Source organism: Pseudophryne corroboree, chromosome 7 (assembly GCF_028390025.1).
Source record: "Pseudophryne corroboree isolate aPseCor3 chromosome 7, aPseCor3.hap2, whole genome shotgun sequence".
Classification (NCBI taxonomy): domain Eukaryota; kingdom Metazoa; phylum Chordata; class Amphibia; order Anura; family Myobatrachidae; genus Pseudophryne; species Pseudophryne corroboree.
The window spans coordinates 64,609,556-64,753,734 of record NC_086450.1 but is presented as its reverse complement, the minus strand read 5'-3'; the positions used below and the strand labels follow the sequence as shown (position 1 = coordinate 64,753,734).

Genomic DNA, 144,179 nt, shown 5'->3' with positions numbered 1-144,179 from the left:
GATTGATGTGTATAGGCTTTGAACGTCTATTGTGATCCAAAGATAGGAGTCCTTCCATTCCACTGAGGATAATATGTTGATAATGCTGCTAGTATCTATATATTAGAGATGAGCAGGTTCGGTTTCTTGGAAACCGAACCCCCCCGAACTTCACCCTTTTTACACGGGTCCGAGGCAGGTTCGAACCTTCCCGCCTTGCTCGGCTAACCCGAGCGCGCCCGAACGTCATCATCCCGCTGTCGGATTCTCGCGAGATTCGGATTCTATATAAGCAGCCGCGCATCGCCGCCATTTTCACTCGTGCATTGGAGATGATAGGGAGAGGACGTGGCTGGCGTCCTCTCCGTTTATTGTTGAACTTGATTGCTTTATTGCTTAATTGTGGGGAGGACTGGGGAGCAGCTGTTAGGAGGAGTACAGTGCAGAGTTTTGCTGATAAGTGACCACCAGTTTTTATCCGTTCTCTGCCTGAAAAAAACGCTCCATACCATATCTGTGCTCAGTGTGCTGCATAATATATCTGTGCTCACACTGCTTAATTGTGGGGACTGGGGAGCAGCTGTATTATATAGCAGGAGTACAGTGCAGAGTTTTGCTGACAGTGACCACCAGTATATGTTGTCTGCCTGAAAAACACTCCATATCTGTGCTCAGTGTGCTGCTTTATTGTGGGGACTGGGGACCACCAGTATAATTAATATTATATAGGAGGAGTACAGTGCAGAGTTTTGCTGACCAGTGACCACCAGTATACTATATATAGCAGTATGGTACGGAAGGCCACTGCTGTACCTACCTCTGTGTCGTCATTCATTAAGTATACTATCCATCTACATTCTATACCTGTGGTGCATTTTAGTTTTGCAGTTTGCTGACACAGTGACCACCAGTATACTATATATAGCAGTACGGAAGTCCACTGCTGTACCTACCTCTGTGTCGTCATTCATTAAGTATACTATCCATCTACATTCTATACCTGTGGTGCATTTTAGTTTTGCAGTTTGCTGACACAGTGACCACCAGTATACTATATATAGCAGTACGGTAGGCCACTGCTGTACCTACCTCTGTGTCGTCATTCATTAAGTATACTATCCATCTACATTCTATACCTGTGGTGCATTTTAGTTTTGCAGTTTGCTGACACAGTGACCACCAGTATACTATATATAGCAGTACGGAAGGCCACTGCTGTACCTACCTCTGTGTCATCATTCATTAAGTATACTATCCATCTACATTCTATACCTGTGGTGCATTTTAGTTTTGCAGTTTGCTGACACAGTGACCACCAGTATACTATATATAGCAGTACGGAAGGCCACTGCTGTACCTACCTCTGTGTCGTCATTCATTAAGTATACTATCCATCTACATTCTATACCTGTGGTGCATTTTAGTTTTGCAGTTTGCTGACACAGTGACCACCAGTATACTATATTTAGCAGTACGGAAGGCCACTGCTGTACCTACCTCTGTGTCGTCATTCATTAAGTATACTATCCATCTACATTCTATACCTGTGGTGCATTTTAGTTTTGCAGTTTGCTGACACAGTGACCACCAGTATACTATATATAGCAGTACGGTAGGCCACTGCTGTACCTACCTCTGTGTCGTCATTCATTAAGTATACTATCCATCTACATTCTATACCTGTGGTGCATTTTAGTTTTGCAGTTTGCTGACACAGTGACCACCAGTATACTATATATAGCAGTACGGAAGGGCACTGCTGTACCTACCTCTGTGTCGTCATTCATTAAGTATACTATCCATCTACATTCTATACCTGTGGTGCATTTTAGTTTTGCAGTTTGCTGACACAGTGACCACCAGTATACTATATATAGCAGTACGGAAGGCCACTGCTGTACATACCTCTGTGTCTTCATTCATTAAGTATACTATCCATCTACATTCTATACCTGTGGTGCATTTTAGTTTTGCAGTTTGCTGACACAGTGACCACCAGTATACTATATATAGCAGTACGGTAGGCTACTGCTGTACCTACCTCTGTGTCATCATTCATTAAGTATACTATCCATCTACATTCTATACCTGTGGTGCATTTTAGTTTTGCAGTTTGCTGACACAGTGACCACCAGTATACTATATATAGCAGTACGGTAGGCCACTGCTGTACCTACCTCTGTGTCATCATTCATTAAGTATACTATCCATCTACATTCTATACCTGTGGTGCATTTTAGTTTTGCAGTTTGCTGACACAGTGACCACCAGTATACTATATATAGCAGTACGGAAGGCCACTGCTGTACCTACCTCTGTGTCGTCATTCATTAAGTATACTATCCATCTACATTCTATACCTGTGGTGCATTTTAGTTTTGCAGTTTGCTGACACAGTGACCACCAGTATACTATATATAGCAGTACGGAAGGCCACTGCTGTACCTACCTCTGTGTCGTCATTCATTAAGTATACTATCCATCTACATTCTATACCTGTGGTGCATTTTAGTTTTGCAGTTTGCTGACACAGTGACCACCAGTATACTATATATAGCAGTACGGTAGGCCACTGCTGTACCTACCTCTGTGTCGTCATTCATTAAGTATACTATCCATCTACATTCTATACCTGTGGTGCATTTTAGTTTTGCAGTTTGCTGACACAGTGACCACCAGTATACTATATATAGCAGTACGGAAGGGCACTGCTGTACCTACCTCTGTGTCGTCATTCATTAAGTATACTATCCATCTACATTCTATACCTGTGGTGCATTTTAGTTTTGCAGTTTGCTGACACAGTGACCACCAGTATACTATATATAGCAGTACGGAAGGCCACTGCTGTACCTACCTCTGTGTCGTCATTCATTAAGTATACTATCCATCTACATTCTATACCTGTGGTGCATTTTAGTTTTGCAGTTTGCTGACACAGTGACCACCAGTATACTATATATAGCAGTACGGTAGGCTACTGCTGTACCTACCTCTGTGTCATCATTCATTAAGTATACTATCCATCTACATTCTATACCTGTGGTGCATTTTAGTTTTGCAGTTTGCTGACACAGTGACCACCAGTATACTATATATAGCAGTACGGTAGGCCACTGCTGTACCTACCTCTGTGTCATCATTCATTAAGTATACTATCCATCTACATTCTATACCTGTGGTGCATTTTAGTTTTGCAGTTTGCTGACACAGTGACCACCAGTATACTATATATAGCAGTACGGAAGGCCACTGCTGTACCTACCTCTGTGTCGTCATTCACTAAGTATACTATCCATCTACATTCTATACCTGTGGTGCATTTTAGTTTTGCAGTTTGCTGACACAGTAACCACCAGTATACTATATATAGCAGTACGGTAGGCCACTGCTGTACCTACCTCTGTGTCGTCATTCATTAAGTATACTATCCATCTACATTCTATACCTGTGGTGCATTTTAGTTTTGCAGTTTGCTGACACAGTGACCACCAGTATACTATATATAGCAGTACGGTAGGCCACTGCTGTACCTACCTCTGTGTCGTCATTCATTAAGTATACTATCCATCTACATTCTATACCTGTGGTGCATTTTAGTTTTGCAGTTTGCTGACACAGTGACCACCAGTATACTATATATAGCAGTACGGTAGGCCACTGCTGTACCTACCTCTGTGTCATCATTCATTAAGTATACTATCCATCTACATTCTATACCTGTGGTGCATTTTAGTTTTGCAGTTTGCTGACACAGTGACCACCAGTATACTATATATAGCAGTACGGAAGGCCACTGCTGTACCTACCTCTGTGTCATCATTCACTAAGTATACTATCCATCTACATTCTATACCTGTGGTGCATTTTAGTTTTGCAGTTTGCTGACACAGTGACCACCAGTATACTATATATAGCAGTACGGTAGGCCACTGCTGTACCTACCTCTGTGTCGTCATTCATTAAGTATACTATCCATCTACATTCTATACCTGTGGTGCATTTTAGTTTTGCAGTTTGCTGACACAGTGACCACCAGTATACTATATATAGCAGTACGGTAGGCCACTGCTGTACCTACCTCTGTGTCATCAGTCATTAAGTATACTATCCATCTACATTCTATACCTGTGGTGCATTTTAGTTTTGCAGTTTGCTGACACAGTGACCACCAGTATACTATATATAGCAGTACGGAAGGCCACTGCTGTACCTACCTCTGTGTCGTCATTCACTAAGTATACTATCCTTCTACATTCTATACCTGTGGTGCATTTTAGTTTTGCAGTTTGCTGACACAGTGACCACCAGTATACTATATATAGCAGTACGGTAGGCCACTGCTGTACCTACCTCTGTGTCGTCATTCATTAAGTATACTATCCATCTACATTCTATACCTGTGGTGCATTTTAGTTTTGCAGTTTGCTGACACAGTGACCACCAGTATACTATATATAGCAGTACGGTAGGCCACTGCTGTACCTACCTCTGTGTCGTCATTCATTAAGTATACTATCCATCTACATTCTATACCTGTGGTGCATTTTAGTTTTGCAGTTTGCTGACACAGTGACCACCAGTATACTATATATAGCAGTACGGTAGGCCACTGCTGTACCTACCTCTGTGTCATCATTCATTAAGTATACTATCCATCTACATTCTATACCTGTGGTGCATTTTAGTTTTGCAGTTTGCTGACACAGTGACCACCAGTATACTATATATAGCAGTACGGAAGGCCACTGCTGTACCTACCTCTGTGTCGTCATTCACTAAGTATACTATCCATCTACATTCTATACCTGTGGTGCATTTTAGTTTTGCAGTTTGCTGACACAGTGACCACCAGTATACTATATATAGCAGTACGGTAGGCCACTGCTGTACCTACCTCTGTGTCGTCATTCATTAAGTATACTATCCATCTACATTCTATACCTGTGGTGCATTTTAGTTTTGCAGTTTGCTGACACAGTGACCACCAGTATACTATATATAGCAGTACGGTACGGAAGGCCACTGCTGTACCTACCTCTGTGTCGTCATTAAGTATACTATCCATCTACATTCTATACCTGTGGTGCGCCTCTTTTTTTCTTTGCATCATGTGCTGTTTGGGGACAATTTTTTTGAAGTGCCATCCTGTCTTGATTGACACTGCAGTGCCACTCCTAGATGGGCCAGGTGTTTGTGTCGGCCACTTGTGTCGCTTAGCTTAGTCACACAGTGACCTTGGTGCGCCTCTTTTTTTCTTTGCATCATGTGCTGTTTGGGGACAATTTTTTTGAAGTGCCATCCTGTCTTGATTGACACTGCAGTGCCACTCCTAGATGGGCCAGGTGTTTGTGTCGGCCACTTGTGTCGCTTAGCTTAGTCACACAGAGACCTTGGTGCGCCTCTTTTTTTCTTTGCATCATGTGCTGTTTGGGGACAATTTTTTTGAAGTGCCATCCTGTCTTGACACTGCAGTGCCACTCCTAGATGGGCCAGGTGTTTGTGTCGGCCACTTGTGTCGCTTAGCTTAGTCACACAGCGACCTTGGTGCGCCTCTTTTTTTCTTTGCATCATGTGCTGTTTGGGGACAATTTTTTTGAAGTGCCATCCTGTCTTGATTGACACTGCAGTGCCACCCCTAGATGGGCCAGGTGTTTGTGTCGGCCACTTGTGTCGCTTAGCTTAGTCACACAGCGACCTTGGTGTGCCTCTTTTTTTCTTTGCATCATGTGCTGTTTGGGGACAATTTTTTTGAAGTGCCATCCTGTCTTGATTGACACTGCAGTGCCACTCCTAGATGGGCCAGGTGTTTGTGTCGGCCACTTGTGTCGCTTAGCTTAGTCACACAGCGACCTTGGTGCGCCTCTTTTTTTCTTTGCATCATGTGCTGTTTGGGGACAATTTTTTTGAAGTGCCATCCTGTCTTGATTGACACTGCAGTGCCACTCCTAGATGGGCCAGGTGTTTGTGTCGGCCACTTGTGTCGCTTAGCTTAGTCACACAGTGACCTTGGTGCGCCTCTTTTTTTCTTTGCATCATGTGCTGTTTGGGGACAATTTTTTTGAAGTGCCATCCTGTCTTGATTGACACTGCAGTGCCACTCCTAGATGGGCCAGGTGTTTGTGTCGGCCACTTGGGTCGCTTAGCTTAGCCATCCAGCGACCTCGGTGCAAATTGTAGGACTAAAAATAATATTGTGAGGTGTGAGGTGTTCAGAATAGACTGGAAATGAGTGGAAATTATGGTAATTGAGGTTAATAATACTATGGGATCAAAATGACCCCCAAATTCTATGATTTAAGCTGTTTTTGAGGGTTTTTTGAAAAAAACACCCGAATCCAAAACACACCCGAATCCGACAAAAAATTTTCGGTGAGGTTTTGCCAAAACGCGTCCGAATCCAAAACACGGCCGCGGAACCGAATCCAAAACCAAAACACAAAACCCGAAAAATGTCCGGTGCACATCACTAGTATATATATATATAAATTCATCTGCCTGCCTCTTTATTAGGGGCCCCATTGTCTGAAGTGCCCCAGGCCCCCCATAGCCTTAATCCGGCTCTGACCGCATGTGTAGCAGAGCTGCACAAACTGATTTTGTGCAGTCTCTGCGCAGCCCAAGACTTACTCAGCCATTGTTATAACATCAGGATGTTCAGGACCGGATTTGACGTCAGACACCCTCCCTTCGAACGCTTGGTCCCGCCTGCGTTTTTCCAGACACTCCCTGAAAACAGTCAGTTGATAGCCACAAACGCCTTCTTTCTGTCAATCTCCTTGCGAACGCCCGTGCGAATGGATCCTTCACACAAACCCATCGCTGACCGGTAATCCCCTTTGCAGCCGTCCGTCGCGCCTGCGCATTGCAGTGCATACGCAGTTTGGATCTGCTCGCCCGTTGTGCGAAAATTCACAGCAGCGTGTGGTTGTGAGACAGCACTTGAGGTGTATTGCCAGGTGTACAGCCAGAGCAGGCCCTAACCAATATGATAACCTAGGCAAGATTTTGTCTGGTGCCCCCTAGCACCACAGCTGGTTCCACCTCTGACCTTGCACCCCATTCCCAGAACCCATCACCCCTCACCCTTAGCAATCCTTATTTTGGTGTTTGTACCCCCTATATTTTAAAAAGGAACAGTTCGCACATTTGGCGCACAACCCAAAAACGGGTGTGTTTTAGCTGGCAAGGGGCATGGCCACACTATAGTAACCCCAATTCCAATTACGCCACACAGTACTGCAACTTTATTCACATTTGATCATGCGATAGTGTCCATAATTCATATTACATCCCACAGTAGTATCTCTTTACCTTATAAATGTTACTCCTCACAGTAGAGCCCCTTATTCACATTACATCACACTGAATAGCTTCTTATTCACATTACACCACACCCTATTGCTCTTTATTCACATTAGACGACACAGTAGTGCCCTTTCTATACGCAATGCCACATAGAGCACCTTATACACATAATGCCACACATTAGTAATGCATTTATACTAGAGATGAGCGGGTTCGGTTCCTCGGAAACCGAACCCGCCCGAACTTCAGGTTTTTTTACACGGGTCCGAGCGACTCGGATCTTCCCGCCTTGCTCGGTTAACCCGAGCGCGCCCGAACGTCATCATCCCGCTGTCGGATTCTCGCGAGGCTCGGATTCTATCGCGAGACTCGGATTCTATATAAGGAGCCGCGCGTCGCCGCCATTTTCACACGTGCATTGAGATTGATAGGGAGAGGACGTGGCTGGCGTCCTCTCCGTTTATAGAGAGTGAGACTAGAGTAGAGAGAGACACAGTATTATTTACTTTAGTAATTTTGGGGAGCATTAGGAGGAGTACTACTACTTGCTGAAGTGATAGTGTGACTGTATATCTCAGACTCTAACTGCTCCCCACTGTGACTTGTGGGGGAGACAGTGGGGAGCAGTTAGAGTCTGAGAGCAGGAGTACATATTTTAACGTACAGTGCACACTTTTGCTGGCACTCTGCTGCCAGAGTGCCACACTGCCATTGTGACCACACTGACCACCAGTATATATTGTGATTGTCTGCTTAGGAGTACTACTTGCAAGTTGCTGATAGTGTGACCAGTGACCTGACCACCAGATTAATTAATCACCACCAGTTTAATATATATATATATATATATATATATAATTGTATATAATATATATATAATTGTATATGTATACCACCTACCTGTGTTTTTTTTTTTCTTTCTTCTTGATACATACTACTATAGTAGCTTACTGTAGCAGTCTGCGGTGCTGCTGAGCTGACAGTGTCCAGCAGGTCCGTCATCAGTCATTACATAATAAATATATATACCTGTCCGGCTGCAGTACTAGTGATATTATATATATATATATTAATTTCATCTCATTATCATCCAGTCTATATTAGCAGCAGACACAGTACGGTAGTCCACGGCTGTAGCTACCTCTGTGTCGGCAGTCGCTGGTCCATCCATAATTGTATACCACCTACCCGTGGTTTTTTTTTTCTCTTTCTTCTTGATACATACTACTATAGTAGCTTACTGTAGCAGTCTGCGGTGCTGCTGAGCTGACAGTGTCCAGCAGGTCCGTCATCAGTCATTACATAATAAATATATATACCTGTCCGGCTGCAGTACTAGTGATATTATATATAAATATATATATTAATTTCATCTCATTATCATCCAGTCTATATTAGCAGCAGACACAGTACGGTAGTCCATGGCTGTAGCTACCTCTGTGTCGGCAGTCGCTGGTCCATCCATAATTGTATACCACCTACCCGTGGTTTTTTTTTTCTCTTTCTTCTTGATACATACTACTATAGTAGCTTACTGTAGCAGTCTGCGGTGCTGCTGAGCTGACAGTGTCCAGCAGGTCCGTCATCAGTCATTACATAATAAATATATATACCTGTCCGGCTGCAGTACTAGTGATATTATATATATATATATATTAATTTCATCTCATTATCATCCAGTCTATATTAGCAGCAGACACAGTACGGTAGTCCACGGCTGTAGCTACCTCTGTGTCGGCAGTCGCTGGTCCATCCATAATTGTATACCACCTACCCGTGTTTTTTTTTTTCTCTTTCTTCTTGATACATACTACTATAGTAGCTTACTGTAGCAGTCTGCGGTGCTGCTGAGCTGACAGTGTCCAGCAGGTCCGTCATCAGTCATTACATAATAAATATATATACCTGTCCGGCTGCAGTACTAGTGATATTATATATATATATATATTAATTTCATCTCATTATCATCCAGTCTATATTAGCAGCAGACACAGTACTGTAGTCCACGGCTGTAGCTACCTCTGTGTCGGCAGTCGCTGGTCCATCCATAATTGTATACCACCTACCCGTGTTTTTTTTTTTTCTTTCTTCTTGATACATACTACTATAGTAGCTTACTGTAGCAGTCTGCGGTGCTGCTGAGCTGACAGTGTCCAGCAGGTCCGTCATCAGTCATTACATAATAAATATATATACCTGTCCGGCTGCAGTACTAGTGATATTATATATATATATATATTAATTTCATCTCATTATCATCCAGTCTATATTAGCAGCAGACACAGTACGGTAGTCCACGGCTGTAGCTACCTCTGTGTCGGCAGTCGCTGGTCCATCCATAATTGTATACCACCTACCCGTGGTTTTTTTTTTCTCTTTCTTCTTGATACATACTACTATAGTAGCTTACTGTAGCAGTCTGCGGTGCTGCTGAGCTGACAGTGTCCAGCAGGTCCGTCATCAGTCATTACATAATAAATATATATACCTGTCCGGCTGCAGTACTAGTGATATTATATATATATCTATATTAATTTCATCTCATTATCATCCAGTCTATATTAGCAGCAGACACAGTACGGTAGTCCACGGCTGTAGCTACCTCTGTGTCGGCAGTCGCTGGTCCATCCATAATTGTATACCACCTACCCGTGGGTTTTTTTTTTCTCTTTCTTATTGATACTTACTACTATAGTAGCTTACTGTAGCAGTCTGCGGTGCTGCTGAGCTGACAGTGTCCAGCAGGTCCGTCATCAGTCATTACATAATAAATATATATACCTGTCCGGCTGCAGTACTAGTGATATTATATATATATATATATATATATATATTAATTTCATCTCATTATCATCCAGTCTATATTAGCAGCAGACACAGTACGGTAGTCCACGGCTGTAGCTACCTCTGTGTCGGCAGTCGCTGGTCCATCCATAATTGTATACCACCTACCCGTGGTTTTTTTTTTTCTCTTTCTTCTTGATACATACTACTATAGTAGCTTACTGTAGCAGTCTGCGGTGCTGCTGAGCTGACAGTGTCCAGCAGGTCCGTCATCAGTCATTACATAATAAATATATATACCTGTCCGGCTGCAGTACTAGTGATATTATATATATATATATATATATATATATATTAATTTCATCTCATTATCATCCAGTCTATATTAGCAGCAGACACAGTACGGTAGTCCACGGCTGTAGCTACCTCTGTGTCGGCAGTCGCTGGTCCATCCATAATTGTATACCACCTACCCGTGTTTTTTTTTTTTCTTTCTTCTTGATACATACTACTATAGTAGCTTACTGTAGCAGTCTGCGGTGCTGCTGAGCTGACAGTGTCCAGCAGGTCCGTCATCAGTCATTACATAATAAATATATATACCTGTCCGGCTGCAGTACTAGTGATATTATATATATATATATATTAATTTCATCTCATTATCATCCAGTCTATATTAGCAGCAGACACAGTACGGTAGTCCACGGCTGTAGCTACCTCTGTGTCGGCAGTCGCTGGTCCATCCATAATTGTATACCACCTACCCGTGTTTTTTTTTTTTCTCTTTCTTCTTGATACATACTACTATAGTAGCTTACTGTAGCAGTCTGCGGTGCTGCTGAGCTGACAGTGTCCAGCAGGTCCGTCATCAGTCATTACATAATAAATATATATACCTGTCCGGCTGCAGTACTAGTGATATTATATATATATATATATTAATTTCATCTCATTATCATCCAGTCTATATAAGCAGCGGACACAGTACGGTAGTCCACGGCTGTAGCTACCTCTGTGTCGGCAGTCGCTGGTCCATCCATAATTGTATACCACCTACCCGTGGTTTTTTTTTCTTTCTTCTTGATACATACTACTATAGTAGCTTACTGTAGCAGTCTGCGGTGCTGCTGAGCTGACAGTGTCCAGCAGGTCCGTCATCAGTCATTACATAATAAATATATATACCTGTCCGGCTGCAGTACTAGTGATATTATATATATATATATATATATATATATTAATTTCATCTCATTATCATCCAGTCTATATTAGCAGCAGACACAGTACGGTAGTCCACGGCTGTAGCTACCTCTGTGTCAGCAGTCGCTCGTCCATCCATAAGTATACTAGTATCCATCCATCTCCATTGTTTACCTGAGGTGCCTTTTAGTTGTGCCTATTAAAATATGGAGAACAAAAATGTTGAGGTTCCAAAATTAGGGAAAGATCAAGATCCACTTCCACCTCGTGCTGAAGCTGCTGCCACTAGTCATGGCCGAGACGATGAAATGCCAGCAACGTCGTCTGCCAAGGCCGATGCCCAATGTCATAGTACAGAGCATGTAAAATCCAAAACACCAAATATCAGTAAAAAAAGGACTCCAAAATCTAAAATAAAATTGTCGGAGGAGAAGCGTAAACTTGCCAATATGCCATTTACCACACGGAGTGGCAAGGAACGGCTGAGGCCCTGGCCTATGTTCATGGCTAGTGGTTCAGCTTCACATGAGGATGGAAGCACTCAGCCTCTCGCTAGAAAACTGAAAAGACTCAAGCTGGCAAAAGCACCGCAAAGAACTGTGCGTTCTTCGAAATCCCAAATCCACAAGGAGAGTCCAATTGTGTCGTTTGCGATGCCTGAACTTCCCAACACTGGACGTGAAGAGCATGCGCCTTCCACCATTTGCACGCCCCCTGCAAGTGCTGGAAGGAGCACCCGCAGTCCAGTTCCTGATAGTCAGATTGAAGATGTCAGTGTTGAAGTACACCAGGATGAGGAGGATATGGGTGTTGCTGGCGCTGGGGAGGAAATTGACAAGGAGGATTCTGATGGTGAGGTGGTTTGTTTAAGTCAGGCACCCGGGGAGACACCTGTTGTCCGTGGGAGGAATAGGGCCGTTGACATGCCTGGTGAAAATACCAAAAAAATCAGCTCTTCGGTGTGGAAGTATTTCAACAGAAATGCGGACAACATTTGTCAAGCCGTGTGTTGCCTTTGTCAAGCTGTAATAAGTAGGGGTAAGGACGTTAACCACCTCGGAACATCCTCCCTTATACGTCACCTGTAGCGCATTCATAATAAGTCAGTGACAAGTTCAAAAACTTTGGGCGACAGCGGAAGCAGTCCACTGACCAGTAAATCCCTTCCTCTTGTAACCAAGCTCACGCAAACCACCCCACCAACTCCCTCAGTGTCAATTTCCTCCTTCCCCAGGAATGCCAATAGTCCTGCAGGCCATGTCACTGGCAATTCTGACGAGTCCTCTCCTGCCTGGGATTCCTCCGATGCATCCTTGCGTGTAACGCCTACTGCTGCTGGCGCTGCTGTTGTTGCTGCTGGGAGTCGATGGTCATCCCAGAGGGGAAGTCGTAAGCCCACTTTTACTACTTCCACCAAGCAATTGACTGTCCAACAGTCCTTTGCGAGGAAGATGAAATATCACAGCAGTCATCCTGTTGCAAAGCGGATAACTGAGGCCTTGACAACTATGTTGGTGTTAGACGTGCGTCCGGTATCCGCCGTTAGTTCACAGGGAACTAGACAATTTCTTGAGGTAGTGTGCCCCCGTTACCAAATACCATCTAGGTTCCACTTCTCTAGGCAGGCGATACCGAGAATGTACACGGACGTCAGAAAAAGACTCACCAGTGTCCTAAAAAATGCAGTTGTACCCAATGTCCACTTAACCACGGACATGTGGACAAGTGGAGCAGGGCAGGGTCAGGACTATATGACTGTGACAGCCCACTGGGTAGATGTATGGACTCCCGCCGCAAGAACAGCAGCGGCGGCACCAGTAGCAGCATCTCGCAAACGCCAACTCTTTCCTAGGCAGGCTACGCTTTGTATCACCGGTTTCCAGAATACGCACACAGCTGAAAACCTCTTACGGCAACTGAGGAAGATCATCGCGGAATGGCTTACCCCAATTGGACTCTCCTGTGGATTTGTGGCATCGGACAACGCCAGCAATATTGTGTGTGCATTAAATATGGGCAAATTCCAGCACGTCCCATGTTTTGCACATACCTTGAATTTGGTGGTGCAGAATTTTTTAAAAAACGACAGGGGCGTGCAAGAGATGCTGTCGGTGGCCAGAAGAATTGCGGGACACTTTCGGCGTACAGGCACCACGTACAGAAGACTGGAGCACCACCAAAAACGCCTGAACCTGCCCTGCCATCATCTGAAGCAAGAAGTGGTAACGAGGTGGAATTCAACCCTCTATATGCTTCAGAGGTTGGAGGAGCAGCAAAAGGCCATTCAAGCCTATACAATTGAGCACGATATAGGAGGTGGAATGTACCTGTCTCAAGCGCAGCGGAGAATGATTTCAACGTTGTGCAAGGTTCTGCAACCTTTTGAACTTGCCACACGTGAAGTCAGTTCAGACACTGCCAGCCTGAGTCAGGTCATTCCCCTCATCAGGCTTTTGCAGAAGAAGCTGGAGGCATTGAAGGAGGAGCTAAAAGGGAGCGATTCCGCTAGGCATGTGGGACTTGTGGATGGAGCCCTTAATTCGCTTAACAAGGATTCACGGGTGGTCAATCTGTTGAAATCAGAGCACTACATTTTGGCCACCGTGCTCGATCCTAGATTTAAAACCTACCTTGGATCTCTCTTTCCGGCAGACACAAGTCTGCTGGGGTTCAAAGACCTGCTGGTGAGAAAATTGTCAAGTCAAGCGGAACGCGACCTGTCAACATCTCCTCCTTCACATTCTCCCGCAACTGGGGGTGCGAGGAAAAGGCTCAGAATTCCGAGCCCACCCGCTGGCGGTGATGCAGGGCAGTCTGGAGCGACTGCTGATGCTGACATCTGGATCGGACTGAAGGACCTGCCAACGATTTCGGACATGTCGTCTACTGTCACTGCATATGATTCTGTCACCATTGAAAGAATGGTGGAGGATTATATGAGTGACCGCATCCAAGTAGGCACGTCAGACAGTCCGTACTTATACTGGCAGGAAAAAGAGGCAATTTGGAGGCCCTTGCACAAACTGGCTTTATTCTACCTAAGTTGCCCTCCCACAAGTGTGTACTCCGAAAGAGTGTTTAGTGCCGCCGCTCACCTTGTCAGCAATCGGCGTACGAGGTTACTTCCAGAAAATGTGGAGAAGATGATGTTCATTAAAATGAATTATAATCAATTCCTCCGTGGAGACATTGACCAGCAGCAATTGCCTCCACAAAGTACACAGGGAGCTGAGATGGTGGATTCCAGTGGGGACGAATTGATAATCTGTGAGGAGCGGGATGTACACGGTGATATATCGGAGGATGATGATGAGGTGGACATCTTGCCTCTGTAGAGCCAGTTTGTGCAAGGAGAGATTAATTGCTTCTTTTTCGGTGGGGGTCCAAACCAACCCGTCATTTCAGTCACAGTCGTGTGGCAGACCCTGTCACTGAAATGATGGGTTGGTTAAAGTGTGCATGTCCTGTTTATACAACATAAGGGTGGGTGGGAGGGCCCAAGGACAATTCCATCTTGCACCTCTTTTTTCTTTCATTTTTATTTGCGTCATGTGCTGTTTGGGGAGTGTTTTTTGGAAGGGCCATCCTGCGTGACACTGCAGTGCCACTCCTAGATGGGCCAGGTGTTTGTGTCGGCCACTAGGGTCGCTTAGCTTACTCACACAGCTACCTCATTGCGCCTCTTTTTTTCTTCTTTGCGTCATGTGCTGTTTGGGGAGTGTTTTTTGGAAGGGCCATCCTGCGTGACACTGCAGTGCCACTCCTAGATGGGCCAGGTGTTTGTGTCGGCCACTAGGGTCGCTTAGCTTACTCACACAGCTACCTCATTGCGCCTCTTTTTTTCTTCTTTGCGTCATGTGCTGTTTGGGGAGTGTTTTTTGGAAGGGCCATCCTGCGTGACACTGCAGTGCCACTCCTAGATGGGCCAGGTGTTTGTGTCGGCCACTAGGGTCGCTTAGCTTACTCACACAGCTACCTCATTGCGCCTCTTTTTTTCTTCTTTGCGTCATGTGCTGTTTGGGGAGTGTTTTTTGGAAGGGCCATCCTGCGTGACACTGCAGTGCCACTCCTAGATGGGCCAGGTGTTTGTGTCGGCCACTAGGGTCGCTTAGCTTACTCACACAGCTACCTCATTGCGCCTCTTTTTTTCTTCTTTGCGTCATGTGCTGTTTGGGGAGTGTTTTTTGGAAGGGCCATCCTGCGTGACACTGCAGTGCCACTCCTAGATGGGCCAGGTGTTTGTGTCGGCCACTAGGGTCGCTTAGCTTACTCACACAGCTACCTCATTGCGCCTCTTTTTTTCTTCTTTGCGTCATGTGCTGTTTGGGGAGTGTTTTTTGGAAGGGCCATCCTGCGTGACACTGCAGTGCCACTCCTAGATGGGCCAGGTGTTTGTGTCGGCCACTAGGGTCGCTTAGCTTACTCACACAGCTACCTCATTGCGCCTCTTTTTTTCTTCTTTGCGTCATGTGCTGTTTGGGGAGTGTTTTTTGGAAGGGCCATCCTGCGTGACACTGCAGTGCCACTCCTAGATGGGCCAGGTGTTTGTGTCGGCCACTAGGGTCGCTTAGCTTACTCACACAGCTACCTCATTGCGCCTCTTTTTTTCTTCTTTGCGTCATGTGCTGTTTGGGGAGTGTTTTTTGGAAGGGCCATCCTGCGTGACACTGCAGTGCCACTCCTAGATGGGCCAGGTGTTTGTGTCGGCCACTAGGGTTGCTTAGCTTAGTCATCCAGCGACCTCGGTGCAAATTTTAGGACTAAAAATAATATTGTGAGGTGTGAGGTGTTCAGAATAGACTGAAAATGAGTGGAAATTATGTTTTTTGAGGTTAATAATACTTTGGGATCAAAATGACCCCCAAATTCTATGATTTAAGCTGTTTTTTAGTGTTTTTTGAAAAAAAACACCCGAATCCAAAACACACCCGAATCCGACAAAAAAAATTCGGTGAGGTTTTGCCAAAACGCGGTCGAACCCAAAACACGGCCGCGGAACCGAACCCAAAACCAAAACACAAAACCCGAAAAATTTCAAGTGCACATCTCTAATTTATACACATAATTCCACACAGTAATGCCCATTACACATATAACACACATTATTAATGTCCTTATAAACATAATGTGCCTTACACATTATGACAATCTTTATTAATGCGCTTTTACACATAATGTCCCTTACACATATGCTGCACATTATTAATGCCCTTATACACATAATGACACACATAGTGCCCCCTACACATTTGCTGCACGTTATTAGTGATCCTATACACATAATGACACACATACAGTAGTACCCTGTTACACATATGCCGCACATTATTAATGCCCTTATACACATAATGACACACATAGTGCCCTTTACACATATGTTGCACATTATTAATGCATTTTTACATGACACACCTAATGCTCCTTACACATAATCCGAACACTACTGCACAACCAACCCACTCACGTGCACACAGCAATCACACTGCCACTAACACTGTGACCTCTGTCTCTGCTTGGATACAGATGTGTCCTCATAAATCTTGCCTCAATGCTAACGTCGGGCACCTTTTTTTAATGAAAATGCATCTTATTTGCATTGCTATGTGGCTGGGATGCACAAGGCGCTTCTGCTGATTACAATGATATGCAGCATGCCTATATATTGTGTGAGACTGTGGCTGTATCTGCATATGAAATGCTACACACAGAATATAGGCATGCCGCATATCATTTTAATCAGCAGAAGCTGCTGTTGCCCCTAGGCATATCAAATGCCCTAGGCAATTGCCTAGTTTGCCTATGCCTATGGCCGGCTCTGTGTACAGCCCTATCTCCTGGGCATAATTCAGCAGTCTGATACTGGGTCCTATCCCCGCCATGTACAGAGTCATCAGTATAACTTCTGACATTTAGAAATATCCCTTTTCTGTGAGACAGCAGCACAACGCCCGCTGAGCGCCTACATTCCTTCTGAATTCCAGCCGCTGACTCATCACAGAGGTGCTGATCTGTAGGGCACTTCCCATAGACCACAATCTCAGGTACAGCACTGTCATCTTCAGGAATTTGTGAACTTCAGAGAAGTTCTTTCTTCGTGACTCTGCAATATGCATGGGAATAGAGCGAGTAAATGGCCTCTCTCCTTTATCCTGGTGCAAAACACAACAGGAACAGAACTATACAAAGGCAATATTCAAATATACCAGTGTGATGTGCTGTTGTATGGGGTCCACACATCTCATAACGGGAGGCAATCACGAGACCGCCTGCCAGGATTCCGGCGGTCACAATGCCGACGTTGGAGTTTCTGACAGGCAGTGAAATGCCGACGCCACAGGCTTTTCTCCCTCTGTGGGTGTCCACGACACCTATAGAGGGTGAATATTACCTGTGGCTAGCGCAGCGAGCCTGCAAGGTGCTTTCTAGCGCTTGCCCCCCTGCCGGCATACTGGTGGCCGGGATGCCGCTGTCGGTATCTTGACAGCCGTCATCCCGGCCACCGGTAAATATTATGTATTCCCACATAACATTTGTGTAGCATTCACGTGTGATAGGGTGGCTTTACTGCTTATAGGGCCTTACTCTGATATTTGCTAACTGCTTATGCAACCACTGACTGAGCATGCTCCGCACCATGCATTCACACACGGACGGAGATTGAAAGAGCGGATGGACTGATCTGTCTATTGATGGAGCAGACTGTGCCTTTGATGCATCCCACCACTCTCCGCATGCATATCAGCATTTACTAACGCCGTATGCATGAAGAAAAACACAAAGGACAGCTCCCACAGTAAGAGCTGTCCTTTACGATGATAGGACTTCCGGGGATGTGACCCGGCGTCCTATCTGCGCATGGGCCGTGGGGGGTGCCGGGAGGGATCCGGTTGGATCCCTCTCAGAAGGGGTTGAGTGATGGAAGCCCATAGGCCTACCTGAAGATGGCCCACCGCATCCAACCCCCAGAATCTAAAAGGCATTTTCTGAGGTTTATCCACATTTTTACCATTGCTGCATCTCGCCCTGTTCTGTGAAATGGACGTTTCTGGGTGGCAACTGGGTAGCAAGCATGCGATTGCACTGATCTGTTTTGTCTCGTGGGAGAGTCACAGGAGTGTTGAGGGCAGAGCGGAGCTGTCACATGGCGGTATCAACCCATAGGGGGAGCAGTGTGACTGCCTCCACCGGGGAAAATGACTGGCGCTGATAGGCGTTAAGCCGATGGGCATGAAGGTGGCTTTGAAACATATAAAGGTAAATGTGTGCTTTTTCCCTGTGGGGCCAATGTGTTTTTTTCCTGTTGGGGAAATGTGTGTGTTTTTTTTTTTTACTGTGGGGGGAGGGGAGTTAGATTGGGGGGTATTTAGACTGGGTGGTGGGGCAAGTGCGCTACAAAAATTCTCACATGGAGTGCTAGTAAACCTGGGGCCGGTCCTGGTTTTGAGAGTGTATATTGTGGTATAGTGTTGTATGCCGGCATGGAGAGTATATTGTAATATACAATACAGTTTGTCCCCATATACATTACAGTCTATTCCAACCACATAAAGTCCCATGTTCAACATATACAGTTCTGCTATGGCCATAGCTTCATGTCCACCATACTACATTCCACTTCCACATTATGCACTCTATGCCAAAATACAACACCTGGGGCTTTGTAGTATTGAGTGAAGTGGGTGAGCAAAGTATTTACTGTTATTCCCATCCCATGGCTACTAAGTACTCACTTATCCACCAAACTATACCCTCGGCTAAACATAAGTATACAGTAGTACCTCATACCACACATGCTGTGATTACATCTCTCAGGATAACCATGTTTATCTTTTTCTTGTCATACCACACATGCTTCGTGTTTTGTTCATACCACGCAAGCTAAGTGTACACTTTTACAGTGCAACAAATAGGTCATTTTCTCCCATTGACGTACCACACATGCCAAGTAATTACGTCATGTACCCACTAAGTATACCCTGTTCAGATCATGTTATCCAGCACTGTGGCACAGTGCTGGCTCTGGCTAGGAGACATCCAGGGCTGCAGACCTCCCTGTGTAATTATACAATGAGTATATACTGCTCATACATAGGAGGCCACAGTTGTCAGGAGAGACTGCAAGTAACGTACTTATGAGTTGTGTGAATAGTAACTATGGGCCTAATTCAGACCTGGTCGCAAGCAGGCATTTTTTTTGCACTGCTGCGACCAGCTATTCGCCGCCTACAGGGGAAGGGGGTAATCGCTGTGCAGGGGTGCGAATGCATGTGCAGAGAGTCTCTGCACAGCTCAGGACTTACTCAGCCACTGCGATGATCCGGCCTGGAGCTGACGTCAGGAACCCTCCCTTAAAACGGCTGTACACACTTGCGTTTCTTCAGACACACCCACAAACGGCCTCTTCCTGTCAATCTTCTTGCGATCGCCGGTGTGATCGCTTTCTTCGGCAAGTCCATCGCTCTCCGGTGATCCCTGTCGTCGGGGGTGAAGTGCCTGCGCATTGCGGAGCATACGCATGCGCAGTTCTGACCTGATCGCAGCGCTGCAAAAATACGTACCGTGCGATCAGGTCTGAATGACCCCCTATGACTGTAGAGAAGGGAGATTTGGAGAGCCCTTATATATTATTACATTATTATTATTACATTTTATTTATAAAGCGCCACAATTGTTTCGCAGCGCCGTACAAAGGACAATACAGGGGGACAAAACTTAGCATTACAGTAAATAAATAACAAATAGAGTGCAGGTAACAAGGAGCACCACAATTCTCAAGACATAATACAGCTAAGATGTAAGTAGCGAGGGAGTAACAATCGTACTACTAGGGGCTGGTGGCCATAGATAGAGATGAGCCTTTACCAGTAGGAGAGAAAGCAGGTAAAGATGGTCTCTGAGTAGGGGAGAGCTGCGAGTGAAATGTGTCGAGAAGAGGGCTTAGATAACAAGAGGAAAGAGGGCCCTGCTCTAAAGAGCTAACAATCTAGTGGGAATGGTCGAAAGACAGATGACATGAGGTGCAAGCAAGCGGGAGGTAGCCTGATGGCAGGATGTAAGCAAAGCTGAGATGTTCAAGGCATGAGGCAGGGGGATGGAGGAGCAGCCTCAGGACTAGGTTATGCATCAGGAGGGTATGCTTTGATGAATAGGTGGGTTTTGAATGCCCATTTGAAGCTTTGCAAGGTAGGGGAGAGTCTAATGGAGCGGGGGAGTGTGTTCCACTGAAGGGGTGTAGCACGGGCATAGTCTTGAACTCTATATAGCTAAAGGAGCAGCACAGGCAAGACGTCCTAAGTCAGTGGCCAGCACTGTACCAGAGGTGGTCAAATGGGGATGCCAAAAATTTAGCTCTGGCCACCATCAATTTTGAGACCACAGGAAAAGATTGTTGCTGCACGTGAGAACCCACTCAGACCAGCCAGGGCTTCTCCTCTATCAAACTCCAGTCCAGTCAGAGTGCAGTGAATTGGAGTTTACGACTTTACGGCAAAACCATCGGTCAGCATCTCTAGCACTGATGGGTCTTCTGTACTTGGAAAGACTACACCTGCGTGTAGTGGCGGTGGTAGCTGGATTAGGGGGGAGTAGGCATAGAAGGCAGCAGTGGTTGGAAAGGATTGTTCTGTTTGTCGGACACCTAAGATACTGGCTTTTTAGAGGTTTTCAATTTGAAATATGAATTTTACTAAATTCTTTAACTTGTTACATTAGTATGCACTGGCACATTAATAGCTTAGTGCAGTGGTTCTCAAACTCAATCCTCAGGACCCCACACAGTGCATGTTTTGCAGGTAACCCAGTAAGTGCACAGGTGTATTAATTACTCACTGACACATTTTAAAAAGTCCACAGGTGGAGCTAATTATTTCACTTGTGATTCTGGGGCAGATGTATTAACCTGGAGAAGGCATTAGGAAGTGATAAACCAGTGATATGGGTAAGGTGATAAAAGGCACCAGCCAATAAGCTCCAATATGTAAATTAACAGTTAGGATCTGATTGGCTGCTGCCTTTATCACCTTGCACATATCACTGGTTTATCACTTCCTTATGCCTTCTCCAGGTTAATACATCTACCCCTCTGTGAGGAGACCTGCAAAACATGCACCGTGTGGGGTCCTGAGGACCGAGTTTGAGAACCTGTGGCTTAGTGCAACGCAGGGAGAAACTAGCATAGATACTCACAGATGAAAATGCAACCAAGTGTATTTCTGGCAAGTATTAAACAAGAGTAATGTATAACTATGTCATCTTCTGCATTGTTATTTTTTGACATTCCAGAGAATTTTGTGGCAAGAACTCCTGAATGAATCCAGAAAACAATATCCAAAATGGGATGAAAACTTTTTATATTTGCTGCAGTTTTTACTTTTTACTGTCTGGATGTTTTTTTTTTTTTTTACTTGGACCAACTTATATTGCATTTACATTACTAGTGTGTGGCACCTGCACCATGGAACGGACAAATGCAACTGAGAGAATGACTGCTGAACAGCAACTATGATCCACTGTTCCTTATGGTAACATTTGGTCTTTAGTGCCACCTAGTGGACAAACAGAGAAGTTGAAAACTGGATGAAGTAATATCGTTAGATACGAAAAGTTGTACTTATTTCCACACATATATCACATGTAGAAATATACAGAAGCGAAGCCTAACTTACTTTGCAGGTATTTCCACATTGGGGGTCATTCCGAGTTGTTCGCTCGTTATTTTTTTCTCGCAACGGAGCGATTAGTCGCTAATGCGCATGCGCAATGTCCGCAGTGCGACTGCGCCAAGTAAATTTGCTATGCAGTTAGGTATTTTACTCACGGCATTACAAGGTTTTTTCTTCGTTCTGGTGATCGTAATGTGATTGACAGGAAGTGGGTGTTTCTGGGCGGAAACTGGCCGTTTTATGGGTGTGTGTGAAAAAACGCTACCGTTTCTGGGAAAAACGCGGGAGTGGCTGGAGAAACGGAGGAGTGTCTGGGCGAACGCTGGGTGTGTTTGTGACGTCAAACCAGGAACGACAAGCACTGAACTGATCGCACTGGCAGAGTAAGTCTCGAGCTACTCAGAAACTGCACAGAGATGTCTTTTCGCATTATTGCGAATCTTTCGTTCGCAATTTTGATAAGCTAAGATTCACTCCCAGTAGGCGGCGGCTTAGCGTGTGCAAAGCTGCTAAAAGCAGCTTGCGAGCGAACAACTCGGAATGACCCCCATTGTACATTTCGGGGCTTATTCTGAGGAGGGTGCACTGCCAATGTCGGAAATAGTTGACTGATTTTGGTGGACCCAAATGGCACAGGTGCTGCATCATTGTACGCAGCATATGTGTGAAAGTATGAAAAAGCCGCAGGAGCCTGTCTTAAGTAAGTACTAGTAGACACCCACTGCCAGCTTCTATGATCCGCTGCTGCTTCCACAGACGTAGCATCAGATCACCTGGGTGAATATCATCAATCTGTGTAACCTTTAAGTTACTCAAGATGTTCAACAACATCGCGCTGCAGGGGCCAGTGAAAACAGGCCTGACGCGTCCCCGTTTCCGTGATACTCCTTTTTGCGTCCCCCAAACACCTCCAGCATGTCAATCATTGGAGTCCGTGGGCACAGATTTGCAGTTCCGGTTGAGACACATGGACTCATAAATGTGATGCGTATTCCTTGGTGGTAATGGGGAGTCAGCTAAGTGGACGTATGGAAATGTTCCGTGTTATGGGCGTGTTATGGGAGTGTCATGGGTGTGTCGCTGTAGTTGTTACAAACTCAGACACACAATTATTCACATTGGAGGCCGTATTCTGTTACAAAATGTGCACCAAGCATGGGACTGGTATTACAGCATGTGGCAGAGGTGCCTCGTACACATGAATGCATAATCACAGGGAAGGACTTGTAGAGGCAGATGTGCAACTGACAGAAGACGCAGATACAGACTTATCTCAGTCCTGTTAGGCAACAATGCTTTCTTGTAAGATAATTATAATGAGGGCATTTCGGGTGATAATACATGGATAGTGCAACACCCAGAGCTTCGGCATGCACCCCAGATCTCAAGAAGATTACCCTCAAAAACTAGGTATTTATGCACTATTAGGGGAATTAAATTAAGGGCCTAATTCAAGGTAGATTGCAAAAGTAAAATTTGTGCACCGCAGGGGGGGCAGATTTAACATGTGCAGAAAGAGTTAGATTTGGGTGGGTTATTTTATTTCTGTGCAGGGTAAATACTGGCTGCTTTATATTTACACTGCAAATTAGATTGCAGATTGAACTCACCCCACCCAAATCTAACTCTCTCTGCACATGTTAAATCTGCCTCCCCTGCAGTGCACATGGTTTTGCCCAATTGCTAACTAAGGGGGTAATTCCAAGTTGATCGCAGCAGGATTTTTGATAGCAATTGGGCAAAACCATGGGGGTCATTCCGAGTTGTTCGCTCGCAAGCCGTTTTTAGCAGCTTTGCACACGCTAAGCCTACGCCTACTGGGAGTGAATCTTAGCATAGTAAAATTGCGAACGAAAGATTCGCAATATTGCGAAAAGACATCTCTGTGCAGTTTCTGAGTAGCTCCAGACTTACTCGGCATCTGCGATCAGTTCAGAGCTTGTCGTTCCTGGTTTGACGTCACAAACACACCCAGCGTTCGCCCAGCCACTCCTCCGTTTCTCCAGCCACTCCCGCTTTTTTCCCAGAAACGGTAGCGTTTTTTTCTCACACGCCCATAAAACGGCCTGTTTCCGCCCAGAAACACCCACTTCCTGTCAATCACATTACGATCGCCTGAACGAAGAAAAAGCCGTGAGTAAAATACCTAACTTCATAGCAAATTTACTTGGCGCAGTCGCAGTGCGAACATTGCGCATGCGCACTAAGCGGAAAATCGCTGCGATGCGATGAAATTTACCGAGCGAACAACTCGGAATGACCCCCCATGTGCACTGCAGGGGAGGCAGATTTAACATGTGCAGAGAGAGTTAGATTTGGGTGGGTTATTTTGTTTCTGTGCAGGGTAAATACTGGCTGCTTTATTTTTACACTGCAATTTATATTGCAGATTGAACACACCCCACCCAAATCTAACTCTCTCTGCACATGTTATATCTGCCTCCCCTGCAGTGCACATGGGGGGTCATTCCGAGTTGTTCGCTTGGTAAATTTCTTCGCATCGCAGCGATTTTCCGCTTAGTGCGCATGCGCAATGTCCGCACTGCGACTGCTCCAAGTAAATTTGCTATGCAGTTAGAAATTTTACTCAAGGTTTTTTCTCCGTTCTGGTGATCGTAATGTGATTGACAGGAAGTGGGTGTTTCTGGGCGAAAACTGGCCGTTTTATGGGTGTGTGTGAAAAAACGCTACCGTTTCTGGGAAAAACGCGGGAGTGGCTGGAGAAACGGAGGAGTGTCTGGGCGAACGCTGGGTGTGTTTGTGACGTCAAACCAGGAACGACAAGCACTGAACTGATCGCACTGGCAGAGTAAGTCTCGAGTTACTCAGAAACTGCACAGAGATGTCTTATCGCAATATTGCGAATCTTTCGTTCGCAATTTTAAGAAGCTAAGATTCACTCCCAGTAGGCGGCGGCTTAGCGTGTGCAAAGCTGCTAAAAGCAGCTTGCGAGCGAACAACTCGGAATGACCCCCATGGTTTTGCCCAACTGCTAAAAAATATCCTTCTGCGATCAACTTGGAATTACCCCCTAAATTCCTGCTGCGATCAACTTGGCATTACCCCCAATGTGCAATGTGGACCACATTGGTGAAAGAAGGGTATGTGAGGGAATTCTGATGGACAGGGGGCAAGTGAATTAAAAGTTGCTGGGCAGGGCAGGGCAGGGTCGTCCTTGAGAGCAATGTAGGACCCTGGGCAAAGCAATGCACCGGAGCCCGTGCCCATCCTCCAGTGATGGGGTGGGGGATGCTATCAGCGGCAACTTTGATGTCCTGTGGGCGGTAGGGGGTGTTCTATCTTCTGCTCAGCATGTAGGTCCCAGAGCGGTAATTTCTGCTAATTACTCCTTTACTGCACAGATGGTGTATATGACTTCCAGGGTGGTAGGGGGTGTTTAATACACAGGGTAGGGGTTGATAGTGGAGTCAAGGGCGTAGCTACCAATGGTGCAGGCAGTGCAGCTGCTATGGGGCCCAGAGCTGAGAGGGGCCCACCTTCCTTGTCAAAGTTACATGTGTTATATACATTTTCGTGATTGAGTGGTACATAGGGGTCCTTTCAATCTTCTGCCTTGGGGCCTGCAATATATCTAGGTATGCCCCTGGACATGCTCATTGTAGTGTGGTATAATATGAACTGGAGGGCATTTTTGTAATTTTATAATATATGAACCAGGGCACTGTACGGGGAGCACTATATATCATAATGTGAGTTGGGGGTACTGTGTGGCATAATGTGTACTGGCAGCTCTGAAATCTGACATAGGGCGAACTTTAGCACTACTACGATTCATAAAAGAAACTAGGGCACTTCTATGGGGCATAACTTTAAATAAGGCTCTACCATGGTTCAGAAAATTAACTAGGTCACTATTATAGGGCATAAAATTAACAACTGCTGCAGAGAAGTGTCTCTCTAGAAGCATTGGGACGGGGGCCCCTTCAAAATGTTGCTATGGGGCCCTCAAAATTCTGGCTATGTCCCTGAGTGGAGTGGACCTAATATTCATCATTTTCCAGTGGGAGGGCAGCTTACTTGACTGCAGATATCTCCAGTTCCTGGAAATAGATTTCTTAGCTTTCAAATCTAGAGAGTCCCACCTTTCAGGAGGTACTGGGGACTTGGGGATCAGAATTCAGGAGCCAGCGCAATCCACATATGAATATATAAAACTGCATACCAGGCATGTAGAGCTGGAGCAGGGACCATCTGCTGGAAGGCTGATATCTCTGGCTCTTGGCCTAGTAGAAACAAGCTGCCAGAGTCCACCGAAAGGGGAGAGTCCCCACTTTTGGCGTAAACCCTCAGTAAAACTCTAAGTCAGACAGAACCTGAGATATCTGGCTTTGAAAGCTTGGATGGGGACAACTGCTTTGAAGTTGGATATCTCCGGTTCCCCAGGGCCAATTTTCAAAAATCTGGCACCCCTAGAAAAAGGAGACCCTCAGCTATCAGCCTAGGGCCCTTATACTCTTGGGGCCCTTGGGCAAGAGCCCATTGAGCCCAGACGAAAAGACAGCCCTGGGGCAGGGGGGATTTAATTTCTCTGACTTAAATTTAGTGATGTGCACCGGACATTTTTCGGGTTTTGTGTTTTGGTTTTGGATTCGCTTCCGCGGCCGTGTTTTGGATTCAGACGTGTTTTGGCAAAACCTCCTTGAAAATTTTTTGTCGCATCCGGGTATTTTTTTCAAAAAACCCTCAAAAACAGCTTAAATCATAGCATTTGGGGGTCATTTTGATCCCATAGTATTATTAACCTCAATAACCATAATTTCCACTCATTTCCAGTCTATTCTGAACACCTCACAATATTATTTTTAGTCCTAAAATTTGCACCGAGGTCGCTGGATGACTAAGCTAAGCGACCCAAGTGGCCGGCACAAACACCTGGCCCATCTAGGAGTGGCACTGCAGTGTTAGACAGGATGGCACTTAAAAAAATTGGCCCCAAACAGCACATGATGCAAAGAAAAAAAGAGGTGCACCAAGGTCGCTGGATGGCTAAGCTAAGCGACCCAAGTGGCCGACACAAACACCTGGCCCATCTAGGAGTGGCACTGCAGTGTCAGATAGGATGGCACTTCAAAAAATAGTCCCCAAACAGCACATGATGCAAAGAAAAAAAGAGGTGCACCGAGGTCGCTGGATGACTAAGCTAAGCGACCCAAGTGGCCGGCACAAACACCTGGCCCATCTAGGAGTGGCACTGCAGTGTCAGACAGGATGGCACTTAAAAAAAATTGGCCCCAAACATCACATGTTGCAAAGATAAATTAAAGAAAAAAGAGGTGCAAGATGGAATTGTCCTTGGGCCCTCCCACCCACCCTTATGTTGTATAAACAGGACATGCACACTTTAACAAACCCATAATTTCAGCGACAGGGTCTGCCACACGACTGTGACTGAAATGACTGGTTGGTTTGGGCCCCCACCAAAAAAGAAGCAATCAATCTCTCCTTGCACAAACTGGCTCTACATAGGCAAGATGTCCACCTCCTCCTCATCGTCCGATTGGTCACCCCTTTCACTGTGTGCATCCCCCTCCTCACAGATTATTCATTCATCCCCACTGGAATCCACCATCTCAGGTCCCTGTGTACTTTCTGGAGGCAATTGCTGGTGAATGTCTCCACGGAGGAATTGATTATAATTCATTTTGATGAACATCATCTTCTCCACATTTTCTGGAAGTAACCTCGTACGCCGATTGCTGACAAGGTGAGCGGCTGCACTAAACACTTTTTCGGAGTACACACTGGAGGGGGGGCAACTTAGGTAAAATAAAGCCAGTTTCTGCAAAGGCCTCCAAATTGCCTCTTTTTCCTGCCAGTATACGTACGGACTGTCTGACGTGCCTACTTGGATGCGGTCACTCATATAATCCTCCACCATTCTTTCAATGGTGACAGAATCATATGCAGTGACAGTAGACGACATGTCAGTAATCGTTGGCAGGTCCTTCAGTCCGAACCAGATGTCAGCACTCGCTCCAGACTGCCCTGCATCACCGCCAGCGGGTGGGCTCGGAATTCTTAGCCTTTTCCTCGCAGCCCCAGTTGCGGGAGAATGTGAAGGAGGAGCTGTCGACGGGTCACGTTCCGCTTGACTTGACAAGTGTCTCACCATCAGATCTTTGCACCTCTGCACACTTGTGTCTGCTTTAAACCTAGGATCGAGCACGGTGGCCAAAATGTAGTGCTCTGATTTCAACAGATTGACCACCCGTGAATCCTGGTTAAGCGAATGAAGGGCTCCATCCACAAGTCCCACATGCCTAGCGGAATCGCTCCGTTTTAGCTCCTCCTTCAATCTCTCCAGCTTCTTCTGCAAAAGCCTGATGAGGGGAATGACCTGACTCAGGCTGGCAGTGTCTGAACTGACTTCACGTGTGGCAAGTTCAAAGGGTTGCAGAACCTTGCACAACGTTGAAATCATTCTCCACTGCGCTTGAGTCAGGTGCATTCCCCCTCCTTTGCCTATATCGTAGGCAGATGTATAGGCTTGAATGGCCTTTTGCTGCTCCTCCATCCTCTGAAGCATATAGAGGGTTGAATTCCACCTCGTTACCACCTCTTGCTTCAGATGATGGCAGGGCAGGTTCAGGAGTGTTTGCTGGTGCTCCAGTCTTCGGCACGTGGTGGCTGAATGCCGAAAGTGGCCCGCAATTCTTTGGGCCACCGACAGCATCTCTTGCACGCCCCTGTCGTTTTTAAAAAAATTCTGCACCACCAAATTCAATGTATGTGCAAAACATGGGACGTGCTGGAATTTGCCCACATGTAATGCACGCACAATATTGGTGGCTTTGCCGATGTCACAAATCCCCAGGAGAGTCCAATTGGGGTAAGCCATTCTGCGATGATGTTCCCCAGTTTCCGTAAGAGGTTGTCAGCTGTGTGCCTCTTATGGAAAGCGGTGATACAAAGCGTAGCCTGCCTAGGAATGAGTTGGCATTTGCGAGATGCTGCTACTGGTGCCGCCGCTGCTGTTCTTTCTGCGGGAGGCAATACATCTACCCAGTGGGCTGTCACAGTCATATAGTCCTGAGTTTGCCCTGCTCCACTTGTCCACATGTCCGTGGTTAAGTGGACATTGGGTACAACTGCATTTTTTAGGACACTGGTGACTCTTTTTCTGAGGTCTGTGTACAGTCTCGGTATCGCCTACCTAGAGAAATGGAACCTAGATGGTATTTGGTACCGGGGACACAGTACCTCAATCAATTCTCTAATTCCCTGTGAATTAACGGTGGGTACCGGACACACGTTTAACACCACCGCAGCTGCCAAGTCCTGAGTTATCTGCTTTGCAGCAGGATGACTGCTGTGATATTTCATCTTCCTCGCAAAGGACTGTTGGACAGTCAATTGCTTACTGGAAGTAGTACAAGTGGTCTTCCGACTTCTCCTCTGGGATGACGATCGACTCCCAGCAGCAACAACAGCAGCGCCAGCAGCAGTAGGCATTACACTCAAGGATGCATCGGAGGAATCCCAGGCAGGAGAGGACTCGTCAGACTTGCCAGTGACATGGCCTGCAGGACTATTGGCGTTCCTGTCTAAGGAGGAAATTGACACTGAGGGAGTTGGTGGTGTGGTTTGCAGGAGCTTGGTTACAAGAGGAAGGGATTTAGTTGTCAGTGGACTGCTTCCGCTGTCACCCAAAGTTTTTGAACTTGTCAATGACTTCTGATGAATGCGCTCCAGGTGACGTATAAGGGAGGATGTTCCTAGGTGGTTAACGTCCTTACCCCTACTTATTACAGCTTGACAAAGGCAACACACAGCTTGACACCTGTTGTCCGCATTTCTGTTAAAATAATTCCACACCGAAGAGGTTATTTTTATTGTAATTTGACCAGGCATGTCAATGGCCATATTCGTCCCACGGACAACAGGTGTCTCCCCGGGTGCCTGACTTAAACAAACCACCTCACCATCAGAATCCTCCTTGTCAATGTCATCCTCTGCGCTAGCAACAGCCATATCCTCATCCTGGTGTACTTCAACAGTGACATCTTCAATTTGACTATCAGGAACTGGACTGCGGGTGCTCCTTCCAGCACTTGCAGGGGGCGTCAAGTGTTGGGAAGTTAAGGCATCGCAAGCGACACAATTGGACTCTCCTTGGGGATTTGTGATTTAGAAGAACGCACAGTTCTTTGCTGTGCTTTTGCCAGCTTAAGTCTTTTCATTTTTCTAGCGAGAGGATGAGTGCTTCCATCCTCATGTGAAGCTGAACCACTAGCCATGAACATAGGCCAGGGCCTCAGCCGTTCCTTGCCACTCCGTGTCGTAAATGGCATATTGGCAAGTTTACGCTTCTCATCAGACGCTTTCAATTTTGATTTTTGGGTCATTTTACTGAACTTTTGTTTTTTGGATTTTACATGCTCTCTACTATGACATTGGGCATCGGCCTTGGCAGACGACGTTGATGGCATTTCATCGTCTCGGCCATGACTAGTGGTAGCAGCTTCAGCACGAGGTGGAAGTGGATCTTGATCTTTTCCTATTTTAACCTCCACATTTTTGTTCTCCATTTTTTTAATGTGTGGAATTATATGCCAGTAATATATCAATAGCAATGGCCTACTGTACCGTACTGCTATACATATATATATATATATATATATTTATATATACTGGTGGTCAGCAAAATTCTGCACTGTCCTCCTACTATATACTGCGCACAACTACAATGCAGCACAGATATGGATGGATAGTATACTTGACGACACAGAGGTAGAGCAATGGACTACTGTACCGTACTGCTATATATATACTGGTGGTAAGCAAAATTCTGCACTGTCCTCCTACTATGTACTGCGCACAACTACAAAGCAGCACAGATATGGATGGATAGTATACTTGACGAAACAGAGGTAGAGCAATGGACTACTGTACCGTATTGCTATATATATATATATATATATATATATATATATATATATACTGGTGGTCAGCAAAATTCTGCACTGTCTTCCTACTATATACTGCGCACAACTACAATGCAGCACAGATATGGATGGATAGTATACCTGACGACACAGAGGTAGAGCAATGGACTACTGTACCGTACTGCTATATATATACTGGTGGTCAGCAAAATTCTGCACTGTCCTCCTACTATATACTGCGCACAACTACAAAGGAGCACAGATATGGATGGATAGTATACTTGACGAAACAGAGGTAGAGCAATGGACTACTGTACCATATTGCTATATATATATATATATATATATATATATACTGGTGGTCAGCAAAATTCTGCACTGTCCTCCTACTATATACTGCGCACAACTACAATGCAGCACAGATATGGATGGATAGTATATTTGATGACACAGAGGTAGAGCAATGGACTACTGTACCGTACTGCTATATATATACTGGTGGTCAGCAAAATTTGCCACTGTCCTCCTACTATATACTGCGCACAACTACAATGCAGCACAGATATGGATGGATAGTATACTTGACGACACAGAGGTAGAGCAATGGACTACTGTACCGTACTGCTATATATATACTGGTGGTCAGCAAAATTCTGCACTGTCCTCCTACTATATACTGCGCACAACTAGAATGCAGCACAGATATGGATGATAGTATACTTGACGACATAGAGGTAGAGCAATGGACTGCTGTACCATACTGCTATATATATATACTGGTGGTCAGCAAAATTCTGCACTGTCCTCCTACTATATACTGCGCACAACTACAATGCAGCACAGATATGGATGGATAGTATACTTGACGACACAGAGGTAGAGCAATGGACTACTGTACCGTACTGCTATTATATATACTGGTGGTCAGCAAAATTCTGCACTGTCCTCCTACTATATACTGCGCACAACTACAAAGCAGCACAGATATGGTTGGATAGTACATTTGACGACACAGAGGTAGAGCAATGGACTACTGTACCGTATTGCTATATATATATATATATATATATATATATATACTGGTGGTCAGCAAAATTCTGCACTGTCCTCCTACTATATACTGCGCACAACTACAATGCAGCACAGATATGGATGGATAGTACATTTGACGACACAGAGGTAGAGCAATGGACTACTGTGCCGTACTGCTATATATATACTGGTGGTCAGCAAAATTCTGCACTGTCCTCCTACTATATACTGCGCACAACTAAAATGCAGCACAGATATGGATGGATAGTATACTTGACGACACAGAGGTAGAGCAATGGACTACTGTACCGTACTGCTATATATATACTGGTGGTCAGCAAAATTCTGCACTGTCCTCCTACTATATACTGCGCACAACTACAATGCAGCACAGATATGGATGATAGTATACTTGACGACATAGAAGTAGAGCAATGGACTACTCTACCGTACTGCTATATATATATACTGGTGGTCAGCAAAATTCTGCACTGTCCTCCTACTATATACTGCGCACAACTACAATGCAGCACAGATATGGATGGATAGTATACTTGACGACACAGAGGTAGAGCAATGGACTACTGTACCGTACTGCTATATATATATATATACTGGTGGTCAGCAAAATTCTGCACTGTCCTCCTACTATATACTGCGCACAACTACAATGCAGCACAGATATGGATGGATAGTATACTTGACGACACAGAGGTAGAGCAATGGACTACTGTACCGTACTGCTATATATATACTGGTGGTCAGCAAAATTCTGCACTGTCCTCCTACTATATACTGCGCACAACTACAATGCAGCACAGATATGGATGGATAGTATACTTGACGACACAGAGGTAGAGCAATGGACTACTGTACCGTACTGCTATATATATACTGGTGGTCAGCAAAATTCTGCACTGTCCTCCTACTATATACTGCGCACAACTACAATGGAGCACAGATAAGGATGGATAGTATATTTGACGACACAGAGGTAGAGAAATGGACTACTGTACCGTACTGCTATATATATATATATATACTGGTGGTCAGCAAAATTCTGCACTGTCCTCCTACTATATACTGCGCACAACTAGAATGCAGCACAGATATGGATGGATAGTATACTTGACGACACAGAGGTAGAGCAATGGACTACTGTACCGTACTGCTATATATATACTGGTGGTCAGCAAAATTCTGCACTGTCCTCCTACTATATACTGCGCACAACTACAATGCAGCACAGATATGGATGGATAGTATACTTGACGACACAGAGGTAGAGCAATGGACTACTGTACCGTACTGCTATATATATACTGATGGTCAGCAAAATTCTGCACTGTCCTCCTACTATATACTGCGCACAACTACAATGGAGCACAGATATGGATGGATAGTATATTTGACAACACAGAGGTAGAGCAATGGACTACTGTACCGTACTGCTATATATATATATATACTGGTGGTCAGCAAAATTCTGCACTGTCCTCCTACTATATACTGCGCACAACTACAATGCAGCACAGATATGGATGGATAGTATACTTGACGACACAGAGGTAGAGCAATGGACTACTGTACCGTACTGCTATATATATACTGGTGGTCAGCAAAATTCGCCACTGTTCTCCTACTATATACTGCGCACAACTACAATGCAGCACAGATATGGATGGATAGTATACTTGACGACACAGAGGTAGAGCAATGGACTACTGTACCGTACTGCTATATATATATATATATACTGGTGGTCAGCAAAATTCTGCACTGTCCTCCTACTATATACTACAATGCAGCACAGATATGGAGCGTTTTCAGGCAGAGAACGTAGATATTTGCAGCACACTGAGCACAGATATTTGCAGCACACTGAGCACAGATATTTGCAGCACACTGAGCACAGATATTTGCAGCACACTGAACACAGAAACTGAGAGAACGCAGCCACGTCCCCTCGCTATCATCTCCAAAGCACGAGTGAAAATGGCGGCGACGCGCGGCTCTTTATATGCAATACGAATCTCGCGAGAATACGACAGTGGGATGATGACGTTAAGGCGCGCTCGGGCTAACCGAGCAAGGCGGGAAGATCCAAGGCTGCCTCGGAACCGTGTAAAATGGGTGAAGTTCGGGGGGGGTTCGGATCTCGAGGAACCGAACCCGCTCATCTCTACTTAAAATATACAAATTTTATGTATTGTGTGCATGCATTTTACAGTGCATAATCCATACAAAAGCAGTCAAATAATTCATCACAAACAAGGTTCTGCTGCAGGCTTTATTGCAAAATGTTTTGGGGTTTTTTTGCTCCAAAAGCTATCATTTATAAACAGGGACGGACTGGGGACTCCGTCCGGCCCTGGCATAACATGCACACGCATGAGAAAGGGGTCGCACAGACACTGCAAATGGGGGCGTGTCGCAAGTCAGGGGGCGTGGACTCATGGCACGACCCCATATTGCTTAGCAATGTTGCATGTCTGGCAGCGGCAGCGGAGAACAAACCATAGAGCCGGGAGCTGCGCTGAGCGCAGTTTTCCCGGCTCTCTGTGGACCGGACTGGCACACCAGCCCATCGGCCCTTCTGGCATTTGCCAGAAGTGCCAGATGGCCAGTCCAGCTCTGTTTATAAGAGTATGGGTCATTAGGTCGACAGTCATTAGGTCGACCACTATTGGTCAACATGCATTAGGTTGACATGGTCAAAAGGTCGATGTGGTCATTAGGTCGACATGAAAAAAAGGTCGACATGGTTTTTTTAACTTTTTTTGGGTGTCGTTTTCTTCGTAAAGTGACGGGGAACCCCAATTAGTGCACCATGTCCCCTCACATGGCTCGCCATGCTTCGGGCAAAGTGCCTCGCTCCATTACCGCTGCACTCGTTACAGTTTACCGTTCCCAATTGTAGTCCAGGTGGGTCGTAAAATATGAAAAACTTTAAAAAAAAAAAAAAGTCGACCTTTTTCCATGGCGACCTTGTTCATGTCGACATAATGACCATGTCGACCTTTTGACCATGTCGACCAATAGTGGTCAACCTAATGACTGTCGACCTAAGTCTTGTCAACCTAATGACCGTAAGCCTTTTATAAATATACTCTAGAAATCGTGTGTTTCCCCTGGGTAGCAGTGGCGCCCGGACAGTGTATTGCATGAGTACCCAGTGCATCTAGATTGTAATCTTATGGGCCCTACACACTGATAGATCCGCCGCCGAAACTGCCCGACGGCGGATACGGCCGACCTGACGGCAGGGGGGGGGGGGGGAGTGAAGTTTCTTCACTCCCCCCGTTACCCGGCTCCATAGCAGTGCAGGCAAATATGGACGATCTCGTCCATATTAGCCTGCATGCACAAGCGACGTGGCACCAATGATGAACGAGCGCGGGGCCGCGTGTCATTCATCGCTGGTGCCTCCACACTGAAAGATATGAACGTTATCTCGTTCATTAATGAACGAGATCGTTCATATCTTTCAGTGTTATCTGCCAGTGTGTAGGGCCCATTACCTATAAACCAGGAGAAGGTAAAATGTATTATTGTTAATTTGAAAAAGTTAGTTACGTGAACAGTTGGGATATGGCTATCGGGGGAACAAAGTGTGGTATGCGGAAGCTTTGCCTAGAGCCCATAGAAACCATTAATTTTATTAGAATTAAAAATGTTAGTAAAGCACATGCAATAGCTACCAGTGAGTATGAGTACTTAGCTAAGCTATACAAGCCATTGTCACTTTTCAAAGATTTAATCCTAGATTATGAGAGAATTAATGTTTGTTTGTTTGTTTGTTTGTTTGTTTTTTATATTGCACAGATGCATTTTTTTTTTTTAATCACTGACCACTGTTTCTGATTATTATGGTGGAGTTCCAGAAGCAAAAATAGAAACTGAAACTAAGCAATTTGGTTCCAGTTTTTAAACAGACAAGTTTTAAAAGGACAGCACTACTATTTAATGCACAATATACTGTACATCTTATAATCAAGCTTTTCATGGGTTTTAGATGTCAATTACTGTTGTAATGTTTTTGTACAGCACAGTTTTGCACTTGCAGGGTTTTATAAATAGATACATAGCACATTATGTACACCAGATACAGAACTCTTATTATATGTATGACGCACAGTCTTGTGTCTATAGGGCAGTGGTGAGGAACCTTTTTTCTACCAAGGGCCATTTGGATATTTATAAAATCCTTCGGGGGCAATACAACAATTATGAATTTAAAAATTACTCTGCCCCCCAGTAGTTATGCCCCTTAGAGGTAGTGAGTGCATGCGCAGAAGGCGCACGTGTGCCAAAAAATGGGTGTGGCCAATTAAAATGGGACGTGATACACATATGCCGCCAATAGTGCAGTGCCAGATACACAAATGCCCCCACCATGCCAGATACACAAATGCCCCCAGTGCCAGCTACACAAATGCCCCCACAGTGTCAGATACACAAATGCCCCCCACAGTGCCAGATACACAAATGCCCCCAGTGCCAGATACACAAATGCCCCCACCGTGTCAGATACACAAATGCCCCCAGTGCCAGATACACAAATGCCCCCACAGTGCAGATACACAAATGCCCCCTCAGTGCCAGATACACAAATGCCCCCAGTGCCAGATACACAAATGCCCCCCACAGTGCCAGATACGCAAATGCCCCCAGTGCCAGATACACAAAAGTCCCCACAGTGTCAGATACACAAATGCCCCCAGTGCCAGATACACAAATGCCCCCACAGTGCCAGATACACAAATGCCCCCTGTGCCAGATACACAAATGCCCTCACAGTGCCAGATACACAAATGCCCCCCACACTGCCAGATACACAAATGCCCCCCGTGCCAGATACACAAATGCCCCCCACAGTGCCAGATACGCAAATGCCCCCAGTGCCAGATACACAAATGCCCCCACAGTGTCAGATACACAAATGCCCCCAGTGCCAGATACACAAATGCCCCCCCCCCCAGTGCCAGATACACAAATGCCCCCTGTGCCAGATACACAAATGCCCCCCACAGTGTCAGCTACACAAATGCCCTCACAGTGCCAGATACACAAATGCCCCCCACAGTGCCAGATACACAAATGCCCCCAGTGCCAGATACACAAATGCCCCCAGTGCCAGATACACAAATGCCCCCACAGTGCCAGATACACAAATGCCCCCACAGTGCCAAATACACAAATGCCCCACCACCGCACTGTGCTGCTCACCGCTGCTGCTGCTCAGTCCGGCGGCGGCGTGTCTCAGCTGTCAGGGCAGGGAGGAGAGCGTGGCTATGTCGGGCGGCGGCGGTGAGTAGGGTCTCAAACCAGCCACCGGTTCGTGAGCCAATCAGAGCTTGCGGCAGCGGCTCCTGATTGGCTGCCGGTCCGCGAGCTCTGATTGGCTCACGAACCGGCTGGTTTGAGAGCCTACCCTCCACTGCCGCCGGACATATAGCTGCGCTCTCCTCCCTGCCCTGATAGCTGAGACACGCCGCCGCCGGACTGAGCGGTGGCATGTCTCGCTGACACAAAAAAAGCTGGGCCTGAACTAATGGCTTTGCGGGCCTTGTACGGCCCGCGGGACAGAAGTTCCCCACCTCTGCTATAGGGGGTAATTCAGAGCTGATCGCAGCAGCAAATTTGTTAGCAGTTGGTCAAAACTAAGGGGGTCATTCCGAGCTGATCACTCGCTGCTGTTTTTCGCAGCGCAGCGAACAGGATACTACTGCGCATGCACCACAATGCGTCGTATGGGTACAAAGCGGATCGTGCTGGGCGATGGATTTAACAAAGAATCTAGTTGCACAGCCGATCGCAGGGAGATTGACAGGAAGAGGGCGTTTATGGGTGTCAACTGACCGTTTTCAGGGAGTGTTTTGAAAAATGCAGGTGTGTACAAGCGTTTGCAGGGCGGGTGTCTGACGTCAATTCCGGGACCAAAAAAGACTGAAGTGATCGCAAGGGCTAAGTAAGTCCAGAGCTACTCAGAAACTGCAAAAAACTTTTTCGTTCCACTCGGCTGCACACGCGTTCGCACACTTGCAAAGCGAAAATACACTCCCCCGTGGGCGGCGACTATGTGTTTGCACAGCTGCTAAAAGTAGCTAGCGAGCGACCAACTTGGAATGAGGGCCCATGTGCACTGCAGGTGTGGCAGATATAACACGTGCAGAGAGATTAGACTTGGGTTGGTTATTTTGTTTCTGTGCAGGGTAAATACTGGCTGCTTTATTTTTACACTGCACTTTAGATTTCAGTTTGAACACACCCCACCCAAATCTAACTCTCTGCACGTTACATCTGCCCCACCTGCACTGCACATGGGGGGTAATTCCAAGTTGATCGCAGCAGGATTTTTGATAGCAATTGGGCAAAACCATGTGCACCGCAGGGGAGGCAGATATAAGATGTGCAGAGAGAGTTAGATTTGGGTGTGGTGTGTTATATCTGCCTCCCCTGCAGTGCACATGGTTTTATCCAATTGCTATCAAAAATCCTGCTGCGATCAACTTGGAATTACCCCCATGGGGCCTAATTCAGAGTTGATCACAGCAGCAAATTTGTTAGCAGTTGGGCAAAACCATGGGGGTAATTCCAAGTTGATCGCAGCAGGACATTTTTTAGCAGTTGGGCAAAACCATGTGCACTGCAGGGGAGGCAGATATAACATTTGCAGAGAGAGTTAGATTTGGGTGGGGTGTGTTCAATCTGCAATCTAAATTGCAATGTAAAAATAAAGCAGCCAGTATTTACCCTGCACAGAACAAAATAACCCACCCAAATGTAACTCTCTCTGCAAATGTTATATCTGCCACACCTGCAGTGCTCACGATTTTTCCCAACTGCTAACAAAATTGCTGCTGCGATCAACTCTGAATTAGGCCCATAGGGGGTCATTCCAAGTTGATCGTAGCTGTGCTAAATTTAGCTACGATCATTCACACTGACATGCGGGGGGACGCCCAGCACAGGGCTAGTCCGCCCCGCATGTCAGTGCTGACCCCCCCCCCCCCCCGCAGAAGTGCAAAGGCATCGCACAGCGGCGATGCCTTTGCACTTCAGGAGTAGCTCCCAGCCAGCGCAGCTTTAGCGTGCTGGCCAGGAGCTTCTCACCGCTTCCCGGCCTGCAGCGGCTGCGTGTGACGTCATGCAGCCGATGTGGCCCGTCCCCTCTTCAGTCCGGCCACGCCTGCGCTGGCCGGACCTCTCCCACGAAATGGCGGCCAGACCCCGCCGTTCCGCCCCCGCCCAGTGACCGCCTCTGCCTGTCAATCTGGTAGAGGCGATTGTAGCGGCCCGACGGCCTTCGTCTGTCTGGCATGCGCGGGCCCACTGCGCACCGGCGCATGCGCAGTTCTGACCCGATCGCACCGCTGCGACAAACTGCAGCGTACGATCGGGTCAGACTGACCCCAATAGTCCCATGAAGAGTGGGAGCTGCAGGTTCCACTGCCCTGATTTTCATGGCCCCGTTCAATAACAAAACTCCCTACTGACACGAGATATTCTATGGCAGATCTATTTTTCTGTACAGCATTTGCAGTGCATTAGGTTCCTCGGTAACAAATTTATTTTTTTTATTTCATGCTACCAATATTTTGTTTTGGAAGTTTCTTTTGGTGGCACATTCATTAGGATAAATATATGCGTTTATGTTATGTGCAATATACAAGGAAAGGGCCTCATTTCCAATTCGGGTTCACTACGGGTGGCCGGCGGTCGGGCTCCCGGCGACCAGCATCCCGGCGCCGGGAGCCCGACCGCCGGCTTACCGACAGCTTGGCGAGCGCAAATGAGCCCCTTGCGGGCTCGCTGCGCTCGCCACGCTACGGGCACGGTGGCGCGCTACGCGCGCCACACTATTTTATTCTCCCTCTATGGGGGTCGTGGACCCCCACGAGGGAAAATAATTGTCGGTATGCCGGCTGTCGGGCTCCCGGCGCCGGTATACTGAGCGCCGGGAGCCCGACCGCCGGCAAACAGAAGACCACCCTCCAATTCAACCCTGAGACATAACATGTTTAATTTTACTTTGCAACATGGAATTTTAGAACCTTGAGTAATGTCCACTTGTAGCCCACTACATCTGGAGAGGCGGATCGGTTCGTGCAGGTTAGTGTGGCGTAGCCTATGGAGATGAGGCCTGTTCCGAAGAGGCGGCATCTTCCCATATAAGTGGTAGGAGATACATCATTTGTGGGTACTTCAGCTCCGTTCTTAAGACGGGATACAGTCCGGATGTCTACATTCACTATATTGACAGTGACTTTTTGTGGACACTATAAAACCGGTGCAAGTATCCCGACATTGTTAAAATGCTACTTATACAGATTAAGTGATTGTGTGGATCCTGTAGGTCCAAATGAGCAGCCATATCATCATTGCTGTGCTGACAGTGTGACAAACAGCAGTGCCTATGAATGGTAGTGACATGGCCACACGATAGGTAGTGGCCATGTCATTTAGGATCCCCACTTGTCAGAAAAATAGGAACAAGGAATTCCTGTTTGGAAGGACTACCTTATGTAATAATGCTTTTACGGCATATTAGGAGTGTGTGGAGAAGTCATATCGCATAATGGATATCTGGAAGAGTCTGATGGCATGTGAGAGGCGTATGGAAGAGTCTGAGGGCATGTAGGGGGCATATGGAAGGGTCTGATGGAACATAAGGGAGATGTGGAGGAGTCTGATGGCACGTAAGGGGCATGTGGATGGTTCTAATGGGCCAGTGATCTGGGCAAAGTTTGCCCAGTCAGCCCCAGCACCGATCTCACTTACCTTATTGAGTAGGCTGCCTTGTTCTGTTGTGTGATGCCTTAAACTTGTGCAGAGAGAGGAAAGATTCATCAGTTCACTGCCGTCGTCAGTAGAACTGAATTATAGTTCATGTGCACAACATGCACACAGCAGGAAGCTCATTATGGTCCGTGCTGACCAGGATACTGCGCTATGGGGGTGATTCCGAGTTGATAGCAGCAGGAACTTTGTTAGCAGTTGGGCAAAACCATGTGCGCTGCAGGGGGGGGGGGCAGATATAACATGTGCAGAGAGAGTTAGATTTGGGTGTGGTGTGTTCAATCTGCAATCTAAATTGCAGTGTAAAAATTAAGCAGCCAGTATTTACCCTGCACAGAAACAATATAACCCACCCAAATCTAACTCTTTCTGCACATGTTATATCTGCCTCCCCTGCAGTGCACATGGTTTTGCCCTGCTGGCAGGGGAAGGCTAGGCCGAGAGCAACATGTTGGAGGTTTCACAGGGGCCCTCAGCTGAAGGGGCTAACCTACCTATCACCTATACATTGAAGCAGGTGGTGCCTGAACGCTGCCTTCGTACAGGGTGCATGGAGAGAAAGTAGCTGTCCTGGTGGGGCCTGTATTTGGCTTGCAGGATATACCTGCTTCGAGAGTTGACTAGCACAACCTTAGGATATACCCAGCAATCACCTGCCTGTTCTTGGCCCCTCTTCCATGACGGCATGAGGATATATGTGACATAGACAGTGGTGGACTTGGTCTGTGGCCTATTAGTGCTTTGCTACAGCACTCTCTTGAAGAGACACAGGGCTAAAACTTCCATGTAAACTGTAATAAAACTGACAAGCCAGATACTTCTAGGTCCAGAGCAGCTACAGTCTGTTGGTGGAGGCTCGCAGAGGAGACCTAATTACTCTCAGATTTTGACTCACTGTGATGAGGAATGAAATAGCTCCTTCTGGTCCCAAGACAGAGGGAAGACTGGAGACATAGGGGGTCATTCCGACCCGCTCGCTCGCTGTGTTTTAACGCAGCAGAGCGAATGGGTCCCTGCTGCGCATGCGCTGGCGCCGTAGTGCGCCGGCGCCGTAGTGCGCCTGCGCATGCGGGGCGGCCGAAGGCCATAGCAGGACAGCGATCGCCTCTGCCTGATTGACAGGCAGAGGCAATCGATGGGCGGGAGGGGGCGAAACAGCGGCGTTTGGCTGCCGTTTTGTAGGCGCGGTCTGTGCTGTGCGATACCTTTGCATTTCTGTGAGGGGGGGCCGGACTGACATGCGGGGCGGACTAGCTCCGTACTGGGCGTACCCCCGCATGTCAGGAAAGATGATCGTAGCAATTTAGCACAGCTACGATCAACTCGGAATGACCCCCATAGGGGAAAGCAATGGTCAACAATGTTCAGCAGCTGTACTAAGGGGATGTAGTTAATATCCCAGCGGCCTCCTATTTATTTATTTTTTATAAGTTCATCGATTTTATTCTTTGTAATACATAGAAAATATTGTACTATCAAACTCGTAAGGTTGTTAAAAGTCACTTACGCAGGATAACTTATGTGACCTTACTGCAGGGCACTGACCAGTATCTCGCCCACTTCCTGTCATTCCATGCCTTCACGCACACAAGCTGTCAGATCTGCACAACATATAATATAAATATAATTTGTGAATGTAAGTACAGGGCAGAAATGAATAAAAGTAGATCAGGGCAGTTGTACTGGGCACTTACAGTCACCCAGTGCTGAGCATTTCCCAAGTTCAGTCCTGGAATTCTCTGTGACTCAGAGGCTGCTGCAGATACTTCAGTTATTATCATTACACTGATGGGCCCAGACCCCGGGCCTGGAAGCTCTCTGCCACTGCTGTATGTGACACCATGGAGCGGTAACAGATAGAAAGCTATTTTTGTGTGTTATGTAACCAGCATGCTCAGTTCGGTATCAGCGCAGAAGAACGTAGCACCTGTGGGAAACAACACATAGACGCTACCAGCCTTTTATGTTGGGAAGTAAAACAGGGTGTGGGCAGTCTCCCATGATTACAAACAATCAGACGTCTGCGCTATCCAATACTATGTGTAGAGCTTCTTGCAACCCTGGAGATAAGGTAAAAGTTGAAATAAGACTAAAATAAAATGTATTATGTGACTACAGATAACATTGACAATGAACAAATAACAAACGTTATCCCTTTACTGGTGTCTAGAGAGTTTAATAAACATGTAATAAAATGTATTGCTCCTTTCCTAAAATACTGCCCAGATTAGCCATAGTCAGGCTGTGTAACATGTCATGTGAAGCTTATTACATTGCTTAGAGTTTAAACAGATAGGTCTGGCCACAGAGGGGTACTAGCAGTGCTATTTTTCAGCAGGAACTGAGTTCCTGAACCTCTCATTAAATATGACATCATCAGGAACTGGGTTCCTGAACCTGCCTGGGCCAAAATGTATTTTCTGGGGACATTGTGTATCTGGCACTGCTGGGAGCGTTGTGTAACTGGCACTGCTGGGGGCATTGTGTAACTGGCACTGCTGGGGGGGCATTGTGTAACTGGCAATGCTGGGGACATTGTGTAACTAGAGATATAAAAGAACTTATAAAGGAGCGCTAAAACAAAGATATACAATCAAATAGAATTATAATCAATTTATTTAAATACACTCCACATAGAGCACAAAGATAAAATTCATAAAATGTGCAAATGATTGATTCAATCCCATGCCTTTATTTCCAAATAACCGTCCATTAAGGTTTCCCTAAGTAACAATTCGTAAGTCTGCTTGTGACCAATTTGTATCGGCTGTATATTATATGGACACACTGGTCCTTTTAATGCAAATTTTCACAGTCTCTGTGGTACCACATTAAATGTATGTCCAGAGCGGGGGAGAACGCTGTGTGAGAAGATGAACACAGCGGTATGCTACGACCCCTTTTACAAGCTCCTTCCCGGCCGTAGTATGAATTGCTGGATACTCACGGCCACCCGCAGCTCCTATTGGTTAACTCCTTTGAGAGGTTGTTATAAATGTGGTAGAAAGAATTGTCTTACTTGCAATTTCATAATAAATAGAAGTATGAGCTTTAAATCTATGAATTTGGGTCTTATATTTGATATAGAGACCGTTATTAACTGCCAACAGACATATGTTATATATTTAATAAGCTGTAGATGTGGGAAACAATATGTGGGTAGGACCACCAGGAGCTTGAATACGAGGTTCCTTGAGCATATAAGGAACGTATTGAAGAAGAACTTAAAGCATAGCCTGTCAAGCAGGGCTGTTTCTAGCCAATTTGGCTCCCAGTGCGAGATTTAAAAATATGCCCCCCCCATGACATAAAAAAATGTGCCCCCCCCCCCCACCACACACACACACCTAGATGAAAAAAAAAAAACTTGTGCGCGCACCCGGCAAGGGGTGGCGTGGCCTCATCTAAATGGGTGTGGTCTCATTTAAATGGGCATTGCCTCCTCTGAAAAGACTACCTCACAATCCAGTTTTTGACCCTGCTCCAACAGATCACGACCACCACAGGGAAAAATATATTCTACCATATTAAGCCCCACACAGTAATGCCCCCTGCACCATATTATACCACACACTGCAATGCCCTTGATACATTAAATCCCCACACTACGGCAGGCAAGAGTCCCCATTTCACACATTACGGCAGGTGTCCCCATTTTACACATTGAGAGAGAGAGAGAGAGAATACTTACAGAGGCGATTACAGCTCTTCGGCCCGCCTCACCAGTCACTCCTCGCGCTGGCCTTTCCCTCTTCCTAACTTGGATCCCCCTCTGTACTCCGCTCCGGGGGGGGGCGAGTTTCGCGGAGTGATGGGGTTGCGACGTGACGTAACGACGCAACTGTGTCATTCCGTGAAACTCTGCCCCCCGAGCGAGTTACTCGGGGAGAAATAGGAGGGTGAAGCAGGGAGCCACAGTTAGTGCCGCGGCGGGCGCCCAGTGCGGTTGCACTGCTCGCCTGCCCCAAGAAACGGCCCTGCTGTCAAGGCATGTAGTTTATCATCATGCTGGTAAAGTTGAAGTGCTTACTATTCAGGGGATTGAAACAGTAGCACCTACCCCAAGAGTTGGGGACAGATTCAATCGCCTGTGTACAAGAGAGGCTTTCTGGATATTTTCATTGGGTACCCTCACTCCTGGTGGGCTCAATGAGAATATTGAATTGAACAACATAGGGGGTTGTTAGATTTTTAGCTTATTGTGACATCTCCAACTCTATTCTCTCCACCAGGAAACTGAACCCTCCCACACAAAAAACTGAATTCTCCCCCCCCCCCCCCCCCCCTCTTTTTCTTCACTTCCTAATTTTCCCCTTCCCTCCCCCTTTTTCTCCCCTTCCTTCCTTTTCTGCCCTGCTTTACAATATATGTTATACCATCGAGAGTGATAAACTCTTTCCTTGTCCTATAGTTATTTCTTCAATAAGTGTAGATAAAATATTTTAAAAATTATAATTTAATTACAATTAGTGGGATGTTATGGATTCATCACGACATAAGATTAATGGATTAATATTTCTGTGTATAGAGAATACATATAAGATGTTCCTAGAAGATATATTTTTATTATTGTTTATTTTTGGGAACAAGAATGTGTGTGTGTGTGTGTGTGTGTGTGTGTGTGTGTGTGTATATAATTTATAACGATATAACTATTGAACTATTGTACTATATAACAAACGATATGTTAAAGGATGGTTCTTGTATAGATTTGAACCCATTACCCCTGGTGCTGTGTGCAGCGGAAAAACCCTCTGAGCTATTGAGGCTGCACTAGACTTGTGGAGGGATTCGTTAATATATAACAGAGAGTATCTGTATTTTGAGTAGTTTTAGTCTCCTGGTCAGCTCTAAGAATTTTACTATCTTTTAGATATATGTTTCTTTTAGAAACTGTTGTAGATATATACCACCAAAAAACTATTAAAAACTATTAAATACTATGATTATTAACTGCTAATTATTGTCAAGAAATGATGCAATGGATTAATGCTTGTTTTTGATAGTGAGAATTGTATGTGTTGGGTGGATACACTAATGAGTTACACATGCCGAGTAAAAACATCTGAGTGTAATTAAGGTAACTAGCAGAATGATTGGCTAATCCTGCTATAAAATGATCCAACACTGCAGCTACGTTATTCCTCTGACGAAACCGCTTGCCCTATTTGCGGAGAAACGCGTAAGGAGGGCACTTTTGACTGATCCTGTTGCCTTTAGCTTCTGCATCTCATCTTGTGACCTGTGTCAGGCCGGCGAGCCGTTTGACCGGGGATACAGCTGAAGCGGGACCTGGCTAAGAAGGCCCGCTCCCCGTGCAATAGGAGCTGCGGTGGCCGTGAGTATCCAGCAATTCATACTACGGCCGGGAAGGAGCTTGTAAAAGGGGTCATAGCATACCGCTGTGTTCATCTTCTCACACAGCGTTCTCCCCCTCTCCCCCGCTCTGGACATACATTTAATGTGGTACCACAGAGACTGTGAAAATTTGCATTAAAAGGACCAGTGTGTCCATATAATATACAGCCGATACAAATTGGTCACAAGCAGACTTACGGATTGTTACTCAGGGAAACCTTAATGGACGGTTATTTGGAAATAAAGGCATGGGATTGAATCAATCATTTGCACATTTTATGAATTTTATCTTTGTGCTCTATGTGGAGTGTATTTAAATAAATTGGTTATAATTCTATTTGATTGTATATCTTTGTTTTAGCGCTCCTTTATAAGTTCTTTTATATCTCTGGTAATTAGTGGGTGGAACAGTACCACCAGTAGGAGCTGAAGAAACTTGATATCAATTAAAACAGTTGATGCTAATAGATTTTTTGGTGGTTATATAAGCGCTGTGTGTTTATGTATTAACATTGTGTAACTGGCAATGCTGGGGGCATTGTGTAACTGGCAATGCTGGGGACATTGTGTATCTAGCACTGCTGGGGGCGTTGTGTAACTGGCACTGCTGGGGGCATTGTGTAACTGGCACTGCTGGGGGCATTGTGAAACTGGCACTGCTGGATGCATTGTGTAACTGGCACTGCTGGGGGCATTGTGAAACTGGCACTGCTGGATGCATTGTGTAACTGGCAAAGCTGGGGGCATTGTGTAACTGGCAATGCTGGGGACATTGTGTATCTGGCACTGCTGGGGGCATTATGTGTATCTGGCACTACTGGTGACATTATGTGTATATATGCCAGTACTCAGGGCATTATGTGTTTTTAAAAAAAAAAGCATATGTTTTTAAAAAAAAAAGCATATGTACCAATTGATGCCCCACCGCTTTGGTAGCTCCACCCACATCACCTCTCACCTCTTCCCCGCCCACAGTTCCTGAACCTATTTTCCTGCAAAAATAGCACTGAGTACTAGTGGGGTGGTTGTACTGGTCCCGAAACTCCTAGGGGCCCCAGACACTAAGGAGACTGCACAGACGGATCGCTGCACTCAGCCCTGTCTGTGTCACTGCAGTGAAAACTACACAGCAAGGCATGAAGAGGGAGCCCGACGGGCAGGCAGTGCATTAATGCAAGTTTTTTGCATCTGTGGTGCAGACGTCATGGCATGTAGCTAAGAGAGGGGTGAGGCTGGAGAGGCTGGAGAGGCAGATAGGGGGATAAGGTTGGAGATAGACAGACAGAAAGGGGGATGAGACTGAAGAGACAAAGTGGGGGATGAGGTTGTAGATGTATACACAAAAAGGGGGATTAGGCTGAAGATGGACAGACAGAATTGGGGATGAGGTTGGAGATTGACAGAGAGGGAAATGAGGTTGTAGATGGACACCAGGGGGATTAGGCTGGAGAGACAGCGAGGGGGATCAGGCTGGAGAGACATGGGAGGGCTGGTGTTGAAGACACTGGGAGGGGGCTGGAAAGACACAGTAGGGATGTACCAATGGTCAATCAGCCTGTACCTACCAAAGGGAGTTGGGGGACACAAAACATATGTACAGGGCCTTAAGATTACTATTGCCAGTCCTGCCTATAGAAATGCATTTCTCCATCGAAGGCTGGCAGCAGGGCCGGCTCTACCATTAGGCAGCTGTCTAGGGCGCTGGAATCTGGCGGGGGGGGGGGGAGGGGGGGGGGGGCACTGGGTCTGCCTATCACAAAATTAAGGATGACTCTGAAAGAAACATCCTTGTTGTACTTAATGCAATTGGTGGCTGTGGAACTTTTAGGTTACACTTTCATCTGAAGGGCTAGGAAGTGAGTATTGGTTGTGGTTGGGGGCTGTAGGCTGAAGGGGTGTAGTATGAGTGACCGGCGCATGACTACTTCTCGGCTGAAATTTTGCAAGGGGGGCTGAGAAACCTTGCACCGGCCCTGGCTGACAGATATCAATGGGGAAAAGTACTGAAATGTGGCTTCTGAAACCTGAAATGTGGCTTCTGGTCCCTTCAGCAATTTTCAATGTGGTTTTCTAAATGTCAGATTTACTAAAGGTCACATGACTCAGAACATACTTTTTCAAATCGCCTCATTTGATATTACTGTCCCATTTGTTTTGTTTTGTTATTTTGCTTGGTCAGAAAACAAAAGAGGTGCAAGTAAGATGTCCTTTTGGCAGACAGGGCCCGCAGGGTACTGCAATACATCTGGGGGGGAAAACATACAGTGTAACATAAGTAAGTTGCGCGAGTACGTATATATATATATATAAAGTTCAACCTAGTCGCCCGCAGTCTGGTGCCCCCCCAGTCAGGGAGAGGTGCCATATGATGGGTGGTTGCTATAGCCCTAAGTGGGGCAAATGGGCAAATAATATGTAGACTGTATAGAGCCAGATAAAGACCCCACAGGACCCTAGGAAATATACCACCTCAGTGTCCCATATTAATGTATATATAAATACATACAGCTCTCAGCTCCTCACACAGACCCCCCCACTCACATTCACATAATATAGCTATCCCCCCTATAGCTCTCCCCACTCAGATCCTCCCATACAGCCCCCCCCCCTGTCGAAGTCGGAAAATATTACAAACCCGCACTACACATACAGACACCATTCAGAGTGGCTTCTGTGCGGTTGCGTATTAGCCGTGCATGCGCAGACACGGACGCTGCATACATTGGCTCGTGAAGCCCTGCGTATTAGTGTGGGGTATGGGTAAATACGGTGACATACGCAAACGCATAGAACGGCCCCCAAAGCCATGTTCCATATTCTATCCTTATAGTACCGAATTTGTACAGACTGTGTAATCTTCAAAGGCAAGTTACTGTTCACACACAAGCTAATCAAACCACACATACACATTCTTCTAAAACAATGTCTTGAATATATCAAGACATGTCTTGTTTACGCAAAGGTTTGTGATCATGAAACAGGCACCCTGATCTGTGAGGAAAGTAAATATCTCTAGTTATCCTTATTGTTTCAGAGGGTATACTGAAGACAACCAAAACCAGACTGTCATTGTTTAATAGAAACCAGGACAATAGGAGACAAATATACTATACAAAGAACACAAGCCTTGCTGATACAAATCACTAACAGCTGACAACTTACATTTATATAGATCAGAGGTATAACATTTATAGTCAAAACTCTTGGAATTATATATATATATATATATATATATACATTATATATATTTATTTGTGTGTATCTTGAGAATGGTTGGTCATTTCATGTGTAGGATCATGTTGCTTGGAGATAACATAACAAAGTAACCTAATGAACATGGAAATATCTGTCACACATTACATATTTCCCAAACTTAGTACACACATTACACATAGTCTCCGCTTTCCCCTCATGCAACTTTTACTTATTTGCAAGGCACAACAAGGGAATTATACACCTTTACAGTATGCGAGGGGACAGTAACTGATCAGAGCATCATGCATGGTATCTGCGTGTTCGGATAATTATGAGTAATAATCTGGTGTTGGTTTGGAGAAGATCGCATGTCGTTGCGAATAGTTATTCGCAAAGGCAGATTAAAGGTATATTTGTGTTTATTATGTACTTGGTATGCGGTGGGAATCCAGAGTTGACCAGCAGTACACACCCCTGGATCAAGGCATCGCCCATCTCTTCAAACCGACCAATGACCTCTCCTGTTCTGTAAACGACCATCCCTCCAACTAATCGGTGGAGAGCATACAACCCTATTGTATTGTATTTTGGGCATGGGTATATAAACCTTGCACCTGGGCCGGTCACTCTCTCTCTTGCTCTAAGGTCATCTTGCCAGATCGACTAGAGGACCGGATCCGGGTTGCGCAGGCGAACAAACGTACGTATCATTGGGTGTGACTCTCTCTCTGTGATTGAATTGTATTGTGTTGTACCATTATATTTTAACTTATTGTAATCCCCTTTTACAAATATATTATTACTTGTTGCTGCTTTGGACCACAACATACAATCAAATACTGGTGTCGCATTCAGTTTCTGTTGAGCGTTTGTATAGTGTAATTGCCACACCTAGAGCTGCCTCGTGCTCTCAGCGTGTCGGTCTGTGTGTATGCACTGAGTGTAAGCTGCACGGCTATTCCGGCGTGTGTACGCAAAGTGCGTGCACAGTACGGGACTGTGTACGCTAACTGGGGACAGAGTACGTAGGTAAAGGATTTATTACAGTGGCCGCAGCGGCTTCAGTAACAGTGTGCAATAGGGGTTAGTGGCTGCTTTCCAAGAAGTCTATCAAACTTCTCACCCCTTACTCCACTCATTCAGTTCCCTCTTCTCACCCACTGATCCCCACCCCCTCACACAGATTCACGCACATGATGGGATCACACAGATGGGATCCGGTCTGAAGATCGACACTGTCTAGGTCGACAATGTTTAGGTCGACCACTATAGGTTGACAGTCAGTAGGTCGACAGGGTTGGAAGGTTGACAGTGTTGCTAGGTCGACATGTGCTAGGTCGACAGGTCAAAAGTTCGACATGAGTTTTTAACTTTTTTAAATTTTTTTGAACTTTTTCATACTTAACGATCCACGTGGACTACGATTGGAACGGTAATCTGTGCCGAGCGAAGCGAGGCACCTTGCCCGAAGCATGGCGAGTGAAGCTTGCCATGCAAGGGGACACGGTGCCCTAATTCAGCTTCCCGGTCACTGTACGCAGAAAACGACACCAAAAAAACAACAACAACCTCATGTCAACCTTTTGACCTGTCGACCTAGCACATGTCGACCTAGAAACTGATAAAGCTAAATATTTATCTTATATAAAACCCTTTATGAGGTCTAAGAACACTGTACGCTATTTATGTATGGAGTACCGTAAGGGTACGCTTGTTGCGTAACAATCGCTTAGCCGTGGTCGAGACGCTCAAGCGTCACGTTCGCTCACGGCAAAGAGATCACAGGCAGGCACGCTATTGGCTGCCGACTAACGTAATGGTTCACTATAGCGTAACGGACGCTGTATCGGGAGCGGGCTGCTCGAGCGATACAGACGCTCACGAGAATACGCTGTTGGTATCGGGCACCCTTATAGGTGAGCGACTACCGTAATGCTACGCTATCAGCGCAGCGGACGCTCGAGACCACGAGGAGATCACGAGCGGCGCAGACGCTCACAATGTTAAACCTTTATATCTAAACCATAAACAATGTAATATGCTGTAAAACCTTAGTGTAGAGATAGGGTGTAGATGCAACACAGTGTAACCTTATTAACTTAAAAGCTGTTTGAGCGTCACCGACGCTCTGAGAATACTTAACACTATAAGAAATACACAGATACCGTACTTAGGGTCCAACGCCTAATATATATATTATGAATGTTATACTTGCAAAAGAATTATTACAATACAAGTCATACACTACAATATAACATAGACTACCTAACCTGATAACTACACAGGAAATACAATACAATACTATTACGTTTTAAGAGAATACGAGAGAAAGAGGAGAAGAGAGAGAGAGAGAGAGAGAGATATGGCCCCCAACAACAAGAAAGACAATATGATTGCGGAGAAAACTTACGCACAAAGGAAACAATCGCATGCGCCTCTGGACATCCAGCTCCCGATTTTCAGCAATGATAACCGTTGAAGAGTTAGTTGGATGTGATCGGCTTGTCTATTTATGCCCCACACACAATACAATTCAATGGTCCCTACAATCTCATTGTTCATTGGACACAGGAATTCCTCCTCGCATTATAACAAAAGGTCATAGGTTGATTCATACAGGTGGGCTGTGACGATTTCCAACTGCTCAGGTGGGTGGGAAACTAGGTTTCCCGCCGCATGGATAAGTAAGTGCAAATAATAGTAAATGGACATAAACTTCTTATGTCCATAACTATTCGCACGAGCGATTAATCCGCTTCAAACCAACACCGGAATATTGCTAATTAAATACTCTTCCGATGGATACTAAACACCACTGTATTACTCCTGTCTGACCCTTCGTATCAAACAAAGGGGAATTTCTCTGTTCATGAACATTCTACATTAACCAAACTTTCAGATTCTATCAAAGGGACCATGATCTACAAAATACATTATATAGTGGAAATATGTAACGATTGAGTCGCACGCTACGAACACATGAACTCTACCGTAAATGCACATACCGCGCGCCCGCGGGTGCCCGCAACAGCGAGTATGCGCACGCACGGGAGAGCGCACGCATGCGCAGCGCAGACCTGTGTGAGGTGCAAATATGGCAGTGTGCACCGTGATATTTTTCTGACTTTGACAGTCCACCCTTTGGCAGTCAACAATAACTGCCACTTCCTAAAACATTTCAAAAAGAGAAAAATATATGTCAGGGGTTAATACATTTACATGGTTGGGTAGGGGAGGAGAGGAGAAGGTAGGAAAAGGGTATGACCTAGTGAGATAGCAGAAGCATGTGTGTATGAATCCGTGCTTGGGGGTCATGTATCATCGTGCCGTACGTGTTTTAAATCAAGCTTCGAGGCATTGCGAAGTATACATTTGAATTCCTTCTTATCCCGCGGTACGGGTCTGTGGATGGGCTGTCAAACTTTACCGAGCTCTTTTCGGATTTTGGTTGCAACAAAATGGGGAGCACATTTTAGTTGATGATACATGAATGGGGGAATATGTGATTGCTGATATCTGTGCCTGTATTCCCTATACTATGTGTGTAATTACCTGAAGGTTGTAGAGATGAAGAAAAGACATAATTACGGTAAATGCAGTGGTATTCTATGTCAGGTAAATTAACATTGGTCGGTTGAAGTCTTGTTCGGTGTCTGTTGAATGCAGTCTTCTTTGTGCTTTTGCCAAAAGGCGTGTGGGCAAAAAGCTTTGTCAATGTCCATAGATTTACAAAAGTGTTGGGCTAGCGTAATTTTAAAATTTCTAGGGAAACTGGGGATCTATGGCAAAGTTCATCAAAAATCTGTGTATCAGGTTGTCAAAACTTCTTCTTTAATCCATCTGTTGTCTGTATATCGGCTCATCAAATTCCTCGTCCAAGTGGGTCTTTTTACCTTGGAGAAAACGGAAAAACAGGTGAAAGAAACGGACCGTATAATCGCATTTTCATTACATCATTGTTTCTACCGTCGGGTCGTAAATCAAATCCATGGGAATTACAGTTTCCTCACTCCTTAAACTCATCACCCTGGTACTTCGTTTGCACTTCGTTAAAGCCTGACCGCATCTAAATATCAAGCCAATCGTTATGATAACACCTAAGATACATAGGAGAAACTTCCCTACATCCATTATGACTCCTTGAGCCCATTCTCCTAAACCGGAGAACCAATTTGCGGGTTCAACCATGACACCCAACCAGTCAGCTCATTACTCACAGCAGCAAGGGTGAGATTGTGTCTCCTGCGAAATTCCCACTTCAGTTGGAGAATATCGTCCATCTTTTGGTCTATGACCTCGACCGGGTCCTTGGTACTATTTGTAATATATGTGCAACATTTCACGCCGTTGCCAGTGTGACACAATATCCACCTGTTACTGCTGTGAGATAATTGAGAATCATTCTATGCTGAACTACTGTAGTTCTGTTTTATAAGCTTGAAGTTCTCTTCCAGTATACCTAAACGTGTCATCATACATTTCTGTGATATTGTCTAACAAATTTCCGAGCGCAGATATGTATTTATAATTCAACACTCCTCTGGCGGTGCGAGTGATGTCTAACGCGATTAGAAACTGAATCCCGGTGGATTCATGGATCATGTCAGAGGCCGGATGCTCTGTTCTTTCTATCAGGTGCCGTTTAACTACGTGCTCGTAATGGGTGTGAGTATAAGGAGCTTGGGCAACACGGTGTATATCTTTCATTTTGGCATGTGATACAGTCATTACTTCAGGCAGTACTTTTCCAATATAACACAATCCTTCAGAGTTTGGGGCAAGCCACTTATACGCCTTCCTCCCGCATATGAAATATGCATCATCGGGGAGAACATATGGGACGGAGTAGGACATAACCATATTACACATCTTCCATGTGAGATCTCCTAACCCTAATTCTCCCATCTGTCTAGTACATGTATCAGCTTGTACGATATGTGCACAGTATCCTGGTGATACCTCTCCAACTCTCGTAATCCTATTTCCTAGGGTATACCTATATCGGAAAGATTTTCCTTTACTGGCTATGTGGCGTATAAGCTCTGTATCTGTCGGTATTCTATCTGCTCTATATGAAAAGGTCATGGTTTGGTTACTCCATGACACTTCCCAATTTCCCGGCTTTCGGGGATTGGAAATGTTAAAACATATGAGGGATCTATCCACATGATATTGGTGGAGCTTCAAACTAGGAGGACTGGAGATATTAAACCTCCTGTCCACCGGCCTCCCACCACTTAGCTCAAGTACCTCCCCTATCGTTAAAGGAAATGGTACTAGTCCTGATTTGCTATGACCTTGAGGTACTTGAGAGCATACCCAACAATCTGTTTGATTTAACACACTACCCACTAAGGAGTGATAGTCACTCAATGGATGCCGGTCCATGTGGATACCAAAAACTGGACTGGCATTTCCCGATGCACCCATCCTCAATTACGTTGTCACAGAGCCTACAGATACAGTTTTCTTTTCAGCTAACAATGTTTACAAATAACATGGCTGTTAGATCGTTTCCGGTACTCGCCTTTTGCTTGGTGGTTGTGTTGCTATTGGAAATTTACACCTCTGTCTCAGTCATCGGAACCTTTCTGGATCCTTTCTCGACCTCACTGGTACTCTCGCCGGAACAGACTGCTCTGGTCAACATCATGGTCAACAGGAAAATCCATATCACAGTCTCTTGGGGCAAGTCCATCTTACAGGAGGAGAAAAGAAGAAATTTGTAATGGGGGTACAGGAAAACAGTTTGAGGGGGAGAGAAACTTGTTACGATAATTAAGTTCTCTAGTCTTGTTGTTCTTCTTGTTCTGCTGTCATCTCAAAGGTGCTGTCTCTCAGTCTTCCAAACGAACATTCCGGTGATGCAATATTCCTTCCAAACCAGCGATCTCTCTGTAAGGAGCAAAAATCTTGCATTACCATTTGTCTAACTGATGTGTGACATACCATCTTTATAACACGAAAACATGAGAAAGAAGAGAGAAAAAAAAAAAAAAAAAGAGAGAGAGAACAATTCATATATGTATATATCACATAAATCAACAGAGAACAACAACAGGGAAAAAAAACATTTTTTTTCAAACATAAACATTTTTAAAACATTGTCAGATCATCAGGCTGTCATATCTACATGTCCAATGGTTTCCTTGCGCAGTCCCTCCCCCCAGCACTTCCATATTCCACTGTCTGTATCTGGCCAGAATACATTGATGCGGATAGGTCATGCTGGGGTTTGGTAGACTTCTGCAAAGACCAAGTATATATGCAATGTTTGAATCCTACCAATAATCGTCAGAGATGGGGAGAGAGAAAAAGAAACATTTCACAGATACATTTACAACGTTTCACCCGGTCATTCCTGTGTCTTCAGGGAATGACCTCCCAATTTATTAACTATAACCTCAGGCTTACCATCAGTCCTAATGATCACCTTTCCTGATTGCACATTATGGGTGTGGCTCAAAATTCTTCCTATATGATCCCTGTTTATGATTTGGTGTGTCATAACCCTGCTCATATCTTTGTCTAGGGGGTTTATGTGAATTTTGTCTACTTCCTGATCTGCAATCTCTTGCAAAATGACCTTCCTTTTGGCAGTTATAACACCTTTTCACCTTTGGCTTAACCACAGGGATCTGAGGCTTCTTTGTTTCCCTGTGCTTGATGATGCTTTGCTCATGCCCAACAGCAGAGTCCCTTAATGCAGTTACTGATTTATCTCTCCAGTATGGATTGGTGATCTGTATCTTTGCTCTCAACACTTCCCTTAAACCATTCATTAGCACAGATACTGCTACTTCTCTGTGCGGTGCACTTGTTTTGATGTCTGTGATCCCAGTGTTCCTAGCCATTACTTGCAGTGCTCGATTGAAATAATTGGAAATACTTTCCCCTTCGTTTTGTCTTATGGAGAAGATTTTGTTCCACTCGACAATGGCTGGGAAATATATTTCCAACTGTCGGTTGATCTGCTTAATACATTCCTGATTGTGTTCCTCTGTACAAGGTACCTCCGTGTCTAATTTACAATCAGCAATAAATTTCGCAGGGTCAACACTGCAGGGCAAACATGCCCTCAGCACTGTCCGCCACTCTTTGTTGGTGGGTTCTGTGGAGTTTCCTAGTTCTTTAACAAACCTTTGAAATGCTACTAGATTTTTCCTGGGATCAGGAAATTCAGACATAATTGATCTCAATTCCATCCGGGACCAGGGACAGCGCATTGCACTGTCCTTGACGGGAAGGATTCCCTGATCGTCAGTCTTCCCATTGGGGACTGTGATCACCCTGACAGGACTAAACTCAATTACATCACCTTGTTTTGGTCTTACAATATGGGGTACATTTGTTTGTGCGTGATATAAAACACTGTACGTACCTGTGGACACGACCTCACCTGACCCTCCGTTAGGGGGTTTGATTATTGCCTTTACCGATTTGGTCGCGTCCACCTGGATGTCTTGTGTGATGGCTGCTGGAAGAGGTGCCGACATCGTGTTGGGTTCACTTTCTTGCTCGTATTCCTGAGGGAAGTTTGACATGGGGTGCAACTTGCACGGGTTAACAGTTGTACATTTAACAGCATTACAATTATCATTGTTATGTTTATTACACTTATTCTTATCATCTATACTACAGTTGCTAAGTGCGTTTTTATTGTTCAACATTGTGCCTTTCTCCGCAACCATAATTCTCTCCATTGCCATGTCTCTCCTCCCAAGATAAGAGTCAGATATGTCAGTTAACTCTCTTTGCATTTCACTTTCTTGTTGCCATAATTTTAAACAATCATAATGTTTGATCCGTCTCTTTGCTGGTTTAATAAGACCTATCCTTCTCCTTAAATTCATTAACACTTCTGGGCTGAAGCTACCTATTCTTGGGAATTTCTCCCCGTCATGCATTGTCATTCTTTCCCATTCATCACATAAAATTTCTGTGTGCCTTCCGTATTTTTCACACATTACGTACCTTGCCGACCCGACTGGTCGGTTTACAGAATCAACCCGAACCGAGGTTGATCGCCCCCTTCCTGAACAACTGGCCCCCATAAAACCAAAATATTCTAAGATAGGTTGACGGTGAAGTTTACCGAGCACCTCACTCACTCGCCCACGCCGACCAATATGCCCACACACTGATATAGTGCTGGCGTACTCAACCCAGGGCACCTATTAACCTGAGTTTACTGGAACATGTGGGTGTGATCCGAAGAGCATTAACCCTTTCCAGTAAAGGTGGGGTTGTCGGATAATTCCTGAGTGACCAGAGAATTTCCCTTTTTGGTTAAAATAAAAAATTACACAAATCACGTTAGAATGTACAAATAGCGTTTATGACCGGGTTTGTACACAAATGGTACTGGTCAGGTTACTAACTAATGCACACAATTACGTGCGGTACAATCGTTCAGTACATAAGCAACTAATCGTATGTACGGAGCGACCAGTGGAATCGACATTCAGCAGCTGCGAATTCCTTCAGCCTGAGCTTTATTTTCCTATATGGGTGTCGCACCAACCCTTTTTTGGTGTTGTGCCTTGTCTCTATAGCGGACTTCCTTGTCTGCTGTACCTGGACCTCCTGGTCTGTTATGCGACCTCCTGGTCTGTTACAGTATGACCTCCTGGTCTGCTACACTCTAATGCTCAAATTTTATATATGTTTAACCAGGGATGCCTCCCTAGCCACCATGTATGTCACTTACACGTATGTACCTTCACGAGAACTCGATGATTTCTGTGGTTCAATCCCCAAAATTGTAAAACTTAAAAACACTCACTCATCACATGTACACTTTTGTTTCTAGTTCTATTTCTGCGCAGAAATTTTTCTTTAGACCAGATGTGTTGTAAATTTGGAGAAGGATCTGTTAATTTAAATTTCGGATTTAAAATAGATTTGCGCTACTTATCGCCTGATGCGCTACTTATCGCCTTTTGCGCTATTTATCGCCTTTTGCGTTACTTATCGCCTGATGCGCTATTTAAAAATCAACACTATCGTGTGACTTGAGTTACGTGGGCGTACCCAGACGCTCCGTTGCGTAATTTACGCTGCGTGCGTCGGGCTTTGCGTACGCGAGTCTCAGTCCTTTGTTAGAGACACGTGTACACAAAACCAATGTCCACCGTAACACAACTAACACGTTTATCAATGTAGATGATCCTCGATCGTCTACCGCGCAACACACCAATCTCTCCTTTTACCTTTAGGTAGAGCTGTGTGTGCTTTACACTTTATCCCTTAACGCATTACTTTTACACTTTAACTATGAAATAGCGACAAATCTCTCTTAGCACGTTTTATCAATTATAAAATGGCAAACAGGAGAGTGATATATGAAAATACACGAATGAAAAAGAAATGCAGATATGTGCGTGTGTACGCAAGACAGAAATAAACAGTCTTAAAAGACACTAGTGTGTTGTTCTTACCTCCGGTTCCGGATTCCTTCAGCACCCTTTACTAAGCGAAGCAGACGCTTATCCTGTCAGCACTGCGAAGAATATGATCTCCCGCCCTTTGCTGATGGATAATGTCTGCTGAAATTACCTAGCAGAGATATGTGAAGGACAGGACGAGCCGCCAATTGATAAAGCTAAATATTTATCTTATATAAAACCCTTTATGAGGTCTAAGAACACTGTACGCTATTTACGTATGGAGTACCGTAAGGGTACGCTCGTTGCGTAACAATCGCTTAGCCGTGGTCGAGACGCTCAAGCGTCACGTTCGCTCACGGCAAAGAGATCACAGGCAGGCACGCTATTGGCTGCCGACTAACGTAATGGTTCACTATAGCGTAACGGACGCTGTATCGGGAGCGGGCTGCTCGAGCGATACAGACGCTCACGAGAATACGCTGTTGGTATCGGGCACCCTTATAGGTGAGCGACTACCGTAATGCTACGCTATCAGCGTAGCGGACGCTCGAGACCACGAGGAGATCACGAGCGGCGCAGACGCTCACAATGTTAAACCTTTATATCTAAACCATAAACAATGTAATATGCTGTAAAACCTTAGTGTAGAGATAGGGTGTAGATGCAACACAGTGTAACCTTATTAACTTAAAAGCTGTTTGAGCGTCACCGACGCTCTGAGAATACTAAACACTATAAGAAATACACAGATACCGTACTTAGGGTCCAACGCCTAATATATATATTATGAATGTTATACTTGCAAAAGAATTATTACAATACAAGTCATACACTACAATATAACATAGACTACCTAACCTGATAACTACACAGGAAATACAATACAATACTATTACGTTTTAAGAGAATACGAGAGAAAGAGGAGAAGAGAGAGAGAGAGAGAGAGATATGGCCCCCAACAACAAGAAAGACAATATGATTGCGGAGAAAACTTACGCACAAAGGAAACGATCGCATGTGCCTCTGGACATCCAGCTCCCGATTTTCAGCAATGATAACCGTTGAAGAGTGAGTTGGATGTGATCGGCTTGTCTATTTATGCCCCACACACAATACAATTCAATGGTCCCTACAATCTCATTGTTCATTGGACACAGGAATTCCTCCTCGCATTATAACAAAAGGTCATAGGTTGATTCATACAGGTGGGCTGTGACGATTTCCAACTGCTCAGGTGGGTGGGAAACTAGGTTTCCCGCCGCATGGATAAGTAAGTGCAAATAATAGTAAATGGACATAAACTTCTTATGTCCATAACTATTCGCACGAGCGATTAATCCGCTTCAAACCAACACCGGAATATTGCTAATTAAATACTCTTCCGATGGATACTAAACACCACTGTATTACTCCTGTCTGACCCTTCGTATCAAACAAAGGGGGATTTCTCTGTTCATGAACATTCTACATTAACCAAACTTTCAGATTCTATCAAAGGGACCATGATCTACAAAATACATTATATAGTGGAAATATGTAACGATTGAGTCGCACGCTACGAACACATGAACTCTACCGTAAATGCACATACCGCGCGCCCACGGGTGCCCGCAACAGCGAGTATGCGCACGCACGGGAGAGCGCACGCATGCGCAGCGCAGACCTGTGTGAGGTGCAAATATGGCAGTGTGCACCGTGATATTTTTCTGACTTTGACAAAACCCTGTCGACCTTCCAACCCTATCGACCTAGTGACTGTCGACCTATAGTGGTCGACCTAAACACTGTCGACCTAGACACTGTCGATTTGATGATCCACATCCCCACAGACATAGATCTCCCTAATCAATTCTCTTTCCTTGCACACAGCTGCCCTCCCCTCAAACGCATACACTGCATCTTCACACAAATACCCCCGTTCTACCCTCACTCCTTACTTTGATCTGTCCCCAGATCACAGCTGGTCATGGGAACAGATCACCTGCAGAGAATGATGCACAACGCGACTGGTGATTCTGTGCTGTCAGCATAGTGTGGACACAGCGGAAGCTGAGCGTGCTGATCCGCCCGCACCACGCCCCCTCTCTGCAAGCACCGATTGCTGTATGTGCTTCATTCAGCAAGTGCTCCGCCCCCCCCCCCTCCCTCCCACCTGTCAGCAGTACGGGCCTCCCATGTACTCACTGGTCGCTCTTACATTGATGCTGGAGCAATGGAGGAGGTGCCCCCTGAGGGCTGGGAGCCCGGCAGCAACCTACTCCATTGCCTCCCGTACTTCCACCTCTGATATATATATATATATATATATATATATATATATATCACCTCACTATCAGTTCAAGTATGTTTATATAAAGCAATAGTATATAATGTACTGCATGCTTCATTTACACTGGTGACAGTCAGGGCCGTAGAAAGCCATGCCGGGCCCCAGTACTGGCATGGGGATGTGTCCTATAAGTGTGTGTGTGTACACCCCCTAAAACTAAACAACAAAGCGTGGGGGAGGGCAACCACTTCCTACCTGGCTTGCTCTGGGAAGCGGGTCCACCCTACTCAACCGGCGCCATCTTCCCAGTGATATTTGTAAAGACAGCACATGTGCACTAGAGAACAAAGGGGGGGGGGGGCATTTACTAAGCAGTGATAAGAGCAGAGAAGTGAGCCAGTGGAGAAGTTGCCATGGCAACCAATCAGCACTGAAGTAACATCTATAATTTGCAGAATATACAATTATACAGAGCTGCTGATTGGTTGATGGGACAACTTCTCCACTGGCCCCGCTGGGCTACTCCAGCAAGCCCGAGTAATTACCCCCCCCAATGGTGACAATGGGCATTGTCAGCACCTCGAGGTCCCTGGTAGCAGTGGAGGCTCCTGGGAGAGGAGATAAAAGGGACTGCACTGAAATTAGTCACAGTTGGTCCCCTGGTCTCCGGTGACCTGCAGTGCTGGGCCGGCGGCTGAATGTGATGAAACCTAAGCAGTTCTTTCTCATAGAATGACAGATAGGGAGGTGAACACTCCTCCTGGCAGGCGGGCCTAATATTATCAGCAGTATCTAAGGAACGGAGGTGCGCTAGAGTTTGTTACCTCCCTACAAGCAAGGCGGCGGAGCATAGATCTGAGAGGGGTGGGTGGGGGAGATTTATGCCTGAAATACATCCCATTAAAGTAAACCTAGAGAGACTATGGGGGTCATTCCGAGTTGTTAGCTCGTTGCCGATTTTTGCAACGGAGCGATTAAGGCAAAAATGCGCATGCGCATGGTACGCAGTGCGCATGCGCTAAGTATTTTAGCACAAAACTTAGTAGATTTACTCACGTCCGAACAAAGAATTTTCATTGTTGAAGTGATCGGAGTGTGATTGACAGGAAGTGGGTGTTTCTAGGCGGAAACTGGCCGTTTTCTGGGAGTGTGCGGAAAAACGCAGGCGTGTCAGGGAAAAATGCGGGAGTGTCTGGAGAAACGGGGGAGTGGCTGGCCGAACGCAGGGCGTGTTTGTGACGTCAAACCAGGAGCGAAACGGCCTGAGCTGATCGCAATCTGTGAGTAGGTCTGGAGCTACTCAGAAACTGCTAAGAATTTTCTATTCGCAATTCTGCTAATCTTTCGTTCGCTATTCTGCTAAGCTAAGATACACTCCCAGAGGGCGGCGGCCTAGCGTGTGCAATGCTGCTAAAATCTCCTAGCGAGCGAACAACTCGGAATGACCCCCTAAGTTCGGTTCACACCCATTCTCTATTAATAACCCTGCTTCCCAGCCTCAAATGTTTAAAAGGTTATAAAGCAGGGGCCTCACAGACTAATCATAAGCTCACACAGGGGAATTATTGAGCTCTCAAGAGCAGGCGCAGCTGAAGTTAGACATTACTGCAGACTGTAATTCAGTGTGATGAAACGCAGCTGTAAATTGCTGATGCATAGCTCTGTACCTCCAAGCATCATCCAGTGTATAAGTATGAAAAAAGGAGTATGTGCTGCGCTCTGCCTGCTGTGTGTTTTGTAAAAGTTGAAGAGCTGAAGTGGAAATAATGATACAAAATGTTTTACTTTGTTTCAAGGGCATAAATACATACAATTAGGGTATAATGTGTATCCATAAGAGCAAGGGTGGTCATTCCGAGTTGTTCGCTCGCTAGCAGTTTTTAGCAGCCGTGCAAGCGCTATGCCGCCTCCCACTGGGAGTGTATTTTAGCTTTGCAGAAGTGCGAACGAAAGGATCACAGAGCGGCGGCAACAATTTTTTCGTGCAGTTTTAGAGTAGCTCAATACCTACTCAGCACTTGCTATCACTTCAGACTGTTCAGTTCCTGTTTTGACGTCACAAACACGCCCTGCGTTCGCCCAGACACGGCTGCGTTTTTTCGAACACTCCCTGAAAACGGTCAGTTGATACCCAGGAACGCCCCCTTCATGTCAATCACTGTGCGGCCAGCAGTGCGACTGAAAAGCTTCGCTAGACCTTGTGTGAAACTACATCATTCATTGTAATAGTACGTCGCGCGTGCCTCATCGCTGCACAGCGAACAACTTGGAATGACCACCAAGGGGTATATTTACTAAGCTCCCGATTTTGACCGATATGGTGTTTTTTCTTCAAAGTGTCGGGAATTTACTAAACTGAAATCTCGGCAGTGATGAGGGCATTCGTATTTTTTTGGAAGTCAAAGAAAAAAAATACGAATGAATACACCATCGGTCAAATGCGCCTGTTATTTTATACAACTCGGTAATTTACTAAAAATTCTAATTCACAAACACTGCCGGCAATAGCCAAACACTGCCGTGAAAAAATACAGATCGTAAAAAAAAGCAGTTTTAAAATAGACCTGCTTTTTTTTACCATGTTCTGATAGGCATCCGTGAGATCCGTGCATGTTTATCAGTGGGAAGGGGTGTGAAAGGGTTAAAAAATCATAAAAAAAAACTGTGTGGGGTCCCCCCTCCTAAGCATAACCAGCCTCGGGCTCTTTGAGCCGGTCCTGGTTGTAAAAATATGGGGGGGAAATTGACAGGGGTTCCCCCATATTTTAACAACCAGCACCGGGCTCTGCGCCTGGTCCTGGTGCAAAAAATACGGGGGACAAAAAGCGTAGGGGTCCCCCGTATTTTTGAACCAGCACCGGGCTCCACTAGTCAGAAAGATAATGCCACAGCCGGGGGACACTTTTATCTTGGTCCCTGCGGCCCTGGCATTAAATCACTAACTAGTCACCCCTGGCTGGGGTACCCTGGAGGAGTGGGAACCCCTTAAATCAAGGGGTCCCCCCCTCCAGCCACCCAAGGGCCAGGGGTGAAGCCCGAGGCTGTCCCCCCCATCCAAGGGCGGCGGATGGGGGGCTGATAGCGCATAGGCACTCCACTGTATCCAATGGTGGGAACTTTGTGGTCAGCGGTTGAGGTTACTCGCGGTCAACCGCTGACCGCAAAGTTCCCACCATTGGATACAATGGAGCGCCTCTGCGCTACATTGTATCTTCAGTGCGCAGCCTGACTGACAGCTCAGGAGCGCACAGCCAATTAGGAGATTCCCATGACGTGGCGCTCCCTGATTGGCTGAAGGGACCCTCTTTGACAGGAGTCACGGGGGGTCCCGGCAGTCGGGGAGAGGGGTCCCATGTGTAAACATGGGACCCCTTTCAGTGCGTGGATCGGGTTTGTCGGTTTGTTTTTTTGCCAAGTATGTGGATTACAAAGAGGACGGAGCTACACTGGATTGTGTGAGTATAATTTTATTAACAGGTACCCCGTGGATTCTACGTGGAGCAGTGGACAGAGCCTCATGTGAACATAGGTAAGTATGTGTGTATGTAGGTGTGCATGTATGTAATAAAGTTTTACTGTCACGGTGTGTGTGTTCTGTTTTTTTTGGGGTATTTTTTTGTAGTAGAACTACAGGTACCAGCGGGCCCATTTTTCCACCGCATGCTGGTACTTGTGGTTCTCCAAGTACCAGCTTGCGGGGGAGGCTTGCTGGGACTTGTAGTACTGTTACAAAAAACTATTCTTTTTTTTTTACACTATGGCTATCAGCCCCCCATCCGCCTCCCTTGGATGGGGGGACAGCCTCTGGCTTCACCCCTGGCCCTTGGTTGGCTGGAGGGGGGGACCCCTTGATTTAAGGGGTTCCCACTCCTCCAGGGTACCCCGGCCAGGGGTGACTAGTTAGTGATTTAATGCCAGGGCCGCAGGGACCAAGATAAAAGTGTCCCCCGGCTGTGGCATTATCTCTCTGACTAGTGGAGCCCGGTGCTGGTTCAAAAAATACGGGGGACCCCTACGCTTTTTGTCCCCTGTATTTTTTGCACCAGGACTAGGTGCAGAGCCCAGTGCTGGTTGTTAAAATATGGGGGAACCCCTGTCAATTTCCCCCCCATATTTTTACAACCAGGACTGGCTCAAAGAGCCCGAGGCTGGTTATGCTTAGGAGGGGGGACCCCACGCAATTTTTTTCTTGATTTTTAATACTTTCATTTTTTTTTTTAAAGGTGCACAATGAAGCCCTGCACGGATCTCACAGATCCGGCCGAGATTCATTGTGTTAATTTCGGCAGTGTTTTACTATTCACTCCCGTAAAACACTGGCCGAAAATACGAATGAAATCGACATCGGAAAAAACGAAAATGCAGAATACGACAGCATAGTAAATGAGGCGTACAAAATTCAAAAAGTTGCAAATTCACACATTCGATGTCATTCGTGTTTGAACTTTAACCTAATTCAGAAAAATACGAATTTTAGTAAATATACCCCCAAGAAGCAGTGTATTCTGGTATAGACAGAAGAAAAAAAGAAGGGGGGAAGGAAAAGAGGAAAGAGAAAACAGAGGGGAAAAAAAGGGGTGATCCAATTGTCGCTGCTTCTTAAAACTGACATATTAGGGGGTAATTCCAAGTTGTTCACAGCAGGATTTTTGTTAGCAGTTGGGCAAAACCATGGCCCTCATTCCGAGTCGTTCGCTCGGTATTTTTCATCGCATCGCAATGAAAATCCGCTTAGTACGCATGCGCAATATTCGCACTGCGACTGCGCCAAGTAATTTAACAATGAAGATAGTATTTTTACTCACGGCTTTTTCATCGCTCCGGCGATCGTAATGTGATTGACAGGAAATGGGTGTTAATGGGCGGAAACACGGCGTTTTATGGGCGTGTGGATGAAAACGCTACCGTTTCCGGAAAAAACGCAGGAGTGGCTGGAGAAACGGGGGAGTGTCTGAGCGAACGCTGGGTGTGTTTGTGACGTCAAACCAGGAACGACAAGCACTGAACTGATCGCACAGGCAGAGTAAGGTTGAAGTTACTCAGAAACTGCAAAGTAGTGTGTAATCGCAATATTGCGAATACATCGGTCGCAATTTTAAGAAGCTAAGATACACTCCCAGTAGGCGTAGGCTTAGCGTGTGTAACTCTGCTAAATTCGCCTTGCGACCGATCAACTCGGAATGAGGGCCCATGTGCACTGCAGGGGAGACAAATATAACATGTGCAGAGAGAGATAGATTTGGGTGTGGTGTGTTCAATCTGCAATCTAAATTGCAGTGTAAAAATAAAGCAGCCAGTATTTACCCTGCACATAAACAAAATTACCCACCCAAATCTAACTCTTTCTGCACATGTTATATCTGCCCCTCCTGCAGTGCACATGGTTTTGCCCAACAGCTAAAAAATTTCAAGCTGCGATCAACTCGGAATTACCCCCTTAGTCTTTCGATGATCCTTCGATAATAAAGGAGCAATGGATGCACAAATGAGCGATAATTACTGTATATAATTGATGGTATATATGAATTGAAATTTATGACTTGATTTCTGTTAATATACAGTATGTTTAGAAGTCTGGTGCGGTATGGTATGGCGTCCAAGAAAAAACATGCAGACCAATGAAGGTATGTGGGCAAATCCGTCCTAAAAACAGAACAATGTTCCCAGTGTGTAAAAAGCAGAATTGATATCCTGAAAAATGACACAAAACAAAAGTAGTATCTAGCATAAAAATGTGAGTGACGGCGTCCCGCTCACTCACTATTGATTGAGTCTCTCTTCAGTACCTGGATTGGTGCATGTGTTCAAACATCGGTAATGCCAGTGAGGCCGTCTTCTCCCCCGGGTGCCTCAGAGCTCCGGACTTGCTGATCTAACCGTCCGTTACGCCGTCCAGGGAATGCTCACAATGTGAGTGTCCACTTGGACACGGAAACCGGACAGAAGACAGCAGCAGCCTTGGGAGGGGATGTGGTATGGTTCGGCTTTTTACTGCCGTCCCATGCAGCACCCTGTCTGCTATGGAGACTTACCTTCCGGCGCCCTGTGTGGAATCGATATGCTCTCCTCGGATGGTGGTGCCGCTAGCTTAGCCTTTGTTTCGTCTGTGCACGGATCTTGTAGTACCTTTCTCTGTGTAGCGATTAATGGGGGTCATTCAGAGTTGATTGCTAGCTACCGTTGTTCGCTGCGTAGTGATCAGTGAAAAAATAGCTAATCTGTGCATGCGTATGCTCCGCAATGCGCGCGCGCATTGCAGTAAATCCTTTTCTCTTAGTCCGTAGAGGATGCTGGGGTCACCATTAGAACCATGGGGAGGGGGCGTGGCTTGCAGGCATACTGAGCGGAGGTGTCCCAGGTGAGCTCCTGAAAAAACCCACACCATAACCCCCCTAATATTGAGCCACCCGTGCTATTTTTGCATCCTGTGTACTGCCATGGCCTCTCTGAGGCAGGGCATTCAGTGAGGGAGGGCTGCGGAGCCGGAGAACAGGTTTATCCTGTTTTTGCAGGTTGCGGCCTTCCTCTTCTGTGGAAGCCGGGACCTAAATTTTGTGCTTCCCCCCCGGCCGGACGACTCGGATCTGCGGGAGCCCGACGGCTTTGGGTGACCCACGCTGACCGCCTGAGGCCACGTGGGGGGCTATGGCACGGCGACGGCCAGCGCATCCGTACATTACCAGGGATATGTGTTAGCGGAACACTACTCCACCTTTCCTTACAGACCGATCTCATGGTGAGAGGCACGAGGAAGAAAAAGGCCAAAACCAAGCCAGACGAGACTCCAAAATCTGCGACATGCCATTCGTCAGACCTGCGTCAGTTCTTAACCCCGCCGACCACAGGTCCTACCTCCATCTCAGTGGCTCCGGACTCCCCGATTCTTCATACTCCAGAGGGCGACATGTCGGTTTCCAAGAACGCACATTCCCCATTGGCCTCCTCTTCGTCTGCAGAAATTAGCGAAATTCTATCTCACGTCAAATCGCTTCCCACCAAACAAGATTTCTCGGCTTTAGAGACCCGCTTGCGTTCTACTATTAAACAGGAGGTGGCAGCACTCCAACAGGACATATCTCAAGTTGCGGCCCGTGTTGATATATTGGAACGCCATGAGACATCCAGCATGGACACTCTAACTAAATTTCAAGAGGTGATTATTCATCAGAGGAGTGATATTTCCTTTCTCAGGTCACGTATTGAAGATATGGATAATCGCGGGAGGCGGAATAATATTAGGGTCAGAGGCCTCCCTGAAAGTGTCCAGCAGGCTGACCTGACGTCTGCTCTTACTACAATATTTGGAGAGCTCATTGATCTGGATCCGAACGAGGCAATCGTGTTTGATAGAGCACACCGAGCCCTTTGTCCTCGTGGTATACCATCAGACAGGCCGCGGGACGTGATTTGCAGGCTCCACTATTATGCCCAAAAGGAGGCGATAATGAGAAAGGCCCGCCAGCTGAATGACATCGATTTCCAGGGGGAAAAGATTCAGCTATTTCCGGATCTCGCATGGTCAACACTGCAACAACGACGTACCCTGCCTAAAGCCCCTTACCGATTCCCTCCGGAAACAAGAACTGAAATATAGATGGGGCTTCCCTTTCTCTCTCCAGGTTTCCCACAATGGCAGAGCAGTTACTCTCTCCAGACCTTCAGAGTTACCGGCCTTCCTCACGACCTTAGGTCTGCAGCCAATATTGTTACCTGACTGGGACTCTTTTCACTACCAACCTGATATACCAGCCGTGACCCCTCCAGACGACGTGTGGCAAGTTGCCACTGGCAACAAGTGCGATCCCCGCGGCCGCGGGGAACCTGTCCTATTAGCGCACAATCTTCTGAGCCTCCATGACTGTGATGCCTTGCTCTATTGTGGTGCAAATGTTTCTGTCATTGCAGATACATAATTGGTTTCTTTTGTTCTTTCGTGCTACAATACGTCATTGATATGTATAATCGGTTCTGTAATGGTTTTTCTAGATAAGTAATATGTTTTCGTTAGAATGTGTTTCAATTATGTTTAGGCTATATTTTTGCTAATGATGATAATACTTTTTTCATTCCTTGGTAATTCTTTCCACATTAAATGGCCTTTTGAACCGCTGTCCGTGGCCCCCCGTAGGTCCCCCATTATGCTGCATCCCCTGTCTCTTCGGGTTGGGAGCTGGCAGGATTCCGCTCCTGTCCCTATTGCAGCAGCCCTTTTTCTAATACTACGGTTAGCTATGTTTGGTATTATTGTACTTTGCGGTGTGGCTCTCCACACTACACTCTCTTTCTTTCCTTTCCTTGGTTACATCTCGACTTTATTTCTTTTCTTTGCTGTCCTGTCTTCTTCTCCTCCTTCTACTGCGGTTGGGATGACTAATATAAACCTGTTTGGGCTTAAGCCATAATGGGTCCAGGTGATTTGCATGTTACTACCCTCAATGTGAAGGGCTTAAATATTCCTGAGAAAAGGTCTAAACTTCTTAAATGGCTTAGGGATGAGAAAGTGGACGTTGCCTTTATTCAGGAAACTCACTTCAAGATTGGCCATGTGCCGTCACTTAAGTGTCATTATTACCCTCATGTCTTCATGACTAATAACCCTTCTGGTAAGACATTAGGTGTGGCTATTCTATTCGCTCGTCACCTTCCTGTTCAAAATGTCACGTCTCACAGACTGGTTGAAGGTAGGGGGTTGCTGGTCAAATGTGATATCCATAATCAACGTTTTTCCTGTTTGACTGTCTATGCTCCCAATACTAAGCAGCCTTCCTTCCTGACCTCGGTTCTGGAACTCGCCGAGCCTCTTCTGGAGGGAGTGGTGGTGATGGGAGGCGACCTGAACTGGACTCTCGACCCTCTTCATGACACCTCTAAAAAGGTTTCTCATAAGCCGGAGAAAGAGTATAGGAGGGTGAGACGCGCTCTGCTTGACTACCAGCTGATCGATACGTGGAGACTGACACACCCCTCGGACGTAGACTATTCTTTCTTTTCACACCCCCATCAGACATATTCTAGAATTGACTACTTGTTTCTAAGTCACCGACACCTACACTTCATTTCTGACACTTCTATAGGACAAATTGTATGGTCTGATCATGCCCCTGTTAACCTCACGATACGCCTTCCATCATGCCCACGACGCCAATGGTCTTGGCGTTTCAAAGACACACTTTTACAAGATGCGGCATGCCGCTCTCAAATAGAATCTGCCATAGACTCCTATATTAGCACTAATGACTTAGATGATATCTCTAAACTTTCGGTCTGGGAGGCACATAAATGTGTCTTAAGGGGGGTCTGTATTCAGATAGGCTCTCTTCGCAAAAAAACAGAGGGAAAAGCTCAGGGATGATTTATTATTTAAGATAAAATCTTTAGAACTTCTACATAAGAAGTCCCAAACCCCGCAACATTATGCAGATCTCGAGGCGGCTAGGGCAGACCTGAATAGACTACTCTCTGATAGAGTCAAGTTCTCCTATCGGAAGTGTCGGAGCAGGTACTACCAATGGGGCAATAAACCGGGGAAATTATTAGCCAGGGCTCTTCGTGAACAACGTGCAACTACTTTTATTCATTGCATTAAATATGGTCAGGGTAAACCTCACCACGATACACTTCACATAGCTAGAGCCTTTCGGGCCTATTCGGCCTTGTACAACCTTTCTGGGCTGTCTGGGAGGACAGATAAGATATCACACCAAACGGCCATATCTGACTACTTAAATATCATAGACTTCCCTACATTGTCCAGAGAAGATGCAGAGCGTTTGGCTGCTCCCTTCTCCTCGGAGGAGGTTTTGAAAGTCATTGAATCCTCTCCCAACGGCAAAAGTCCGGGCCCCGACGGGTACACTATTGCCTATTATAAAGCCTTCAAGGAGAAATTAACCCCTCTTCTTACAAGAGCATTTAACACTATTTCGGAAAAATCACAGTTCTCTTCACAATCCCTAGAGGCACATGTCACAGTCTTACCTAAGGAGGGCAAAGACCCCAGCCTCTGTTCTAGTTACCGGCCGATCTCGCTGTTAAATATAGATATAAAACTCTTTGCAAAACTGATTGCAAATCGCCTTAAATTGCTGTTGCCAGATTTAATTCATGGAGACCAGGCTGGTTTTGTCTTGGGTCGTGAGGCCAGGGATAATACCTCTAAGGTGCTTAATATGATTTACTATGCCAACCAGGACACACCCCCTTCAATTATATTGTCAACTGATACTAAAAAAGCGTTTGATAGGGTGGATTGGGACTATGTCCGGCATCCTGAGGCACCTGGGACTTGGCAACGCCTGTCTCCATAGAATTTTATCTCTCTACACTACCCCATCCGCCAAAATCAAGATTAATGGCTCCTTTTTAGACCCCTTTACCATTTCCAATGGCACACGACAGGGATGCCCACTATCCCCACTACTCTTTGTCTTATGTATGGAAGCTCTAGCGAGAAGCATTAGGGCTAACCAAAATATCTCTGGTTTATTAGTGAGAGGGAACGAATACAAATTGGCTCTTTATGCCGATGATTTGCTTGCTCTAATTTCAAACCCGGTTGCTTCTCTCCCAAATCTGATGTTAGAATTTGACAGGTTCGGAGCCCTTTCTAATTTTAAGATAAATTACTCCAAATCCATCGCAATGAACCTAAATGCTTCCCCTGGTGTGGTGGCGGGTCTGAAGGGTTCCTTCCCTTTTACCTGGCATGTCCACAAAGTTAAATACTTGGGGGTAATGCTATCTAACGATTTATCTAAAATATTTTCCTTAAATTTCGTCCCCTTATTGAAAACGCTTTGCTTAGACTTCCAGAGGTGGAAGAAATTGCAGTCATCCTGGTTTGGTAGAATTAACGTAGTCAAAATGAACGCTCTCCCCAGGATTTTATTTTTTCTTCAAACCCTCCCCATATACATCCCTCCTCTGTGGTTCAGGGACGTTCAGAATCTCATTCGAGCGTTTGTCTGGGGCGGTAAAACACCTAGATTCAAACATGACAATTCTATTCCGGAGAAAACATCAAGGGGGACAACAGCTCCCACATATTCCCAGCTACTAGCATGCTGTACAGTTAAACAGAGTTCTAGAATGGACACGGGCTAAAGACTGTAAACAATGGGTGCTTTTGGAAGAGGTCTGTCTCACACATTATATAGAAATCGTTCCATGGTTACCCACCCTTCCGAAAGCCGCCCACACCACGGTCTCCCCCACGCTTAAATTATGGAACAAGCTTAGGTTGAGGAATCACATCTCTTCTAAGTGGTCCCCTTTAACTTCTTTTCTTCATAACCCCGAATTTGTTCCAGGACTCCATGGATTAGCTTTTGCTCCATGGGCCGGGACTGGGCTTTTCAGGGTCGGTCAGCTGGTGTGTTCAGGTAGGATGCGGTCATTTTCAGATATTCAATTTCTTTGGAATATATCAAGCACTGATTTTTGGAAGTTCCTTCAGGTTCATCATTTCCTAACGTCCTCCAAGAATTTCTCTGACATAGCTAGATATCTCACCAATTTTGAAAAATTATACGTTTCCACCCGTTCTCCTACACATGCCATCTCCCAAATTTATACACTTATTATGGAAGATCTATTTCCTCAACCCCCTACCTTCATGACTTCCTGGGAGAGGGAAATGCCAAGGTTAGCTACACAGGCCAACTGGGACACTATTTCGAAATGCCCAGGCAAGCTCTTTATGTCTGTCAACGACGGAAACTCTTTACAAGCTCATATATAGATGGTACAGGACTCCCCATGTCCTTAATAAAATCTTTCCTACCCTCTCGAATCTTTGTTGGAGGTGTAAAGGTGCTTCAGGGAGCTTTTTGCACATTTGGTGGGACTGCCCTCTTATAGTCCCTTTCTGGAAAGACGTTTATAAATGCTCTGAGTTGATAGTGGGAGATGTGGTACCCAGAGAGCCTGAGTTTTGGCTCCTTAATCTTACCTCAGCAAGTATACATTCCTACAAATGCTCACTACTGAGACACCTCAGCAACGCTGCAAGGGTCATTATACCGGCTCTTTGGAGATCCACCTCCCCGCCCTTGATCAAACAATGGCTTAATAAGATTGACTACTTCTTAGAAATGGAAGACCTTATTTCTTTCTCAATGGGAAGAACCACTGACTTTACCGCTATCTGGTTCCCCTGGTGTGACTTTAAGGAGTCTCCGGTATATCGGTCTTACGTGGTAACCTAGTCCTTCTCCCATTATTCATTCCGACAAATCCTCAACCCCTTATAGACCTCCAGATATAAACTTCATCCCACCTTACTCCTTTAGGACTCTTTTCTTCTTCCTATTTCTCACACTCTATCTTTTTCCATTCTTTCTCTTCTTTTCTAAATTTTTCTTAGCAAGGTCATTATAATGTCTGTATTTATATGTATATCTTATGATTGTTGAACAGACAACTTTCCTATTTACCTTAAATGTTCAAAACGAAGTTAATAAGATATGTACGAGCAGTGATGTTTTTTTTGGTTTTCATTGTCTGAAAATGCTGTACTATTGATTTATCTACAGCTTTAATAAAACCAGATTAAAGAAAAAGAACCATGGGGTATAGACGGGATCCGCAGGAGACATGGGCACCCTAAGACTTTCAAAGGGTGTGTACTGGCTCCTCCCTCTATGCCCCTCCTCCAGACTCCAGTTATAGGAACTGTGCCCAGGGAGACGGACATTTCGAGGAAAGGATTCATTGTTAAACTAAGGTGAGAATCATACCAGCTCACACCTCAAGCATGCCACACAACGTGGCATTCAACAGAACACAAGCCAACGGCATGAACAATTTCAGCAACAGGCTGACTATAAATGTAACACAACATGTGTGTAACCACAACTAATAACTGAAGATACAGTACGCACTGGGACGGGTGCCCAGCATCCTCTACGGACTAAGAGAAAAGGATTTACCGGTAGGTATTAAAATCCCATTTTCTCATACGTCCTAGAGGATGCTGGGGTCACCATTAGAACCATGGGGTTATACCAAAGCTCTAGAACGGGCGGGAGAGTGCGGATGACTCTGCAGCACCGATTGACCAAACTTGAGGTCATCATCAGCCAGGGTATCAAACTTGTAAAACCTTGCAAAAGTGTTTGAACCCGGCCAAGTAGCTGCTCGGCAAAGTTGCAATGCCGAGACCCCCCTGGGCAGCCGCCCAGAACGAGCCCACCTTTTTAGTAGAATGGGCCTTCACCGATTTCAGTAACGGCAATCCAGCCATGGAATGAGCATGCTGAATCATATTACAGATCCAGCGTGCAATGGTCTGCTTGGAAGTAGGACACCCAATCTTGTTGGGAGCATACAGGACAAACAGAGCCTCCGTTTTCCTAACCTGAGCCGTTCTGGCGACATAAATTTTCAAAGCTCTGACCACATCCAGAGACTTTGACTCAATTAAGGCGTCAGTAGCCACTGGCACCACAATAGGTTGGATCATGTGGAAAGATGAAACCACCTTCGGCAGAAATCGTTGACGAGTCCTCAACTCTGCTCTATCTTCATGGAAGATCAAATAAGGGCTCTTGTGAGACAAGGCCGCTAACTCAGACACCCGCCTTGCTGATGCCAAGGCCAACAGAATGACCACTTTCCAAGTGAGGAATTTCAACCCCACCTTCTGTAAAGGTTCAAACCAATGTGATTGAAGGAACTGCAACACCACGTTAAGATCCCATGGTACCACTGGGGGCACAAATGGAGGTTGGATGTGCAACACACCTTTCACGAAAGTCTGAACTTCTGGAAGGGAGGCCAATTGTTTTTGAAAGAAAACCGATAAGGCTGAAATCTGTACCTTAATTGAGCCCAACTTTAGGTCCGCATCCACACCTGCTTGTAGAAAATGCTATTACTTGAGGGTCCCTTGACCTGGAACAATATCTCTGAAGCTTCTTGTTGAGAGGAGATGCCATCATGTCTATTTGAGGAATTCCCCAATGACTTGTCACTTCTGTGAAGACCTCTTGATGGAGGCCCCACTCTCCTGGATGGAGATCGTGTCTGCTGAGGAAGTCTGCTTCCCAGTTGTCCACTCCTGGAATGAAGATCGCTGACAGAGCGCTTGTATGCTTTTCCGACCAGCTGAGAACCTTTGTGGCTTCTGCCATTGCTGCTCTGCTTTTTGTTCCGCCCTGGCGGTTTTCTGTACGCTACTGCTGTTACATTGTCCGACTGGATCAGTACGGGCCGATTGCGAAGAAGATGTTCCACTTGTAGAAGGCTATTGTAAATGGCCCATAACGCCAGAACATTTATGTGGAGAAAAGTGTCCTGGATTGACCATCTTCCTTGGAAGTTTTCCCCCTGTGTGACTGCTCCACAGCCTCGGAGACTTGCATCCGTGGTTACTAGGATCCAGTCCTGGATCCCGAACCTGCGCCCCTCTAGGAGGTGAGAGCTGTGCAGCCACCACAGGAGTGAGATTCTGGTCTTGGAAGACAGGATTATCCTTCGGTGCATGTACAGGTGGGATCCGGACCACTTGTCCAACAGGTCCCACTGAAACACTCTGGCATGGAATCTGCCAAACTGAATGGCCTCATAGGCCGCAACCATCTTCCCCAGCAACCGAGTGCATTGATGGATTGACACTCTTGCTGGTTTCAGAATTTGTTTGACCAGACTCTGAAGTTCCAGAGCCTTTTCCACTGGAAGAAAAACTCTCTGTAGTTCTGTGTCCAGTATCATTTCCAAAAACGACAACCGCGTCGTCGGAATCAACTGTGATTTTGGCAAGTTTAGGAGCCAACCATGTTGTTGAAGAGCCGTCAGGGATAGTGCAATGTTTTGCACCAACTGGTCCCTGGATCTCGCCTTTATCAGGAGATCATCCAAGTACGGGGTAATCGTGACTCCTTGCCTGCGAAGGAGAACCATCATTTCCGCCATCACTTTTGGTGAAAATCCTCGGAGCCGTGGACAGACCAAACTGCAACGTCTGAAATTGGTAATGACAATCCTGAATTGCAAACCTCAGGTAAGCCTGATGCGGAGGATAAATGGGAACATGTAAGTAGGCATCCTTTATGTCCACCGACACCATAAAATCCCCTTCCTCCAGACTGGAGATCACTGCTCGGAGAGACTCCATCTTGAATTTTATTTTTTTTAGGTAGAAATTGAGGGATTTCAGGTTTAGGATCGGTCTGACCGAGCCGTCCGGCTTCGGGACCACAAACAGGCTTGAATAAAAGCCTTCTCCCTGTTGTGACGGGGGAACCATGACAATGACCTGATTTTGACACAACTTTTGTATTGCGTCGCATACTACCTCCCTGTCCGGAAGAGAAGCTGGTAAGGCCGATTTGAAAAATCGGCGAGGGGGAACGTCTTGAAACTCCAGTTTGTACCCTTGGGATACTATTTGTAAACCCACGGGTCCAGGTCCGAACGAAACCAGAACTGACTGAAGAGTTTGAGACGTGCCCCCACCGGTGCGGACTCCCGCAGAGGAGCCCCAGCGTCACACGGTGGAGTTGGCAGAAGCCGGGGAGGACTTCTGCTCCTGGGAACCCGACAAGGCTGGTGATCTTTTACCTCTTCCCCTTCCTCTAGTAGCAAGGAAGGAAGAAACTCGCCCTTTTCTGTATTTATTGGGCCGAAAGGACTGAATTTGATAGTGGTGTGTTTTCTTTTGTTGTGGAGGAACATAAGGCAAAAAGGATGACTTACCCGCGGTAGCCGTTGATACCAAATCAGCGAGACCGTCACCAAACAAGGCACCACCTTTATATGGTAGAGATTCCATACTTTTCTTGGAGTCAGCATCAGCATTCCATTGGTGAATCCACAATGCTCGCCTAGCTGAGACTGCCATGGCATTGGCCTTTGATCCCAAAAGGCCAATATCTCTCGCAGTTTCCTTTAGGTACGCTGCAGCGTCCTTGATATAACCCAGCGTCAAGAGGATGCTATCCCTATCTAGGGTATCTATATCAGATGACAAGTTATCTGTCCACTTTTCGATAGCACTACTCACCCACGCAGATGCAATGACAGGTCTGAGTAGCGTACCTGTGGTCGCATAAATGGATTTTAACATAGTTTCTTGCTTACGATCCGCAGGGTCCTTAAGGGCTGCAGTGCCAGGTGACGGGAGAGCCACCTTTTTAGACAAACGTGATAGGGCCTTGTCTACAATGGTGGGTGACTTCCACTTTTCCCTATCCTCAAAGGGAAACGGGTAAGCCACCGGAATCCTTTTGGGAATCTGAAACTTTCTGTCAGGGCTTTCCCAGACTTTTTCAAATAGAGTGTTCAGTTCATGAGAGGGAGGAAACGTTATCTCAGGTTTCTTTTCCTTATACATACAGACCCTTTTATCAGGAACAGCAGGGTCCTCAGTGATATGTAATACATCTTTAACCGCCACAATCATGTACTGAATGCTCTTTGCTAATTTTGGATCTAATCTGGAATCACTATAGTCGACACTGAAATCAGTGTCCGTGTCGGTACCAGTGTCTGCCAACTGGGCAAAAGAAAGTTTTTGTGACCCCGAGGGGTCCTGGACTTGTAATAACACATCCTCCACAGATTTCTTCCATGCCTGGGTCTGAGACTCAGACTTATCTAATCTCTTACTAATAAGAGCCACATTAGCATTCAAAGCATTCAAAACATTTACCCAATCAGGAGTCGGCGGTGCCGACAGGGTCACCCCCACAGACGTTTGTGTCCCTAATACAGCCTCCTCCTGGGAAGAGCACTCAGCCTGAGACATGTCAACACACGTGTACCAAACACCCACAGACACACCGGGCATATAGGGGACAGACCCACAGTAAAGTCTGTCAGAGAGACACAGAGGGGATTTGCCAGCTCACAACCCAGCGCCAAATTAACGGGTCTGAAAACACTAAAAAATGCCCCAGACCTGTAGCGCTTTAAATATCAAATATATTGCACCAAATTATACTGTCCCCCCCCCCCCCCCCCGTTTTGCACCCTGATACTTGTCAGCAGTGTGAGGAAGGACCAGCGTCTTTGCAGCCCTGTGGAGAGGAAATGGCGCCGAGCTGAGAGTGAGCTGTGAGGAAGAAGCTCCGCCCCCTTAATGGCGTTCTTCTGTCCCGCTTATTTTAATAAATAATTATATTGGCGGGGGTTAGGACAGTGCCTTGGCACTAACGTCCCCTCTTGCCAGTGTAAATTGAGGATTTTTGCTGCCCAGGGCGCCCCCGTGCCCTGCACCCTGCAGTGCTGTGTGTGTGGGAGAATGGCGCGCAGCGTTCCATTCGCTGCGCGGTACCTCAGAATGCCGTCACTGAAGAAGAAGTCTTCTTTTCTTCTGCTACTCACCTGTCTTCTGACTTCTGGCTCTGTAAGGGGGCAGGCTGCGGGAGTGAGCATCTAGGTGTCCTGTCAGCCAGAAGCAGAGACATTGAACTCACTAGAAGTAGGTGATACTTCTCTCCCCTAAGTCCCACGAAGCAGGGAGACTGTTGCCAGCAGTCTCCCTGAAAATAAAAAACCTAACATAAGTCTTTTTCAGAGAAACTCAGTAGAGCTCCCCTGTAGTGCGTCCAGTCTCACTGGGCACAATTCTAAAACTGGGGTCTGGAGGAGGGGCATAGAGGGAGGAGCCAGTTCACACCCTTTGAAAGTCTTAGGGTGCCCATGTCTCCTGCGGATCCCGTCTATACCCCATGGTTCTAATGATGACCCCAGCATCCTCTAGGACGTATGAGAAAAAGGAGATTTATGGTAGACTTACCATTGTTAAATCTCTTACTGCGAGGTACACTGGATTCCACAGGGAATAACATCGAGGTGTAGAGTTAGATCTTGATCCAAGGCACCAACAGGCTAAAGCTTTGACTGTTCCCAGGATGCACTGCACCACCTCCTCTTCTATAGCCCTGCCTCCAGGCACTGGAGCTCAGTTTTGTTAACCAGTCCAATGCAGTAGCAGGTAAGAGAGAAGGCAGGTGTTAGTCACATAGAACAACATTCTCACGACAGGAGAAGGGACTAGCGGCTTATGCCATACAAACCCAAAGAAGATAAGTGCGTCAGGGTGGGCGCCCTGTGTAATCCAGTGTACCTTGCAAAAAGACATTTAATAATGGTAAGTCTATCATAAATCTCCTTTTCTGCAGCGGGATATACCGGTATTCCACAAGGAATAACATCGGGGATGTCCTAAAGCAGTTCCTCATGGGAGGGGACGCACTGTAGCGGGCACAAGAACCCGGCGTCCAAAGGAAGCATCCTGGGAGGCTGAAGTATCAAAGGCATAGAACCTGATGAAAGTGTTCACAGAGGACCACGTAGCCGCCTTGCACAGTTGTTCAGCGGACGCGCAACGGCAAGCCGCCCAAGAAGGTCCAACTGACTGAGTAGAATGGGCCTTGATAGCAGCAGGAGCTGGGAGCCCAGCCTGCGCATAAGCTAATGCAATTACCATTCTAATCCTTCTGGCCAAGGTCTGCTTTTTCGCAGGCAAGCCACGTAGAGGCAATAGCCAACAGAAATACTACCTTAAGCGTAAGGCATTTAAGGTCCACAGACTCAAGAGGTTCAAATGGAGACTCTTGCAGGGCATTTAAAACGACAGACAGATCCCATGGAGCCACAGGAGGGACATAGGGAGGCTGAATCTGTAGAACACCCCAAGTGAAAATGTGAACGTCAGGAAGAGATGCAATGTTTTGCTGAAACCACACCGACAAGGCAGAAATATAAACCTTGAGGGAGGTCAGACGAAGGCCCAAGTCTAGGCCTTGTTGTAGAAAAGCCAAAAGTCTAAAAGTTTTGAACGTATATGTATCATAATTCTTAGCAGCACACCATGAGAAGTAAGAATTCCAGACCATGTAACAAATCTGAGCCGAAGCTGGTTTACGGGCTTTCAACATAGTTTGAATAACCGCCTCAGAAAATCCTTTTTCTCTCAAAAGTGATGCTTCAAGAGCCACGCCATCAAAGCCAGTCTGGTCAGGTCCGGGTAGACACAAGAGCCCTGAACGAGGAGGTCTGGGCTTTGAGGAAGTAGAAGAGGACGCTCGATCGCTAGACCCTGCAGGTCTGAGAACCAATGCCATCTGGGCCACGCTGGAGCGACTAGAAGTAGTATTCCTCCTTCTTTCTTGAACTTCCGTATTACCCTGGGCAGGAGTGACACTGGAGGGAACACGTATGGCAGCCGAAAGTTCCATAGAACTGCCAGTACGTCCACGAATGCTGCTTGAGGATCCCTTGTAGGTGCTCCGAAGACCGGAACCTTGTGATTTTGTCGAGATGCCATCAGGTCTACATCTGGTAGGCCCCACTTGTCCACTAGGAGTTGAAAGACTTTGGGATGAAGACTCCACTCTCCGGCGTGCACGTCCTGACGACTGAGAAAGTCCGCTTCCCAGTTGAGGACTCTCGGAATGAACACTGCCGAGATGGCTGGCAGTTCCGCCCACTGGAGAATTTTTGACACTTCCATCATTGCCATGCGGCTTCGAGTGCTGCCTTGATGATTTATGTATGCCACCATGGTGGCATTGTCTGATTGTACTTGAACAGGCCTGTTCTGTACCAGAGGCAGGGCCAGTGTCAACGCATTGAACACTGCCCGCAATTTCAGAATGTTTATCGGGAGGAGAGATTCCTCCCTGGTCCACCGACCCTGGAGAGAGTGTTTTGCTACAACACCGCGCCCCAACCTCGCATACTGGCATCTGTTGTCAGGAGGACCCAGTTGGAGATCCAGAAGGGACGGTCCCTGCTCAACTGTTGGTCCTGTAGCCACCAGCTCAGTGACAGACGAACCTCCAGAGTCAAAGAGATCATTTGAGACCTGATCCAATGAGGCAGGCCATCTCATTTGGAATGGATTAACCTCTGCAGAGGATGGGAATGAAATTGAGCGTACTCTACCATGTCGAAAGCCGACACCATGAGGCCTAGTACTTGCATCGCCGAGTGCATCAAAACTCTCTGGTGAGAGAGGAAGCATCTGATCTTGTCCTGAAGTTTCAGGACCTTCTCCGGAGACAGAAACAGTCTGTGGCTGTGTGTGTCCAGCAGCGCCCCCAGGTGCACCATGCTCCAGGCAGGGACCAGCGAGGACTTCTTCCAATTGATGAGCCACCCATGGGCTTGAAGGAATTTGACCGACATCTCCAGTTGACTGAGGAGGACTCTTGGGAGTTCGCCAGAATCAGCAAGTCGTCCAGATATGGCAGGATTCTGATTCCCTAATGACGGAGAAAAGCCGTCATCACGGCCATTACCTTGGTGAAAATCCGAGGTGGCATGGCCAGTCCAAATGGCAGAGCCTGGAATTGAAAATGAAGGTTGCCAATAGCAAACCGCAGATATTGCTGATGCAAAATGGCAATAGGTATGTGCAGGTAAGCATCCTGTATGTCCAGGGATACCATATAGTCCTCGAGTTCCATGGCCAGCACAACAGAGCACAGAGTTTCCATACGGAATTTGGACACTCTTACAAACTTGTTTAATGATTTGAGGTTGAGTATAGGCCGGAAAGACCCATTCGGTTTCGGAATTAGAAACAGGGTCGAATAGTACCCCTTGGGGTTTATTTACTAAGATTCGTATATTTCAGAATCATGTTCAAGTTCAATCGCGACTGACATCGACAGTGTAAACTTGCAACTTTTTGAATTGATTACGACTCATTTACTAAGCGTTCGTATTCGTATTTTTTCAATCTTCCGATGTCGATGTCATTCGTGCTTTTCTGCTGTTGATTGCGGCCGCGTTTGCTATTTCGCGGCCGCGTTGGGGGTTTTTTTTTACGACTGCGTCACAAGTCTGTTACGGCAGTGATTTGGAATTTGCTGCCGCGTTTTGACTTCTAAGTTTCGTTTACGTCACGCGGCCGTGATTGGTTGTATTCGTAAAGGAGGAGTGTCTGTGCATGTTACTATAAAAACGCCCCAAACACTCCGCACCTCGTGGGTTTAGCTAGTGGAGAGGAGAGAGGAAGGTGTATTTGGAGTTGGTGAGTTTGGTGGAGTTTTTGGTGGATTTGGAGAGGAGTTTGGTGATTGTTGAGTGCTGTACTGTGTGTGTTAGGAGTCTTGTGAACTTTGTAGTATTGTTTTTTCCCAGTTTGTAAGCTTTTTTGTCCTTGTTTTATTATTTCAGTCTTTTGTCATTGTTTGTGAGTGAGTGAGCGTGTGTTGGCTGTGTGGTGTGTAGTAGGAGTAGTGGAGGAGTGTGTTTTGTGTTTTCATTTTTCAGTGTTTTATGTTGTTTGTCATGTCCGACTCAGAGGTCAGTGTGGTGGCGGAGGTTAGTGAGGTGGAGGCTGGTAGTGAGGTGGAGGCTGGTAGTGAGGTGGAGGCTGGTAGTGAGGTGGAGGCTGGTAGTGAGGTGGAGGGGGGTAGTGAGAGGGAGGAGGTTAGTGAGGAGGAGGAGGAGGGGGTGCCTGTTGCTGGATTTTCCAGTGATAGTGATGGTGTTGTGGCTCCGCAGCCACGCACCACTACCAAGACTGGCAGGAATATAAAGTTCAGCTATGCTGAAAACATGGCGTTGGTACGTGAGCTGATGAAGCACCATCGCCAATTGTTTGGTCAGGATGCTGCCAGGGTGTCCTCCCGCAGGAAGTCTGCCCTGTGGGGGCAAGTTATACTTGCTGTAAATAGTGAGGGTGTGGTGAGGCGGACAGAGGACACGTGCCGCAAGCGATTTTACGATATTAAGCGGCGTGTCAAGGCCAAGATGGCCAAAGAGTCCAAATCTGCACGTAGAACCGGAGGTGGGCCACCTTTACGTGTAAGCTATCGGGACTGGGAGGAGCCTGTGCGGGCATTGATTCCTGGCGAGGTGGTGTCTGCTACTCATGTCCGGGATTCGGACCGACCCACGCAGGATGGTAAGTTTGTTTTGTATTATTGTTCTTAAAATGTGTGTTCAATTTCTTTAATGTAATTTTTAAAGTTTTAAGGATGTTTTTTTTTGCAAAAAACAGATTGCATGCCTATGCTCCCTTAAGGTGTGTTTGTTTTTTGAATGTGTTTTTTTGCTCCTTTTTTTTTTTTTTTATAACAAAAACGTGCAGTTTTTTTAAATGTTTTTTTTTTTTTTTTTGGTGCAATTTTTTGCGATAATGCTTGAACATGTGTGTTTGTTTTAAAACCTCAAAATGTATTTGTTTTAAGTAAAAACTTAAAAGCGGGGCAATTTTTAAAACATTAAATTATTTTAAAATTGCCAAGTACTGAATCTCTGCAATATCTGAGTCCAAAATCTTTTAGGTATAAACTTTATTGTGTGCCACATCAAGTACATTTTGATATTCAACTAAAAATCATGAATATAGAAGCTCTTAAGCTTATTTTTTTTTTGGAAACCAAACCAAATAGATGCTTACAGTACATTAATGGTTTTCACTGGTTCATTTGACAAAAAACATGGTAATAATGTTGGGGTCACTTTTTCCACAGTCACACAGACCAGCCGCCCAGACAGGCCTCAGACCAGTCAGGATGATGGTGGTATTGCAGGTAAGTCTTCACTGTAGTCACATATTCTGAAAACACATAGAAGTACAAAATAATAAAGCTAAATTTTGCACCTAGGTTCTGCTTCTGGAAGCCGACCTCCTGTAAGGCGCCCATCACAGGGCTTGGGACACTTACCCAGGAGGCCAACTAAGACACGGCGTCTTGGCTCTGATTCTGCACCTCCATCATCCCCACCCAGGCGAAGACTATCGGCAGTGTCACCCCAGCCACCACTGGCACTATTGGCGAGTTCGCAGAGTGATGAGCCCAGATCACCTCAGTTATCTGGTGAGTAAAAACATAAATTAAACACATAAGCAATAATATACACAGTACACTTAAGATGTTGTTAGTTGGTTTGGAGTTTACATGTTTTCCTCAACAAGCAATGTGATGTCACGTCTTCAATTGCTCAAGGTGCTTTATTAAAAATAGATAAGGTCTTAGTGGATGGTCTAGACAACCTATTTGTATGAAAAGAACAGATTTGAGTATACATTAAGCACACACACGTTCACATTTTTCAAAAATATGAAGACAAATAAATTTTGGGCCCAAAAAAAAAACCTATTACAGTGTTCACACATCGCCCCTGTCCAGTATGTAGATGGCTTACTTGCTCAGCTCCTCTGGACTATACAGGTAAGTAGTCTATATCGTGGTGAGGGGAGGGAATCTAACAGTGTAATGTTGTGGAGGGAAGTTAGTTAGGTGAGGAATATGCTAATTTGCCAATGTTTGCGCCTGTGTTGTTTTTTTTATCAAAAAATGTTAACAATTTTTTAAGTTGCAAAAAACAAGAGCTACTAATGCAAAAATGTAGTTTTAGGAATGTAATAATGTGTTGCATTAGCCTTGACAAATTCTAAAAATTACAACATTGCATGCTGCCTACCCCATACAGAGCACAACCTGATGTCCGCCGAGGACCAGCAGGGACCAGAACAACAGCCATCCTTCACACTGCAATTAACAGCTGTGGATCCAAGCATGCCAATCCAGTTGCAGGATATACCCCAACCATCCAGCAGTCCACAACTGCCACAAGCTCCGCCCCCAAGCCAAATTCCGGACGATTTTTGGGCAAGTTGGACAAGCCAACAGGCCCAAAGCAATGCCACCCTGACCCAACATACACAACACCTTGCCAGTCTGCCCCATCATCTACCGCGTATTAGTCGCAACTCGGGCAGACTAATAGTACAAGTAGGGAGAATGGCTACCTCTATGGAGCAAATTAGGGCAGAAAACAGCCAAATGAATGCTAATTTATCCCGCATTATAGATGAACAACAGCGACATCAGCAGGCACTAGTTCAGATAATTCAACACAATCAAGTGGTGAATGAGGCCTTATCCAGGATTGTAGCCAGCCACACTGCTACAAACACTCAGCTGATTGCCAGTTTAAATAATCTGAGCAGCAATATTGCTATGATGGGTGCTCAGCAAGTTACCTCCAGCTCGGGAACCACGACCCCTGTTCAAACGCCAGTAACCTCCCCTGTCCGGCGTTCATCAAGAGCACGTGCCAGTGAGCCAGCACCCAGCACACACAAAAGAAAAAAATAACATAAAACTTTTTGTGCAAATAAATAAAAGAATTTGTTAAAAAAACACATTCCTGTGTCCGTCTCCAAAATTTAAGAAGCTGGTCTGTATGTATGTAGTTATGTTTTTCAAGGGTAATGACTGTAAATGTTTTGTTAGCATCAACTAAGCACAATGGACACACCACTATAAACAACAAACAGTAAGTAACAGAACACACAATAGAAAGTAGAGCAAAGTGTTTAGTGAAGGATAATTACAGCATAATAAAACTTACCTGTAAAATATCGCAGGATCACTTCTTGACGTACCTGCCTCCCTACAATTGTACTCACACTGTCACCAGATGTATCTAACTCCTCTGCTTGCTGACTGCTTTCTCCCTCACCATGTGCCAGATGTTGACTTAAACACAGATTATGGAGAAAACAGCAGCAGAACACAATTCGAGTCACCTTTGAGGGACTATACAACAAAAGGCCACCAGATTTATCAAGACACCGAAAACGTGACTTCAGCACCCCAAAACATCTTTCTATCACATTCCGCGTAGCCTTATGTGCATGATTATAACTGTGTTCAGCAGGAGAATCAGGTAGGGACAATGGAGTAAGGAGCCAAGAGTAGCAGCCGTAACCCCCATCACCTGAAAAACATATATAGTCAACATTAGGACATATGTTAGATTATTCTCTCACCTCCTCCAAAATCTAGGCTGTGGTTAAAAGACATACACACATAACATTTTCAACATACCCAACAGCCAGCCATCAGGCATTTGTCCCTCCTCAAATTTATCGAAGAGCGATGACTGACTGAGGATGAAGGAGTCATGGCAGGCACCAGGGTAACCTGCAACAACACTCATAATTTTTAAGTTTGCATCACAGACCACCTGGACATTAGTTGATTGATCCATATGCCTATTAGTATATATATACTGGCGGCCCTTAGGTGATCTCAGCTGAACGTGTGTGCAATCTATGGCCCCCAGCACATTGGGCATGCCAGCAAGCTCATAGAAAGCTACCCTGACAGCACTCCACTCCGACTCCTCAGTAGGGAAGCAGATTGAGGCTTTAATGTGTGGCTCCAACACATCCAAAACCTGAGTGGACATTAAATAAGCTAAGGTGAGTGTCATGTTAGGTATTCTCTACAATACTGTGGTGTTTCAACTTACACAAGCAACACTTAGCCATAACCGCATATGTATTTTTAGACTCACCTGCATCAAAGATTTTGAAAAGGTGGGCTGTGAGATCCCAATGACGTCGCCTGCCACAGCCTGGAAGCTCCCAGTAGCCATAAAGTGTAACACAGCCAGGAGTTTGTGTAGGCCTGAGACAGAGCGAGAGCGTGCTGTCTCAGGGTCTATGCCCAGTTTGACAAGGTCATACAGGTGAAAAATGTTGTTTCTATTTAGGCGGAACATCTGTATGACCCTATCATCGGACAATGCATTTAGGTTTAAACGACCTCTAAAAAAACGAGGCTGGCGCAGCCTCCGCGGTACCTGGACAACCTGTTGGCCATGTTCACTTACCTGGTCCTGATTCCTGGAATTCTCATGGAGCAGTCTAACGTATCCCACAGCCAACAAAAATCCATTGCCACACACCACAGCCGCCATTTCAGAGTGAGAGAAGTTCAGAATGTGCCTGAAACACTTTTATAGGGCCAAAAAAACAGGTGTGAGTAATGGATAATTCAGTTCACATGTAAACGCGGTTTTCAAAGGCTGGCGCGTTTTTTTTTAGGAAAAAAATGCGAATCGTAATTTTTCGCGGCCGCGAAACCATTTTCGCGGCAGCAAATACAATTACGAATGGTTAGTAAATGACCGAGATTCACATCTAAACAGGCGTAATTTGACCGATGGTGTATTCATTCGTAATTTTTCACTTGGACAAGAAAAAAAATACGAATGGCCTCATCACTGCCGTGATTACTGTTTAGTAAATGACCGAGATGCCACTTAGAACAAAAAACGCCATCACGGTCAAAATCGGGAGCTTAGTAAATATACCCCCTTGTCTCTCTGGGACAGAGGTACCGGCACTACCACTCCTGTTTCCAGAAGGGATTGTACAACCAGGTGTAGAGCTTGCGCTTTCAACGGATCCGAGGGGATAACCGTTGAACTGGCGATGGGGACGTCTCTTGAAAGAGATTGCGTACTCGTGAGAGACAACTTCCCGTACCCAGGCGTCCGAAGTGGTCTTTAACCAGGCCTGGGTGAACTGCAGAAGTCGGCCTCCCACCCTGGGGTCCCCCAGGGTGAGGCCCGCCCCATCATGCAGCAGGCTTGTCTTGTTTGGAAGCAGGCTGACGGGCGGCCCAGGATTATTTAGATTTGGGCTTAGTGGTTTTGGAAGTATGAGCCTGTCTCGGGTACGCCTGACCTTTTGCTTTACTTGGAGGTCGAAAGGAACGAAAAGTGGTACTCTTAGCTTTCTGAGCAGAAGGATTAGTACTTGGGAGAAATACAGTCTTGGCCATCGCCAAGTCAGTCACAATCTTATTCAGATCTTCCCCAAACAGGATGACTCCCTTGAAAGGAAGTATCTCCAAGGTCTTTTTAGAGTCCAGGTCCACTTTCTAGGGCCTCAACCACAGAATCCGGCGAGCCAGGATAGACGCAGTAGAAGCCTTGACTGCCATGACCCCTGCATCAGAGGCCGCCTCCTGAATATAGTGAGAGGCTGTGGTAATATATGACAGATATTGTCTGGCAGTGTCAGAAAAATCCTGAGGTAGCTCCTCCTCAATTGCCTGAACCCATGCTTCAATTCCTTTTGCCGCCCAAGAGGCAGCCATAGTGGGTCTATGTACAGCACCAGTAAGAGTGTAAATAGACTTCAGGCATCCCTCCACGCGCTTATCTGTTGGTTCCTTCAGTGAGGTGACAGTGGTGACAGGCAGAGTAGAGGACACCACAAGACGGGCGACATTAGAGTCCACCGGAGTTTCCCACTTGTTGCTCAACTCCACAGGGATAGGATAACGAGCTAGCATCTTTTCAGACAGGGAAAACTTCTTTCCTGGAGATGACCAGGATTACTGACGTATGTCAATTAAGAAGTCAGAATTGGTAAAACTACTTTAGCAACCTTCTGACTTTTAAACTTATCAGGTTTCTTAGATGTAACAGGAGGCTCAATGTCATCATCAATTTGGAGAATCAGCTTGATAGCCTCCACAAGGTCAGGAACATCAACCTGAGTTGCAGATTGCTCATCAGAAGCAACTGTTTCAGTGTCTGACGGATCAGTATATTTTCCATCTTCATCGGAAGAATTATCCAAAATATTAGTGGATTGTGAGGAAGAAATGGCAGCTTACATGACCCCTTGGCCCCAGAGGGACGTGAGGTGGACTTTTGTCTAACCAAAGTCTGATTTAATTGCTGTAACTGGGTAGACAAAGTATCCGCACATGGCGGATTAATTACAGGGACAATATGTGGCTGCAATGGCACAGGAGGCCCGACAGGGGGCGTGAGATGCGTTACAAGCATAGTCAGCATATTTGATTGATCACAGGTGCCACAGACGGACTGGGAGATGTATGACCCCCAGCGCCTGAACCAGCAGCTAACACTTCCCCCCACTGGTGAATCCATAACGACAGCACTGCATGCTGCAGGAGTGTCCGCGAATGTCCCACCCTGTGTAGCAGACACCATGTGGGATGTAGCCTTAGGATGTAATAGTACAATATAGCCAGACAAACACAAAAAAACAGCAAATAATCCCCTGTGTTTTGTGACAGTAAATACAGAGGATATAAGCGGTGTGGGGTGACTGAAAAAAACAGTGAGAAATACAAACCGTATACCCTGTGTAGCACTATATATTATATGAGATCATGACGCACCTAGTTCCCCAGGGTACAGAATATAGTGATAGCAAACGTGTGATACACAAGAGTGGAATCCACACAGCAGCTATAGGCACACTCAGTCACAGGTACAATACAGGAATTATCACATATAAGAATAAAACTGCACTGGACTAGTAATTACATATAGATATGTACGTATACAGATATAACAATGCACAGTAAACACAGGATGTATATCACAGAATACTTGTAGTAAATATTCAGATAGCAGTACACTTGTTCTTAACTGTCTAAAATGACATGTAGAATACTTAAGTCTCTGTAAATGCACAGCGCTGATGATACAGGTGGCTTTACAGAGGAAACAGTGCCCAGCTGTCCCGGAGAACAGCCCAGCTATGCAATGGTGCCAAAATCTCTTCAGGGAGTGAGGGAGAGAGAGAGATGCAGCTCCAGGGCGGGAACACCAGCAGTAGATGGCGCCCGGAGCTGGGGGAGGGGCTACAGGTCAGCGCCTTATCCCCTCTGCTGGACTTCACCACCGGGTACTGTGGAGCCTTTTGCAAATGGATTTTAATAAATCCGACCTGTGCTCCTTGCCCTGGTGTATATAGTGGGGTCCCTGTGCGACACAGTGTCCACGCCAGCGGCGCGGTCCATCTCCTGGGACCGCAACCGGATTGTGATTTACCTTACCTCCCTTCTTCAAGTGCAGCCACGCGATCCTGGAGAATAACAGCGGTGGTGTGCCTGAAGAAAACCGTGTGTCTCTGCTGCGAGTACCCGGGAACCAGGCCACGGGAGTATGCAGCGCCGCTGAGGGAGGTGATGGAGCCAGAGCACAGCATGTCATAAAGAAAGTGCTGCGGCCCTTGAAGTCTTCTAAAAAAGCTCTTGTCAGGGCTGCCTAACGCAGCCCCACCTGTTAGTGACCTGCACTGCAGGCATCAACTTACAAATTGAGCTCCAGTGCCTGGAGGCTGGGATATAGAGGTACAGTGCATCCTGGGAACAGTCAAAGCTTTAGCCTGTTGGTGCCTCGGATCAAGATCCAACTCTACACCCTGATGTTATTCCCTGTGGAATACCAGTGTACCCCGCTGCAGAAATATCTGTGTGTCTTGTAGTCCTACTTATTATCGCTCCTAACATGTGAGTTGGTAATTAAACCTCTGTTAGTCTTCCTTTCTATTTATTTTTATAGTTATTATTATTTTTATTTTTAATTATATTTATTTTTATTTTTGTTTCCATTCTTTACGTTCATAATGAGGCACTTCAAACAGGCAACATGTATTACAAAGATGATAACATCATACCTGTACTAGAGATGAGCGGGTTCGGTTCCTCGGAAACCGAACCCGCCCGAACTTCAGTTTTTTTTACACGGGTCCGAGCGACTCGGATCTTCCCGCCTTGCTCGGTTAACCCGAGCGCGCCCGAACGTCATCATCCCGCTGTCGGATTCTCGCGAGGCTCGGATTCTATCGCGAGACTCGGATTCTATATAAGGAGCCGCGCGTCGCCGCCATTTTCACACGTGCATTGAGATTCATAGGGAGAGGACGTGGCTGGCGTCCTCTCCGTTTAGAGAAGAGAGTGAGACAGTAGAGAGAGACACAGTAGTAGTAATTTTGGGGAGCATTATTAGGAGGAGTACTACTATACTACTACTACTTGCTGAAGTGATATAGATTAGATAGTGTGACTGTATTAATTATCTGACTTGTGGGGGAGACACTGACAGTGGGGAGCAGTTAGAGTCTGAGAGCAGGACTCAGGAGTACATATAACGTACAGTGCACACTTTTGCTGCCAGAGTCAGTGCCACACTGCCATTGTGACCACACTGACCACCAGACCAGTATAATATATTTTGTGATTGTCTGCTTAGGAGTACTACTTGCAAGTTGCTGATAGTGTGACCAGTGACCTGACCACCAGTTTAATAATCAATCACCACCACCAGTTTAATATATATATATATATATATATATATATATATATATAATTGTATATAATATATATATATATATATATAATATTGTATACCACCTATCCGTGGTTTTTTTTTTTTCATTCTTCTTTATACATACTACTATAGTAGCTTACTGTAGCAGTCTGCGGTGCTGCTGAGCTGACAGTGTCCAGCAGGTCCGTCATCAGTCATTACATAATAAATATATATACCTGTCCGGCTGCAGTACTAGTGATATTATATATACATATATATTGATTTCATCTCACTATCATCCAGTCTATATTAGCAGCAGACACAGTACGTTAGTCCACGGCTGTAGCTACCTCTGTGTCGGCACTCGGCAGTCCATCCATAATTGTATACCACCTCCCCGTGGTTTTTTTTTTTTTCTTTCTTCTTTGTACATACTACTATAGTATAGTAGCTTACTGTAGCAGTCTGCGGTGCTGCTGAGCTGACAGTGTCCAGCAGGTCCGTCATCAGTCATTACATAATAAATATACATACCTGTCCGGCTGCAGTACTAGTGATATTATATTGATTTCATCTCATTATCATCCAGTCTATATTAGCAGCAGACACAGTACGTTAGTCCATGGCTGTAGCTACCTCTGTGTCGGCACTCGGCAGTCCATCCATAATTGTATACCACCTCCCCGTGGTTTTTTTTTTTTCTTTCTTCTTTGTACATACTACTATAGTATAGTAGCTTACTGTAGCAGTCTGCGGTGCTGCTGAGCTGACAGTGTCCAGCAGGTCCGTCATCAGTCATTACATAATAAATATACATACCTGTCCGGCTGCAGTACTAGTGATATTATATTGATTTCATCTCATTATCATCCAGTCTATATTAGCAGCAGACACAGTACGGTAGTCCACGGCTGTAGCTACCTCTGTGTCGGCACTCGGCAGTCCATCCATAATTGTATACCACCTCCCCGTGGTTTTTTTCTTTTTCTTTCTTCTTTGTACATACTACTATAGTATAGTAGCTTACTGTAGCAGTCTGCGGTGCTGCTGAGCTGACAGTGTCCAGCAGGTCCGTCATCAGTCATTACATAATAAATATACATACCTGTCCGGCTGCAGTACTAGTGATATTATATTGATTTCATCTCATTATCATCCAGTCTATATTAGCAGCAGACACAGTACGGTAGTCCACGGCTGTAGCTACCTCTGTGTCGGCACTCGGCAGTCCATCCATAATTGTATACCACCTCCCCGTGGTTTTTTTTTTTTCTTTCTTCTTTGTACATACTACTATAGTATAGTAGCTTACTGTAGCAGTCTGCGGTGCTGCTGAGCTGACAGTGTCCAGCAGGTCCGTCATCAGTCATTACATAATAAATATACATACCTGTCCGGCTGCAGTACTAGTGATATTATATTGATTTCATCTCATTATCATCCAGTCTATATTAGCAGCAGACACAGTACGGTAGTCCACGGCTGTAGCTACCTCTGTGTCGGCACTCGGCAGTCCATCCATAATTGTATACCACCTCCCCGTGGGTTTTTTTTTCTTTCTTCTTTGTACATACTACTATAGTATAGTAGCTTACTGTAGCAGTCTGCGGTGCTGCTGAGCTGACAGTGTCCAGCAGGTCCGTCATCAGTCATTACATAATAAATATACATACCTGTCCGGCTGCAGTACTAGTGATATTATATTGATTTCATCTCATTATCATCCAGTCTATATTAGCAGCAGACACAGTATGGTAGTCCACGGCTGTAGCTACCTCTGTGTCGGCACTCGGCAGTCCATCCATAATTGTATACCACCTCCCCGTGGTTTTTTTTTTTCTTTCTTCTTTGTACATACTACTATAGTATAGTAGCTTACTGTAGCAGTCTGCGGTGCTGTTGAGCTGACAGTGTCCAGCAGGTCCGTCATCAGTCATTACATAATAAATATACATACCTGTCCGGCTGCAGTACTAGTGATATTATATTGATTTCATCTCATTATCATCCAGTCTATATAGCAGCAGACACAGTACGGTAGTCCACGGCTGTAGCTACCTCTGTGTCGGCACTCGGCAGTCCATCCATAATTGTATACCACCTCCCCGTGGTTTTTTTCTTTTTCTTTCTTCTTTGTACATACTACTATAGTATAGTAGCTTACTGTAGCAGTCTGCGGTGCTGCTGAGCTGACAGTGTCCAGCAGGTCCGTCATCAGTCATTACATAATAAATATACATACCTGTCCGGCTGCAGTACTAGTGATATTATATTGATTTCATCTCATTATCATCCAGTCTATATTAGCAGCAGACACAGTACGGTAGTCCACGGCTGTAGCTACCTCTGTGTCGGCACTCGGCAGTCCATCCATAATTGTATACCACCTCCCCGTGGTTTTTTTTTTTCTTTCTTCTTTGTACATACTACTATAGTATAGTAGCTTACTGTAGCAGTCTGCGGTGCTGCTGAGCTGACAGTGTCCAGCAGGTCCGTCATCAGTCATTACATAATAAATATACATACCTGTCCGGCTGCAGTACTAGTGATATTATATTGATTTCATCTCATTATCATCCAGTCTATATTAGCAGCAGACACAGTACGGTAGTCCACGGCTGTAGCTACCTCTGTGTCGGCACTCGGCAGTCCATCCATAGTTGTATACCACCTCCCGTGGTTTTTTTTTTTCTTTCTTCTTTGTACATACTACTATAGTATAGTAGCTTACTGTAGCAGTCTGCGGTGCTGCTGAGCTGACAGTGTCCAGCAGGTCCGTCATCAGTCATTACATAATAAATATACATACCTGTCCGGCTGCAGTACTAGTGATATTATATTGATTTCATCTCATTATCATCCAGTCTATATTAGCAGCAGACACAGTATGGTAGTCCACGGCTGTAGCTACCTCTGTGTCGGCACTCGGCAGTCCATCCATAATTGTATACCACCTCCCCGTGGTTTTTTTTTTCTTTCTTCTTTGTACATACTACTATAGTATAGTAGCTTACTGTAGCAGTCTGCGGTGCTGTTGAGCTGACAGTGTCCAGCAGGTCCGTCATCAGTCATTACATAATAAATATACATACCTGTCCGGCTGCAGTACTAGTGATATTATATTGATTTCATCTCATTATCATCCAGTCTATATTAGCAGCAGACACAGTACGGTAGTCCACGGCTGTAGCTACCTCTGTGTCGGCACTCGGCAGTCCATCCATAATTGTATACCACCTCCCCGTGGTTTTTTTTTTCTTTCTTCTTTGTACATACTACTATAGTATAGTAGCTTACTGTAGCAGTCTGCGGTGCTGCTGAGCTGACAGTGTCCAGCAGGTCCGTCATCAGTCATTACATAATAAATATACATACCTGTCCGGCTGCAGTACTAGTGATATTATATTGATTTCATCTCATTATCATCCAGTCTATATTAGCAGCAGACACAGTACGGTAGTCCACGGCTGTAGCTACCTCTGTGTCGGCACTCGGCAGTCCATCCATAATTGTATACTAGTATCCATCCATCTCCATTGTTTACCTGAGGTGCCTTTTAGTTGTGCCTATTAAAATATGGAGAACAAAAATGTTGAGGTTCCAAAATTAGGGAAAGATCAAGATCCACTTCCACCTCGTGCTGAAGCTGCTGCCACTAGTCATGGCCGAGACGATGAAATGCCAGCAACGTCGTCTGCCAAGGCTGATGCCCAATGTCATAGTACAGAGCATGTAAAATCCAAAACACCAAATATCAGTAAAAAAAGGACTCCAAAATCTAAAATAAAATTGTCGTCGGAGAAGCGTAAACTTGCCAATATGCCATTTACCACACGGAGTGGCAAGGAACGGCTGAGGCCCTGGCCTATGTTCATGGCTAGTGGTTCAGCTTCACATGAGGATGGAAGCACTCAGCCTCTCGCTAGAAAAATGAAAAGACTCAAGCTGGCAAAAGCACCGCAAAGAACTGTGCGTTCTTCGAAATCCCAAATCCACAAGGAGAGTCCGACTCCAATTGTGTCGGTTGCGATGCCTGACCTTCCCAACACTGGACGTGAAGAGCATGCGCCTTCCACCATTTGCACGCCCCCTGCAAGTGCTGGAAGGAGCACCCGCAGTCCAGTTCCTGATAGTCAGATTGAAGATGTCAGTGTTGAAGTACACCAGGATGAGGAGGATATGGGTGTTGCTGGCGCTGGGGAGGAAATTGACCAGGAGGATTCTGATGGTGAGGTGGTTTGTTTAAGTCAGGCACCCGGGGAGACACCTGTTGTCCGTGGGAGGAATAGGGCCATTGACATGCCTGGTCAAAATACCAATAAAATCAGCTCTTCGGTGTGGAAGTATTTCACCAGAAATGCGGACAACATTTGTCAAGCCGTGTGTTGCCTTTGTCAAGCTGTAATAAGTAGGGGTAAGGACGTTAACCACCTCGGAACATCCTCCCTTATACGTCACCTGCAGCGCATTCATAATAAGTCAGTGACAAGTTCAAAAACTTTGGGCGACAGCGGAAGCAGTCCACTGACCAGTAAATCCCTTCCTCTTGTAACCAAGCTCACGCAAACCACCCCACCAACTCCCTCAGTGTCAATTTCCTCCTTCCCCAGGAATGCCAATAGTCCTGCAGGCCATGTCACTGGCAATTCTGACGATTCCTCTCCTGCCTGGGATTCCTCCGATGCATCCTTGCGTGTAACGCCTACTGCTGCTGGCGCTGCTGTTGTTGCTGCTGGGAGTCGATGGTCATCCCAGAGGGGAAGTCGTAAGCCCACTTGTACTACTTCCAGTAAGCAATTGACTGTCCAACAGTCCTTTGCGAGGAAGATGAAATATCACAGCAGTCATCCTGCTGCAAAGCGGATAACTGAGGCCTTGACAACTATGTTGGTGTTAGACGTGCGTCCGGTATCCGCCGTTAGTTCACAGGGAACTAGGCAATTTCTTGAGGTAGTGTGCCCCCGTTACCAAATACCATCTAGGTTCCACTTCTCTAGGCAGGCGATACCGATAATGTACACGGACGTCAGAAAAAGACTCACCAGTGTCCTAAAAAATGCAGTTGTACCCAATGTCCACTTAACCACGGACATGTGGACAAGTGGAGCAGGGCAGGGTCAGGACTATATGACTGTGACAGCCCACTGGGTAGATGTATGGACTCCCGCCGCAAGAACAGCAGCGGCGGCACCAGTAGCAGCATCTCGCAAACGCCAACTCTTTCCTAGGCAGGCTACGCTTTGTATCACCGCTTTCCAGAATACGCACACAGCTGAAAACCTCTTACGGCAACTGAGGAAGATCATCGCGGAATGGCTTACCCCAATTGGACTCTCCTGTGGATTTGTGGCATCGGACAACGCCAGCAATATTGTGTGTGCATTAAATATGGGCAAATTCCAGCACGTCCCATGTTTTGCACATACCTTGAATTTGGTGGTGCAGAATTTTTTAAAAAACGACAGGGGCGTGCAAGAGATGCTGTCGGTGGCCAGAAGAATTGCGGGACACTTTCGGCGTACAGGCACCACGTACAGAAGACTGGAGCACCACCAAAAACAACTGAACCTGCCCTGCCATCATCTGAAGCAAGAAGTGGTAACGAGGTGGAATTCAACCCTCTATATGCTTCAGAGGTTGGAGGAGCAGCAAAAGGCCATTCAAGCCTATACAATTGAGCACGATATAGGAGGTGGAATGCACCTGTCTCAAGCGCAGTGGAGAATGATTTCAACATTGTGCAAGGTTCTGATGCCCTTTGAACTTGCCACACGTGAAGTCAGTTCAGACACTGCCAGCCTTAGTCAGGTCATTCCCCTCATCAGGCTTTTGCAGAAGAAGCTGGAGACATTGAAGGAAGAGCTAACACGGAGCGATTCCGCTAGGTATGTGGGACTTGTGGATGGAGCCCTTAATTCGCTTAACAAGGATTCACGGGTGATCAATCTGTTGAAATCAGAGCACTACATTTTGGCCACCGTGCTCGATCCTAGATTTAAAGCCTACCTTGGATCTCTCTTTCCGGCAGACACAAGTCTGCTGGGGTTCAAAGACCTGCTGGTGACAAAATTGTCAAGTCAAGCGGAACGCGACCTGTCAACATCTCCTCCTTCACATTCTCCCGCAACTAGGGGTGCGAGGAAAAGGCTCAGAATTCCGAGCCCACCCGCTGGCGGTGATGCAGGGCAGTCTGGAGCGACTGCTGATGCTGACATCTGGTCCGGACTGAAGGACCTGACAACGATTACGGACATGTCGTCTACTGTCACTGCATATGATTCTCTCACCATTGAAAGAATGGTGGAGGATTATATGAGTGACCGCATCCAAGTAGGCACGTCACACAGTCCGTACTTATACTGGCAGGAAAAAGAGGCAATTTGGAGGCCCTTGCACAAACTGGCTTTATTCTACCTAAGTTGCCCTCCCACAAGTGTGTACTCCGAAAGAGTGTTTAGTGCCGCCGCTCACCTTGTCAGCAATCGGCGTACGAGGTTACATCCAGAAAATGTGGAGAAGATGATGTTCATTAAAATGAATTATAATCAATTCCTCCGTGGAGACATTCACCAGCAGCAATTGCCTCCACAAAGTACACAGGGAGCTGAGATGGTGGATTCCAGTGGGGACGAATTGATAATCTGTGAGGAGGGGGATGTACACGGTGATATATCGGAGGATGATGATGAGGTGGAGATCGTGCCTCTGTAGAGCCAGTTTGTGCAAGGAGCGATTAATTGCTTCTTTTTTGGTGGGGGTCCAAACCAACCCGTCATTTCAGTCACAGTCGTGTGGCAGACCCTGTCACTGAAATGATGGGTTGGTTAAAGTGTGCATGTCCTGTTTATACAACATAAGGGTGGGTGGGAGGGCCCAAGGACAATTCCATCTTGCACCTCTTTTTTCTTTAATTTTTCTTAATTTAATTAATTAATTAATTTTTCTTAATTTAATTTTTTGCGTCATGTGCTGTTTGGGGAGGGTTTTTTGGAAGGGCCATCCTGCGTGCCACTGCAGTGCCACTCCTAGATGGGCCCGGTGTTTGTGTCGGCCACTAGGGTCGCTTATCTTACTCACACAGCTACCTCATTGCGCCTCTTTTTTTCTTTGCGTCATGTGCTGTTTGGGGAGGGTTTTTTGGAAGGGACATCCTGCGTGACACTGCAGTGCCACTCCTAGATGGGCCCGGTGTTTGTGTCGGCCACTAGGGTCGCTTAGCTTACTCACACAGCTACCTCATTGCGCCTCTTTTTTTCTTTGCGTCATGTGCTGTTTGGGGAGGGTTTTTTGGAAGGGACATCCTGCGTGACACTGCAGTGCCACTCCTAGATGGGCCCGGTGTTTGTGTCGGCCACTAGGGTCGCTTAGCTTATTCACACAGCTACCTCATTGCGCCTCTTTTTTTCTTTGCGTCATGTGCTGTTTGGGGAGGGTTTTTTGGAAGGGACATCCTGCGTGACACTGCAGTGCCACTCCTAGATGGGCCAGGTGTTTGTGTCGGCCACTAGGGTCGCTTATCTTACTCACACAGCTACCTCATTGCGCCTCTTTTTTTCTTTGCGTCATGTGCTGTTTGGGGAGGGTTTTTTGGAAGGGACATCCTGCGTGACACTGCAGTGCCACTCCTAGATGGGCCCGGTGTTTGTGTCGGCCACTAGGGTCGCTTAGCTTACTCACACAGCTACCTCATTGCGCCTCTTTTTTTCTTTGCGTCATGTGCTGTTTGGGGAGGGTTTTTTGGAAGGGCCATCCTGCGTGCCACTGCAGTGCCACTCCTAGATGGGCCCGGTGTTTGTGTCGGCCACTAGGGTCGCTTATCTTACTCACACAGCTACCTCATTGCGCCTCTTTTTTTCTTTGCGTCATGTGCTGTTTGGGGAGGGTTTTTTGGAAGGGACATCCTGCGTGACACTGCAGTGCCACTCCTAGATGGGCCAGGTGTTTGTGTCGGCCACTAGGGTCGCTTAGCTTACTCACACAGCTACCTCATTGCGCCTCTTTTTTTCTTTGCGTCATGTGCTGTTTGGGGAGGGTTTTTTGGAAGGGACATCCTGCGTGACACTGCAGTGCCACTCCTAGATGGGCCAGGTGTTTGTGTCGGCCACTAGGGTCGCTTAGCTTACTCACACAGCTACCTCATTGCGCCTCTTTTTTTCTTTGCGTCATGTGCTGTTTGGGGAGGGTTTTTTGGAAGGGACATCCTGCGTGACACTGCAGTGCCACTCCTAGATGCGCCCGGTGTTTGTGTCGGCCACTAGGGTCGCTTATCTTACTCACACAGCTACCTCATTGCGCCTCTTTTTTTCTTTGCGTCATGTGCTGTTTGGGGAGGGTTTTTTGGAAGGGCCATCCTGCGTGCCACTGCAGTGCCACTCCTAGATGGGCCCGGTGTTTGTGTCGGCCACTAGGGTCGCTTATCTTACTCACACAGCTACCTCATTGCGCCTCTTTTTTTCTTTGCGTCATGTGCTGTTTGGGGAGGGTTTTTTGGAAGGGACATCCTGCGTGACACTGCAGTGCCACTCCTAGATGGGCCAGGTGTTTGTGTCGGCCACTAGGGTCGCTTAGCTTACTCACACAGCTACCTCATTGCGCCTCTTTTTTTCTTTGCGTCATGTGCTGTTTGGGGAGGGTTTTTTGGAAGGGACATCCTGCGTGACACTGCAGTGCCACTCCTAGATGGGCCAGGTGTTTGTGTCGGCCACTAGGGTCGCTTAGCTTAGTCATCCAGCGACCTCGGTGCAAATTTTAGGACTAAAAATAATATTGTGAGGTGTGAGGTATTCAGAATAGACTGAAAATGAGTGTAAATTATGGTTTTTGAGGTTAATAATACTTTGGGATCAAAATAACCCCCAAATTCTATGATTTAAGCTGTTTTTTAGGGTTTTTTGAAAAAAACACCCGAATCCAAAACACACCCGAATCCGACAAAAAAAAATCGGTGAGGTTTTGCCAAAACGCGGTCGAACCCAAAACACGGCCGCGGAACCGAACCCAAAACCAAAACACAAAACCCGAAAAATTTCCGGCGCTCATCTCTAACCTGTACACAATCACTTTTTCTCATCACTTTTCTTATCATTATTCTTCCTTCTTTTCTACCGTTCTTCTCGCCTCTACATTTTCTCTCTCCTTTCTCATTTCTCTATTATTATACACTATTGATACAAATTTATTTCTTATCTCTCTATCACCTGCATAGATTGTCATTTATTTCCATTTACTTTATACATAATATCTAACATACTTTTATAGAAAAGAAGACTGACGAAGGAGGTTGAAGGAGGTGAGCGGGGAGTATGGGGAGCCCGGGCCTCTGGATCCCAGTGATCGATGTTGCTGGCGCTGCTGCTGGGCCGCTCCCCCCTCCATGGCCGTAGCTGCTGGCAGGACCCCAGGCTGTTGAGAGGCCGCTCTCTTGCCAGTGACACCTGGGCCCGCCATAAGGAGGAGAGACCGGTGCTGGGTGCTTGAAAAGTCCCCGGGGCAGCGGGAAGGTGGCCGGAGTCCGGCACTCACCTAGCCCGCTTCTTACACCGCCGCCCCGGGCATCCCATGCTCCTGAGCCCCGTGGACGGGATGTCCTGCAGGAGGGGCTGGCTCTTGACAGATAAGGGCAGTGACCCTTCCTCCAGCACGGGGCAGGGAGAGGCCGATCCCGCTAAGACGCCACTCTCTGGTGAGGACTCTCCTTATGCCCCTGTCACCGGCCATTCTCCTATATATTTGTGCAGATCTGCGCTACCCGTCTTTTTTCTCCTCTTACTGGCATCCACCTCATCACCGCAACGGCCACTGAGTCCTGCACTCTCCATAGCATTTGGTCAGCGCTGTGCTCCCACAAGCCAGTGTACACCTGCCAGGAAGCTGACACAAGTGCGCATGCGCAACTGACAGGGGGAGCGCAGGACTCAGTGGCCGCGGCGGTGATAAGGCGGACGCCAGTGAGAGGAGAAAAAAGACGGGTAGCGCGGGGGAGCAACGGGTAGCGCTGAGCAGCAGAGAGGAGACCAGTGACCGCAGACATACTGTAAGACAAGGAGCTCAGAGAAAAGCCAGATAACGCAGCGGGGAAAGTTAGTACATCCCGCCCACTATGACTTTAACTCCGCCCAGCGTTGTGACTCCGCCCAGCGTTAGGAAATGAGTCACAGATCTGGTCTAGTATATAGGAGATACCTGTATAAAGGGAACCTGGAATATTTCCCTGTCAGTGGGGAGAAGTGAGGAGCTCTGGAAGCAGGCAGCACAGAGCAGCAGTGGGCGGGCAGACATGAATCCGACGTGTGGTGCGTGACCAGGCCTGCACTCACAGAACTGCAGCGCTATGCTACCAGTGCTGGTCAATAATGGCGGCAGCAGCTGGGCAGCATCTCAGGCCGGTGGGAGCGGCGGGTCTCTCTGGTGGGCGGCGGTGGGCATCACGGGTGCGTGACGGCAGCACACCTGGCAACCCTAGTGTGCCACGACACACCTGTTAAAAAAAAACGCTGGTCTTCCGTCTAGTTGTGAGCCCCAGAGAGACTCAGACTACTGTAACTGTGTATGTGCAGCACATTGCCTGATGTAAGGTTCTCAAAACTGCTTAACCTTTGCCAGGACACTAACTAGTGACACAACTGTAAATAGAGTTTCCAGCCCTATGGTTGTATGGAGACAAGGAGGTCAGGGATACTATGGCCAGTATTTACTAAAAATCCGAGTTTGGCCGATTTGTGTTTTTTTTTCTAAGTCCCATTCCGGGAATTTACTAAGCACCAATCTCGGCAGTGTCTGGTCTATTCGTAATGATTTGAATGACAGCCTTCCGAAATACGAATGAATAGACCATCGGTCAAACGCGGCTGTTATTTCATACAATACGGGCATTCACTATTAATTCGTATTTGGGTGTTAGTTTCTGAGTGCTCAAGTGCGGGTCTGTTTTTTTTCGATTCGTTAAAAAAAGCAGCAAAAAAATAGACCTGCTTTTTCCAGTCGAGTTTGGATAACCATGCACGGATCAGTGGGATCTGTGCATGATTATCTATGGGAAAGGGTCTGTTTAGTGTAAAATCAGAAAAAAAAATTGCGTCGGGTCTCCCCTCCTAAGCATAACCAGCCTCGGGCTCTTTAAGCCTATGCGCTCCATTGTAACCAATGGTGGGAACTTTGTGGTCAGCGGTGAGGTTACTTTCGGTCAACCGCTGACCGCAAAGTTCCCACCATTGGTTACAATAAAGCGCATAGGCGCCACATTGTATCACTGCCGTGTGCTACCTGTCAGACACTACAGGAGCACACAGCCAATCAGGAGGGTGCCACGACGTGGCGCTCCCTGATTGGCTGAAGGAACCCTCTTAGACAGAAGTCAGGGGGGGTTCCTGGCAGTCGGGGAAAGGGGTCCCATGTGAAAACATGGGGCCCCTTTCAGTGCGTGGTCGGGTGTCCGTTTTTCTATTTTGCAAAGTACGAGGATTACAAAAAGAACAGAAGAGGACCGATCTACACTGGATTATGTGAGTATAATTGTTCCCACAGGTACACCATGGATTCTACATGGAGAAGAGGACCGACCCTCGTGTGAACATAGGTAAGTATGTATGTTTGGAGGTGTGCATGTATGGAATAAACTTTTACTTTCAAGGTGTGTGTCTCCTGTTTTTATTGGGGTATTTTTTTAGTAGTAGTACTACAGGTACCAGCGGGCCCGGTTTTCCTCCGCATGCTGGTACTTGTGGTTCTCCAAGTTCCAGCTTGCGGGGGAGGCTTGCTGGGACTTGTAGTACTGCTACTAAAAACAATATTCACATTTTAACAAAAAGGCTATCAGCCCCCCATCCGCCGCCCTTGGATGGGGGGGACAGCCTCGGGCTTCACCCCTGGCCCTTGGGTGGCTGGAGGGGGGGACCCCTTGATTTAAGGGGTTCCCACTCCTCCAGGGTACCCCGGCCAGGGGTGACTAGTTGGGTATGTAATTCCAGGGCCGCAGGGACCAATATAAAAGTGTCCCCAGGCTGTGGCATTATGTACCTGGCTAGTGGAGCCCGGTGCTGGTTTCAAAAATACGGGGGACCCCTACGATTTTTGTCCCCCGTATTTTTGGAACCAGGACCAGGCGCAGAGCCCGGTGCTGGTTGATTAAATATGCGGGAACCCCTGTAATTTCCCCCCCCATATTTTTTCAACCAGGACCGGCTCAAAGAGCCCGAGGCTGGTTATGCTTAGGAAGGGGGACCCCACGCAATTTTTTCCAGAATTTTAAAGACTTTAATGAACTTTTTAAGGTACACAATGAAGCCCTGCACGGATCTCACAGATCCGGCCGGGTTTCCTTGTGTTTTTTCAGGCAGTGTTTTACTCATCACTCCCGTAAAACACTGCCTGATATTACGAATCACATCGACATCGGGAAAAACGATTATGCAAAACTCGGCAGCTTAGTGAATGACCGTATCAGGATTCAAAAAGTTGCAGTAAAATGCACCCGATACCATTCCAGTTCAAACACCCTTCAAAACGGTCAAAACACGAATATTCGTAAATAAACCCCCATATTGCAGCAATAAACTTCATTTAAACCCATAACATGCTCTTTTAGGAACTGCTTGAACACCAGTTCCTATTTGTCTGGCAAGTGACTCTCATTTTGCAGCTATCTCAACATTTGATCCCATTTTGAGTGTTCTGACTTATGACATCCAAGTCCATTGTATATGTGATTTGTCTGTATTTTGGGCCTAATTCAGACCTGGTCGCTGTCAGTGGCGCCAAGAGTGGTGGGCAGAGGGTACAAATTACCTGGGCCCAGGTCTGATGGGGGGGCCCAGGTCCCCACCCCCCTTACCTGGAAGCAGTAGCTGCAGCTTTTCTTCTCCGCCCAGCACACGCTGCTGTATGCTGAGCTGCAGTGTGGCCAGGGAAGTGCTTAAAATACATTTTTTTCTAAGTGTTTAGGCCATGCCCCCATAAAAGGACCTGGGCCCAGCCAGGCTCTCTGGGAGGCATGTCATGCTTCTGTGAGTGGGCGCTTCTCATGTGTTAGACATGCCCCAAAGAGGTGTGGCCAGACCCCCAGCATGCTGTGGTCACACACCCGTTTGGTGGGGCGCTGGAGCCCAGGAGGTTGTTGTACCGAGGCCCAAGATTTCTCTTGACAGCCCTGGTCGCTGCTTTGGCAGCGTATGCAAGCTGAAGGCCTGTGCTGTGTGCACACGTGTAGCAGCCGCACTGTGCGTGCGCACACAGTGAGATGCAATGGCATCTCACTTGTGCGAACGCCTCTGCCTGATTGACAGGACCTGGTATGCAGTGCGGACTTGCCCTGTGCTGGGCACCTTCCGCCCCCCCACAATCCTTTTCAATCCTTTGGATCGCATGCTGGGGGCTGCCCATCACTGGGCAAGGCTGCCCAGCATGCTGACTGCCGCCTCCCCCCTGTTCAACAAGCAGAAATTGCAAACGCATTGCAATTTCTGCTTGTTAGCAGAAACTAAGGATGGCTAAGGAGTCCCGCTGCCATGTCCTTGATCGTGGCGGCTGCGTGTGACATCACACAACTGCCATGATCACGCCCCAGACACGCCGCCGATTGGCTGCCTCCGCCCCCAGTTTGCGCCGCACCGCTCACTCAACGCTCCATCTCCTCCATGGAAACGGAGTGTTGCCTGTTCCCACCCTCCCGCCTGCGACCGCCTCTGCCAGATTGACAGGCAGAGGCGATCGCATTTTCTGCGGCCCTCCGCAGAAAATGTGGGCGCATGCGCGGGATGGGCGATGCGCATGCCTCCGCATCTTTTTCTCAAAATTTGTGGTTGGATCGCACACTGCCTGAATTAGTCCCGTTGATCATAGATGTGCGTTTTTTTCGCACATCTACGATCAGGTTTGAATTAGACCTTTTTGTGTATTAAAAATGTATTTTGCTATGCTTCCCCTCCCCCCATTTTTTATTTTTCTCCATGTACATTGACACAGCTGTGGAGTATTACTGACGGCTATTGCACATGAATTATCTATCAAACGGATCCTGATTTGATACCACAGAGCTCCATAAACAGGAGGGTGAAATTGTTATATTGGAATTCTTAGCGCCGGTGAAGGGATTGCATTATCCATATTAATAAATAGAACCAGAGTAATCCCTATCATCCGAAGAGAACCACAATCATCCCGTACCCATACTTCGTACTGATGGAGAATGGCACCACGAGAACAAGTTCTTGGACGGCACCTGGAAATGGCTTCCAGCACTTGCATCAGGCATTGGTTGGCGAACTAGTCCACAGTGACGGTGTGCTGCTGCACAAGTGGTACGGTAGCTACATGACCACTCTAGGCCACAAAAACAACGCACCTCCAACTGGGGTCACCTGGACTGACTGTTCTTTGGTCTTGGTGTCAAAACTGTAGATATAGGATTCATCACCACTGATAATCTCCCAGAGTTTGAGTGACCACCATCAAACCTGCTCAGCATGTTGCGGCACCAAGTCATCCGAGCCTCCTTCTGCTCTTGAGTAAGCTGATGGGGCTCCCAGCATGCCGAACACTTGCTCAGGTCAGGGTTTTTGCGGAGTATCAAGCAGATGGATCCCAGTGAGATGCCTATCTTCTTGTCCAACTGGGCCATGGTGACCCTGGTGTCCAACTAAACTGTGGCCCGCATGGCAGTAATGTTGACCTCAGTGATAACTGTCAAAGTCAAAAATATTACATAGAGAGAACATACAAACTGCACACATTTAAGTCGCTATACTTGCAAATATGCGCAGCGAGCACAGCAATATATGGAAACACACGCATTTGCTCGGACATGGCACGGAGATGGATTCGGCGCTTGTTTCATACAGTACATGGTTATAATAATGCCAAGCACCAGACATCATGGAGATTTAGAATTAGCTGATGAATTGATGTCATGAATATGTATTATCTGAACAGAACCAGATGCGCCCATCATGTTTGGTATTGAAGCAAGCAGAATGATGTGTGGGTTAGTGTGATGCTGGTTGTGAAGTTGTGGGACATTGCAGCGGATAGATATGATTATATGTATAAAAGCTGGGATCACTTTGTTGGGAACAATGGATGATCAAGCCAACCCTTTACTAAGATTTTCAGGGCTGAACCTGATCAGCATATACAAAGCTAGAGAGACCCCTCCCCCAGGTACTGGTCAAACAGGAAGGTAGTCTTTCAGTGTTGCTGGTTGCCTGAGAGAGCAGATGTGATGTGGCTGCACTCAGAACAGAGCTCTCAGAAGCATGGCTGGATCATCGCCAGGCACCAAAGGCTAAGTATCATAATCTCAATATCTCATGGCTGATTGGCATAGAGTAGTTTTAAATGTGTGTTTTGTGGTGGGGTAGTTGTGGAATGATGGGTAAGCATAGAGTGGTTGGTTTGGAGATACAAATGGCTTGGGGATGGTGAGGCTTGCGCAGCTGTGTGATTGTTGGGTGTTTGTGTTGGTGCCCTGTGGAGTCTGTGATGAAGTGGAACATTAGACAACCTGTAGCATAGTATTTGTGGTATTTGTTTGCCTATGGTGATTTAAAATAGATTGTGCTGGTTTGTTATAATATATCTTGTTAATCATGAATAAGACCATGCAGTACTTTTGAATATGTGCTTGTAGCAAGGGCAGGCTGATACATGTGGGTACCTGGTGGTCTGGTCTTGTGATAGCTCATATGCTCTGGTTATTGAGATACTGTGTTTGCTTGAAATTGTGAAAGGTGATTTAGATGGTTTGGAATTGTAAAATCAGAACATATGCATTGTTTTGAGGCTTGGACATTTTGGAATAAAATGGAGTCTTGTGTCTTCTGCTATGTGATTGTGGTGTAGCAGAGAGTGCCATGTGTTTGGACCTGCAAATCTAAAATGGCTGCTGCCGGGTGTTTTCCCCTCCCCCTTTCAACCATGTGTTGCAGTCTTTGGAATCATGGGAGTTTTCTCAAAATGGAGTCTAGCTTCCATCCCATGCGGTATTCAGCATTGACTAACTGCACAGCGATTGTCTCTCACATGTGTACTTTTATCTGCAACCATATTGTCTCTTATTTAATGTTATAAGTCATTCTCTCTCTCCTTCCCCTTTTAAAAGTAATTGTGTCTTTATTGTATTTTATGTGTAGTAACTTGGTTAGATATTCTATGTTATTTTGGTAGTGTATAGCTTGTATTGTATTATTCTTTTTGAACGTTCATTCTCTCACTAAAGGCGTTAGAACCTTAGACCGATATTTGTTTGGTTATTATAAATGCATAAAGGTTTCTCAGAGCGTCATAGTCGCACATACAGCTTTTAAGCTAACAAGGTTACACTGCATTACATCTACACATTGTCACTGCACAAATGTTTACAGTATAAGTACATTTCTTAAGGTATAGTTAAGGGAGTACCCTTGCGGTACTTTTTGCGCCAATTGCGTACTGTGTTCTTTAACCTTTAACGTGTTTTTAATAGGACAAATATTATAGACATTGTCAATTGGGGGCTCGTCCGGGATTCACATATCTGCACTAGGTAACTTCAGCAGACATTATCGGTCAGCAAAGAGTGGAAGGTAGTATCCCTCGTTAAACCGTTTGGAGGTCGGGGATACTGCAGTGCTGACCAGATAAGCGCCTGCTTCACTTGGTAAGGAGTGCTGAGGGAATTCGGGAACTGGAAGGTAGGAACAGTACGTTATTGTCTTTGAAAATCTGTTTTTTTTTATTTCGATTTGGTGCCAACTGCACACGCAAATTGGATGGTTTGTCTGTTTAAATAGGTTTAAAATTATTTTTAATCGCTCTGCATAGCGTGATAACTAAAAGGGGCTGGCATGATGATTTTTCTTTGTGACAAAAGGTCTGTCCCCCATTTTGTGTAAACCTCATGGATGGGGGAGGAGCAGCGGCCATTTTGGGAAGGTCAAAAAAAAATAAAAATAAAAAATTTTTTTTTGAACGGCTGATTTTCAGTTGACTCAGGAAATAATCAGCCATCCACTGTCAAAAAGAAATCATCATTTAATGAGTTTTTTTTTATGCATTTGTTTAGTCCATATCATAGTCAATCATAAGTAGTTCAGATAGAGTTTAATAACAGTTAATAATTAAATATTTGATTTAAGAAATACACAAGTAGTTTTTTTTTTTTTTTTGTAACTGTCTCTCTTCAAGAACCTGTTTTAACGCTGCTATTTGTAGGATGGCCATTGAAATGCAAATGACCTGTGGGACTGGTTTTTTTTTTTTTTTTTTCCTCTCTCCCAGCAGTGAAAGAAATTGCACATTCATATGCAAAGTAGAAGCACTGAATAGGGTCTCATATATGTAATATCTATTTGCGTGTGCTTACATCAATATATGTTATTAGATTAAATTTAGAATTGCATGTTCATTTGTGTAAGTTTCACATCTCACCTTCCTGTTTGCCATTTGCATTGATAACGTGCTAAGAAAGATTTGTTGCTATTAGTAGTTAAAAAGATAAAAAGTAATATTTAAGGGTATAATTGTAAAAAGCACACACGCAGCTCTACCTAAAGGTACAAGGAGAGATTGGTGTGGTGCTCGGTAGACGATCGAGGATCATCTACATTAATAAACGTGTTAGTTGTGTTACGGTGGATAAAAGACTGGTGTACACGTGTCTCTAACAAAGGGCTGAGACTCACGTACGCAACTCAAAGGCCGACGCACGCAGCGTATATTACGCAACGGAGCGTCTGGGTACGCCCACGTAACTCAAATCACACGGTAGTGTTATTTGTAACAGGCGAAAAGGTTGCAACGTGGTAAGTAGCGCAAGTCTATTTTAGTGTCCGAAATTTAGATTAACAGATCCTTCTCCAAATTCACAACACATCTGGTCTAAAGAAAATTTCTGCGCAGAAATAGAAATAGAAACAAAAGTGTACATGTGGTGAGTGAGTGTGTTATATACAATTTTGAGGTTGAACCACAAGAAAAGTATCGAGTTCTCGTGAAGGTACATACATGTAAGTGACGTGCATGGTGGCTAGGGAGGCATCCCTGGTTAAACATAAAATTTGAGCATTAGAGTGTAGCAGACCAGGAGGTCATACTGTAACAGACCAGGAGGTCAGACCAGGAGGTCGCATAACAGACCAGGAGGTCCAGGTACAGCAGACAAGGAAGTCCGCTATAGAGACAAGTAGCACAACACCAAGAAGGGTTGGTGCGGAACCCATATAGGCCATTAAGCTCTGGCTGAAGGAATTCGCAGCCGAAATTTTCGATTCCACTGGTCGCCCCGCACATAAGATTAGTTGCTTATGTGCTGAACGATTGTACCGCACGTAATTGTGTGCATTAGTAAACCTGACCGGTACTATTTGTGTACGAAGGTCATAAACGCTATTTGTACATTTTAACGTGATTTGTGAAAAAAAATTTTTATTTTAAGGGAAGTTCGCTGGTCACTCAGGAACTATCCAACAACCGATACTTGCTGGGGAACACGCCCCAGTAAATAAAGGTTCACAGGGGCCCTGGGTTGGGTACAACAGCTCTGGATACAGTGATTGCAGTACTGGCCAACGTGGGCGAGAAGTGAGTGGAGTACTCGGTAAACTTCACCGCCAACCTGCCCCAGACATCTTGGTTTTTTGTAAGGGTTCGCTGAAGAAAAGCAACACCTACGAGTTATGGGGGCCAGTTGTTCAGGCAGGGGGCGATCAACCTCGGTTCGGGTTGATTTAGTAAACCGACCAGTCGGGTCGGCAAGGTACGTGATGTGTGAAAAATACGGTTCACACACAGAGGTTTTATGTGATGAATGGGAGAGAATGACGGTACATGACGGGGAGAAATTCCCAAGAGTAGGTAGCTTCAGCCCAGAAGTGTTGCAAAATTTAAGGAGGAGGATATGTCTCATTAAATCAGTAAAGAGACGGACCAAACATTATGATTGTTTAAAATTATGGCAACAGGAAAATGAATTGCAAAGAGAGTTAACTGACATATCTGACTCTCATCTTGGGAAGAGAGACATGGCAATGGAGAGGATTATGGTTGCAGAGAAATGGCACAATGTTGTACGATAAAAATGCACTTAGTAACTGTATTAAGAATGAAAGTGTAAAATGTAATAATGTTTATGAAAATGAAAGTGTAAAAATTACAAATGTTAACCTGTGCAAGTCGCACCCCATGTTAAACTTCCCTCAGGATTATCAGCAAGAAAGTGAGCCCAGAACGATGTCAGCATCTCTTCCAGCAGCCAGCCTACAAGACATCCAGGTGGACGCGACCAAATTGGTAAAGGCAATAATCAAACCCCCTAACGGAGGGTCAGGTGAGGTCGTGTCCACAGGTACGTACAATGTTTTATATCACGCACAAACAAATGTACCCCATATTGTAAGACCAAAACAAGGTGATGTAATTGAGTTTAGTCCTGTCAGGGTGATCACAGTCCCCAATGGGAAGACTGACGATCAGGGAATCATTCCCGTCAAGGACAGTGCAATGCGCCATCCCTGGTCCCGGACAGAATTGAGATCAATCATGTCTGATTTCCCAGATCCTGGGAAAGATCTAAGTGTATGATCAAAGATTCACAGAAGGTATATCAACGCCCTAGACAACGACATAATCATGGTATCCAAGGAATCAGGGAGGTACAGGGAAAGCGGTTGATGGTGATGAGCATCCAAGCGTTTGAGGAGGCATCAAATCAACCAAAACCCCAGGCCATTGGCACATGGAGGAACTCAAGGATTTGTGATCTTTGCAAAAGAGAAGGGCATTATGCCAGTAACTGCAACAGCCCACATAAAGTCAGACCCCCTAGACATGAATATGAGCATGAATATGACACACCAAATTATAATCAGGGATCATATAGGAAGAACTTTGGGCCACACCCATAATATAGTCAGGAAAGGTGATCATTAGAACTGATGGTAAGCCTGAGGTAACGGTTAATAAATTGGGAGGTCATTCCCTGAAGACACAGGAATGACCAGGTGAAACGTTGTAAATGTATTTGCGAAAATGTTTTTTTTTCTTTTCTCTCTTTCTCTCTCCCCATCTCTGACGATTATTGGTAAGGACTCAAACATTGCATATCTGCTTGGTCTTTGCAGAAGTCTACCAAACCCCAGCATGACCCACCCACATCAATGTATCCTGGCCAGATACAGAGGGTATGGAGGTGCTGGTGGGAGGGACTGCGCAAGGAAACCATCAGACATGTAGATATGACAGCCTGATGATCTGACAATGTTTTAAAATGTTTTAAAATGTTTGAAAACTGTTTGTTTGAAAAATGTTTTTTTTCCTGTTGTTGTTTATTGATGTGTTATGTTATATATATACATATATGATTTGTTCTCTCTCTCTTTTGTTTTTTTGTTGTTGTTGTTTTCTCTCTCTTCTCACTCATGCTTTCATGTTTTAAAGATGGTATGTCACCCATCAGTTAGACAAATGGTAATGCAAGATTTTTGCTCCTTACAGAAAGATCGCTGGTTTGGAGGGAATATTGCATCACCAGAATGTTCGTTTGGAAGACTGAGAGACAGCACCTTTGAGAAGACAGCAGAACAAGAAGAACAACAAGACGAGAGAACTAATTATCGTAACAAGTTTCTCTCCCCCTCAAACTGTTTTCCTGTACCCCCATTACAAATTTCTTCTTTTCTCCTCCTGTAAGATGGACTTGCCCCAAGAGACTGTGATATGGATTTTCCTGTTGACCATGATGTTGACCCGAGCAGTCTGTTCCGGTGAGAGTACCATGGAGGTCGAGAAAGGATCCAGAAAGGTTCCAATGACTAAGACGGAGGTGTAAATTTCCAATAGCAACACAAGCACCAAGCAAAGGCGAGTACCGGAAACAATCTAGCAGCCATGTTATTTGTAAACATTGTGAAGGATTGTTAGTTGAAGAAAACTGTATCTGTAGGCTCTATGACAATGTAGTTGAGGATGGGTGCATTAAGAAATGCCAATCCAGTTTTAATATCCATATGGACCGGCATCCATTGAGTGACTATCACTCCTTAGTGGGTAGTGTGTTAAATAAAACAGATTGTTGGGTATGCTCTCAAGTACCTCAAGGTCATAGCAAATCAGGGCTAGTACCATTTCCTTTAACGGTAGGGGAGGTACTTGAGCTAAAGGGTGGGAGACCGGTGGACAGGAGGTTTAATATCTCCAGTCCTCCTAGTTTGAAGCTCCACCAATATCAGGTGGATAGATCCCTAATATGTTTTAACATTACCAACCCCCGAAAGCCGGGAAATTGGGAAGTGTCATGGAGTAACCAAACCATGACCTTTTCATATAGAGCAGATAGAATGCCGACAGATACAGAGCTTATACGCCACATAGCCAGTAGAGAAAAATCTTTCCGATATAGGTACACCCTAGGAAATAAGATCATGAGAGTTGGAGAGGTATCACAAGGATACTGGGCACATATCATACAAACAGATACGTGTACTAGACAGATGGGAGAATTAGGGTTAGGAGAGTTCACATGGAAAATGTGTAACATGGTAATGACATATTCAGTCCCATATGTTCTCCCCGATGATGCATATTTCACATGCGGGAGAAAGGCGTATGAGCGGCTTGCCCCAAACTCAGAAGGATTGTGTTATATTGAAAAAGTACTACCTGAGGTAATGAGTCTAAGGAGTGGGGAAATTGTAATTCCAATGGATTTGATTTATGACCCAACGGTAGAAACAATGATGTGATGAAAATGCGATTATACGGTCCGTTTCTTTCACCTGTTTTTCCGGTTTCTCCTAGGTAAAAAGACCCACTTTTGACGAGGAGTTTGATGATCCTGTATACAGACAACGGATGGATTAAAGAAGAAGTTTTGACAACCTTATACCCAGAGATTTGATGAACTTTGCCATAGATCCCCAGTTTCCCTAGAAATTTTAAAATTACGCTAGCCCAACATTTTTGTAAATCTATGGACATTGACAAAGCTTTTTGCTCGCACCTAATGGGCAAAAGCACAAAGAAGACTGCATTCAACAGACACCGAACAAGACCTCAATCGACGAATGTTCATTAACCTGACATAGAATACCACTGCATTTACCGTAATTATGTCTTATCTTCATCTCTACAACCCTCAGGTAATTATACACATAGTCGATAGGGAATACAGGCACAGATATCAGCAAGCACATATTCCCCCATTCATGTATCATCAACTAAAATGTGCTTCCCCATTTTGTTACAACCACAGCCGAAAAGAGCTCGGTAAAGTTTGACAGCCCATCCACAGACCCGTACCACGGGATAAGAAGGAATTCAAATGTATACTTCGCAATACCTCGAAGCTTGATTTAAAACACGTACGGCACGATGATACATGACCCCCCAAACATGGATTTATACATACATACTTCTGCTATCTCACTAGGTCATACCTTTTTCCCACCCTCTTCTCTCCTCCCTTACCCAATCATAGAAATGTATTTACATATGACATATATTTTTCTCTTTTTGAAATGTTTTAGGAAGTGGCAGTTATTGGTGACTGCCAAAGGGTGGACTGTCAAAGTCAAAAATATTACATAGAGAGAACATACAAACTGCACACATTTAAGTCGCTATACTTGCAAATATGCGCAGCGAGCACAGCAATATATGGAAACACACGCATTTGCTCGGACATGGCACGGAGATGGATTCGGCGCTTGTTTCATACAGTACATGGTTATAATAATGCCAAGCACCAGACATCATGGAGATTTAGAATTAGCTGATGAATTGATGTCATGAATATGTATTATCTGAACAGAACCAGATGCGCCCATCATGTTTGGTATTGAAGCAAGCAGAATGATGTGTGGGTTAGTGTGATGCTGGTTGTGAAGTTGTGGGACATTGCAGCGGATACATATGATTATATGTATAAAAGCTGGGATCACTTTGTTGGGAACAATGGATGATCAAGCCAACCCTTTACTAAGATTTTCAGGGCTGAACCTGATCAGCATATACAAAGCTAGAGAGACCCCTCCCCCAGGTACTGGTCAAACAGGAAGGTAGTCTTTCAGTGTTGCTGGTTGCCTGAGAGAGCAGATGTGATGTGGCTGCACTCAGAACAGAGCTCTCAGAAGCATGGCTGGATCATCGCCAGGCACCAAAGGCTAAGTATCATAATCTCAATATCTCATGGCTGATTGGCATAGAGTAGTTTTAAATGTGTGTTTTGTGGTGGGGTAGTTGTGGAATGATGGGTAAGCATAGAGTGGTTGGTTTGGAGATACAAATGGCTTGGGGATGGTGAGGCTTGCGCAGCTGTGTGATTGTTGGGTGTTTGTGTTGGTGCCCTGTGGAGTCTGTGATGAAGTGGAACATTAGACAACCTGTAGCATAGTATTTGTGGTATTTGTTTGCCTATGGTGATTTAAAATAGATTGTGCTGGTTTGTTATAATATATCTTGTTAATCATGAATAAGACCATGCAGTACTTTTGAATATGTGCTTGTAGCAAGGGCAGGCTGATACATGTGGGTACCTGGTGGTCTGGTCTTGTGATAGCTCATATGCTCTGGTTATTGAGATACTGTGTTTGCTTGAAATTGTGAAAGGTGATTTAGATGGTTTGGAATTGTAAAATCAGAACATATGCATTGTTTTGAGGCTTGGACATTTTGGAATAAAATGGAGTCTTGTGTCTTCTGCTATGTGATTGTGGTGTAGCAGAGAGTGCCATGTGTTTGGACCTGCAAATCTAAAATGGCTGCTGCCGGGTGTTTTCCCCTCCCCCTTTCAACCATGTGTTGCAGTCTTTGGAATCATGGGAGTTTTCTCAAAATGGAGTCTAGCTTCCATCCCATGCGGTATTCAGCATTGACTAACTGCACAGCGATTGTCTCTCACATGTGTACTTTTATCTGCAACCATATTGTCTCTTATTTAATGTTATAAGTCATTCTCTCTCTCCTTCCCCTTTTAAAAGTAATTGTGTCTTTATTGTATTTTATGTGTAGTAACTTGGTTAGATATTCTATGTTATTTTGGTAGTGTATAGCTTGTATTGTATTATTCTTTTTGAACGTTCATTCTCTCACTAAAGGCGTTAGAACCTTAGACCGATATTTGATTGGTTATTATAAATGCATAAAGGTTTCTCAGAGCGTCATAGTCGCACATACAGCTTTTAAGCTAACAAGGTTACACTGCATTACATCTACACATTGTCACTGCACAAATGTTTACAGTATAAGTACATTTCTTAAGGTATAGTTAAGGGAGTACCCTTGCGGTACTTTTTGCGCCAATTGCGTACTGTGTTCTTTAACCTTTAACGTGTTTTTAATAGGACAAATATTATAGACATTGTCATAGTGTACACAGGTTGGCCGCAGCGCTCGTCTTCCATAGACCATCGCTATAATGTGGCAAAGAGGGTACTTTGCCAAGTTCTGAGGTCCATAAACAGGACTCACTCCCTAGGGTCAGACAGGGTTAAGAATCCTGAAGTTTGCTACAGGAAAAGTTTTACATACAGCTGCACTACCTGGGTGTGATTGCTCTGGAGTGTGCAAAAGGATAAAATGATTATCGGATCCAGTGGGCGGGGCTTCCAATGCTGACTAGCAGCCGGATAAAAGCTAGGGCTGGTGGGGCATAGCTAGCATCAGGAAGCCATCTCATATAAACAAATGTGCTGTTAAAACATTTCTGATGAGTAAAGAAGCCATCTGACTGAGCCAACTGGTGTGAAGAGTCATTCATTTGTAAGCAGGTTCGTACAAAGTGGTGAGATATTTCTGCCAGCCGCATTCCGCCTGGCAGAGACCAGGCACTACATTTGCTGGGTCGATGAGTGGGGTTAACTGACCTGTAAAAATCGGTTTGTTTGCACATGTGGAAAAGTTATGCAAGGTGCAAATGTGTAAAGTCTATGCTATGTCCTTGAAAGAGAAATAAGTGTTTACACAGTGTGAATATTTGCTAGCAAAAGCAACTGTCTTTGAGTTTGTTGAAGCAGAAAAGGGTTATTGGTTAAAAAAAAAAAGGGGGGGGGGGAGGGGGTTTTACAGATGAACAGGTCCAGTTCTCGGAGAACAAGACCCACCCGAACTTCACGATCCGAGTCTGGCTTGGGGTTTCCCGCCAAGCTTAGATCTCAAAACGAGGTAAAACATCATCGTCCTGCTGTCAGATTCTCATGGGGTTTTGGATTCTATAAAGGTCACGGTGATCTGCGCCATTTTCACGCTGGCTGTGGAAAATGTACTGAAAAGACGTGTCCGTCTCAGTGCTGGGGATGTGTGGGAAGTTTATTGAACATGATATTGTTACTCCACTAGGAGTTCTAGTTAAGCAACGGCTGTATAGAATACCGGAGGCAAGAAGGGAGCAATGAAGCGAGGTGGAGGAAATGTTGCAACTCAGGGTAGTTGAAGAATCCACTAGCAAGTGGAATAATACCATAGTCATCGTGCCAAAGCCCTCGGGAGCCATTCGCTTCTGCAATGACTTTAAAAGTTAAATAAGGTGCCCAGTATCCAATGTCATGTGTGGACGAGCTGAAAATACTGGACAGTACCTTCTTTGGTCAACACGTTTTGAGATATCAATGTCTTTATCAAGGCATGGAGGGGTTCTTCAATGGGGTCAGTTTAAATACCAAGAAGTATTGATTCAAAATGGTGGCATTTCTGGTTCTGGTTCTGCGGACCGGAAGTGGGTTTATAACTCAAAGTTTAACTATAAAAAATGTCCTATTGGCATGGAGAGCTCAAATATATGTGTACAGTATCTGGGGAACTGATAGGTTTATGTTGATCAGATGGTCCTTCTCTTGTATATAGCTCTATTCTGGACTTATCAGGTAGAAATGACGTCACCCAAAACCAGAAGTGGATTGAGGGACTCTTTCTCCGGCGGGTGCTGGGATGTAGTAAATAATTGGACCTCCACATGGAGATACCCACCTCCTGGTGTTTATTCCGGGATCCCGTGCAGAAGTGACGTCGCCTGTGAAGCCAGAAGTAGCGGCAAGCTATGCCCCGGGAATCATCATGGGGATTGTAGTTTTCTACTGGAATAAATAAAAAGTGTCCCAGTACCAGTAGCAGTGTCATATAAAGAGATCTTTGTAAATCCTCTAGCAGAGGGAAATATTAATAATAGGCTTTTAATTACCTACCGGTAAATCCTTTTCTCGTAGTCCGTAGAGGATGCTGGGGTCCATTTTAGTACCATGGGGTATAGACGGTTCCGCAGGAGCCTTCGGCACTTTAAGACTTTTTAACAGTGTGAACTGGCTCCTCCCTCTATGCCCCTCTTCCAGACCTCAGTATAGGAACTGTGCCCGAGGAGACGGACCTTTACGAGAGGAATTTATATTAAACTAGTGACGAGATTCACACTAGCTCACACCATACACAAAACATGCCGGCTAACATGGCCTTTTTACACAACCCATGCCAATGAGCATGCATAACGCAACCGCAACAGCTGTTAACATCTTAACACATGAAAAACTGTGCAAAAAGATAAACGTAATTTCAGCAGGAAAAATGAGCACTGGGCGGGCGCCCAGCATCCTCTACGGACTACGAGAAAAGGATTTACCGGTAGGTAATTAAAACCCTATTTTCTCTTACGCCCTAGAGGATGCTGGGGTCCATTTTAGTACCATAGGGATGTACCAAAGCTCCCAGTATGGGCGGGAAAGTGCTAATGTTCCTGCAGAACTGACTGACCAAATTGAAGGTCGTCAGCAGCCAAGGTGTCAAACTTGTAAAACTTAGCAAACGTGATTGCACCTGACCAAGCAGCAGCTTGGCAGATTTGCAATGCCGAGACACTCCTGGCAGCCGCCCAGGACAAACCCACTTTTCTGGTAGAGTGGGCTTTTACCAAAGTCGGTAGTGGCAATCCTGCTGTGGAATGAGGGTGCTGAATGGTACCCCTGATCCAGCGCACAATAGTCTGCTTAGAAGCAGGACCCCCAATCTTGTTGGGGTCATAGAGGACAAACAAAGATTCTGTTTTCCTTATCCGAGCGGTCCTAGCAACATGAGTCCTCAATGCTCTGACGACATCCAAGGACCTTGAAACAGCTGAGGTGTCGGAAGCCACTGGCACCACCACAGGTTGGTTGATATGGAAAGACGACACAACCTTCAGGAGAAAGTGCTGACGTGTTCTCAGTTCAGCCCTATCTTCATGAAAAATTAAATAAAGAATCTTGTGTGACAGAGCCCCTAATTCAGACACTCGTCTGCCTGAGGCCAAGGCCAACAGCATGACCACTTTCCAAGTGAGAAACTTCAGCTCCACCTCTTGCAGAGGCTCAAACCAGTCCGATTTAAGGAACTGCAACACCACATTAAGATCCCATGGCGCCGCAGGAGGCACAAAGGGAGGTTGGATGCGCAGAACCCCTTTCACGAACGTCTGGACCTCAGGAAGGGAAGCCAACTGTTTCCTAAAGAAAATGGACAAGGCCAAAACCTGGACCTTCATGGACCCTAATCTCAAGCCAGCATCCACACCCACCTGGAGAAATAAGAGAAGACGTCCTAATTGAAAATCCATCGCAGGAGACTTCTTGGATTCACACCAAGATACGTATTTTCTCCAAATACGATGGTATTGTTTGGACGTTACCCCTTTCCTGGCCAGAATAAGTGTGGGAATGACCTCCTTGGGAATACCCTTACAGGCTAGGATCTGGCGCTCAACAGCCTTGCCATCAAACGCAGCCGTGGTAAGTCTTGATAAACTAACGGCCCCTGCTGAAGCAGGTCCTCGCGAAGAGGAAGAGGCCGAGGATCTTCCAGTAATAGCTCCTGAAGATCTGGATACCAAGCCCTCTTTGGCCAGTCTGGAGCAATGAGAATTGCTCAAACCCTTGTTCTTCTGATGATCTTGAGAACTTTTGGTATTAGCGGAAGTGGAGGGAACAGATACACCGACTGGAACACCCACTGGTTTACCAGTGCATCAACTGCTATTGCTTGTGGGTCTCTCGACCTGGAACAATATTTCTGAAGCTTCTTGTTGAGAAGTGACGCCATCATATCCACTTGAGGAACGCCCCAACAACTTGCTACCTCCACAAAGACCTCTGGGTGGAGGCCCCATTCTCCTGGATGGAGATTGTGTCTGCTGAGGAAGTCTGCTTCCCAGTTGTCCACTCCCGTAATTCGTTACATTGTCTGACCGGATCAGTACGGGATGGCCCTGCAGAAGGTGCGCCGCTTCATGAAGGCTGTTGTACACAGCTCTCAATTCCAGAATGTTTATGTGAAGGAGTACTTCTTGACTTGACTATCTTCCTTGGAAGCTTTCCCCTTGCGTGACTGCTCCCCAACCTCGGAGACTTGCATCTGTTGTCACCAGGATCCAGGCATGAATCCCGAACCTGCGTCCCTCCAGGAGGTGGGAACTTTGTAGCCACCACAGGAACAAAATTCTGGCTTTCACTGACAAGATTATCCGTTGAAGCATGTGCAGATGCGATCCGGACCACTTGTCCAGTAGGTCCCACTGGAACACCCCGGCATGGAAACGGCCATATTGCAGAGCCTCGTAAGCCGTTACCATTTTCCCCAGCAGGCGAATGCACTGATGAATGGATACACGTTTTGGTCTCAAAATTTGTTTGACCATGCTCTGGATCTCCTGAGCCTTTTCCACCGGTAGAAATACTCTCTGTTCTTCGGTGTCCAGTATCATTCCCAGAAATGATAACCTCATTGTCGGTTCCAATTGTGATTTTTGGAAGTTGATGATCCAACCATGCTGTTGCAGCACCGTCAGGGATAGTGCTATGTCCTGGACTAACTTCTCCCTCGATCTCGCCTTTATGACGAGATCATCCAAGTAAGGAATTATGTTGACTCCTTTCTTGCGATGGAGAACCATCATCTCCGCCATCACCTTGGTGAATATCCTCGGAGCCGTGGAGAGCCCGAGAGGTAATGTCTGGAACTGGCAGTAAGAGTCTTGAACCGCAAACCTCAGGTATGCTTGATGCGGAGGAAAAATGGGAACATGCAAATAAGCATCCTTGATGTCCACCGACACCAGGAATTCCTTTCCCTCCAAGCTGGAGATCACCGCTCTCAGTGACTCCATTTTGAATTTGAATCTTTTCAAATAAAGATTCAGAGTTTTTAGGTTTAAAAACGGTCTGACCAAGCCATCCGGCTTCGGCACTACGAACAGGCTTGAATAATATCCCTTGTTCTGTTGTTCGGCAGGAACCAAGGAAATTACTTCGTCTTGACTTAATTTCTGTATTGCGTTCAGCACTTTTGTTCTGTCCTGAACAGAAACTGGCAAGGCTGATTTGAAAAATCGGCATGGGGGAAGGTCTTGAAATTCTAACTTGTAACCTTGGGATACTATTTGTAATATCCAAGGATCCAGATCTGAGTGATCCCAGACCTGGCTGAAGAACAGAAGACACGCCCCCACCCGATCGCACTCCCGCAGGGGAGCCGGGATTCGGACTGAAAGTCGACAGTAACTAGGTCGACAATGTCTAGGTCGACCACTATTGGTCGACAGTAACTAGGTCGACAGGGTCTTTAGGTCGACATGTTCTAGGTCGACAGGTCAAAAGGTCGACATGAGTTTTTCACAATTTTTTTCTTTTTTTGAACATTTTCATACTTAACGATCCACGTGGACTACGATTGGAACGGTAATCTGTGCCGAGCGAAGCGGTAGCGGAGCGAAGGCACCATGCCCGAAGCATGGCGAGCGAAGCGAGCCATGCGAGGGGACACGGTGCACTAATTGGGGTTCCCGGTCACTCTACGAAGGAAACGACACCAAAATAACATTAAAAACTCGTGTCGACCTTTTGACCTGTCGACCTAGAACATGTCGACCTAAAGACCCTGTCGACCTAGACACCCTGTCGACCTAGTTACTGTCGACCGATAGTGGTCGACCTAGACATTGTCGACCTAGTTACTGTCGACTTTCAATACCACACCCAGGGGAGCCCCAGCGTCATGCTGTGGTTTTGGCAGAAGTAGCTGTTGACTTCTGCTCCTACGAGCCTGATGGTGTTGTAGGTTTCCTACCTCTTCCTCTCCCTCTTCCTGCGAAGACGGGAGTACCCTTTGCCTTTTTGTACTTGTTGGTCCGAAATGACTGCATAGTATGAGAACGATACACTTTTCTAGCCGGTGCAGCTGCAGACGGCAGAAATGCTGATTTACCAGATGTAGTAGTTGATATCATGGCATCCAACTAGTCACCAAAGAGGGCCTCACCATTGTAGGGCAGGGGCAAACGCAGGATTTACCGAGGGGGGTTTCCGCATAAATTTATATAAAAAAAAATATATTTTTTAATATATATATATATATATATATAGACACATACACTGCTCAAAAAAATAAAGGGAACACTTAAACAACACAATGTAACTCCAAGTCAATCACACTTCTGTGAAATCAAACTGTCCACTTAGGAAGCAACACTGATTGACAATCAATTTCACATGCTGTTGTGCAAATGGAATAGACAACAGGTGGAAATTATAGGCAATTAGCAAGACACCCCCAATAAAGGAGTTGCTCTGCAGGTGGTGACCACAGACCACTTCTCAGCTCCTATGCTTTCTGGCTGATGTTTTGGTCACTTTTGAAAGCTGGCGGTGCTTTCACTCTAGTGGTAGCATGAGACGGAGTCTACAACCCACACAAGTGGCTCAGGTAGTGCAGCTCATCCAGGATGGCACATCAATGCGAGCTGTGGCAAGAAGGTTTGCTGTGTCTGTCAGCGTAGTGTCCAGAGCATGAAGGCGCTACCAGGAGACAGGCCAGTACATCAGGAGACGTAGAGGAGGCCGTCGGAGGGCAACAACCCAGCAGCAGGACCGCTACCTCCGCCTTTGTGCAAGGAGGAACAGAAGGAGCACTGCCAGAGCCCTGCAAAATGACCTCCAGCAAGCCACAAATGTGCATGTGTCTACTCAAACGATCAGAAACAGACTCCATGAGGGTGGTATGAGGGCCCGACGTCCACAGGTGGGGGTTGTGCTTACAGTCCAACACCGTGCAGGACGTTAGGCATTTGCCAGAAAACACCAAGATTGGCAAATTCGCCACTGGCTGTCACAATCCTGACTGTAGGTTTCATATTTGGTGACTTACCCCTGCCATCTGTCCCGGATCCTGTGTCTTTTTACTCACTGAGTTAAACAGCTTGTCAGCACTATGAGTTTTCCTGAGTTCTCTGCCTGAAAGGTAATAGTTAATTAGCTCCACCTGTGGTGATCTCCTGTGTGAGGCTGAATTCAGTAATATGAAGTTCAGGCTTCAGTGTTCTCTCGGCCTGCTAGGCCTCATTCTACATCACAGCCTAGTCTGGAGTAGTCACATGACAGTGACTGTTCACCTGATCCAGAGTTGTCCAATCCTCTGCCAGCCTGAGACTCTCTGCATCACCTAATCCTGCTCACCAATCACCAAGAACCAGGAAGTATAAGTTTGGAGGCTGAGTTAGAAACTGGGCCAGTTCCTTGTGTCACACTCACAGCTATGTGTGAGTCTTCAAGCTGAGCTCCCTAAAGGTAACCTTTATACTCTAGTTCCTGTGAAAACTCTGTTCCTTGTTACCCTGTTTGGTTTACTTTTGTGTTGCCACTGATGATCACTATTTCCACGAGTCTCAAAGTAAAGGCACAGCTGCAGTGGTTCATCTTAAAGGCACAGTATTATATTCCATAGTCTCAACTGAAAACCACAGCTGCCGTGGTTCATCTTTACTGCTGTTGTAGTTGTGATCTCCAGAGCTCCCGTATCCCTGTGGCTTCCGTGCCTCAGCATCTCCGTGCCTCAGTACCTCCGTGCCTCAGTACCTCCGTGCCTCAGCATCTCCGTGCCTCAGCATCTCCGTGCCTCAGCACCTCCGTGCCTCAGCACCTCCGTGCCTCAGCATCTCCATGCTTCCAGCACCTCCGTGCCTCAGCACCTCCGTGCCTCAGTACCTCCGTGCCTCCCAGCACCTCCGTGCCTCAGCACCTCGTGCCTCCAGCATCTCCGTGCTTCCAGCATCTCCGTGTCTCAGCACCTCATGCCTCCAGTACCTCCGTGCCTCAGCGCCTCCGTGCTTCCAGCACCTCGTGCCTCAGCACCCCCATGCCTCAGCACCTCGTGCCTCCAGCGTCTCCGTGCTTCAGCATCTCCGTGCTTCCGGCATCTCGGTGCCTCTACGCACCCCAGTGTCTCTACGCACCCCAGTGTCTCTACGCACCCCAGTGTCTCCAAGCACTTCCGTGCCTCCTAGCACCTCAGTGTCTCCAAGCATCCAGTGCACTTTAGCGCAGTTGTACCTGGTATTCTTCACTGATTCATCAGCGCCTTTCCAGTTCTGTCTTTCAGGAGACCTTCAGCGTTCACACGTGCCCCCTGTCTGCCAACCTAATCCTGCATGGGGAGAACCTAGATTCGGCCATCTCTGCTGCGGTTCCTCTTCCCAGTCACCGGAAGAAGCCACGAGTCCACAACACTCCCAAACCAGGTCAGTGGTAGTATTCATATAATTCTCCAGTCGCCCGCACAGACTTCACTAACACCGGGTTCACAAAACCTCAGTCATGACAGTAGGAACTGGCCACATGGACCCGGCCGAAAGTGTTTGTCTGACGCAGGACCTCCTAAGCAATATTGCAGGACGCTTGGAGGGTTTGGAGTCGACTCAGCATCAATTAGCACAGTGTCTGCAGCGGAATTCTTTCACCAGAGATTCTCTGACCTTCTGCACTAAGACTCCTGACCAACTGCAGATTTTCTTCCAGATGTTATTACAGTTACAAGAACTTTTGTCTAGTATTCTTTCTGTGATGCCTGATCTCTTCAGGAATACTACCAACGTTGTTGATCCTATTTTGTCCCATCCAGTTAATAGAGTCTCTTCCTCTGTGCAAGGAAAAGTTGTTTATCAGAGCTATCCACGGCCCAAACTCTCTGAAGCTGAACGCCAGCGGCGTAGGGAGCTACACCTCTGTCTTTACTGTGGAAATTCCGGTCATTTTGTTAAAGATTGCATTCTTCGTAAGCCAGGGAATGGTGACAAATCTCAGTTTACAGTGCTCATGTCTACAAGTCATCCACAGTAGCCGATCCTGCTACTGCTGACAGGGGTATCAAGATGGCTACTCTGAAAGAGACTCAAATTTATGACTGGGGTCCGGTGATTAAAAGACCTTATCCCAAGTTGGGTGTCCAGAGAAGAATATTCAAGCCATTTAGAGTCACAGAGGAGTCCGTGTCTTCAGCCCAAGGAGGGGCATCCGTGTCTTCAGCCCAAGGAGTGGCGTCCGTGTCTTCAGCCCAAGGAGTGGCGTCCGTGTCTTTAGCCCAAGGAGGGGCGTCCGTGTCTTCAGCCCAAGGAGGGGCGTCCGTGCCTTCAGCCCAAGGAGGGGCGTCCGTGCCTTCAGCCCAAGGAGGGGCGTCCGTGCCTTCAGCCCAAGGAGGGGCGTCCGTGCCTTCAGCCCAAGGAAGGGCGTCCGTGCCTTCAGCCCAAGGAGGGGCGTCCATGCCTTCAGCCCAAGGAGGGGCGTCCGCGTCTTCAGCCCCAGTGAGGGGTTCAGAGGGTCCAGCCCCAGAGAGACTACAGAGCGCTGCCCAGCCAGAGAGACTACAGAGTGCTGCCCAGCCAGAGAGACTACAGAGTGCTGCCCAGCCAGGGAGTCTACAGAGTGCTGCCCAGCCAGGGAGTCTACAGAGTGCTGCCCAGCCAGGGAGTCTACAGAGTGCTGCCCAGCCAGGGAGTCTACAGAGTGCTGCCCAGCCCCGTGAAGTGGGGGCTCTTGCCTCAGCCCAGCCCCGTGAAGTGGGGGCTCTTGCCTCAGCCCAGCCCCGTGAAGTGGGGGCTCTTGCCTCAGCCCAGCCCCGTGAAGATGGGGCTTTTGCCTCAGCCCAGCCCCGTGAAGAGGGGGCTCTTGCCTCAGCCCAGCCCAGTGAAGAGGGGGTTCTTGCCTCAGCCCAGCCCCGTGATGAGGGGGCTCCTGCCGGTCCAGCTATATTCCAGGCTCCACCTGGTCAGTCCGTCCCGGTTCTATCCGGTCCAGCGATACTCCAGGCCCTGCCTGGTCAGTCCGTCCCGGTTCCAGCCGGTCCAGCAATACTCCAGGCCCAGCCTGGTCAGTCCGTCCCGGTTCCAGCCGGTCCAGCAATACTCCAGGCTCTGCCTGGTCAGTCCGTCCCGGTTCCAGCCGGTCCAGCAATACTCCAGGTCCAGCCTGGTCAGTCCGTCCCGGGTCCAGCCGGTCCAGCAATACTCCAGGCCCAGCCTGGTCAGCCCATCCCAGTTCCAGCTGGTCCAGCAATACTCCAGGACCAGCCTGGTCAGTCTCCTTTGGCCCCAGCCAATTCAAGTATCCTCGGATCCAATCCAGTCCTACTCGTCCAGCCAAAGATTTCTCCAGTTTCAGTCTGTTCAAACTCATCTGGACACAAACCGATTCCAAGCATTGGTCCGAGTAAAGAACTTTTGTCTGTTGGTCCCAGTAAAGGACTTCCACCATCTAGTTCTAAAATTAGACTTCAGTCTGTCTCTGTTTCTGTTTCCTTGTCTTCTAGCACTGAGTCCACAGCTTCTGCGGGGAATTCTAATACCTCTTCTCCTCGATGTCGGGATAATTCTGCTGTAGCATCTAAAGTCAAGAAAAATACCAAGGCTATTGACCTAATGTCTGAATGGGTACCTCAGTCTAATGTTGTTTCAGTGGCATCTGTTTCCTTGAGTCCAATTTCATCCTCCACTCAGTCTTCAGAACATTCAGCCAATGCTCTGTTTTCTGACCCATCGCTTTCTGAGCAAGATAATGCCTTGATGAACCAATACATTAGGAATTTCAGGAATGCCAAGAATTGGAAAACAGTACAAAGACAACAGCCTGTTGATTTAAGTGTTGGTTATGTTTCCATTGATTTCACTCTCCCTGGTCAAAACCAAATGTTCCCGTAAGAAGAAGAGGCATCAACGAAGGTCCTAAATTCTTCCGTATGAATTTCTCAAGTTCCTCTAAGATTCAAGATGGGTGTCCGGAGTCCACCCTTGAAGAGGGGGATACTGTCACAATCCTGACTGTAGGTTTCATATTTGGTGACTTACCCCTGCCATCTGTCCCGGATCCTGTGTCTTTTTACTCACTGAGTTAAACAGCTTGTCAGCACTATGAGTTTTCCTGAGTTCTCTGCCTGAAAGGTAATAGTTAATTAGCTCCACCTGTGGTGATCTCCTGTGTGAGGCTGAATTCAGTAATATGAAGTTCAGGCTTCAGTGTTCTCTCGGCCTGCTAGGCCTCATTCTACATCACAGCCTAGTCTGGAGTAGTCACATGACAGTGACTGTTCACCTGATCCAGAGTTGTCCAATCCTCTGCCAGCCTGAGACTCTCTGCATCACCTAATCCTGCTCACCAATCACCAAGAACCAGGAAGTATAAGTTTGGAGGCTGAGTTAGAAACTGGGCCAGTTCCTTGTGTCACACTCACAGCTATGTGTGAGTCTTCAAGCTGAGCTCCCTAAAGGTAACCTTTATACTCTAGTTCCTGTGAAAACTCTGTTCCTTGTTACCCTGTTTGGTTTACTTTTGTGTTGCCACTGATGATCACTATTTCCACGAGTCTCAAAGTAAAGGCACAGCTGCAGTGGTTCATCTTAAAGGCACAGTATTATATTCCATAGTCTCAACTGAAAACCACAGCTGCCGTGGTTCATCTTTACTGCTGTTGTAGTTGTGATCTCCAGAGCTCCCGTATCCCTGTGGCTTCCGTGCCTCAGCATCTCCGTGCCTCAGTACCTCCGTGCCTCAGTACCTCCGTGCCTCAGCATCTCCGTGCCTCAGCATCTCCGTGCCTCAGCACCTCCGTGCCTCAGCACCTCCGTGCCTCAGCATCTCCATGCTTCCAGCACCTCCGTGCCTCAGCACCTCCGTGCCTCAGTACCTCCGTGCCTCCCAGCACCTCCGTGCCTCAGCACCTCGTGCCTCCAGCATCTCCGTGCTTCCAGCATCTCCGTGTCTCAGCACCTCATGCCTCCAGTACCTCCGTGCCTCAGCGCCTCCGTGCTTCCAGCACCTCGTGCCTCAGCACCCCCGTGCCTCAGCACCTCGTGCCAGTGTGTAAGTCTTCAAGCTGAGCTCCCTAAAGGTAACCTTTATACTCTAGTTCCTGTGAAAACTTCCTTGTTCCTTGTTACCCTGTTTGGTTTACTTTTGTGTTGCCACTGATGATCACTATTTCCACGAGTCTCAAAGTAAAGGCACAGCTGCAGTGGTTCATCTTAAAGGCACAGTATTATATTCCATAGTCTCAACTGAAAACCACAGCTGCCGTGGTTCATCTTTACTGCTGTTGTAGTTGTGATCTCCAGAGCTCCCGTATCCCTGTGGCTTCCGTGCCTCAGCATCTCCGTGCCTCAGTGCCTCAGCATCTCCGTGCCTCAGCATCTCCGTGCCTCAGTACCTCAGCACCTCCGTGCCTCAGTATCTCCGTGCCTCAGCACCTCCGTGCCTCAGCATCTCCGTGCTTCCAGCACCTCCGTGCCTCAGTACCTCCGTGCCTCCCAGTACCTCCGTGCCTCAGCACCTCGTGCTTCCAGCATCTCCGTGTCTCAGCACCTCGTGCCTCCAGTACCTCAGTGCCTCAGCGCCTCCGTGCTTCCAGCACCTCGTGCCTCAGCACCCCCATGCCTCAGCACCTCGTGCCTCCAGCGTCTCCGTGCTTCAGCATCTCCGTGCTTCCGGCATCTCGGTGCCTCTACGCACCCCAGTGTTTCTACACACCCCAGTGTCTCTGCGCACCCCAGTGTCTCTGCGCACCCCAGTGTCTCTACGCACCCCAGTGTCTCCAAGCACTTCCGTGCCTCCTAGCACCTCAGTGTCTCCAAGCATCCAGTGCACTTTAGCACAGTTGTACCTGGTATTCTTCACTGATTCATCAGCGCCTTTCCAGTTCTGTCTTTCAGGAGACCTTCAGCGTTCACACGTGCCCCCTGTCTGCCGACCTAATCCTGCATGGGGAGAACCTAGATTCAGCCATCTCTGCTGCGGTTCCTCTTCCCAGTCACCGGAAGAAGCCCTGAGTCCACAACACTCCCAAACCAGGTCAGTGGTAGTATTCATATAATTCTCCAGTCGCCCGCACAGACTTCACTAACACCGGGTTCACAAAACCTCAGTCATGGCACTGGCGCCCTGTGCTCTTCACAGATGAAAGCAGGTTCTCACTGAGCACATGTGACAGATGTGACAGAGTCTGGAGATGCCAAGGAGAACGTTCTGCTGCCTGCAACATCCTCCAGCATGACCGGTTTGGCAGTGGGTCAGTAATGGTGTGGGGTGGCATTTCTTTGGGGGGCCGCACAGCCCTCCATGTGCTCGCCAGAGGTAGCCTGACTGCCATTAGGTACCGAGATGAGATCCTCAGACCCCTTGTGAGACCATATGCTGGTGCGGTTGGCCCTGGGTTCCTCCTAATGCAAGACAATGCTAGACCTCATGTGGCTGGAGTGTGTCAGCAGTTCCTGCAAGACGAAGGCATTGATGCTATGGACTGGCCCGCCCGTTCCCCAGACCTGAATCCAATTGAGCACATCTGGGACATCATGTCTCGCTCCATCCACCAACGCCACGTTGCACCACAGACTGTCCAGGAGTTGGCGGATGCTTTAGTCCAGGTCTGGGAGGAGATCCCTCAGGAGAACATCTGCCACCTCATCAGGAGCATGCCCAGGCGTTGTAGGGAGGTCATACAGGCACGTGGAGGCCACACACACTACTGAGCCTCATTTTGACTTGTTTTAAGGACATTACATCAAAGTTGGATCAGCCTGTAGTGTGTTTTTCCACTTTAATTTTGAGTGTGACTCCAAATCCAGACCTCCATGGGTTAATAAATTTGATTTCCATTGATAATTTTTGTGTGATTTTGTTGTCAGCGCATTCAACTATGTAAAGAACAAAGTATTTAATAAGAATATTTAATTCATTCAGATCTAGGATGTGTTATTTTAGTGTTCCCTTTATTTTTTTGAGCAGTGTTGAGTGTTGAGTTGAGCAGTCGGTCACACAAATACATCCCGACTGACAGACGCAGGGACCAGGAGCACACTGACATATAGATTGTGGCGTGTGTCACCTGCTCGGCTACTGAAGTGTGGTGTGTGTCACCTGCTCGGCTACTGAAGTGCGGCGTGTGTCACCTGCTCGGCTACTGAAGTGCAGCGTATGTCACCTGCTCGGCTACTGAAGTGCGGCGTGTGTCACCTGCTCGGCTAATGAAGTGCGGCGTGTGTCACCTGCTCGGCTAATGAAGTGCGGCGTGTGTCACCTGCTCGGCTAATAAAGTGCGGCGTGTTTCACCTGCGCGGCTGCTGAAGTGCGGCGTGTTTCACCTGCGCGGCTAATGAAGTGCGGTGTGTGTCACCTGCTTGGCTACTGAAGTGCGGTGTGTGTCACCTGCTTGGCTACTGAAGTGCGGTGTGTGTCACCTGCTTGGCTAATGAAGTGCGGTGTGTGTCACCTGCTTGGCTAATGAAGTGCGGCGTGTGTCACCTGCGCAGCTGCTGAGGTGCGGCATGTGTCACCTGCCCGGCTAATGAAGTGCGGCGTGTGTCACCGGTGCGGCTACTGATATGGGTATATGGGCACACTGACACACACACAGGGACCAGAAGCACACTGACACACACACACATTGTACAGAGGCATACCGACAAATGCACACACAGTATAAAGGGGAGCTGCCAGTCAAGCAGAAGCACGTACCTTCTCTGTTATAGTTCAGCTCCAGCTCCCCTTCGTCACCAAATGCTGCACTGTCAGTCTCCGGCTTCCCCCTCTTTCCCTGCATTGCGGGAGGGCTGGGAGCCGGGAGGACACACAACTGTGCTGTGCTCAGTCTGTGCTCTCTGTGTCCTGGGAGAGCAGGCAGGAGAGCGGGTAGGTGCTGGTGAGCGGGTGGCCGTGGCGGTGTAGAGCGTGAGTGACAGACGGTCACTCACACTCTGCAGTAGGGCAGCTCCCTCCTGAGTCTGGCGCTGTACGCGTATGCGTCGGGCTGGCACTGGCTGCTGTGAAGCCTGAGCTCTGCCCCGACGAGAGCTCCGTGCAGTAGCAGCTTCAGTGATCGCGGTAGCGGTCGCGGTTTGTACTGAGATGGAGACACAGCTGTCTCTTTCTCAGATAAAAAGAATTTGGCTGGTCAGGGGGGGTTTCTGGGTACTCAGAACCCCCCCCCCCTGTGTGCGCCACTGTAGGGGAGCGCCTCAATATTTCTTTTGGATTCTGCATCAGCATTCCATTGGCGGATCCAAAGTGCCCTGCGGGCTGAAATCGCCATAGCAGAGGATCTTGAACCCAGTAACCCAACATCCTTCATAGCCTCAACTAAGTAACCTGCAGAATCTTTGATATGACCTAGAATCAGAAGCATATCATCTTTATCTACAGTGTCAATATTAACAATCAAGTTGTCTGCCCATTTTTCCACTGCGTTACCTACCCACGCAGAAGCAATTGTGGTCAGCAGGTTCTTTTAAGGAAGCTGACCCCAGGGTAGGCAAAATGATTTTCTTCGAAAGCCTAGAGACTGAGGTGTCTATCATTGGGGGTGACTCCCACTTACGCCTGTCCTCTTCAGGGAATGGGTACGCTACACGCAACCTTCTAGGAATAGCAAACTTCTTTTCCGGGTTAGAACAGGATTCTTCAAAGAATGCATTTAAGTCCTACGACGGAGGAAAAGTCATCACCTGTTTTTTATTTAATTTAAAATAATCTTTTTCCTCAGGTGCAGGTGTTGTGTCAGTATATTCTAACACCTCTTTTATAGCGACTATTATACACTGAATGCTCTTAGCTAGTTTGGGGTCTACCCCTCTCAAATCCCCAGTGTCGACCTCCGTGTCGGAATCTGTGTCAGTGTCCCTTTGCATAATCTGCGCCAGAGACCTTTTCTGGGAACTGGAGGGGTCCCGAGTGGATGACGTGGAGGAGTCAGCAAACAGTGCATCCTCCACAGACTGTCTCCATTACTTTGTTGTTCAGGCTCAGAGAATTTCTTTGCCAGCTTAGACATATTACTCTGCAGCTTTCTCACCCACACAGGCTCAGAACACTCTTGTGCAATCAAATTGGGTTCCTCTGGGGAAGAGCTTTCTCCAGACATGGTACACACTTGTACAGCCACACCACTCTCACACAGGGGAGCTAATGGGGACACACCTGCACTAATGTCTGTCAGAGGGACCCAGAGGAATTTGCCAGTCCACACCATGCGCCTATAAGTATTGTATACAGTATAGACAATCACAGCGCTGTATTTCTCAATATTAAGTCCGCAGACCTAATGTAATATGTGCACCCCTCCCCTTCTATAACACCCTGGTACTTGTATCAGCGATGTGTGAGGAGAAGCAGTGTTCAGGATCAGCACTCTGGCGTTTCTGTTGAAGAAAATGGCGCCCAATGAGTGTTACTGGCAAGTCTGAGGAGAAGCCCCCCCCCCCCCCTTCCTGTAATGGCACGATTCTACCACAGTGATCAAATTTTTTATACTGGCGGGGGTATGTATATCAGCGGCTCACATGTATGTACTATATGCCAGTGAGAGTAAGGATTTTTATATGTCCCTCAGAGCGCCGCCCCCCCCCCCCCGCGCGCTCTGCACACTGTGCTGAGAGATATGTTGCTGCGCAGCGTCCCGTGCTGCGCCGGTACCTTTATGCCGCCACGATGACTGGAGGACCCCTCTCTGCAGGTCTCCGGTAAATACTCACCAGCCTTCTGACTTCTGGCTCTGTTAGGGGGTTGCGGCAGTGCTGTGGGAGTGAGCAGCAGCCAGGCAAGGGCTTTGTTCAGTACCCTTCAGGAGCTAATGGTGTCCTGTCAGCGGAAGTAGAGCCATTGAAATAATGGAGAAGTTGGTTCCTACTTGCCCCCCTAAGTCCCACGAAGCAGGGAAGCTGTTGCCTACAGCTTCCCTGTAAAATAAAAAACCTAACAAAGTCTTTTCCGGCAGAACTCTGTAGAGCTCCACTGGTGTGCATCCAGTCTCCCAGGCACATTTTCTAAACTGAGGTCTGGAGGAGGGGCATAGAGGGAGGAGCCAGTTCACACTGTTAAAAAGTCTTAAAGTGCCGAAGGCTCCTGCGGAACCGTCTATACCCCATGGTACTAAAATGGACCCCAGCATCCTCTAGGACGTAAGAGAAAATATACCTATATATGCTTATGAATTATACATATATTATAAAATATTAGAAAAAATAATAAGATTTTACTCACCGGTAAATCTATTTCTCGTAGTCCGTAGTGGATGCTAGGACTCCGTAAGGACCATGGGGAATAGCGGCTCCGCAGGAGACTGGGCACAACTAAAGAAAGCTTTAGGACTACCTGGTGTGCACTGGCTCCTCCCACTATGACCCTCCTCCAGACCTCAGTTAGGATACTGTGCCCGGAAGAACTGACACAATAAGGAAGGATTTTGAATCCCGGGTAAGACTCATACCAGCCACACCAATCACACCGTATAACTCGTGATACTATACCCAGTTAACAGTATGAAATATAACTGAGCCTCTCAACAGATGGCTCAACAATAACCCTTTAGTTAGGCAATAACTATAAACAAATATTGCAGACAATCCGCACTTGGGATGGGCGCCCAGCATCCACTACGGACTACGAGAAATAGATTTACCGGTGAGTAAAATCTTATTTTCTCTGACGTCCTAAGTGGATGCTGGGACTCCGTAAGGCCCATGGGGATTATACCAAAGCTCCCAAACGGGCGGGAGAGTGTGGATGACTCTGCAGCACCGAATGAGCAAACTCTAGGTCCTCCTCAGCCAGGGTATCAAACTTGTAGACTGTTGCAAAAATGTTTGAACCCGACCAAGTAACAGCTCGGCAAAGTTGTAAAGCCGAGACCCCTCGGGCAGCCGCCCAAGAAGAGCCCACTTTCCTCGTGGAATGGGCTTTTACAGATTTAGGGTGCGGCAGTCCAGCCGCAGCATGTGCAAGTTGAATCGTGCTACTGATCCAGCGAGCAATAGTCTGCTTAGAAGCAGGAGCACCCAGCTTGTAGGGTGCATACAGGATAAATAGCGAGTCAGTTTTCCTGACTCCAGCCGTCCTGGAAACATATACTTTTCAGGGCCCTGACTACGTCCAGTAACTTGGAATCCTCCAAGTCCCAAGTAGCCGCAGGCACCACAATAGGTTGGTTCACATGAAAAACTGATACCACCTTAGGAAGGAATTGGGAACGAGTCCTCAATTCCGCCTTATCCATATAAAATACAGATAAGGGCTTTTGTATGACAAAGCCGCCAATTCTGATACACGCCTGGCCGACGCCACGGCCCACAGCATGACCACTTTCCACGTGAGGTATTGTAGCTCCACGGATTTAAGTGGCTCAACCCAATGCGACTTCAGGAAATCCAACACCACGTTGAGATCCCACGGTGCCACTTGAGGCACAAACGGGGGCTGACTATGCAGCACTCCCTTAACAAAAGTCCGAACTTCAGGCAGTGAAGCCAGTTCTATTTTAGAAGAAAATCGATAGAGCCGAAATCTGGACCTTCATGGAACCCAATTTTAGGCCCATAGTCACCTCTGACTGTAGGAAGTGCAGAAATCGACCTAGCTGAAGTTTCTCCTTTTGGGGCCTTCCTGGCCTCACAGCAGGCAACATATTTCCACCATATGCGGTGATAATGGTTGCGTTCACTTCTTTCCTAGCTTTAAATAGCGTAGGGATAACTTCCTCCGGAATGCCCTTTTCCTTCAGGATCCGGCGTTCAACCGCCATGCCGTCAAACGCAGCCGCGGTACGTCTTGGAACAGACAGGCCCCCTGCTGCAGCAGGTCCTGTCTGAGCGGCAGAGGCCATGGGTCCTCTGAGATCATTTCTTGGAGTTCTAGTTACCAAGCTCTTCTTGGCCAACCTGGAACAATGAGTATAGTTCTTACTCCTCTCCTTCTTATTATTCTCATTACCCTGGGTAAGAGAGGCAGAGAAGGGAACACATACACCGACTGGTACACCCACGGTGTTACCAGAGCGTCCACAGCTATCGCCTGAGGGTCCCTTGACCTGGCGCAATATCTTTGTAGCTTTTTGTTGAGGCGGGACGCCATCATGTCCACCTGTGGCCTTTCCCAACGGTGTATAATCATTTGGAAAACTTCTGGATGAAGTCCCCACTCTCCCGGGTGGAGGTCGTGTCTTCTGAGAAAGTCTGCTTCTCAGTTGTCCACTCCGGGAATGAACACTGCTGACAGTGCTAACACATGATTTTCCGCCCATCGGAGACTCCTTGTGGCTTCTGCCATCGCCATCCTGCTTCTTTGCCGCCCTGTCGGTTTACATGAGCGACCGCCGTGATGTTGTCTGACTGGATCAGCACCGGCCGGTGTTGAAGCAGGGGTCTAGCCTGACTTAGGGCATTGTAAATGGCCCTTAGTTCCAGAATATTTATGTGTAGGGAAGTCTCCTGACTTTTCCATAGCCTTGGAAGTTTCTTCCCTGTGTGACTGCCCCCCAGCCTCGAAGGCTGGCATCCGTGGTCACCAGGACCCAGTCCTGTAAGCCGAATCTGCGGCCCCCTAGAAGATGAGCACTCTGCAGCCACCACAACAGCGACACCCTGGCCCTTGGAGACAGGGTTATCCGCCGATGCATCTGAAGATGCGACCCGGACCACTTGTCCAACAGATCCCACTGGAAAATCCTTGCATGGGACCTGGCGAATGGAATTTCTTCGTAAGAAGCTACCATCCTTCCCAGGGCTCGCGTGCATTGATGCACCGACACCTGTATACGTATTAGGAGGTCTCTGTCTAGAGACGACAACTCCTTGGACTTCTCCTCCGGGAGAAACCCTTTTTATCCTGTTCTGTGTCCAGAACCATACCCAGGAACAGTAGACGCGTCGTAGGAACCAGCTGCGACTTTGGAATATTCAGAATCCAGCCGTGCTGTTGTAGCACTTCCCGAGATAGTGCTACTGCGCCGAACAACTGCTCCCTGGACCTCGCCTTTATAAGGAGATCGTCCAAGTACGGGATAATTATTTCAGCCATTACCTTGGTAAATACCTCGGTGCCGGGGACAGACCAACGGCAACGTCTGGAATTGGTAATGACAATCCTGTACCACAATTTTGAGGTACTCCTGGTGAAGAGGGTAAATAGGGACATGCAGGTAAGCATCCTTGATGTCCAGTGATACCATGAAATTCTCCAGGCTTGCAATAATCGCCCTGAGCGATTCTATTTTGAACTTGAACCTTCGTATATAAGTGTTCAAGGCTTTCAATTTTAGAATGGGTCTCACCGAACCGTCTGGTTTCGGTACCACAACATTTTGGAATAGTAACCCCGGCCTTGTTGAAGGAGGGGTACCTTGATTTCACCTGCTGGAAGTACAGCTTGTGAATTGCCGCCAGTACTACCTTTCTCCGAGGGCAGCAGGCAAGGCTGATGTGAGGTAACGGCGAGGGGGAGTCGCCTCGAACTCCAGCCTGTATCCCTGTGATACTATTTGCAGAACCTAGGGATCCACCTGTGGGCAAGCCCACTGGTCCCTGAAGTTCCCGAGACGCGCCCCTACCGCACCTGTCTCCACCTGTGGAGCCCAAACGTCATGCGGTGGACTCAGAGGAAGCGGGGGAATATTTTTGATCCTGGGAACTGGCTGCTGGTGCAGCTTTTTCCTTCTTCCCTTGTCTCTGTGCAGAAAGGAAGCGCCTTTGACCCGCTTGCTTTTCTGAAGCCGAAAGGACTGTACCTGAAAATACAGTGCTTTCTTAGGCTGTGAGGAAACCTGAGGTAAAAATTTTTCTTCCCAGCTGTTGCTGTGGATACGAGGTCCCAGAGACCATCCCCAAACAATTCCTCACCCTTATAAGGCAGAATCTCCATGTGCCTTTTATAGGCAGCATCACCTGTCCACTGCCGGGTTTCTAATACCCTCCTGGCAGAATGGACATTGCATTAATTCTGGATGCCAGCCGGCAAATATCCCTCTGTGCATCCTTTATATCTAAGACGACGTCTTTAATATGCTCTATGTTAGCAAACTATTATCCCTGTCTTAGAGTATTAATATTATCTGACTGGGTATCAGACCACGCTGCAGCAGCACTATTTATGCTGAGGCAATTGTAGGTCTCAGTATATAACCTGAGTGTGTATATACAGACTTCAGGATAGCCTCCTGCTTTTTATCAGCAGGCTCCTTCAAGGTGGCCGTATCCTAAGACGGCAGTGCCACCTTTTTTGACAAACGGGTGAGCGCCTTATCCACCCTAAGGGATATCTCCCAACGTGACCTATCCTCTGGCGGGAAAGGGTACGCCATCAGTATCTTTTTAGAAATTACCAGTTTCTTATCGGGGGAACCCACGCTACTTTACACACTTCATTCATTCATCTGATGAGGGAACAAAACACTGGCTGCTTTTTCTCCCCAAAAATAAAACCCCTTTTATGTGGTACTTGGGTTCATATCAGAAATGCGTAACACATTTTTTATTGCCGAGATCATGTAACGGATGTTCCTAGTGGATTGTGTATATGTCTCAACCCCGTCGACACTGGAGTCAGACTCCGTGTCGACATCTGTGTCTACCATCTGAGGTAACGGGCGCTTTTTTGAGCCCCTGATGGCCTTTGAAACGCCTGGGCAGGCGCGGGCTGAGAAGCCGGCTGTCCCACAGCTGTTACGTCATCCAGCCTTTTATGTAAGGAGTTGACATTGTCGGTTAATACATTCCACCTATCCATCCACTCTGGTGTCGGCCCCACAGGGGGCGACATCCCATTTATCGGCCTCTGCTCCACCTCCACGTAACCTTCCTCATCCCACATGTCGACACAGCCGTACCGACACACAGCACACACACAGGGAATGCTCTGACTGAGGACAGGACCCCACAAAGTCCTTTGGGGAGACAGAGAGAGAGTATGCCAGCACACACCAGAGCGCTATATAATGCAGGGATTAACACTATAACTGAGTGATTTTTCCCCCAATAGCTGCTTGTATAAACAATATTGCGCCTAAATTTAGTGCCCCCCCCCCTTCATTTTAACCCTTTGAGCCTGAAAACTACAGGGGAGAGCCTGGGAAGCTGTCTTCCAGCTGCACTGTGAAGAGAAAATGGCGCCAGTGAGGGAGATAGCTCCTCCCCTTTTTCGCGGACTTTTCTCCCGCTTTTTTATGGATTCTGGCAGGGGTATTTATCACATATATAGCCCCAGGGGCTATATATTGTGATATATTTGCCAGCTAAGGTGTTTTTATTGCTGCTCAGGGCGCCCCCCCCCAGCGCCCTGCACCCTCAGTGACCGGAGTGTGAAGTGTGTATGAGGAGCAATGGCGCACAGCTGCAGTGCTGTGCGCTACCTTGGTGAAGACTGATGTCTTCTGCCGCCGATTTTCCGGACTCTTCTTGCTTCTGGCTCTGTAAGGGGGCCGGCGGCGCGGCTCCGGGACCGAACATCAATGGCCGGTTCCATGCGGTCGATCCCTCTGGAGCTAATGGTGTCCAGTAGCCTAAGAAGCCCAAGCTACCACCAGTTAGGTAGGTTCGCTTCTTCTCCCCTTAGTCCCTCGCTGCAGTGAGTCTGTTGCCAGCAGATCTCATTGTAAAATAAAAAAACTAAAATATACTTTCTCTCTAGGAGCTCAGGAAAGCCCCTAGTGTGCATCCAGCTTTGCCGGGCACAAGATTCTAACTGAGGTCTGGAGGAGGGTCATAGTGGGAGGAGCCAGTGCACACCAGGTAGTCCTAAAGCTTTCTTTAGTTGTGCCCAGTCTCCTGCGGAGCCGCTATTCCCCATGGTCCTTACGGAGTCCCAGCATCCACTTAGGACGTCAGAGAAATATTGGTCCACAAAACCAAAAAAGTAGTGGTAAACGGCAATCCAGAAATTATAGGGATAGTGGCTTTGGGAAGACTATATGTATAATTCATAAGCATAAGTATAATTGAATAAGTATAATTCAAAGTTCAGTGGGACTTTGTGCTGCTACCCTGGAATGAGGTATGACCCTTGTTATTTACTAATTCAACTTTGTAATTTCTTGATACCGGACTTGAAATTGGCATTGTCCAGATATATATTACACTAATTGGGTCATCTCCCTCCAAGGGCGAGCAGCACCTGCTGGGTAATACATTCTTTTTGCATATTTGCTAATTTTATTAATTTTATACTATGTACGTACAAATAAAATACATGTTCTTCAAGCAAATCAGAAGTTATCCTCATATAAGAAAGAAACCTTTATAAGAATGACAAAAAAAACTTGCAATTGTGAGTACTGGTATGCACTGATCACAAAGCACACCATCCATAAAGAAACCTCTATATGTTTAACAGCACTATTGATCGTTTAATTGAGGTACACTACCTCCACCCACTGAGCTTTTTCACATACAGATTGCGCAAATATATCTTTATAGGAGACACACCAATCTTTCTTGAGTGAGTTGGGGTACACTCCATATCCACATTTAAATATCAGAGTGAAATAACCATGGAAGGTTAATATAACACCTTTAATGAGATTTGCTACACATTGTGGGATCTTGTAGCTCTTGTCTTTCCATGTATCTATGTGGACAACACCACACTGAGAGGAAATTGATCCGACGAAAGGGAAAAGAAAAAGAACATAAAAAATCTTTGAGTATTTTTAAGATAGTTCATAGGAATGTACAATCAAGTTTGTTTTAATTAGTTTATTCATATTTTGTTAATCATTCTGTACACATATTAAGAAAACACAAATTTTTATTGATTTCAAACGGTTATACCTTTGGTAGCGCTTTCGGGAACACTACATATTTTTTCTGTCTAGTTCTATACGGATCTTAGGGGTAGATCCTAAGTGTTATTCCCGATTCTCCCATTGCACAAGTTGAAAGGAATGTTATCTTTATTTTTAAAATGAATGTATGTTTAGTTTATGACTAAAGGAGGGTGTTCTTAGGTATTCAAGGGCAAGTTGTACTCTCATGATATAATTGCTTTACCTTATTTAGCTTGTGTTTGTATAAGGTGTCCTTGAAACTTGAACCCTTTAATGTTTATGTTGTGTTAGTAAATTGTGCAAATTAAGTTTTAACAAAATTTGGATGATAGCAAATTTATACTTACACCATAGCCCTCCTGTTTCCATCCTAAGCATCTTCCCATTGGATCCCTCTCAGCATCCCCTGCGGCTGCTGCAGCCTTCTGCGCATGCGCAGGGGGACTCCAGAGCCGAAACCCGTAAGTGCGGCCACGGGACAGCTTTTATTGGGAGAGCTGTCCTTTGCGTTATTAATCACATATGTTAATAAATATGTGATTAGTATCAATGCGGTAAGTGACTGGATGCACCACAGAGGCTTGGTACTTGAAAAGGCACAGTATGGGGTATATTTACTAAGGTCCCGATTTTGACCGAGATGCCGTTTTTTCTTCAAAGTGTCATCTCGGTAATTTACTAAGCAAAAATCTCGGTAGTGATGAGGGCATTCGTAATATTTTGGAAGTCCAAGGAAAAAATCACGAATCAATACACCATCGGTCAAATACGCCTGCGATTTGGTAGAAATCGGGAATTTACTAAAAAGTGCAAAACACAAACACTGCCGACAATAGCCAAACACTGCCGTGATGAAATACAAATCGTGAAAAAGTGCTAAAAAAAACCAGACCTGCTTTTTTATCCCGTGTTTGTATAGGCATGCACGGATCCATGAGATCCGTGCATGTTTTTCAGTGGGAAGGGGTGGGAAATGTTTTAATTTAAAAAAAAAAAAATGCGTGGGTTCCCCCCTCCTAAACCAAACCAGCCTCGGGCTCTTTGAGCCGGCCCTGGTTGCAAAAATATGGGGGGAAAATTGACAGGGGTTCCCCCATATTTAAGCAACCAGCACCGGGCTCTGCGCCTGGTCCTGGTTCCAAAAATACGGGGGACAAAAAGCGTAGGGGTCCCCCGTATTTTTGAAACCAGCACCGGGCTCCACTAGCTGGACAGATAATGCCACAGCCGGGGGTCACTTTTATACAGTGCCTTGCGTCCGTGGCATCAAATATCCAACTAGTCACCCCTGGCCGGGGTACCCTGGGGGAGTGGAGACCCCTTCAATCAAGGGGTCCCCCCCCCAGCCACCCAAGGGCCAGGGGTGAAGCCCGAGGCTGTCCCCCCCATCCAATGGGCTGCGGATGGGGGGCTGATAGCCTTTGTTGAAAGTTATGAATATTGTTTTTAGTAGCAGTACTACAAGTCCCAGCAAGCCTCCCCCGCAAGCTGGTACTTGGAGAACCACAAGTACCAGCATGTGGCGGAAAACCGGGCCCGCTGGTACCTGTAGTACTACTACTAAAAAAATACCCCAATAAAGACATTACACACACACCTTGAAAGTATAACTTTAATGCATACATACACACCTCCATATACACATACTTACCTTATGTTCACACGAGGGTCGGTCCTCTTCTCCATGTAGAATCCAAGGTGTACCTGTTGAAAAAATCCTACTCACCAAATCCAGTGTAGAGGGCTCCTCGGGTAATCCATTTGTAATCCACGTACTTGTAAAAATAAAAAAACGGGACACCCGACCACGAACTGAAAGGGGCCCCATGTTTTCACATGGGACCCCTTTCCCCGAATGCCAGAAACCCCCTCTGACTGATGTCTAAGTGGGTTTCTTCAGCCAATCAGGGAGCGCCATGTTGTGGCACCCTCCTGATCGGCTGTGTGCTCCTGTACTGTCTGACAGGCGGCACACGGCAGTGTTACAATGTAGCGCCTATGCGCTCCATTGTAACCAATGGTGGGAACTTTGTAGTCAGCGGGTGACCGAAAGTAACCTCACCGCTGACCACAAAGTTCCCACCATTGGTTACAATGGAGCGCATAGGCGCTACATTGTAACACTGCCGTGTGCCGCCTGTCAGACAGTACAGGAGCACACAGCCGATCAGGAGGGTGCCACAACATGGCGCTCCCTGATTGGCTGAAGAAACCCACTTAGACATCAGTCAAAGGGGGTTTCTGGCATTCGGGGAAAGGGGTCCCATGTGAAAACATGGGGCCCCTTTCAGTTCGTGGTCGGGTGTCCCGTTTTTTTATTTTTACAAGTACGTGGATTACAAATGGATTACCCGAGGAGCCCTCTACACTGGATTTGGTGAGTAGGATTTTTTCAACAGGTACACCTTGGATTCTACATGGAGAAGAGGACCGACCCTCGTGTGAACATAAGGTAAGTATGTGTATATGGTGGTGTGTATGTATGCATTAAAGTTATACTTTCAAGGTGTGTGTGTAATGTCTTTATTGGGGTATTTTTTTAGTAGTAGTACTACAGGTAACAGCGGGCCCGGTTTACCGCCGCATGCTGGTACTTGTGGTTCTCCAAGTACCAGCTTGCGGGGAGGCTTGCTGGGACTTGTAGTACTGCTACTAAAAACAATATTCATAACTTTCAACAAAGGCTATCGGCCCCCCATCCGCAGCCCATTGGATGGGGGGGACAGCCTCGGGCTTCACCCCTGGCCCTTGGGTGGCTGGGGGGGGGACCCCTTGATTGAAGGGGTCCCCACTCCCCCAGGCCAGGGGTGACTAGTTGGATATTTGATGCCACGGCCGCAAGGCACTGTATAAAAGTGACCCCCGGCTGTGACATTATCTGTCCAGCTAGTGGAGCCCGGTGCTGGTTTCAAAAATACGGGGGACCCCTACGCTTTTTGTCCCCCGTATTTTTGGAACCAGGACCAGGCGCAGAGCCCGGTGCTGGTTGCTTAAATATGGGGGAACCCCTGTCAATTTTTTTCCCATATTTTTGCAACCAGGGCCGGCTCAAAGAGCCCGAGGATGGTTTGGCTTAGGAGGGGTGACCCCACGCAATTTTTTTTTAAGTTTAAACATTTTTTTTTTTACAAGGTGCACAATGAAGCCCTGCACGGATCTCTCAGATCCGGCCGAGATTCATTGTATTAAAGTCGGCAGTGTTTTACAAGTCACTCACGTAAAACACTGCCTAAAAAAACGAATGACATCGACATCGGAAAACCCGAAAATGCAGAATACGGCAGCTTAGTAAATTAGTCGTAATCAATTCAAAAAGTTGCATATTTACACTTTCGATGTCATTCGTGATTGAACTTTGACCTCAAACGGGAAAATACGATTCTTAGTAAATTTACCCCTATGTATCTACATAGAGAAAATGCATATTTTTATTGTTATTTTGTAAATGTCCACCAGAGGGAGCTGCAGTGTAATTAAACAGGTATACTAGTACAATGAACCCATGCTTGGTTCATTCATGAGAAGGAAACATATCACCACATAAGCAGTTATTTTACTTCCTTACCAGATGTGAAACCTCAAATGATCTTTCATCTATGGTTTTGTTTATTTTTTATAGCAAATTGAATATTACATGTATATTGTACCACCATGTACTTCTAAAAATATATTGCATAAATCTAAAACCTAAAATGTGACATATACTTGTTCAGCTCAGAATGAAAGTATTAGGTGGGGTACACATTAGGTGATATATTGGACGATATGTGGTTTGAGGCAAACTGGAACGTTATATTGTTCGCATCGCACACTGTGTATACTCAATCATGATTTTGCATGCGTTGTCACTGGGGTCATCCCATCCAAAACCAGTCCGGCTACACTGAGAGCCAGAATGGCCGCGTACAGCCTTCTGGCTCTGTAGTTGGCTGCCCCAAATCCATCCCTGGTCCCATCTGATGTGCTGCACGCCAGATGGGCCGATCTGGCTGACGACAGCCTGCAGGTGAACGCTGTGGGTAACGGTAAATCGCGTGGCCGTACACCAGATCGTGCAGTGTGTACGGCCGACTGATCTAACCTTCCATCGGGCATCAGGTTGGCTGGAATACACATTGTTCTGATGTGTACCCGGCCTTAGACTTTTTGCTAAATGCTTCCCTGACTGTGTCATGACTCCACCATATAATGGGGTGGTCTTCAGTTTGCTGGCTGTCGGGATCCCGGCGCACAGTATACCAGCGCCAGAATCACGACACCCGGCATACCGACACTTTTTCTCCCTCTTGGGAGTCCACGACTTCCCTGGAGGGAGAATAGATAGCGTGGCATGCGTAGCGTGCCACCGTGCCCGCATGGGGCTCATTTGCACTCGCCCAGCTGTCGGTATGCCGGCGGTCAGGATTCTGGTCGCCGGGAGCCCGGCCACCGGCTTACCTTACTGCACCCATATAATGCTGCATTATCTTATCTGGTCCAAAACCATTATCACACTCCTTTAACAATCCTTAACGTTTGTGGGATGACTGAATGATGTGACTGTAAAACAAATTGTATATTGTATACATGTACCAGAAGCTGCCCATCATCAATGTTATTGTTGTTACGTACTTTTTACACTGTGATACACTGTAGGGGGGACATAATTCAGAACTGTTGCTTATTGCAGCAATACAGCAGCCTCCCTGGTCCTCAGCGAGGGGATTCTCCTGGTCACAGACAGCCTACTACTGTCAGCAAAAATTTAAATTGATTTGCACATGCATGTACAACTTCTCCACTAATCCACTGCTCTGCTTTTTAGGAGGTTTGATACATTTCCCCCATTAAGGTGGAGATGTATAAAGCTTTGGAGAGAGCTAAAGTGGTGAAGTTGCCCAAATCTGATTCTGTCATTTCTCTAGTCTTTGAAACGACAGTTAGGAGTTGATTGGTTTCTTTGACCAATAACTAAACTATCTCTCTCCAAGGCTTGATACACTTTCCCTCAAGACAACTGTTGCCAAACTCGGTCCTCAAGGCAGTGGCGTCACTAGGGGGGTGCATTAGTACTGATCAGTTGAAATACTTAGCACATGGATGCAATAGTATCTACATATATGTTAATAATATATATTTCCTCATTGTTACTTGGAGTTGGGTAGCTGTATACAGTGTGGGACTGGTCTATGAGGGCCCCACCGGGGAATGCATAGCTATAAAATCTATATTATAAATACTACTAGTGCATGCATGATAACAACAACAGAATAATAAAAGCAATGCACTACAGAAAATACTCCACAGTCTTGTACAGTATAATGTAACATATGCATAATTCAAGTGCACAGTCTAGAGCCTGATCTCTAGAGGAGGGGGTGGGCGCTCAGGCAGTGGGGCCCATTAAGGGTTCCCCTGCACCTTGATGGGCCAGTCCGATCCTGGTTGTATATGCCTTACATACTGGGCTCATCTTCTAATCCTTGTGACAACGAGTGATAGATCATTTGGTATCTTAGGACTCTGTTGTCAGTAGTCAATACTTAAATCATGAAAGCATCATTGTGTTATTCCTCTATGGCAGCTTCTCTAGGATCAATAGATCAATGGAGAATGCCACTTTATGTAGTAGATATATAGTTCCTCACATACC

At 46.4% G+C, this 144,179-nt stretch overlaps 1 protein-coding gene across 1 annotated transcript; it reads left to right on the top strand.

Moving 5' to 3' along the window:
* Window positions 1–42,471: 42,471 nt before the first annotated feature.
* LOC134944006 (putative mediator of RNA polymerase II transcription subunit 12) lies at window positions 42,472–105,168 on the top strand. Its single transcript, XM_063932550.1, has 6 exons — window positions 42,472–42,743; window positions 66,445–66,507; window positions 83,320–83,379; window positions 83,455–83,667; window positions 84,284–84,820; window positions 105,125–105,168. The coding sequence occupies exons 2-6, from the start codon at window positions 66,468–66,470 to the stop codon at window positions 105,166–105,168; spliced, it is 894 nt and encodes a 297-aa protein (XP_063788620.1). The 5' UTR covers window positions 42,472–42,743; window positions 66,445–66,467.
* The last annotated feature ends 39,011 nt before the right edge of the window (window positions 105,169–144,179 follow it).

Coding starts and splice junctions, on each gene's coding strand:
- LOC134944006 (XM_063932550.1), top strand. CDS start 66,468: ATGGTATGGCGTCCAAGAAAAAACATGCAGACCAATGAAG. Junction 83,668..84,283: donor CAGATCACCTCAGTTATCTG/GTGAGTAAAAAC, acceptor TACCCCATACAG/AGCACAACCTGATGTCCGCC. Junction 84,821..105,124: donor CAGCAATATTGCTATGATGG/GTGCTCAGCAAG, acceptor TCAAAACTGTAG/ATATAGGATTCATCACCACT.